General features: G+C 48.6%; 3 protein-coding genes and 1 long non-coding RNA gene across 13 annotated transcripts in view; all 4 read right to left on the reverse strand.

The window, feature by feature from the left end:
- Nucleotides 1–12,876, reverse strand: part of LOC111846111 (kinesin heavy chain) — a 22,596-nt gene extending 9,720 nt beyond the window's left edge. For 2 of the 3 annotated variants that reach the window (XM_023815995.2, XM_023815994.2), the window contains exons 1-14: nucleotides 12,515–12,876; nucleotides 12,284–12,415; nucleotides 7,676–7,763; nucleotides 7,054–7,127; nucleotides 6,076–6,180; nucleotides 4,917–4,965; nucleotides 4,742–4,797; nucleotides 4,541–4,628; nucleotides 4,170–4,294; nucleotides 3,988–4,092; nucleotides 3,698–3,846; nucleotides 3,119–3,267; nucleotides 1,863–2,038; nucleotides 155–223 (exon numbers count right to left, since the gene is read on the reverse strand). In XM_023815995.2, the coding sequence (XP_023671763.2) occupies nucleotides 155–223; nucleotides 1,863–2,038; nucleotides 3,119–3,267; nucleotides 3,698–3,846; nucleotides 3,988–4,092; nucleotides 4,170–4,294; nucleotides 4,541–4,628; nucleotides 4,742–4,797; nucleotides 4,917–4,965; nucleotides 6,076–6,180; nucleotides 7,054–7,127; nucleotides 7,676–7,763; nucleotides 12,284–12,415; nucleotides 12,515–12,607 (1,458 nt within the window). In that variant the 5' untranslated portion in view covers nucleotides 12,608–12,876. The remainder of the gene's footprint in view (nucleotides 1–154; nucleotides 224–1,862; nucleotides 2,039–3,118; nucleotides 3,268–3,697; nucleotides 3,847–3,987; nucleotides 4,093–4,169; nucleotides 4,295–4,540; nucleotides 4,629–4,741; nucleotides 4,798–4,916; nucleotides 4,966–6,075; nucleotides 6,181–7,053; nucleotides 7,128–7,675; nucleotides 7,764–12,283; nucleotides 12,416–12,514) is intronic. The other variant, XM_023815996.2, reaches the window with a different exon arrangement.
- An 8,944-nt stretch (nucleotides 12,877–21,820) lies between these two features.
- On the reverse strand, nucleotides 21,821–28,195 carry LOC111846096 (uncharacterized). 6 transcript variants are annotated; one of them, XR_002838802.2, is made up of 5 exons: nucleotides 27,734–28,195; nucleotides 26,692–26,847; nucleotides 26,190–26,356; nucleotides 25,405–25,470; nucleotides 21,821–24,729 (listed from the first exon to the last, which is right to left on the reverse strand). It is a non-coding gene; the product is annotated as an uncharacterized lncRNA (long non-coding RNA). The 6 variants fall into 6 exon arrangements; XR_002838803.2 differs by having other exon boundaries at nucleotides 21,821–24,734; XR_011983080.1 differs by having other exon boundaries at nucleotides 25,405–25,490.
- Nucleotides 28,196–31,457: 3,262 nt separating this feature from the next.
- Nucleotides 31,458–63,557, reverse strand: LOC111846104 (methyl-CpG-binding domain protein 5-like). Its single transcript, XM_023815983.2, has 10 exons — nucleotides 63,030–63,557; nucleotides 49,354–49,912; nucleotides 48,712–48,814; nucleotides 48,269–48,395; nucleotides 45,744–47,651; nucleotides 39,395–39,612; nucleotides 38,167–39,237; nucleotides 36,873–36,946; nucleotides 36,514–36,589; nucleotides 31,458–35,199 (listed from the first exon to the last, which is right to left on the reverse strand). Exons 2-10 carry the CDS (start codon nucleotides 49,464–49,466, stop codon nucleotides 35,128–35,130), a joined length of 3,762 nt encoding a protein of 1,253 aa, XP_023671751.2. The 5' UTR covers nucleotides 49,467–49,912; nucleotides 63,030–63,557; the 3' UTR covers nucleotides 31,458–35,127.
- Nucleotides 63,558–77,777: 14,220 nt separating this feature from the next.
- LOC111846093 (activin receptor type-2A-like) lies at nucleotides 77,778–113,288 on the reverse strand. Of its 3 annotated transcripts, none has more exons than XM_072700219.1 (12): nucleotides 111,751–113,288; nucleotides 99,651–99,858; nucleotides 98,908–99,014; nucleotides 96,278–96,432; nucleotides 93,904–93,927; nucleotides 90,619–90,762; nucleotides 89,903–90,046; nucleotides 89,238–89,383; nucleotides 88,883–88,997; nucleotides 86,374–86,512; nucleotides 85,918–86,048; nucleotides 77,778–78,025 (listed from the first exon to the last, which is right to left on the reverse strand). In XM_072700219.1, exons 1-12 carry the CDS (start codon nucleotides 111,803–111,805, stop codon nucleotides 77,831–77,833), a joined length of 1,563 nt encoding a protein of 520 aa, XP_072556320.1. In that variant the 5' UTR covers nucleotides 111,806–113,288; the 3' UTR covers nucleotides 77,778–77,830. The 3 variants fall into 3 exon arrangements, with proteins under 3 accessions (XP_072556320.1, XP_072556319.1, XP_072556321.1); XM_072700218.1 differs by having other exon boundaries at nucleotides 98,908–99,017; XM_072700220.1 differs by lacking the exon at nucleotides 93,904–93,927 and having other exon boundaries at nucleotides 98,908–99,017; nucleotides 111,751–113,287.
- Nucleotides 113,289–144,179: the final 30,891 nt, after the last annotated feature.

Here is a 144,179-nt window from a genome sequence, read left to right on the forward strand (position 1 = left end):
TCTAGGAAAGCTGATGAGACTGTGGGCACCACTCAATGCAACATTCATTCATTCCTCTGGACTGTATGTAGGGATCCTATAACCAGGTTACTGGGTGTTTTGTCAATCAGTGCAATAACGACGACACTGTGCATCTTCGGCGATGAACAGTCACCTCCTCCTGATCCAGCATCTGCTGTTTCAGCTTCTCAGCCAGCTGACTCTGCTGGTTGATCTCGTCGTCCTGTAGGGAGGCCAGACAGACAGCGTTTCATGCAGCAACGCTCACCTGAAATTCCCGGCTCGCAGAGGTAATGCCCAAACACAGAGCGGAACGTGCTCCTGCACGGATCGGAGCACATGGACCGGTGGCAGCATCAGGGTGCTAATTAAGCACTTGTTAGCAGCTCATTAGCAGAAGTCTAACACCCCTGATGAAACAACATAATTAGATGATAATGATTAGCCATTGGCGAATATGTGCATTTTTAACACACAAGCGGATAAATGTGTCAGGGTGCTTTTTTGATGTTCGGTGGGGTGGGGGGGGGGCATGCACCAGACTATCGAGTTTCCAGATCAACCCGGAATTTCTGGCATCTGCTCTTCCTTACCTAGAGGCGGCAAAGGCTGATCACTGGCCTGCCATTAAAGGCTTGCCCTCCTGCTCCCTGCCAAAGGCCAGGGCTTACTGCCTGAAGGGACGCCCAAAATGTCCACAGTTAGCCCCCCTCCCCCCCACCACTGCACCCTGACACTGTACTGCGAGACTTCATAGGCTGAATTCTCTTTAGGACACTAAAATGGCAGGACGTTGCATCATACGAGAGGCAGGAGGGTCCTGCACAATACAACTTGCAAGTACGTTAAGAGTAAGATCTTGAGCCTGGGAGGGAGGGGTTATGTTGCCTATTACTCACAGATGAAGTGTGCACATCCTGTGTAACATGTATGTATACGTGTGCGCTTGCTAGCAGTGTGCTAGGTTACTCTGTCCTTCAGGGACCCTGTTCTCTCTGCATCCATGTCAATCTGAAACAGAATGATTGAACGTTGGTCCCATTTCAGTACATGGTGATGTTTGCCTACAAAGGCAAAAACACATCAGCATCCTCCTACCTAAAGAAACATCTCCCCCCACACTACACCAGGCTCCCCCAGATCCTCCAGCACCGATCGACTGGTCCCACCATCTCTCAAGGCGCAAGGAAGACATGCACCTACACTCTTCTCTGTTTGGAATGAACTTCCCCTAGATGTCCGAACAGCTGAGTTAATGAAGGCCACGCCCACTGTGAGGACAACACCCCCATTCATGAAGGCAATATCCCCCATGGACACTCCCCAAAGACGACCACACCCCATGTATAGGCCACACCCCCCATGAAGGCCATATCCACCATGGACACTCCCCAAAGATGACCACGCCCCATGTATAGGCCACACCCCCCATGAAGGCCATATCCCCCATGGACACTCCCCAAAGACGACCACACCCCATGTATAGGCCACACCCCCCATGAAGGCCATATCCCCCAAGGACACTCCCCAAAGACGACCACGCCCCATGTATAGGCCACACCCCCCATGAAGGCCATATCCCCCATGGACACTCCCCAAAGACGACCACTCCCCATGTATAGGCCACACCCCCCATGAAGGCCATACCCCCCATGGACACTCCCCAAAGACGACCACACCCCATGTATAGGCCACACCCCCCATGAAGGCCATATCCCCCATGGACACTCCCCAAAGACGACCACGCCCCATGTATAGGCCACACCCCCCATGAAGGCCATATCGCCCATGGACACTCCCCAAAGACGACCACGCCCCATGTATAGGCCACACCCCCAATGAAGGCCAAGCCCCCCGTTCACCTTATCATCCAGCTGCTTGTACATGTTCCTGACGTCTTCCTCATACTTGCTCTTCTCCTCGACGGACAGTAGGCTGATGGGCGGGGCCAAGTTGTCGATGATGGGAGTGTTGTCACAGGGCTCCAGGTTCTTCTGGTCCTTGGCACTCAGCTGCTCTTCCTCAGGTACAGCCTCGCCTGTGGAAGGCGGGGAACACGCGTTAGGTCCCGAGGCTGCACCCTGAACCTTGGGCTGTTAGATCCATCTTCTTGCTGGGACTGTGAGGGTTAAAGTTACATGGTTAAAGTTTCTCACACAAACAGCTCCAACTATAGGATTCATCATGTTCACTCACATGTAGGAGGACCAGACACAGTGGATCCTCTTAAATGTCATCCTAAATGTTAAAGTTACGCCCCAATCGTTAACACTTGGCATCTTCCTTACACATAATATTTGACCATGTTACAGAGTGAGCAATAAAAAATTATTTCATTATATAATCCATTTGAAAAGGCATTATAAATCCTGCCGTGTAAACACTAATAACCTGACAGTCATTTGTAACACTTGGCAGGAGACTCTGGCATCGACGTTCTCGCGTGACGTAGATGTGTGGCGTGGGACGGCAGTGATGCAGCATGCGGATCCATCTGAACAGCCTGATTGGCAGCACCGGTGGAAATGCCCCTAGGTAAGAGGGTGGTGGGGGGGCGGCGGAGTGCAAGGATGCAAGCAGGCAAAAGCCAACTACTGAATCTGGTTGTAGCATGGATCCTTCAGGTCACAATTCCTTAGACTCTGATATCCCACACAGGATGAGTCATAACATCTTAGCTCCCTAAGCGGGATGCGATCCCTAGCTTCGCCGCTCTCTGGGCACCAATGGGGCATGATCCCCAGGCCCAGACGGGACGTGATCCCTAGCCTCGCCGTTCCCCGGGCCTAGATGGGACACGATAACCGGGTTTTCTGCTCCCCGGGCCCCAATGGGACACAATCCAGGCCCTAGAGGGACGCAATCCCCAGACTTGCTGTTCATCAGGCTCCAATGGGACGTGATCCCCAGGGTCGCTGTTCCTCAGGCTCCGAGGTGATGCAATCTCCAGGTTTGCCCATTCCTCAGGCCCCGATAGGACGTGTTCCCCGGGCTCAATGTTCCTCAGGTTCTGAAGGCACAAGGTCCTTGGGCCCAAGGTTCCTCAGGCTCCAATGGGACCCAATCCCCAGGTTTGCCTGTTCCCCAGGCCACAATGGGATGCGATCCCCAGGCTCACCATTCCTCCAGCGGCTCAGCTCCATCTCGAGCCGCTGCACCATGAGTTTCAGGCTCCGGGTCTTGTCCTTCTCCTTCTCGTACTTCCTCTTCCACTCCTCAGCTGTCAGCTCCAGGTTCACCGACACTGTGTTCTTGATCGTCTTGGCACTGCGGAGAGAGACAGGTAGATGAGGTGACAGAAGTGGCAGCGGACAGATAGTAGGGGTGAAGCGGGGCAAAAAATAAGGCCGAAAGGTAGAACAAATGAAGATGAAAGAAATGAAGTGTATTGCGTATATTCTACGGGACACTGACTGAAAGGTTCCTGGATGCTTTTCGCAGGAATCCCTGTTTTTTAGATTTCATTACCGCTAAAAGCTCACAGGCATAACGCTAGGGGCTAAAAAGTTAGGTCAAAGCATAAAGCACCAGTTTGTTCAGATCTGGTATACCTCTCCTCAGGGGGGGGACAGAGGATGGAGGGGTATGCAAAGTGGCAGTGGGGGGTGGGGGCTGCATCAGGAGACCGTGCGCGCACACACACGTGTCACCAAGAATATGTGGCTGGGGGGGGGGGGTCACATGACCAGTGGCTCACCGCTGGCCGAACATGAGCGTGGACTTGGTCTCAGCCTCGTTGAAGACGGACGGCGAGCAGCAGATGATGATGGTGGTCCGGCAGTTTCCACCCAGGGAGTCCTGCAGGATGCGCGTCATCTTGCTGTCCCTGTACGGGACGTGCGTTTTCTGTCACACGGAAACATAAGAGGGTGTTAATGACCACCGGGCCAGCCGGGGACGGAATGATCTGTGGCGGCCAGCTTGAGGCGCCACTGGGTTGCCGTGCCGAAGCCGACAGCAGGATGGGAGGTGCGGGGCCCCACTTACGGTTCCCTCGGCCAGGGCGGAGATGACGTTCCCCAAAGCCGACAGCGATTTGTTGATATTTTTTGCCTCGTCCAAAACTGCTCCTTCTGCCCCGGTTTTGCTCACCTTAAAGCGACCAACAGGGGCTGTGAGGATGGAGCGTGAGGGACTTGGGTTCAAGAGGGCTAAGAGCAAACCCTGACCTTCTCGCTGCCCGCGAGGTCCACCAAGTACAGCTTCCCTGACAGCTTCTTCTCAGTCTCCACGTTCTCCTGCTTGATGTTGATCAGGAAAATGCTGTGACTGCGGGAGCTGTGCTCATTCATGTCTGCGAGACGGGGGGGTGGGGGCAGGGGAGGCACGGGGGGGGGGTGAACCTCAAGACCAGCACTCGTATTAAAATGCACCATAATTCATTACTTCCGTTACATCTTCAGCCCCCTTGATATCCTTTCCACACTTACTTGACTCAGGAATGATCTCTCAGTCCATGTTATCCAGCGACAATCCTATGACGCTGAATTCAGTAATGAACCTGTCATTTTGCCGGACACACACGGGATGAAACACCTACTTGTGACAGCAACGTGCCGATTGGCTTTGCCTTCATCGATGACATCCATCACCTCCTCCGGGCTGGACACAAAGCGCTCTGTACAGCCCTGTCAGGAGTGTGTAGATCAGAGTGATTTACTGGCCACAGCCGGCACACCATCGCACAAACCCTCCGAGGTGCGAGGGTGCAAGCAGGGACAACGGTCTCGCCTCGACTTGCCTTGACGTAGGGCACTCTGTTTTTATCCTCATGAACAGCCAGGTTGGTCTTCGAAACTTTGAAACACAATGATGCGGTCAGTTTCTCACAGCTACTGCCAGTAACATTAATACTCCAAGTGTAAAAATACAGTAAATGACCATTCAGAGGGTGCGGGGGTGTCACTCCTGCTTACCATCTAATAGGTCTCGTATTTTGTCCAGGTAGATTTCAAAGTAGGAGACCTACGGAGAGAGAGGAGGATCCTGTTAAGCCCCAGGAAAAACATTACGATATCATGAATAAAAGATGCTCTTACAGTCAATGGCCGCACAAAGGAGAGTGCATTAGCGAAATCACCGATAATTAACTAAACTGCTTCACAAGCAGCTTCGCTACAGGCCTGAATCGGTCTACAGGACAGGATCCTGAAGAACTCCAGGCTCTGATCAAACCCAGGAGGTCCATTTTGGCAAAGTGTTTTCTGCTGCATGCCGTGTCCCACCTCAGGCTCCTGACCACATGCATTTAAGATAAAGCAGATAAAAGCCCTCTTCTCCACCGAGATGCAAGCAAACGGCGCGACTACAGTACTCCCAGGTTGGATCTGCAACTCGAAAGGGGCTATCAGCTACTAACCGAGCGGGCCTGAAGTGCCACAGGGCAAACAACAGCCAGGAGGTGCTGAGGACCTACAGAGCTGCCTTCAGAGGGGCAGTAACCATGAACACCAGCTAACAACAGCCGAGTGCAAATGGCCGGTCAGACCCACACAGACAGAGGCCTGCTTTACTGAGAGCAGCACAGCTGAAACTATGGAATGATTCAAACCGGGCCTACAAGAGTATAAAATGTGGATTTAAATCAGGTGGCATTCGGCGCATTAACAGAAAACAAAGCACAATTAAGAGTCAGACTGGAGTGTAAACAAAACGTACTGAGGTTTGGCAAGCTGGGACATATTCACGAAGAGTGAGTATGATTCAGAAGAAGATGGTGCCATAATAAAGGTGTTTCAAGCTTTACATTGATTCATTTTGCTGACACACTTATCCAAAGTAATATATATTTTGAGAAACTAAGGTCAGCCAGTCTCTGGAGCAACTGGGGGTTAAGGGCCTCAGTCAGGGGCCCCATGGTGAAACCACTGTCGAGTCTGGGATTTGATCCAGCAGCCTTCCGATCCCAGGCAGTGTCCTAATCCACTGAGAATGAAGCATCCCCAGTGTAACGACATTCCCAAAGCACGAAGCTTTCAGATACAAAGGGCATCAACAGACCCTTTTCTTTGAAAAAATTAATCAGGTCATATGACACGGTAGCCGGGATCCGGGTTCGAGCGGCTCCTTGCTCACCTTGATGTGGAACTCCAGGTTCTCATCCATGGAGTAGATATGGTCAAAGATGTCATGTGCGATGCGGGGGATGATGCCCATCAGCTGGTGGTCGTGGAGCTTGCCCTGGTGGGGGGGGGGGTTGCAGGTGAGGGCGGCGGTTAGAGTCACACACCCATATGCAGCAGTCAACATGCTAAGGGGTGAGGTTAACCTTTATTGGCTATCCACAATTCCACATATATGTTAGAGAAGTTCAAATGGCACCGGATCTTCAGTCAAACATCTCATGCTCATTACACCCCCAGAGGCTGCATGCATGTATGCATCTCTGTCACCCACTGCACTCAAACCTCAGTGACAATGACACTACATGAAGCAGCCTTTACGCTGCCCTGCAGGGACCGTGGGGTCTGATTCATTCCCTCATCGCTGCTACCATAGCGTTGCTCCGGCCATCTTGAATGGAGGAGAAATTCCATTTCTCTCTAAGCATGCTGGGAGATCTCAGTGAGGCTCTGGCACAAACCATCTCTGACTCCGCCGCAATCTGGTGTAGCAGCCTGTCGCATGGCTAAAATCCGCCACAGATCATCATCTGAGTCACCACAAGCGGGACACAAATTTGGGAATATCACGTTTCCGTTTAACCTGAGGGACACTGATGTCAGGGTAGGAGAGGGAAACATCTCCTGCCTCGCAAAGTACTGCTGAGTAATTGTGAGTATTGAGTACTCTGTTCTTCAGACTGGTAACACAGCACAGAGGGAATCGTACCACATCCCCAAAACCTCCAGGAGTCTTCTGAGTCTTGTAAGATCACATCGCAAAGCTGGACACACTTGTATTCTAATTAAGCCTGGTTTAGTTATGCTATTAACACACCTAGACCCATCTATTATGAGAGGAGTTGCCACTTCAGTTACCGTGACCCAGACTCAGACTCCTGCATGGTTTCCCCTGCTGAGAAAGAGGACAGGAGAGCGGCTGCAGCCTTACCTCCATGGTGTGGGTCTTCCCCGATGACGTCTGGCCGTAGGCAAAAATGGTGCCATTATATCCTCCAAGCACATCTGCAGGAACAAGCTCACATGTGGGTCCATCACATATTCAAGCACAAAAAAGGTGCAGGATACCGTTTCCCAATCCAGTCCTCAGGGACCCGCAGACAGTTCATGTTTTTGCTCCCTCCCAGTTCCCAGTGAGGAGCAAAAATGTGGACTGTCTGACAGGGAGCTGAGAGGGAACAAAAATGTGGACTGTCTGCGAGTTCCCAAGGACTGGGTTGGGAAACACTGGTCTAAAACAATCCCACATTTATTTTAAATTTCTAGCACTTATCTATGGCCCAGCAATGTCATGCAAGTGAACCCTTAGTGTGTCTTAAAATAAATCTGCATCATCACAAGAGTGCAGGTCACAGCCGCTATTAAAATGACTTTGAGGTTTAAGGCTGCAGCCCCAGGAGAAGTTACACTGTACCAGTAAAAACAAAGCTTTGGATAGAAGCATTAAGAAAATAAATCAAGAAGTACAGTAATAGATATTATTATAGTAACAGACAGCTTGACAGGCCAAGCCGTCTAGAAGGTTCCACAGGCAAGTGGCAGCAGGCACATACCTTTCACTATCTGCTTGGCACAGGTGTCGTAGACCTGATCCTGGGAGCTGTTTGGTGGTAGCACCCGGTCAAAGACGTATGGCTTGCCCTGTCGGTCAGATGGAGGAAGTGGGCAATGGTCAAAAAAATAAACAGGTCCATGCGAGCGGGGATGGGGGGGGAGCCGGGACAGAGCAGCAGGGCACCCAAATGCAAGTACTCAAGGGCACCAGGTTACCAAAGACAAACATCTGTGGAGGACAGGAGGAAGGCAGAATACCCAAAGGAAACATGCGTGCCGGGCCTCAACCAAAAACCTGACCGGAACTCCATACCATAAACGAAATAGACAATGTACCGTCATGCGAACACGTGGGCCACTACTGGTGCACTTGGGGGAGGGGGGACTTTCACACACTGCCCTTGTGGTTCCATCCACTGCGCGTCTCTCCTGATGTCACTCTCAGAGCCGCGGGTCCAAGAGGGGTCTATGGAGGATCACTTGTGCGACAGGACCCCAGGGAATCACAGTGTTCACCAGTCAACACGAAGTGTGACATAACACAACACTCTTCTGGTCATGGGGGCGAGACTCCCAGCCGTGCAGGAGTAACGGAACACCAAGCCAGCTGAAGTCACACAAACTTACCCACACACCCTCAGACAGACAACACGAGCTTGATGACTAGTATAAACACACATCCACCCTTCCAGGCGGAACTGACCTAATCAAATAAGAACAAAATATCACACAAACTAAGTTTCTTACTGACTCACAGCACATTGAGTTACTGGTGCGCTGTATTCACCACAACCTCATTTTACTGGTGAGATTTAACTGGTCAATGCAGAGTTAATGTGGCCCGAGTTGAGGGAAACCAAAGGCCAAACGGAACCATAAAACATGATTACAGCATCAGAAGGCACAGACCCGCTTACTCAGCAAGGACACCAGCCTCGACCAAAAGGGCCCCATCGTGCCAAAAAGCAGCCATTCAACGGCATCTGATTATTTCTGTAGACTGAAAGGCACGTAACCCAAATGCCAATATGGTCCGCGTGCCCATGCCCAACTGTAATAGCGATTAAAGCGATCTATTCTTTTAGTATTTATGTTAAAGCAAGACTTTTATTTTATTACTGTTGTGGGATTAATCTTTGGAAACACAAATTTAATAAGCACAAAAACATATGACATAAACACGACTGTATTATGAGTTTTATTACTTTTTTGGAGGTCACCAAATTACTGACTGTTTCGTTGTTGTTTTGATGGGTTAGCGGTATACTAATGCTATTGTCTATTAACAAAAACCAAAGGTATGATACGCTGAAGTATATTGCAACTGGTGTTTAAAAGGAGCTCGCCGGTTCTATTGATGATAGGACCTTTCTGAAACAATCTCGGACCATGAAATGGGAAGGCAATTCACTTATAGCTCAGTAGCGGAATCAGTATTTTTCCGCACTGCGAATGTAACATTTTCCTTGGGTCTCACGTGCTTGCTGTTTGTCGGCCTACGCCTTCTTGGGCCACTTCTGATTGGTGAGCATGACTGGCACGCGAGAAGCACGGTGCTTGTGATTGGTGAGAATGACTGTCACACAGGGAGCACAGCCTGAATTTGTAAAACTGTTCTCACAGCAGTTTTAAACCCTGGGTCCGACATGCTGTATAATGTATATCCTAAATCGCGATTTTTGCGACTTGCTAATCGCGTTGTTTCAAACCGCGATTTCGATTTGATGTCAACCGGACCCAATAATTTAACCGACTTCAGAGAAGGTGTCCCTCAACTTCCTTGGTGTTCAGCCAATGCATAGATGAGGATCAATTATTAAGCAGCACTAAGGGCCGTCGATACTGACAGAATGCTGCGGCATAAATTATGCACATGGATTAACCCGCGATGAACAGAGCGTCACATGAATCCGTCACCAGGTCCCGCAACTGTGAAGCCGCCTGCCTTTCCCATCAAGCCGAGAGACTGTTCAGCTTCATAATATCCTGTCCTACGAAAACCGTTCATTAAATTCGGGGCAGATTTAACAGCTAGCGTCAAATCACAATATACCCTGGGGGATGTTTGCATTTTAATATCGACAATATTAGATTTACAAGCATCTCATATTCACATTATGTTTGTATCCATCTCAAAAAATGTAAATATCATAACAGTGGTCAGTATGGGCCTCACAACAGCAAACATCTCAATCCACCACTGGGGTGCATTTAAGCTCTCTGGATTTCAGCTACAATGCCCAGTGATTATCATTTCCCTCGTTAAGTGGTCGGCACAGACACAAGCGCGCACGCGCACTCAGACACACACAGACACGCTGTGCTGCAGCTGCCCAGTCACAGGCCCCGCTGCACCTCTCCCTCGGGGACAGATGCACACCCTTTCATGGGGACAAATGTGCGTCCTTCGGCTGAGGCTAAAGGCGGCTGATTCAGCAGCTCTGCCGCACAGATATGAATCAGGCCTGACAATGCGGCCCATGGGGCTGCGGTACTGTCCGTCTCACTTTCACTCGCCACCCACCCCCCGCCCGCAGATGATACAGGACACAGCACACACAGGCTAGCTTCATGGTGTAAGGGGGAGGGGCTGGTGGGATTTAGGCCCTGAGAGGAGCTTCGATGGAGAGGGTCTGACTGGAGCCCCTCCCGGCACTGGTCCAGAAGCCAGGCCGCCAAAGTCAGCTGGAGCTGCCCCTGCCCCGCTTACCGTCGGGAGTCAGCAGTTTATCTCTTGGCACTGTCCGTGTTGCATTTCCTGACTTTTTGGTGCCAGGGGGCCATTCTAGGCTGGGCCGGGACCTGCTCAGCCCAAAGCCTGCGGATGCATTTGGCAGCCTGGGATTTCAGGCTCATACCGGGTCGATAGCGACCTCGACCGCACCACACCCAGCATCCCAGCGGTCAGTTCCCCGCCCCCTCCCTGACCGGAGCAGAAGCGAAACAAAGTCATGGTGACATGGCAGAATGCAGGACCAGAATCACGTAAACACAGCATGGAAGTCCGAGGCATTAGCTGGTCAAGGCGACAGCATGTGGACAGGCCAGACAGACAGAGGCTGTGTTCACCAGCACTCATACCACACATGTGTGGGATGCCCCGAGGTTTGGGGACAAACAACCTCCTCACTGAGTGGGGGAACCTGAAGCAACTTTCTAAACGGGACCCCAGAAACAACAAACCCAACCCTGCAGATGACAGCCCATGTTAAAGGAGTCTTCAACACAACAACACGAAGCATTGGGATGCTGAGTCAGCATGGGGGCTGCAGGCCCCTTGCCTGAAGCCATCCATCTTCAGATGCTTGTTAGAGCCTCTCAGTAGAGAAGTAGCAGCCTGCCCATGGTGTCTGGAGCACAGAGTGTAAAGCACTCAGTCCCAGAATGCCTTGGGCTCTACCAATAACAGGCATATCAGCAGTCTGTGGCATAGACATAAAAGCATGGCGCTGCTACCCAGGGTCTCTCAAATCTCACATAATAACAACAATAATTCCAGTCACATGATTATGAACAGAGTCTGCACCACAGCCCAGATCCATATGTTAACTAGTGATCATGAAGACAGGCACTGATTTAAAGATGACTAAATATCCCAGCAGAAAAGACAAAGATAAATGGGGAAATCATAAATATTCTTAACTTGGGGTCCTGCCAAGCAAATTACAATACAATTGTCACTAATAACTTCGGGATGCACTTGCGTGCAAACAGGTGGTTCTGGGTGATATACAGACCGCCTGGATGTGCACAGCGTTTCACATCAGTGCTACATGGGGAGGCAACTGGATAAGATGGCCCATCTCTGAGTTAATGCAGCCGCATTACACGTTAATGAAGTGCAAGATAAGACAGGTTAAGTCTTACTTAAATGTTACCGAAGCATCTTAGAACCAACACGAGTTACTGAGAATAACATCGGGGTTATTAAAAACCTTCCCAGAACAGGCACCTTACTGCGACACCTCAATAGACTCCGGAAAACGTGAAATTCTGCTCCCCCGGCTTCTGTCTGGCCGGATATTTTTATGCAATGGGCCCAAGGTTTACGAACATTGTTTACAAGCAACGCGGACTCTGACAGCCGCTTTCACAATGACCGCAGATTACTGTCATTATTACGCCCAAGCAACACCGGCCTTCGCTGCTCTTTAACATTGATTGCGGGAGCCCAGTGTCCCTGCAGCAGAGCCGGTCTTCCTCACTCCACGGCTGGCAAAACAGCTTCACTTTCCGAAGAAGTATTTTAACACGCCCGACTGGCCCCACTCATAAGTTTAATTTATTTTTTGCTTTAATTTGCCAGATCGAAAAGTCTAAAATTGCAGTTAAAACACACGACGCTGTATATCACGACTGACACACATTTAACGAGGAATAACCGAATGTGCTTTATTTCGGAGGACCGACGAAGGATATTACCACCTCGGAAAGTCCGCAGGACCGACGCTGGGCATCACCGACCCGGGGCGCCCGCAGGACCCGCCGCGCGTCAGTGCGCATTTGGCCCATGGAGAGCCGCGGCGGCTCCAGTTCAAGTCATCTGCTTTGTCTTAATTAATAATGCCGTCCACAAGTATACAGCATCATGCGTTAAGGCCGCTTACCGTTATCACCACCGTGTCGTCGCCCTTGAATTTCGGAATATATTTGTCTCCTCTTGTGATCTCAGCTTCATTCAGTGGCCTGAATCGACACATCACTTTGACGCCGCACTCGGCTACGTCCGCCATCTCTATCTGCGCCCACGGCCGAAAAAAAATCACCAGGTAAAAATTCTCCAAACAGATTCAGAAAACTGTAGGCTTCCGAAAGCTGGCAGATTACCGCAGGCGCACCATTGCACTTCGCAGGAAAATCAGCTGCAGCCGCCCATTGCAATTATCCACAAAAATCAGCACTGCTGCATGCACGCCTTTCCTAAAAACCATGCGTTTTACGGATAAAATGTAGCAAAAAGGCGTCAAATGTTGCAGAGTGTTAATAATTGTTTATGCCGAGCAGAAGGGCGACGAGCAGTCCAGAGTTTAAAATCCGCATCCTCCTGCGCGCTCCAGTATCCCGCATCAGCACCCAGCAGTCCCTCCCCGGCCGGCTCTACCTAAAGCGTCTCCCAAGGACTCGGGATCATGCAGTATGACATCACACTGCGATGAACACCGACGCATTGTGGGCTTTGTAGTTTCGACACCTACACATGCAGTACAGGTCCGTCGTCGACTTACGACTGATCGACTTCACGACTCTTTCGAGAGCGCAGACATGTGGTCGCGACTGCGCTGCGTCTGGCAGCGCGAGTGTATGGCAGTCTCTGCTCCAAAAGCCGGCAGCAATGAAGTAAGAAAATGGCGATGAAAAGGTTAGAAAAACACCAAACAACATGACTTAAAGATGATATAATTTTATTATACTGTATACTATACATATGATAAGGGATGCATATATTTGGTACACAAGTACGCATTCGCAATTTAAAGCGATACGCGCCTCATTTCTTTCCAATTTCTTTTCGTAGCAGCGCAAATGCGTATTTATGGGGATTCGTTCTATTACATGAAATGATCGTGCATTTTAACCGTAATGTAGCTAATTTGTACTTCAGGCGGTCATATGCATAGCATACTGTATAATAAAATTATATCATCTTTAAGTTATATTGTTTGGTGTTTTTAACCTTTTTATCGCCATTTTATCACAGTGCAAAAATAATTAAACTGCAGTGTAAGTATTCCTACATACTATCACATGTAATCAACTTGAGGGAACATTTTTCGGGGGAAACTCAATTTTATAAAAGTCTGTGAATACAACCAAACAACTAAAACTTCCAAAAGGCTTGTATTTTGTTCGGTTACTTATGGTTATGGTTGGGTAATGTTAAGGTTGTCATAGTTGGAATTAGGGTTATGCTCATAGAAATGAATGGAGACTCCCTATAAAGATATAAATACTGAATCTGTGTGTGTGTTCATGTGTTATGGTGTGGATGTTATTTAAAAAGCATGTGCATGTTATTTAAAAAGAATACCAAAACATTGGAATAAATAGAAATAGCTTGAACATTGTAAGGCCAGAATCAGCAGTCCAGCACCTTAATTAATCTTTGTGTCTGTGTGGGCACGTTTCCTTTACACACAGCCTCTACATCTCTTATCTTCAGGTATTCGCTGTTCTTCTGCACAATATACATGGAACCAGGCTGCTCAATGGCTGCAGATAGCCCAGTCATCAGTGGCTTTGGGATCAGCCGAGCATTTTGCACAAGGATATTCATTGTTTTTTTGTAATCTTTTGTTAACTTTCTTCCTACAGTTTTCCATTTTTGAATCTGTGTATTCAAACTACTGTTAATCTGCTAAAATGAAAGTTGGAGCTTTTGGCCCTATTCTACTCTCTCATGCTCTTACCTCTCGCTTTGTGGTCCACCATCAGATACCTCACCGAGTTTCAGCCAGATAAAGCAGATTATACCCAGACACGGTGAAGTGTGAGTGCAGTAGTGCAATCACACATTCCTTTCGGAGCAGCAGTCTACACTATTTGATGCTGCTAAAATAATACATGGTTGCACTACTTTGGCTCACCGTTGGTTCACCTTGTGTGTGTTTGTGTGGGGGGGGGGGCTATCCTGGAATCTAAGGGGACATGGCAAGGAACAACCCAAGAGAGGGCGCCAAACCATCGCAGGAACCCTAGAATTATTTATTAGTAGATTGCTACTCAATTAGTCCCCAGAGAGGAGATTATTTACATTGTAGGTAAGGAACTGAGGGCAGCGTGGAGAGTGGTGAAGCCTTTGGAGCCCAGGTACGTCAGCCTTGGTGCTCAGAAATTGAATGGCGGCTGTGGTGCATTCGTGCAGGGTCCCATGGAAAGAACCAGACAGCTGGAGCTACCTGGCAGCTGGTAGTCTGTCTCTGGCTTCAGAGTGAATGTCCACACTGCTGGACAGGCCAGAGTCCATCTCTCTCCTTACCTTAGTGTGGGAGTCATCTGGAAAGTTCAAAGGAGAGCCAGATTGACTGTCTTCAGCTGCCCATAATAGTTAATTATTCATTTTTAATAAAAATAGCCAAACACATTTACCTCCCATACAACGTAACTACTACAGTGCTGCAGTGAGCTTATAGCCTATCACAGGAAGCAGGTGGCACAGGGCAGGGGAACTCTCTGGGTGGGACACCTGACCATCGCAGGGCACTTCCCCCTACACTCTGGTCATTTAGAGACACCACTTTATTACTAAATGTATACTTTATACTTTAACACACACTATATGGATAAAGCTATTGATACACACCTCTTAATCACTGAGTTCAGGTCTTTCATTCAGACCCATTGTCATAGGTGTATAAAATCAAGCACCTAGCCAAGCAGTCAGTTTTATAAATATTTGTGAATGAATGGGTCATTCTGAATAGCTCAGAGAATTCAGACGCAGTACTGTCATAGGAGGCCACCTTTGCAGTAAGTCAGTTCATGAAATTTCTTCCCTGTTAGATATTCCCTAGTTAGCTGTAAGTGATATTTTTGCAAAGTGGAAGCATTTGGGAACAGAAACTCAGCCACAAAGTGGCCGACCATGTAAAGTAACAGAGCAGAGTTGCTGAGTGCTGAGGCACATAGTGTGTGAAAACAAAAAGCGGATGCAGTGGTGTAAAGTACGCCGCCACTGGACACTGGAGCAGTGAAAACGTGTTCTGTAAAGTGATGAATTACAACTCTCAGTCTGGCAGTCTGATGGACCAGTCTGGGTTTGGCGATAGCCAGGAGAACGTTACCAGCCTGACTGCATTGTGCCAACTGTAATGTTTGGTTGAGGAGGGATAATGGTATAGGGCTGTTTTTCAGGGGTTGGGCTGAGCCCCTTGGTTCTAGTGAAGGACGATTCTATGCTTCCACCTTTGTGGGAACAGTTTGGGGAAAGTCCTTTTCTGTTCTAGCATGACTGTGCCCCAGTACACAAAACAAGCTCCGTAACCTCCTGAGACCCGACCTATTCATTTATGTCCATTGTAGTGGACATTGTATTTTTGCATTTATTTTTTCACTGATGTTGGGAAACGTATTTATTCTTGTTGTGCACTAAAGAGGACATGCTGTGAAATTAAAATAAGAATAAATTTGAAAAAATCTAAATTGTAAGATGTCTTATTTCCTCCAAAGACAAATAACCTACAATTGAAGGATACTTTTTTCCTTGGGTCTCAGGAGAATAAAGACAGGATTGGGTTGGGATTGGAGTTTGGTGTGGAAGAACTTGACTGGCCTGAACAGAGTACTGACCTCAAACCTATCAAACACCTTTAGGATGAATTAGAATGGAGATTGCAAGCCAGGCCTTCCCGTCCAACATGCTTTACCTCATAGATGCTCTTCTGGATAAATGGGCAAAAATTCCCACACACTCCAAAATGTTGTGGAAAGCCTCCCCAGAAGAGTGACAATGGTTATTGCTGTAAAGGGGGGACCAACTCCACACTGACGTCCATGGATTTACAATGAATGTCATAAAATGTCCGGTAGGTGTAATGGCCAGGTGTCACAATACTTTTGTGCATACAGTGTACACACACACACACACACACACTATGTACTCATTCAAATTAAATGTAACCCAGATTAGGAATATGGGTAAGAGCAAACATTTAAATTAATTTAATTACATAAAAATTCTCATGTTATCTTACGGTCTTCAGGGGCTCTGTACTGCCCAGAAATCCTACAGCTGAAACATTTTCATACGCAGTATGTATTTTATAACAAGCTGGATAAATGGACCTAGTTTATTGGTGATTTTGATGTTCATCAAAGTTTATGTTTTTTAACAACTGTATGAAGTAATGTTTTTTTACAAATCAAATGAGGTGAAACCATTAGAAGTGCACATTTTCAGGTTGCGAAACTCTCCCGCATCTGGCGTGAGATGCTTTCAGAGACACGCCAGGCCGGAAATCCTATGGCAAATTTACATTATTCCATTTCAAACCTTTTGGGATGTTCCTCGGAGTCAATTTCTGTACCTTAAAATGTACAATTACAAAGGTACAGCCCCAGGGACAACCGAAGGTACAAATTTTTACCCTTTTCCTCAGAGTGTAAAGACAGGCTGACGATCCCTGGTGCCGGCGTATTGATCGGTGATTTACCCATTAACATTTTTTCCCCACATCGGAACACAACACACGAATGTAGAGGGTCATAAAACAATGAAAATATATCGTTTGCATTTGCAACCAAACCCTCTGGAATACTGCCAGCAGACCAGGGGTGGGAATGCCCAAGCTAGAAGACTCACAAAATAAGTTTCACCACCTCAACATTGGTGGCCTTCCTATACAGCCTAACACGGTGGTTAGAAATCTTGGTCTTCTAGTTGATTCATATCTATGTTTTGATGCTCACATAAGAAGTATTATTAGAACTGCATTTTTATCATCTACGGAACATAGCCAAGCTTCGGAAGATGGTCTCCCTTCATAATGCAGAAAAATTAATACATGCCTTTGTAACTTCCAGACTGGACTACTGTAATGCCCTCCTTTCTGGTTGCCCGTCTGGTTCCTTACATTCAGCTGGTACAGAATGCAGAAGCCAGAGTTCTCACAAACACTCAAAAATTTGATCCCAATACACCTGTCTTATCCTCCCTTCACTGGTTTCCAGTTAAGTCTCGGATTGACTATAAAATACTGCTACTGTATTAACCTATAAACCACTGAATGGCCTTGAAAAGAATACCTTAGTGATCTGCTGACCTCATACAACCCTCCGCGCTTGCTTTGTTCTCAAGGCGCGATATCTGTTAGTACCTAGAGTAGAAAGAGCTACGGCAGGCTGCAGAGCTTTCTCCTATAGAGCTCCTCAGCTGTGGAATGGTCTTCCACCGGATGTGCGGGTTTCAGGCTCACTTTCAATATTCAAGTCTAGACTAAAAACACACCTGTTTAGTTTAGCTTATATAGGGACACTAGTTCTAGCTCTAGCTAACTGCTCACCCCCAGTTAGACCTATAGTGTGGGATGTAGAGCTTGGTGGGGATCGGTGCCATTGGCTTTGGATAAACTGAACTGTCAGTGCTGTCACTCTAGCTTCACACTCCCTTGTGGAATTAGAGTGCTGACATTTCAGGGACTCCCCCATGCCTGCGTTCCCACCTGCCTCTCCCTCCTACTTATGCTGCCATAGCCATATCTGCTGGAACTTACATAACTGTTTACGTAACTGTTTACACTGCCTCTGGTCTCCCCTACTTTGGCTAATTTCACATTTTATTTTCCCTACTCCTCCTGGGGTGTGCTGCCTGGAGACCTCAATTTATCAAGATATCCTGCACACCCTGCTACAGTACATGTGACGTTGCCAATACCCATGACATCCTTCCATCCAGCTTGCCGTTCTGCCTGTGTCACCCTCCATGTATGCCCCGCCGCCTTACTACTGGTTGCCTGGCGATCTGAAGGAGCGCCAACACCAGCTTGTCATCACCTCCCTTGCACCCTGGTTGTGACTCAAATCTTATGACATGAACAGTGTGACTTGGCACTTAGCCATCTCTCCGATTTCACTTTCCCTGCCGGCCCCAGGAGGATGGGCTCCCCCTTTGAGTCGCAAATACGTCCCTCCCAAGGTTTCTTCCTTCTAGGGAGTTTTTCCTTGCCACTGTTGCCTATGGCTTACTCGCTGGGGGCTTTGGGTGGAGATGCTATAAAGCGCTTTGAGACAATGTAATATTGCATTGTTAATTTTGACAGCAAACTTTTATTTAGTTTTAGTCATAGTCTTTTGACTAAAATGTAATTTAGTTTCAGTCATAATTGAGTCATCTAAATTAGTTTTAGTCTAGTTTTAGTTGACTAAATATCATAAGATTACAGTCGACTAAAACTACAGTTGATTTAGGCAACTAAAATGTAAAGTGTAATGTCTGAAGTTTCCCTTTGATGTCAGAAACTTATTATGTTCACCAAGATGAAATGAAGCCAATGCTAAGGGATGGTATTAAGGTCTGACTGTGCAGTACACAAAGACACAGATTTCACTCTTATTTGAAACACAAACTTATTTTTATTTACCCAGAAACTGAGTACTTTAAACAGTAGTGCCATTAGTGCAAAAATAAAATTACTTCAACGTGCATATAGGCTATAATGCCACCAGGCCTGCTCACTCTGATTAAAATAGAAATATTAAAATAAATATTTGTAGACGTAGTTTATTGGTGATTTCATGTTCGTTGAAGTTTCTACTTTTTAACAACTGTATAAAGTAATGTTATTTGTTATATAAATCAACTCAGGTGAAACAAAAAATGTACGTTTTCAGGGTTGCCAAATCTCAAGCTTCCGGTGTTGTGTCGATTTATGCTGCCTTGTCAAAAAATGCTACCGTAGTGATAATCGATAGCCCTAACCCTAACCCCCTAAAACCCTTACCTTAACCCTAACCACTAAAACCTAACCCTAATCCCAAAACGGTGGAACTGCACATGCGCAGAAAGGCTCGATAGCGCGTCTCGATAGGTAGTATTTTATGACAGAACACCGGCATGATACTCACACTTTCAGACTCACGCAGGAAATCATACGGCAGATCTATATTATACCACTAAAAACCTAAAAATAGCTACATCTTAAGTGTATTTACACGGTTAACTAAAAAAGCAAACTATTTACAAGGTAATAACTGTTACATGTGTGTGCAGACATCTTGAAGTTGGCAACCCCGCGTTTTATTTGAAATAAAAAGTAAAATGCGCTGGTTTTGCCCCAAACAATGGCTCATCAGAGAAGGGTCTGGCTGCAGAGAGGGCCTGAGAGAGCCTAATCTGAAAAGAAGATATTGCAGTTTAGATGTCTGTAAATGTAGCGAATATCGAACATAAAACCAACTTCACCGCGGTCAGTACACCGGACTAAAACTGTAAAAGACACAGGTAGAGTTTCTAGCTATCGAAAGATCAAGTTTACCCGGGGCTTGACTTTCTTTGAAGGAAGAGTGAAATCGGAACTAAAATACTGAGAAGGGTCCAGCTGCAGACGCCTGTAGAGTGGAGCTCCACAGGAAACACGTGGCCTCAACTCTGTGTCACAGCAAATAAACCCTAACCTTAACCTTAACCCTAACCCTAACCGGAGCTCAACTTTACGTCCTTAAACATCACGTGTTTCCTGTGGAGGTAACGTATTTCCTGTGGAGCTCCACTCTACAGGCGTCTGCAGCTAGACCCTCTTGGTGCCTATAGCGCTCGAATGATCGGACCTAACGACGCCCATGAAAAGACGTAACGCGATTTAGTAACACAATTACGGACTGGTAACGGACATTAGCATTACTTTAAGTACAAAGTGCCGATTGAGAAATTCACCTCTTACTTACCAGAATAGTCGCCTATATAAAGTCTATATAATTATCGTGCATTTGAACCTTTATATGTTAATTTGTATTTCATTTGCGGTATATAGGTTCAAATGCACGATAAGTTCTTGTCATTTCGGCGCAAATGCACATAAAATACGTACGTATTTGCGCTGTTACATTAATCGATTGCCGCACGTGTCGTTTTTAAAGGTAAAAGCGTGCTTGCGTGCCAGTTATGTCAATCCCTGTACATACTGTGATGAAGACTGTGATCAAGGGGGGATGGTGGTTAATTGACAGAGACTGCTGCATTCACTCACCTGGAGATAATGAGACTGAGGTTTTAATGGGGGGGGGGGGGCTCACGTTCAATGGAACGCGCCAGAGAAAAGGAAGTAGGTTGCGGGCCGCTGGGGGCAGAGAATCTGTGGGTCGTTTTGTGGCGTTCGCGGTTGGCTAGCACCGCCAGCGCCGAAGAAACCGGGGATCACTTATTAACCCGGAGGAAGATAGTGGGAGGGAAAAGCTTCTATAGCAGCGGTGGCCAATCTTATCCGCAAAGGGCCGGTGTGTATGCAGGTTTTTGGGGTAACCTATACTGTAGGTCAGCTGTTCAAACCCAGGTGTGAGGACTCCTTAGGGAGCTGCAGCAAAAACCAGCACACACAGCGGCCCTTTGCGGATAAAATTGGCCACCCCTGTTCTACAGGTAACCAGGAAAGAGTAGATGACTCCAATTACCCCAACTGCTTGGCGTTTACATTGGGCGTACGCGTCGCAACCAACACAGACTTGGGACCTGTGCGGGGACAGGGAAGTCCGATTTTAATTCCTTTTGTATTGTTTGTATGTGTTTTGTATGGGTGGGGGGCTGTAGCGTGTAGGCCATCGCAGCTGTGAGGGCTTTGTATACATTTCGGAAGTCTTCTTCCTGGTCAGGATTGCAATGTTGATGGCTGTGTAGACTTTCTTATTGGTGCCGTGCTGTGATGAGCTTGAATGATTTATTGCTTTGAGATCATAGCTTAACTTAACTTATTTCACGTGTGCGGTGCTGTTTTGTCAGACGCCCTTGGTGTATGCAGGGGGGGAATTGTGTGCTGCGAGGCAGCCAACGTCACCACATTGTTTTATGAACTAATTGAATAATAAAGCATTGTTATTGCTTCAGTTTGCCTGATTCTGAGTTGAGTGTTCTAACCTACTGGACCAGACTGGGGTTTAATTAAAGGTGGTGGCAGCTTAACCTGTTTCAATATCGCCCTCTAGTGGCAAGGGAAAATCTATTACAATACATTAGCCAAATAACAGCAGGCAGAAGGCGGAGCGTTTTTCAGAAATACTCCAGTTACTTATTATAACACTGCCAAGACACTGTTTGAATAGTAAGTACATGTTTTATTGTAATGCTTATATCTTATCCTATCTTATCTAATTATCTCTGCTTGGTTTATCTTATCCTATCCTTCCCTACTTATGTGGCTGTTATGACCAAATTACCATGCATTTTAACCTTTATGTGGCTAATTTGTACTACTTTCGCGATATAAAGGCTAAAATGCACAGTGATGTCTTGTCATAACATCACGAAATAAATACGCATTTGCGCTGCTACAAGAAATTGTTGCGCGTATTTACTGCGAATGCGCACCATTTATGTGCACCTCCTGTATATGACAATATTTGCATATAAAACAAAAGGCCGACTTACGACCGGTCAGACCATACCGATCGTGGTCGTAAGTCAACAAGACTGTATACATTACTACACCCAAATCCACATAGAAATTGTGATTTTTTATTTTTTTAACAAAAAATGACATAGTGGATCTGTTCAAAAGTAAACTCAATGGAACAGCATAAAAATTTTTGCACCTCCTGCAAATGCAACAGTAAAATTCAGTAAACTTTAAACAGTTCAGTATAATTTAATTAGTAGTACCTCAGTTATTGAACTCATTAGAATTCGAATTTCTTTAGTCGAACCAACCAGTTCGGAAAAAAAAATTACCTAGAGCTCGATCTGAATCTCAGAAGTCAAACCGTGAACGCTGACCTAAGAACTTGTACACGCGGGGAAATGAGTCGCGGTACGTCTCAGCGGAAACAAAGGGTAACACTTCAGTCTCAGCCTGGCATTCGCTGTGATAGCATCCTGCATGTTTACACTAGCTGAATACATATATTTAGGCAGTAAAAATACATATAGACAATGATAGACAGTAACAGTAATTATTATATAATAAAATACATTTTAAAATAAAGATTTATTAATGATTTTTATATTAATAATAAACCATTAATACGTTTAATTATAATAATATTGTTGTGCCAAGCGGGGACGGACCGGATACAAAGGCGCAGATGTCAGGGTATCGGGGAATACGTCGCCCAATACATAAATGCACAGGCCACAACGGATGCATAACATAAAGAAGAGACTGTTTTGCTTTTCACTACTAAATTAGTGCTTCATTATATTCACTACATCAACACAATACTTGATTTACTTAACGAGTCCTTCCCTGCACAAACATTTTAACCCAGTCCTTTACCCCTATGCGATAGTAACACTAAGTAACTAACAAGTTAAATGTTTTCAAAGCATAACAGCCCCATCTACCGGTTGTCACTTGCATAATGTTTTTCCCAAAACAAAATATCGTATCACCCTTTGCTAAAATTATCATCAGATACAACACATGAACATGGGGTAAAAAAAAAAAAAAACCCTCAGTTTTAAAACTCTGCGTGCATCTGAAAAACTTGAAAAATTATACTTTTTTTTTTTTTTACACGAATAACCTTCCTAAGTAAACTTCCAGTGAGGGGAAAGGAAGCAAACAACATTGTTGCAATTTCCTGATTTTTATTTCCCTGCATTTTAAAAATTGACAAGAACAAGCAACTCATACTGCAAACGGCAACAGATGTTTTTTCCCCCATGGGCAGCCTACATCTACTTTATGTTTAAGACGGCCCCTCTCTGATTTTTTGCGTATTCCCAACAAAAGCCAACATCACCACTCTACAGGTAGCTGAAATGTACACTGAAATACACCCGCTTCACATTTACAGATCTATACACTACCTTCAGTATATTTAAAAAGGCAGATATATTCTTTTCTTTTTGAAATAATTTAACACGATGTTTTGACTTTAAAAATGTGAATAGTGTGTGGCTCAGTGGGCTAAGCCTGTGTGCCTATAATCAGAAGGTAATCTTGGACAGCTTACTCTACAAAGAGCAAGATGAGGGAGGCGTAAAGACAATTTCCCCACGGGGATCAATAAAATATCAATTCATGAATAAACTGGTGTCATAGATCCAACAACTAGTGTTTATACAGGAAACAGTGCATCAGCTGATTACATTAGCAACAATCTATTCTACTTGTGAAAAATCAGGCAAGTTTTTCTCTTTTAAAAATGTATAAGAACTTTGTATGCTCCACTTTTTTGTAGACACAAATCACAAAATGTGAACATTAAACAAGTGACTTTCACACTCAATCCCTAAATTTGCACATTTTTTCTAATTGCCATTTCATTGAACTGCAAAACCATGACGACAAACACTAGAATTCAAGTAGCAGAAAAGATAGTGACTACACAAAGAAGGTATATTCCCAGATCCCAGCTGACTTAATGGCTCCCCCTGCTGGGCATCACCAGGTGCACAGAGTGCTGACCTTGCCATACCAGTGACAGTGTGTCACTGCGACTTTGGGCAGCTTTAAGGGAGATGGTGAGGGAGTCGGGTAACAGGCAGCCAGGCGAAGGGTGACACTGGGGGCCAGCAGTGACATAGAACAGCCTTTATTGTCCTTGCACATCATACAATGATATGTAAAAAAAGTGCTATTCCTCATCAGAGCAAACTCAATCACAGCAGCAACTTGCAATAAATACAAAAAGTCCTAAAATTAAATAAAATAGCAACTTAATAGGGACATGTGGTAAGTAAGATATTAATCTATAGCAGCACAAGGTCTGAACCATACAGTAAATATTGCACTTTAGGATATTATAAACACTGCATTGTCACAGACACAGATTAGAGTAATGGATGAGAGTGGGTACAGAGTTCAATTCACATATAGCCATTGGAAAGAAAATTTTTAAATCTAGTGGTTTGTATCTTAATCGATTTCTTATACCAGCCAGTAGGGAAGAGGTCAAACAGGTACTGACCATGATGTGAGGAGTCTTATGATGCTGGTGTCTCCTCATACATCAAGAGCTATATATGTTCTCCAATGAGGACGGTGAGGACTTTACAATACTCTCCTGTCTTCTGTGCTCCCATGCTTGGCTTAAATGAGTGTAGCCGAGTATTTCCATCTCCCCGAGAGGGCAGAGCACACTCAGTACTGAACAAATGGGCTGAACTGCAGCTGCATGTGGGAGCTTCGTGGGATGCCAGGTACCTGGGCATCACGCAGCTCTGCCCACGTGGAATTCTGGGTAGGCCGACTCTGCTGGCTCATCCGGGCCACCTGCCAATGATGTCTGGAACTGCTCCTCTGTAATGCTGCTTGTCCCCCCCAGAAAGTCAGAGGGGAAGTTAGCCGTACCGCTCAGGCGCTGTTGCTCCCCCACATCGAAGACGTACTGGAGCCCGACACCAGATGGCGCTGCAGGCTCAGCTGCCCACGTTTCTCCAGCGTTAAGTGAGAACTTCAGTTCAGTTCTGTTCTAAGTTGAAATAAAGTTCAATTCTTACATTGTGTCAGTAGGTGCGAAAAACTGCTATTTTGTGATCAAATGATATGAAAAATGTATCTAATGACATTTTAAATAATCTTCTATAGCAGTAGGTATCCGCTATGGCTGAGAAACCCCAGACCTCACAGGCTGCAGGTTAACTAGCATTTTACCATTTCAACTGAGTGGCTGCCTGAATTAAATGAACCATTTAAATAAAAGCCGTTAAATTCAATTTTTCAATGGTGCTAAACAAGATTTGTTCATTTTTTTATTGCTGTTCTGTTACAGGTGCAGCCAATTCCTCCAATTAATTTATGTAAAAAAAGAATTCAGCATTAAATAATGCTGAAATTGATTAATGAAAATTAAGGTCTTATTTCAATCATTTCTAAGTACTGAAAATATTAAGTGGTGGGGAAGGCAAAGAGATTTTAAATACAAATGAAAGATATTAATTTGTAGGTATGAACATGACTGGTAGTGCATAAATCCCCACAAACCCGCTTCCTTCCAGAAACATCCATTTTACTTCAGGATCCAATCTCCTGTCAGGCCTGCACCATAAATCCCGGGCTCATGGCACCTCTGTGATGAGCAGAGCTGTCCGTCTCCACGGAGGAGCGCAGGACGGCGACAGCATCAGTGCCGTGCCACTCACCTGAAACTGCTCTGAGGCTCCACATCTCGTGCTTGTGCTCACTCCCAGACCACTGCAGGCTCCCCCCTGAGATGAAAGAGTAGGATCTAAAAAAATACTCTTTAGATAATAATCATAATAAAAACATGTTACAATTGGGCTAAATACGATATATATCAATCTTATACAAGCATCAATAAAACATCTAAATATATGGTTATAAGCCATAAAACATAACGCTATTGATATAAATATGCATTAACCTAATAAAATGTCAGTTATACTATTTGGTAAATGTAAATAAATGAGATATATATATATATATATATATATATATATAAATGCTGAACTTAATATATCAGTTCATAGTAAACCAAAGCATATCAAAATACCATGTCCCTGGAATTTCAGCTACTTCAGCTGATGAAAATATAAACTATTTCAGATATGGGATGTTTTGGCAATTGTGTTGCTCTGTACTGTAAATAGAAAACCAGAGTGAGTTCTGAAATCAAGCAAAAGTGAATGCTTAAAATGACAAGGAAGAAAAGGGATTTTTTTCAGTCAGCGGAATCACTGGCTGAATCTCAATATGCATTCTTGACTGTACTTGTGTTCTCGTCCACCCATTTTACGTCATCTTCCACATTTCCAGTACTACGAACACATGTGCAAAGGACAGTAAAAATCCTTTGATGTTTGTCTTGCTTCGCCCCAAATATCAAGGGTACATCGGTTGCAACATTGCCAAACGAGACCAATCCCATGATTCATTGCGGCCCATGTTCGCTCCCTGGTGGCCATACCTCTTCTCCACCACCTCCAGGGTCAGGTGCAGCAGCTCTCGTGTGGCCTACTTCCTCCTTTTCTTCATCGCCATCTTCCATTTCACTGGGTTGAGGACCACCCCATCCTCAGAGTCCATGTCGTAGTCCGGCTGCTCGCTCTCCAGTCCGAAAGCTGAAAGGACACCCTGTGGAAAGCCACACCGTATAAAAAAGCAACGTTAGTACCAAGTGACAGATCACACCCTATATTACAGCCACATGATGAACAGTTAAATTAAATCTAAATTCATTTTCATAAACACCCATCTGGATGGAAAGCAGTTCGCATAGATGTTAGGGACATTGTCTTGTTGGAACACATTTACCAGCTGAAGGCTCAAAAAGGGCACTGCAGTTGTACTCTTGAACAAGGTAAATAAACCAGGTGTCTAGATTGGTAAGGCGTACATTTGCAGGCTGAATATTGCTTGTGGGTAAGAGTCTGTTAAATCAAAACAGTAAAGAGATAGCAGACACTCACTATGGTTATGGATAAGCTGCTTGGGGATCTGAAACTCTCCCTTGTACAGGCAGTCATGGTAGCTGATGGTTCCCTCAACCTCAGGCAGCGGGATGACCTTTCCTTCATCTGCCTGAAGACCTGCTGGGCCAATAGAGCTCTCTGCGGATGGTTTTCCTGAGAAGTACGAGAATCAGACCCACAGAGTGGAACAGAGAGGCGTTTAGATGTTTACTTCAGGCTGCATCATGTCGTGGACTAATCTGAAGAGCAGCTGCAATTATCCTGCCCTAAAACCCTTCCTTAGATCAAGGCTGTATCATTCCCACTTTACTGGATACAACCACCTATACTGAATACCATTCAACAAGTTTTTTTTTGTTTTGTCTGCCCCCCCCATGCAGAAAATCCCATGGTTCCGGATAATCCTGGACGCGTGCCTACCCTGACTGCATCTAACTCCAGGAGCGAAGTAATTTTTGAACCTCAGTCCAGGGCTGACATCTCCCCACTACCTCCCGACCATCCGCTACCTCCCGACCATGACAGACGGGCTGCACGGATGAGAGGCTGTGTATGTCGCAAAATTAAAAAAATATATAAAAACACTGCGCAAACTACACAATCATGTGCTCACTACAGCATCCTTTACTTTGTATGAAAGCCGTGTAGTTAACAACGGGACAAATCTGACAAATCAACGTGAATAGTAAAAGGCGTGTTCATTTATGTAGGTTTTACATAAGCGTTTAAACAGAACCAGCTAAATCAAAACGGAATTAAGATTAATGAACAGAAAATAAGAAAACAAGTAAAAACTAGCCGTAAGTTCCGTAACCTACCAGGTATCAGAATAAAGAGTGAAGTACAGTATGGCCCGCGCAACGTCACATCTCAAAAGATCACACCTGTTCCACGTAAGATACGACTTTCGCGTAAAATCCGCTACGCCAATCACGTACGGTATACGATTGGGTGCCCTTAGAAATCTATGTAAATACATGCGAACACGCTGATCTAAGCCTAAAGTGACAACAAACACCATAATAAAAATAGGCCTCACCAATTCCTGTTCTCTTTCCATCCGTGAGCATCTGCGGAAAGGCCAGGCTGATGGAGAGGCAGTGGTTGCTTTCCGGGAGCTCTCTATTCCGGTACACGGGGAGAGGTTTGGCGGCGTCTAGCGATCGGGCTCGGAACGCTGCATCGTTTTCGTCGTAAGACTTGAAGCAAACATTTAATCCCGCCGAAACGCGACTGACAATCGCAAGACTAGGTATCATCAACATGGGTCGAAATCATTGACCGGGAACCCAGTCAAAGTAGCCATCCTCGGTCGAGCTTAACCGGATTTAAAACGCCCTTTCTTCAAACCAATGAATTACCCGCGTCACTGGAAAACATGGCTGACATGCCCACAGAGCGGGGCTGCCTGCCCCACGCGACGGAGCTGCTTACGAATTACACGTTACATGGTACACACATGCACGGGGCATGCATTATTGTACATGCAACATTTGGCTGTGAGTGCTTCCACCAGAGCGCAAAAAAGAATGAGCCAAAACAGAAGTAATGTAATTATAACGTCATCATGGCAAATTATCACATGATTCTATTAAATAACATTTGAGTTCATTTTGATAAATTATCATTCTTGTGTTGCTCCTTCCTCTAATTTGGCACATCAACCACTTTAAAAATTGTAACAATTTGCTAATTATAAGATCTGATTGGATTAGCAAGCAAAATATATATGGTTGCCAACTCAGGCTCACGCAAGAAGTCTTTCGGCAAATCTATATTATTCCATTATAAACCTAAAATTAGCTACATCAAACCCTACATACTATTTACAGGGTAATGACACTGTTACATACACGCAAAAGCATGTGCAGACTTGTCATGAATTGGAAATCTCACGCCAGCCTGCTGACCAAAGATGGCAACCCTGAATAATACAAATAAATTCATTGCATATTTACTAGGCTATACAGCATAACATATTATAAATAATGTGCTTCCTTATAGTCATTTCAATCATTCAAAAATCATACAGAAGCCCTTGTTCTCTGTGGCCATTAAACCGTATAGCTCCTCACACGTCTGTCAGGAGGAGACCAACCCAGGGTTATTGGAGTTTATTGTTCCTTGCTTGGATGATTGATGGCTTTGGGGTACAGGCTATTCCTCAGACTGAAAGTGTGGGACTAAATAGTCCTGTAGCATTTTCCAGAGCCCAGGAGGGTGAACAGGTGGTGACACGGGTGTTTCGGGTCACTGGCGATGGTCGTCACTCTCTGGAGGCATTGGGTGCTGTAGGTGTCCTCTAGGATTGGCAGTTAGGTCCTGGTGATCTCTTGTGCTGCACTGATGATCCTCTGCAGGGCTTTCCCATCTGCGGTGCTGCAGCTGGTGTACCACACTGAGACGCAGCATGTCAATATGCTTTCAGTGCTGCAGCATTAGGAGGGCACAGGCAGATTTTTGCTGTTGTTATCTTTCTTGAGTGATCTCCAGAAAGTAGAGCCTAGCTGTGCTCTTTGGCCAGTGCGATGGTCCATGTCAAGGCTTCTGACAGGTGGATGAGAAATGTCCTTTTTTTTTTTACAAGCTCTCAGATGAAATCACACAAACATTGTCCCCGCTGTGAATGTTCTGTACGCCACACACAAGTTATTTGCTTTGCTGGACAACAGCATCCAGGGCTCGCTGTCTGTTTGCAGCCGCAATATATAATTCTATAAGCTTGGTGGTCAGTGATTAGTTATGGTTTTAACCTGGCATTACGAATGAGGGATATTGCAAAATACCCACAACTGTGGAATATGACTTTTTGAAGATAAAAGGGTTTCAGTCACCAAATATGCCACATCATCTATTGCTGTGGTCACGTTTAAGTACTAAGGTATCATTTGTTTAATTTACTTATTAATGGAGACAGACTAATAAAATGAAAGGAATACCTATATTTTCTGCCATACTAATCTTTAGAAAAATGGTCAGTGTGTGAGCTGCCACCCCTCTGGTACAATGTAAAATGCTTTTGAAGATGTGTGATAATCCCCACCTTTGGATGCAGACCGCAGTGCGATGAGGTGGTACGTTCCGTGTGTCCCGTTAATGGCCCAGTCCTCGCATTGCTTTGGGTCAGGCTGCTGAAGATGGTGTATAAGAGGAGGCGGCCTACCTCAGCTCAGAGAACAAGGATCTGCTGGTCCCCCTAACCTTTACAAGGTCATGGTTTGTCAGATTGCATGTTTGATGCAGCATTCGCTGATATTCTTACCTTTACCTGAGAGATTTGGTGTAAAATATGGAATTCAGAGCCTTTCAGAGGCACTCAAAATATTATCATGAAGAAATGCTGGACATCTGCTGTATAGTCTAATTAAGGCTTGGCTACAGTTACCCACACATTCAGATGTGATTGAGAGCACAATATCAGCTAATCATTGTCCAATTACGTGCATGCCTAATCAGTTACACTGTGCATCTGTCTTTGTAGTCAAACATTTCGTTTATTTTCTGCTTTTTATTTCGACTTTGCCCCGATGAGGTCTCAAGCTGCTGGGGGGGGGGGGGGGGGGGGGGGTAAATCTGCGTGCAGCTTTGCCTATCAGTTCCTGGAAGCTGCTTCTATCAAGATTAATTTGCTGGAAGAAAACCAAGTTATATAAATGTGGTGATGATAAATCGGCGTGACTCATGTTGGAAGCGTAGTTTGGTAACAGCAGATTGCATCCGCTTCCTTACTCACAGGGTGGGTCAAACCCAGGATGGCTGAATGGGAGCTTCTTCAGAAACCAAACAAAGAAACCTCCCTTTCGGATTAATCTCCAACTGCTGGATCTGAAATGCACTGAGAACTATTTTATGCGATGGGATGAACAGCCAGGATTGAAAAAGTAAACACAAAAGCCATTTTTCTGTATTACCTTGGGTAGTGCCTAGTATGAAATGGAAGGACTTAGGTTCAAATATAAAGCTGACTCTTTGTAACAGAGTAAATGGCATGCGTCACTGGGGAGTAACACTGACAGGGACACTGTCGTCCACACAGCAGCTGTGAGCTGATGAGTGTGGTGACACTACAATATGGCTGTGGGTCATTAAATAAAAAAGGTTAAATCAACTCTAATGGCAAAAATATGACATACAGGATTCTTACTAAACTATAATCCATACAATTATAAGTCACCAGCTCAGAATGCTGGAGGATAAACCCAGTATTTGGGTCCATCCCTCTGTTGAAATGATCTGTGAGGTCTGGCACTATGGGATCATTCCAAAGGCGACCCCCCATCCAAGAAGATGCAGTCCCATCCGCTGCTTAGATCACCGCTCGGCGACAAAATGGCCGAATCCCTGTTTTCTAAAGAAGCCAGGGCACTGACATTACAGTCACAGCATCACTGAAGTCATTCCCTCCCCCACCCATGTAGTTTTTTTTATTTTTTTTTAAACAAGGGATATTGTGTCCGTATTCCATGTAATAGACGGGCATTTCATTTTCACCCCAACCAGCATAACTAATATATTAAATACAAAGTCTGATGGGAAGATACACACTGTGTTAATGAAAATGTCTCTGATGAGCATCTTCACTCCTCTGAGTGTGAAGAAAACCAGCCTCTGCTGTGACGTACTGAATCTTTAAGAGACAACAGGCAAGAGCAGGTGAGCCACACTTTCTCCCAATCAGACAATGAGCCAGGTGATGCTGTGGGAGAACCAACCAGCTCGACCCAGAAAGCAATCAAACAGGACCATGCCGTTACAACACAATATATTCAATACAGTATCATTTTATTGCAACTGAATGCAATATATAGTTTGTTTTTCAAATCCCTTTGGAAATGTTACACACCACAGAAAGACTTCAAACAAAGTAACCAAGTCTGATCAGCTCTATGTTCAAACACTGCTTTCAAAACTGAAACGAATCCTGTCAAATCCAGACAGATATGTGTATATTTGGGATGTGTAAACAAAAACAAACAAAAAAAAAAGTTGGTGCAATGTTGTTTAAATGTTACATCACTGCGTGACTCGTAACACTCACAATATTTACATGAAACTGCCTCTCACTTAAAATCTAAGGAAAGACCCTAGCTTACACATCAATGCTATTTCTAACCACTGAAATCAAGTGCACAAAAGTACTTTACAAAGACTAGTGTTGTAAAGTAGACATTGGTGAGAACACACAGGGACACGCTGGAGGCCAGGGGGTGGGGTGTCACAGAAGGGAGGGGCTGGTCATGTCAAGGTCAAAGCAATGGCAACCATGAGTAAACACAGGGAGACTGAAAAGCACAATGGCAATGTGGAGGACACTTCAAACAAAACGACGGTGGCAATCTGAATTGATGTCATGCTGGACGCTGAGAAAATGACATGGGACCATTGCTGCTGCTCTCTGTGTCGAATGCACCAACAGGTCTGAAGCACCTTCTTCCTAGTTACGGTTATGTGGGCTTGTCGTGAGCTCCCCTGGTGCATTCTGGGATTGCTACAGTAAAAGCACCGCAATGACCGGAGCATAGCTAGCTGAGGTTTCCAAAACCATCACATTAAAACTGCATAAGGATTGCAGCATCCAATAATGTAATAACTGCCAATATTCTAATAGTTTCCATAACAAAATTCTTAATGTAATAAAAGCTAATTGTGTAACTTACCAACAATGTAATAACATTTCTGAAACAAAAATTTTATAACATTATGCACAAAAAGTTATTATATTACTTGCTGGTATAGCAGCAAATTATGCAATAACTACCATTAATGTATTAAATAAATTACATTATTGACAGTAATTACATTATTGACAGTAATTACATTATTGACAGTAATTACATTATCATCTACAAGTATGCCGTAAAAAAGATAGCAAAAAATAGTTTTGCTAGTGTTTGCAGATAATACCCTATTGCACTTCCCTGTGACACTTTTAGGGGGAAGACTTAACAAACCAAATGAGTGTCTGCACTGGATAAGCTGAGGGTTAAACCATATAGTTTGTACGTTCACAGTATATGCCTTTTAAGAAACTACCTGTGAAATGAAAAGTGGGAGTCGCTCCTAGTCTCTTTGGAGCCCGTCTCTCTCGCACCGCCTTCATTAACACTGCGAACAGAGGGAGTCGCTTTTGGAATCAGAGATCAGTGTAGTCGATCACAGGGTAGAAATGTACGGCCCTGTTTGCACAGCACTGTCTTGTGTCACCCCTGTCCCGCCCCCCACAGCCCTGCTCACCTACCATTGGCCCACAGAGAGATACTCCAGCCCCGCCCCTTTTCTCACAGTCCCCCCCTGTGCTGAGAACCGGGCCCCGGTTTGGCACGCGGTATTCTTCTGATTACCTAGTCGTGCTTCTGATACGGCCCCCACGCGGAGCGCTTACGGGCTCTGATGGCCTTGCCGCTGCGTCGGCCACATTGTAGGTTTGTTTGGGTCTCTCCCTGTCAATGTCATGTTTGGCAGTGCCCTGATCCATATGTATATGAAGTGACGTCGATCTACCCAACTGTAGTGTTATGCTATGGAAGCATTTAAATCCTTTTAAAAAGTTTCCGCTATTGGAAACTCCCAAATCCTAATTCTTTTTCATTATTGCAACAGGCATACAAAGCTCACGCAAAGGCTACGAGTAAAAGCCATATCAAATCAATGTGGCCTGGTGTCACACCCACCGGCGCCACCTGCTGTCTGAGGTCAGAGCCCGAATGAACACCATCTTCAGGTGACAGAGGGACTCTTGACGCCACGTTTGGGTCAGAGCCAGGGGAAGCGACAGCAGGGCAGGATGGCATTAACGAGAAAAGATACAGTGCTTAAAAATAATAAGTACTGGATGTCTCCATAAAACCACGCACGTATTAAATATTAAAAAATACACATGTATACCATTTAACAGCTAAGCGAGTAATAAGCTGTTTCTCTTGTATGAGAGAATAAAAAAATATATACTCTAAGGCTTGTCAGAGTTTACAACTCATATTAGTATTATTGCCAACTATTACAATTATAAAGCTACAAATAAATATGTAATACATTAATAATTTACAACAAGAACAGCAACAGTAAAAAGTAAACTTAAAAACAACAGAAATGATTAAGGCCCCTATTTAAAACAATGTGAAGGAGTGACAGTAACACCTTGGCTGAGGGGTCCCCACACGTACGCGAGGCGTAGGTCGCGCGCAGCATCTGCTCACTCGGCTAACACCAATGAGCCTGTCCAACGGTAAACGGAGACCGAGCTGCATGTTGAATCCCAGTGTATTCATTGGCTGCTTTAATTAATGCCGTGTCAACCACAAACCGGAATCCAGGCAGAAACTCATCTTAAAAGGGAAACTCCCATCAGGGGTTCAACGGCTAATTTCCATGACTTGACACAATTTCCTTCGATCTATTTGAGCCACACAAGTAATATTTGCAAAACAAAAAAATAAATTAAAAATGCATGTACTGTTTTTCAGCAAGTAATAGGATGGGACTACAAAGATTTAAACCGCATGTGCTATTATTTTAAAAGTGAATGCATCTAACATTTAAATTCTACTTGGTATTTGTAATATCAAAAATATTCAAGAAAAATAAGTGATTTACTTTTGCAGTACAAACAGGTATTCAGTATGCCGACACGTGTGAGCGTCAGGGTCTTTCCTCATGCACGGCTCTGCTCCCCGGGTCACGTGACGGGATCGTGTTTCCTGGCTGGCCCCGATGAGGAGGGGGCTCACTCGCTTGCTGTCTGTCACTCTCGTGGGGGCTGGGGGTTGCGCTTTGAGGCCCGGAAGCACTTCCAGCCCATAAAACCTGATCCTCACACACACGGCGATCCAGGTGTCACATGACCAGGCCGTCCGCCGCTCGATACACGCCAGTCGTCATGTATAAAAGCTGTACGCTCTCATTTTATTTACCCCGTTCGTCATACTGACTGTGTACTGAATAAAAACCAAAAGATTCTGTACACTTTCTTCACCTTTGTTTTGTACAATAAAAGTTAAAAGTGTGCATTAGGTTTGCTTGTACATGACCATATTATACAATATTTACATTACTTTTTTCCAGAATATTACCATGAAATTTCTTCATTGGTTATATACATACTGAAAATGTACCAGAAATATTTGGACTGTCTATTTTCTCATTTCATGATTAATTTTTTTTTTAGTATATTAGAGAAAAAAAATAGTTCTTCAGCAAGCTGTTGACAAATTGCAACTATAGTTTATACAGTTTCTGTAAGGTTTGTCCAGTGGCCTCTCACTATCAGACTGTGCCTGTGGGGGAGGGGGGTTGGGTTGAATACTGTACCACTGCTGGACTGTAGCTCCAGGGTGGGGGTGGGAGAGAGGGAGGGAGGCACCTAAATGGTTAAGACTTGACTGGTACACAGTTGCACAGCTGACTGGTGCTGGAGCGGGGCCGACACATTCAATGTTATCTGGAGATTTTCCTCCTCTTGGGCTTGGGGGGCTTGACCTGTCTGTCCCTTGGTGGGATTTGGTGAACCTGGGGGAGAGACAGAAACCCACGGGGAGTGTAAGTACAGGTCAGTAGGTAAGGGGGGGGGGGGGGGGGGGTCACTCAGCTCTCAGAAGGAAAAATGCTTTCAATTCCACACATTTTTTTATTTAAATTAGAGAACAATGCAAATGATAATTAAAAATGATCCTTAACCACGAATGAGAGAAAATGCTGGTGAATACCTGTTGCCTTTATATACTTCCTATTAAAACTATAACATGTGGCTCAGCGGCCTAAGCCTCTATGCCTGCAACCTGAAGGGCGCCAGTTCTAGCCCAGCTTCAGCAGAATAGTCACGTCTTTGGGACCGTGAGCAAGACCCTTAACCCCTAGCTCCATGGGAGCTACTGCAGGTTATTCCTCTCAACTACATATGTATCTGTTTGTGGAGAGTAAGATGGGGGAGGCAAAAAGAGAATTTTCATGGGGATCAATAAAATATCATTATTATTATTATACAGCTTGACTGACGGCTCAGGGAGCCCTCCGTCCACTCAAAGGCTACTTAGCCTTACTGTTCCAGTTTAGTCTGAAAAAATCTGATAAATCAGCTGTTTATTGTTCCTTTTTACCCCTATCAGATCAGGAGGGATTTAAGAATTCAGCTCACAACCAGGAGGTCATGGGTTCAAACCCCTGTGGTGCAGCGAATGTTTAATGACAGCGTAATGCCAACAGGGGGGCCGAAAGAAGGAGTCATTTTCCAAGCAAATGAGATTAAGGCCCAGAACAGCTGCCGGAGAGACCCTTAACCTGACTGCACCGGAGAGCTTAGTGCCTCCTTTCTGTCCAGGCACACATCCAGCCTCGGGACAGGAGACGGGGAGCCGGTGGACCCTTCAGGGGCCCGGGGGCGGGCCGCTTTGGCTCATTCGGTTAATCCCTTCTGCTTGGCGTCCCTTTGATCAGCGGGGGCTGTCACAGCCCGGCCACCTGGCCGGGGACGTGCAGGAAGTGGGGTCTTGGCGTTCTGACCCGGAGCAGCAGCAAACTCATGGCCAGAGCTGGACTCAGTAGTACATGGTGACTGAGGAGCACCTCGAATGGCTCCTGAGGACCATTTGGTTTAAATCCAAATTAGAACTTAGAATTTAACAGCTTAATGAGAGACGGGGGACTTTCACCCAGAGGAGGAGCCATTTTATGGGGGGGGGGGGCATCCATAAAGCACAAGGGGACGAGGGGACCCAAGCGGAGAGCCGGGCCTGCTGTGAAAGTGGGGAAATGCTGTTTGGTACTGAGTGTCATTAAGACTGATGGCTGGAGGCTGGTGAACAGCGGGGCGGCCAGCACACTCACACTGCTCGACATCTTGTCCAGTTCACTCATGGCCTCGTGGATAGCAGCTTGTAGATGGTTATTCAGTTTCCCACCTCTGTCACAAAACAAAACAGAACCAGTTACGATACTGGCGGAGAGCAAGGGGGGCACCAGGGTGTCATTGCTACTACCGGCAGTGTTAGCAGCGCCAATTCCAGCCCCCCACCCCCAACCTGCACATTAACCTCCGTCTCAGCTGCACTGAACACTGCTGATATCACCCCCCCTCAAATAAATCAGCCAAGAAGCAGCTCCAGCTGACCTCAGGCTGCCTGGGGGGGTAATTCCAGCTGCGCGTGAGCGAGGACGCCCACCATGTCACCTGACGCCACACTCACTTTCGGTTCAGCTTGGAGGCTCTGTCAAGCACCTCCAGCTCCTCCGTTAGTGTCTTTAGCTTCTCTGGCTCCACCTGGGGGAAAAGGAGCAGAATGCAGCCTATTGCCAGCACTAGAAACCAGCAGAAAGCCAATGGGTGGTTTGTATCTGTGGGACAGATGTGCGGATCGAGACGAGTGATGACTCAGACTAACCCCCAGCACCCATTTCATGCCACGTTATTATGATTCATGTGATTATCAGCAACTGCTAAACTGAGCAGGAAACAGGAGAGTGGACTTTGTGGGGAAACAGATGTGCACGTGACGGGGAGGACGACGTGAAGGAGGAACATAAGGGAGGAGGAGAAAGAGAGGAAAGCATAGGAAAGAGGTGGGAAAGAACATGAAGAAACAAGAGGGAGGAAGAGAATGTTAAGGAAAAGAATATAAAGAAGGAACGGGGAGGAGGAAGATGAGGAGAATGTGAAGGAAGAAAATATAAAGAAGGAACAGGAGAGAGGAGGAGAATATAATGAAGGAACTAGAGAGAGAAGGTCAATGTGAAGTAAGAGAATATAAAAAAGGAACAGGAGAGAGGAGGAGAATATAAAGAAGGAGCAGGAGGGAGAATGTGGAAGAGGAACAGGAGAGAGGAGGAGAATATAATGAAGGAACTGGAGGGAGAAGGTCAATGTGAAGGAAGAGAATATAAAAAAGGAACAGGAGAGAGGAGGAGAATATAAAGAAGGAGCAGGAGGGAGAATGTGGAAGAGGAACAGGAGAGAGGAGGAGTAGAATGTGAAGGAAGAGAATATACAGAAGGAACAGGAGAGAGGGGAGAATATAATGAAGGAACTGGAGGAAGAAGGTCAATGTGAAGGAAGAGAATATAAAAAAGGAACAGGAGAGAGGAGAAGAATATAAAGAAGGAGCAGGAGGGAGAATGTGAAAGGAACAGGAGAGAGGAGAAGAATATAAAGAAGGAGCAGGAGGGAGAATGTGAAAGGAACAGGAGAGAGGAGAAGGAGAACATGTAGGAGGAATGGGGTGAGGAGGATGAGAACATCAAAGAGGAACAAGAGGGAGGAGAAGGAGAACATGAAGGAGGAACAGAAGACAGAAGGAGAATATAAAAGAACAGGAGGGAGGAAACAAACATAAGGGAGGAACTGGGGGGGGGCTTCTTGTTACAATGTTGCCCCAGTGCCTGACACAGGAGGGAGCATCAGTGTGTGTGGCGAGCCAGTGGTATGAGTCACGCACACAGAGGAGCGGGGCGGAGCGAGGCGAGGCGGGGCGGGGCGAGACTCACCCTGGCCTGCTGGTTGCTGTGCATGCCAGGGTGGAGGCCAGGGTCCACGGCTGCCAGCTTGCCGGTCCAGGGCGGGAAGCCCTTGATCTGCCCCCACATGAGGTCACCCATGTGGAGTGTGCGAGGCGGCCGGTAGTGCAGAAGCTCCCCAGGGGAGTCGGGCTGCCGCAGCTCCTCCTCACTGCTCAAGCTCTTGGTGTCTGTGGGGCTGGGCGCGCAGCCATTGTAGTGTCCGTTGTAGTGACTGTAGTCCCTCACTAGGGGGCCCTCCAGACTGGTAGAGGAGCTGGGCGACTGGTCATCAGAGGGCAGCTCCTGCCTGGGGGGGGGCAGTGCTTCGGCATAGCTGCGAACAGGGGGCGGGGGGCCGCCGTTCACGTGGGTGCAGCGCTCTATCGCCCGCTGGCAGCTGCTGAAGTGGAGGCTCTCCTCCAGAAAGCGGGGGCGCTCCACGGGGCCAGGGGGCTGGCCCGAGCAGGGGCTGCTCCGCATGTGCGTTGAGCACTCCAGAAACTCATCCCCCCACCACTGAGTGCCGCCGCTGTCGGCCGATGCCTCCACCTCCCACTGCCTCCGAGGGGTGCCGTGGCCAGGAGAGCGGAAGCGGGCAGGGTCAGGGGTACCAAGGCCTTGCCCCGTGTTCCTGTGTGGGCGGGCCTGGTGCTGGGGCTCCGCCTCCTGGCAGAGCGGACGTTGGCCACGGGCGACGGCACTGACGGCATGTGCCAAGCTGATGGGCTCCCCAGCGAAGGCACTCATGGCGCTCAGGGCGGAGACGGGGCTGCCCTGAGTGGCCCCACCCACAGCGGCCGTGATCTTCACATGCACGCCTTTACTGGCCGCATCCACCACCGCTCTGTAGATGGCGTCCACAGAGTCTACGCGTCCCCCTGGGAGACCCTCCGCACCATGTGGGCCAGTGGGGGGGGGCAGGTGCGGGGGCCGGGGCTCGCCAACGCCATCCGGCATTTGCTGGAGCGCTGTGGCCCCCGCTGCCTCAGGGAGCGATGACGTTCCCGACTGGGAGCCGGCATGCTTGCTGGGAACTGCTATGCCCCCCGGCAAGCTCACCTGCAGCCGGCGGAAAAGGAAGGAAGGACACAGTGATCAGCTGACGGCTTCTGGAGAGCGAGATATGCAGCTCACCGACGACAAGGCCGTGGCTCCCACCGTGGGGCCGTTTTTTAGCAATCAGCTGACCCATTTATGTACCCGAGTGCCAACTCACCTGGAAGTTCTGGAAGAGGCAAGCCATGGGGTTAGCGGGAGGGGGCTTGGGGAAGCCGTTGTCCGTGAAGGGGTGCGTGCTCTGGAAGCCAGGGCCCCCAGGGCCTGCAGCGAGTGGCAGCCGGCTCTGCTGTGGGGCCGTGTGGCCGTGGCCGACCAGGGACTGGAGGTGGCCCAGCTGCGGGCTACCCAGGGCACAGCTCAGGGGGGAGGTGTCCCCTGTGGGAGCAGGGGGAGAAGCTGAGTGATGTCACTACCGGTCAGTGGCTGCATCCAAGTCAAGAGTACTCCACAGGACCAGAAGAATATTAGCGAAGCCTGTTACATGTACAGCGTAAATAAAACAGACATCCTGCACCAGTGTATGTGGTTAGTGGACCTTCGGGAAAGTTTGTCATTTAATGCCTGATGTCCAGCTGAGCATTAGCAACAATGTAATCACACACGGTCTGTATGATAGAGCAGCCTTCGAACATCTCAAAACAGCACTGGGATTTGTGACCAAACACCGAAAGGAAAAGCATGACAATTCCACATGATCCTAATCATCACAGACACAGGGATCCACCAAATATGTTGGGCATTGCAGCTGGGAGGCTTTTCCAGTTCATATCATTTCCAGTATGCACTGGGGCACCGGAGTGGGGGGGGTACATTTGAAGTGGGGCTTTACCGTTTTTCAGTGGGGTGCCAAGACTGATCAAAACCAGCAGAGCCTGCAGCCTTTGAAGACCACTTCCGGAGTACTTGTGGACCTCCCGTGGCCTGCTATGTTTCCCTGCTATGCTCTCCGAAGCAGTCCACACTCAACCTGCCTGATAATTATCCCACGCAGGGCATTCTGGGTATCAGGCTGCCAGGCACACTGACTGGCTCCTCCTCTTCTCTGGGTGGCACAATGCCAGTGAGTGTGCCACGGTCACACTGGGTCCCTCGTGCAGAGCGAAGCAGGGAGAGCCCGGGTTCGAAACTTCCTTTGGGGGCTAGTTTAACACGGGCCCATGGGTGGCAGAAAGGAGCCCAGCGAGCTGCTAAATCATGCCTGACAGCTCGTGCGCTGTGACACTTTGCGAGGCAGCACTGTAAGAGCAGGCTCAGCACAGCCAATTATAGCTCAATTTAGATAAAAGATAACCCCCCGCGTTCCATAATCAGGAGGAATCGATACGCACATTAGGGCTCCCAACACCTCTGACAGGGAGAAAAAAAAAATCCATATTTTACCGCCGTGTGTCTGAGGAAAAGCACCCCTTGCAACAGTAAGCTGCAAGTCCAGCGCAGTAGAGCCGCACCCCCACTACAGTGACCAGTCGCATCCAGGATGCTGTGAGCTATTCAGCCAGATGAAGGACAGGACTGCAGCTCTGACATACCTCTACATCTTGGTGCTTCTCTGTGCCTTATGACCCTCTCTGCCTGCCTTACCACCCGCTCTCTGTGCCTTATGACCCTCTCTGCCTGCCTTACCACCCACTCCCAGTGCCTTATGACCCTCTCTGCCTGCCTTACCACCCGCTCTCTGTGCCTTATGACCCTCTCTGCCTGCCTTACCACCCACTCCCAGTGCCTTATGACCCTCTCTGACTGCCTTACCACCCGCTCTCTGTGCCTTATGACCCTCGTCTTGCTTTCCTACCTTGTGTCTGTACCTTATGACAATGGCCTTATCTGTGTGTATGGTTACCTGTAGTAATATTAATTAAAAGAAAAAATAGGGTAACAAACCCTTTAAAATCTTTGTGCCCTCACACTGCACAAAAACACAGAAAAATATCTCTCTGTGATATCTCTTTTAAACAGATTTACAAAGGAATGACTAGGCAGGAGGTCAACAGTCAGACTGACAGATTCCACCGATCTGCCCATCTGTCCATCAGGATACTGCTTTAACAAAATCAAGCTGTAGTGGCCTTGGCCCCGTGGACTGGGTTAAGGATATTGACAAACTACTGGGAACATCTCAGCACCGATATCATGTCCTGTCATCGAATATCAGCAGCAAAAGCTCATTCTGAAAGCTGCGCTAAACGAAAATCGCCAAGGCGAATCGCCAAATGGCCGGCCAGCCCTCAGATCAATATATAATAAGCAAAGTGCGGCTTCGGAGTGAAGAATTACTTCCACAGCCTAGTACCTCCTAGGAATCAAAAGTCAGAGGGTTTTGCATTATAATCCAGCTCATTTCAGAAACAATGAAGTGATATTCTTTCCATCGTCTGCAGAGGAGATATCGATTCAGCTCGATGCGTACACCCGAGTGCAGCGAAGCGGGGAAACTGACTGCATGTACTAAGACTGCATGGAAATGAGAAACCTGTGTGGCATCTTGGTGCAAGTGCCCTCCATTGGCAACTGAAGTTTGCACTGAGGCTGCTGGCACCACCTTCTGGTAGGGTAGGGCAGGTGCAAGGCAACTGCATTTGTCAGCTGGATCTGTCAGCTGTTACTGGTCCACCAGACAAAGGCTCGTGTCAGAAGGCAGGTGGCGTTCTGCAAGGAAATGGCTACGCTGCCCCAACCGTCAGCATGATGACAAGCCAGGAGGCTGTAGCAGGATGACTGGTGGCTCTTTCAGCTTGGATGGTGTGTAGGGATAGGATCTGAGCCTTGGCAAGTAGCAGTGGGCCAGCTCAACATGTTGTCATGCCCTCCAAACGTTCTGATTGCGCCTAATCTGGCAGGTGGGAGGAGCCTGTAGATGCAAAATGGGGGAGCAGAACAGGGCATTTCACAAGTCGCAGGCCGGGTCTGAGAGGCTGTCCCACCCCCTGCCTCTATCCAGATCATCACGGGTCACAGGTGGGCCATAGACCTGCTCCTGCAACCAAAAGGGTTAGAGGGAGCCTGAAGTACCGGCACCTCACACTTGGCACTTAAACCCTGACCAGGTCCCATGTGAACGGGGCTCATGCTCATTTACTGGAGGACTGACATGCATGTGTATCCTTTCCCCTTGACAGACCCACTCCAGCAGCAGCTCCCAGAGCATCATGGGAAATGGCAGTCTGAGTCATGCCTCAACAGATGACAATGTTGCTACTACTCTGGTGCGCCTACATTTCCTATAATGCAATCTGATAAAATAGCCAGTCATTGGTGATTGGTCATTGCAGGACAGCATGGCTTCAGTATATAGAATCAGTCCTAACTGAATTATCATACTCAGCGTTGAGTAAAATTGATTCTTCCCGTGGCACATGTTTATAAAAGGCCTTTATTATTAAATTCCATGAGGCAGAGAGCTGAATGGCGTGCTGACTGAACACCAACAAACCAGAGCAAAACCCGTTTGGCTGAGAGCCGGTACTGTAGATTCAGAGGCAGGAATTAAAATCTGTGATTCAGCCGTGCTGGAGCAGCAGTAATCGGGCGAGCTTCAAAGGGGGGAGGGGGGAGTGGCAATAAACCATGATTTCCATGCTAGGGAAAAAGCAGCTAGTGAAATGAAAACCATCACATGAGATCCACACACCTCAGAGCTATCGTGCTGGAATAAAATAAAAACAGATGCGGTACCTTTGGGGCAGAAGCGAGCAAACGGCCTCAGGCACATCAATACACCCATATACTACGAGAGCTCCATGTTCGACACGCGTGGGCATCTTAAACCTGCTACACATACTGTCGCTGTCGGAAATAAGAGAGGAAGCCTAATAAAAATCATCAACGCCACCATCGTCAATATCAGCACCATTAACTCTGTCACCGTCTCCACCATGAGCCGCCATTTTCACCATTATCGTCACTATATCAGTCACTATCATCCTCACCACCATCGCCACTGTCATCATCTCCATCATCACTATCGCCATCATTGCAATCATCACTACAGTTATCACCACCACCGCTAGTCTCCACCATCATCATCACCATCACCACCGCTAGTCTCCACCATCATCATCACCATCACCACCATCACCATCACCAGTGTCACCATCGCTGTCATTATCACCATCATGTGTTTCCCCTTAACCCTGTAATTCAACCCACTGTCAGCCCCCTGAGCTTTACTGATCCCCAATGAGATGTCGTTGGGGTCAGATGCCCCCTCCCCCAGGGCGTGACTTCAAAGGTCCCACCCCTGACAGCAGGCCCTTCCTTCTTCACACAATTATCTCCATAAATTAGTTAAATATTTAACGAGCTATTAAAAATTCACAAACAAGCAGCTTGCTGCAGCCTTTGTGTCAGCGGCTGGTGCCAGGAGCAGAGTCCAGTTGTGGTCCCGGTTTATCTGGTGACAGCATAAACCAAATAACTGGGAGACAATGCAAAATCTCACTTGGCGGAGAAACCAAATCAAAGTGAAGTGTTCATGAGATGCTATATATCACAGCAGTTTAATCCAGGGCTAATAACCAGCCTCTGAAGCAACACCTTGTAATGGCGGGAAATGGGCATGATGCACCCAGGGACTGGGACATTGTTATCATATCACACGCCTGCAGATGGACAAATGTAACACACAAGCGTCATTATCATCACACAAAACATTGAGACAGAAAACTCCTATATAGCAAAGCTTAACTTCACTTCTAATTTAGCACAATAAAATGTATAGTGCAGCACAAACAACATCAACATTTACACTTTGTTAATCTTGTTGTCGGATCCAGTAAAAATTAGATAGTGGGTAGTGAATGTCCAGTCCCACTGTTAATTAAAAATGTCTTTGGCACTGACCTGTCAGTCAAAAACTTATTAGCCAATGGGAACGCTTCCCTGAAAAAACCCACCCACGCGAGAAGTTTGTGTCAGAATTGTAAACAAAAAGTCAGGGAGTGTAAGTCAGAAAGCTGGCAGCGTAAACAAAGGAAAACATTATCAAAAGACCAATCATGGGTTGGCATGTTATAAATTTTAGTTTTGAGATGACATTTCTTTTGCTTCAGTTAGTTGTTTTTCATCTCGAAGCCTTGTTTTTGCTTGATATCAAAAAAGTTTTGCTTTATAATATTGGCACAAATCTGATTCCATATTCATCAAGCAGCAAAAAGAAATTAAAAAAAAAAAAAATCAGAATTTTTCTCAAGCAAGAAGTCTTCTCAATCAAGTCATTTTGGGAAAATTCCAAATCTGGAAAATAATATTATTAGGGGAAAAAAATGTAACATACGAACTCTGAATCCTATAGTACACCAAAATGATTGTGCTGTGCGAAATTTGATTTGACGTACTTTAGGTTTAAGAAATGAAAAGCGTCGACTGATTATGGAGGCCGGATAAGGGATGGGTGTATCCACGCAAGGCTGCTAGTCTGAGCATTCCCAAGACCTCAGTCCCAAACTCCACCAGGTCTTGGATGATTCTGCAGATGATGGACCTTCTATGTGCTCCATCATGTTAATGAACTTCCCTAATGACGTTGAAGGGATGTGGAATGCTGCCCGGAGCGACAAACACCCGGGAGCAGCGTGTGCCCTTTGACCTTATTTGTTTTTGAAGGAAAAGAGCATCATTAGAGCAGCGTGTCAGCGTGCTGGGCAGTTTGGGTGTTACCCCCATCTGTTACTCCCTTTGGCTTCGGTCTTAGGAGTAAACTGCACCATACTGCACCACTAAAAAACGTCTTTCCTTTTGCAGATGAGAGAAAAAATAACTTGCAACTTCAATTGTCAATTGTCTTCACACGTTGGCATTTCATAATGAAACGCTCATAAAGAACAGCTGGACCAATTACACACGTCTCGGTGCATGAACATAATTCAGAAAGCAGAGACTCTGAACAAAACACTACTACTGTTAATGCAGGCGGGCTGTGACCCTGTGAATCAGCAACATGATACTAAGTTTACATTCTTACACATAGAGACACCAAGACTTAAAACAAACCCATGAACTAAACAGGCAGAACAGGGGTGATGTGGTACCTGACAGCGTATTTCAAACCCGGAAACTAATCTCAGCGCTATACACAGACACGGGGAGGCAGAGAGAGCGGGAGAGGGGACACGGGGAGGCAGAGGGAGCGGGAGAGGGGACACGGGGAGGCAGAGGGAGCGGGAGAGGGGACACGGGGAGGCAGAGGGAGCGGGAGAGGGGACACGGGGAGGCAGAGAGAGCGGGAGAGGGGACACGGGGAAGCAGAGAGAGCGGGAGAGGGGACACGGGGAGGCAGAGAGAGCGGGAGAGGGGACACGGGGAAGCAGAGAGAGCGGGAGAGGGGACACGGGGAGGCAGAGAGAGCGGGAGAGGGGACACGGGGAAGCAGAGAGAGCGGGAGAGGGGACACGGGGAAGCAGAGAGAGCGGGAGAGGGGACACTGGGAGGCAGAGAGAGCGGGAGAGGGGACACTGGGAGGCAGAGAGAGTGGGAGAGGGGACACGGGGAAGCAGAGGGACAGGGCCCACCTTGCTCCAGCTGCGTGCAGCTCTCGCCGTTGGGCGCTGCAGTGGGCGGCCCAGCTGACGTCCGGCTATGTCCGTAGCCTTGGGCCTGATGGGGGTGAGTGTGTGGGTTCTGGTGGCCCAGTGTCACATTCCCCAGGCGCCCACCTGCTCCCTGCAGCCCGAAGCCCATCGTCTGGCCGGCTGCCCCTGTGAAGGGTCCATGCAGACTGTGCCCCCTGCCCTGGGCCAGCCTGGTGTCCCCGCAAAAGCGGTATGGAACGCTGCCGCTGACATGCAGCTGCTGAGGTGTGACCGCGCTCTGCTGGCTGGGACCGAGCCTGCCGGGCCCACTGCTCCTGGAAGGCAGGACTTGTGAGTTCTGGCAGCTCATGGTCTGCAACAGCTGGGCCATGGAGGTTGGCGGAGGCAGGGCTTTCCTCAGAGGCTTCTGGGGGGCAGGGGGCCTGGCCACGCCCATGTGGGACTTGAGCATGCCCAGGACGGCATCGCTGGGGGGTCGCCGCTTGTGGAGGGCTTCCCGCTGCTGTGCCATCAGCTTGTCCCTCAGAGCCGCGCGGCCGCTTTGGCCCTCACCAGCGGGCAGCATGGGAGTTAAAGTGCTGTGAGCGTCCCCAGTCCCGCCTCCGGCCCCACCCCCATCACTGCCCAGCTTGTTCTGATTGGCCAGCTGTGCTTTGGCGGCTGCCGACAGCAGGCTGCTGGCTGGGAAGGAGGTGGCGTTCTGCTGGCTGAGGATCTGGTTCAGTGGCATCCCCAGCAGCCCTGGGTGGCCTTTCTGCGGCCCGCTGCCCACGGAGGCCGGTGGGAACATGGAGCCAGCCTGGCCGCCCACGACACTGTTCATGGCCGCCAGCAGCTGGTCAGGCTTGGAGGATGGGCTGGAGGGCACGCAGGGCCGTGGCGAGCACACTGAGGACCGGGGTGACCGGGGGGGCGCCTTCGGCTGGGGGCCCGAGGGGGCAAAGAAGCCCGCGTGGTCTGAGGAGGTGGAGGAGGAGCGCGACCTCTGCGGAGAGGTCTCGAGCCGGCTGGCGCCGGGCCCCGCCATGTGCACGGGTGAGGTCACTGGCGAGGGCGGCACGGACGCGGTGGGCACCGCCTGCTGGAGCCGCTGTGGGTGGCCACCATGGCCCATGGGTCCGGGCTTCACTGTAGGCAGGGGCAGGTTGCTTGGCAGCGGGACGATGGCTGGGGGCATGTTTACATTCATGGCTGGTACCTGAGAGTGCAGGCTGGCCGGGAAGCCGGGCACGATCACAGCCAGCGGCTTGTTGGGGATGGGGTCCAGGATGCCCAGGGGGTCCTTTTCCGAGGACACTGGCTTCTTCTGGAGGACGCAGGGCGGCGGCAGGGGTGACTGGGCTGGGGGGTGGGACTTGTGGTTGTAGAGAGAGCGCGGCGCCTCCACGCAGGGGGACTTCTTCATGACGGGGCTCTTGGCTGCCACAGTGGGGGACAGGGACACACTAGTCCTTCCTGCCAAAGCGCAGGATGGCTGGGGGACAGGCGAGCTGTGCCGCAGGGCGGCAGTGGGCGGGGACAGTGGCGTCCTGCCGTGGGCGTGAAGCAAGCCGGGGCTGCCGCGAAGGCCTGGCCGGGTGAACGCATCGGGGCTGCCCAGGCCGTCGGCGCGTGGGGAGTGCGGCCCGTCGCCATAGGCCAGCACGCCGCAGGAGGCGGGGCTCAGCAGGCCACTGTGACCTGCGCGGTACGGGGAGCGCTGGCCGTGCTCTCCGCCCCCAGGCCGTGGCCTGGGGTGGCCCGTGCTCAGCTCCGTCTGCTGGGCTGCCATCAGGACCTTGAAGGGGTTCTTGGAGTTGAGAGCCACGGAGGTCAACGCCCCCTCCTGTGATTTATGTCTTACTGCATGAGGATTCGCTGAGTGAGTGGAGAGATTTGGAGTCGCACCTTAGAAAAGGGACAGCAGGAGAGGGAGGGAGGGAGAGAGAGAGAGAGAGGAACGGGGGAAGAGAGCGAAAACATGAAAATGTATTTCTTGGCATAAAACTCATGATCCCCCCAGTTCACTTAAATATTGAACAGGTATTTCTGTTTATGAATCAGAATCAGCATATTCCTTTTAACAGGTTCTTTGAGCATCATGTCGATTTCCCGAACAACCATGGCACATCTCCACATTTCAGTCTCATCACTCTGTCCTAAAACGAGTGGCCCCTTTTCCTCACAAACACCCTGCCGACAGCTAAAGGAGAGCGTGGGCATTCAGGAGTCACCCCACGCTGTCTGGCAGACATGGACGAGCCGCTTATCTCGCACACTGTGGCTGCGGCTCCAGGAAACGCCGGGAACCCTGGCTGCTTCTGAGGCACCACCGATAAACTTACTGGGCTGGGTCCAGGGGGCTGTTCAGGGGTCAGTTTACTGCTCATCTGCCCTCCTCCACCCCAATGCCACTGGCATTTACCTTAGCTATACCAGTCAGTAGTAGCTGGCCACCCCAACCTGTGACCGCTCCCACACCCCCTGGATTGGCTGAAACTCAAGAGGGATACAGAAGTGTATACTTGTTCGTAGGGCCGCCACAGCGATGATCTTCCTCTTGTGGATGCACAGCTTGGTGACGTCCCCGTCGGCCTTGGCGTCCTCTGCTGTCCTCTGCTTGACGGCAGCCCCGGGATCAAAGTTGAATACCTGAAGAGACATGGCTAGTTTCCACTCTGTGCTCACATGTTGGTGCGTGCCACGGTGTACATGTTTATGGCAAAAATGGTACCTGAAGTTTCACACGATGGGACAAACCAGAGAGGTGTAATTAAACTGATTCATTATGCAGCAAAAAGCTAAACATACAGGGTTTGTTTATTGCCATGCAGATTTGTGACGGGCCCTTGGAAAGGAGAACCTTCGAGGTCCATGCAAACTCATGAAGATGCAAAGCAAAACCTGTGAACATTTTCCACACGCAGACTGTCACATCATCCGGCACATGCACAAGAACAGCACTCACCTTGGGCAGGACGAGGGGACACTCCAGGCCACACTTGCAGGTGCCATCGGTCAGCAGGTACGTCTTCACCTGCTCCAGGCAGGTCAGCACAGAGCCACTGGGACTGGGGAAGGAAGGAAGGGCACCATCATCACTCAGCATCACCCGTGCAAACCGCCATTCAAACTAGGCTTTCCGTTAGCAGAATAATGCCTAGGTAGCAGCTCCAACATTATTAATAACCGGGGGCAGGGGTTTCTGGATATTTCCCTGAGCATGACTTAGTGGGGGGGTCAATGGTTAGACTGGCAGACTTCACATGTGTCCCTTATCAAGGCCACACAAGCTGAGTTCAGACGATGATATACATCCCACGGACCTCTATGACACCCACATCCGACAGGACTCTTCAGCAACCTGTCAGTTAACAGGCATCTATTAAAAGAACAAAATAAACAGAGGCTCGAAGATGTGGATCATTGCAGAAACTACTGGTGAAGTGACCTGCTAACAAAGGAAGCGACCAGCCAACGAGAGGCAGACAGTGAGAAAATGAGACAGACAGCAAAGCAGAGAGAGAAAGACAGACAGAGAGAGACAGAAAGAATAAGAGAGACTGAGAGAGTGACTGACAGACGGGCACCACAGCGAATGAAAGCTTACCTTATATAGACCACTCGGCTGGGATCCGCCTCCCGCCTCCAGCCAATGGGCACGTGGGCAGTGGGTGTTGGGCCCTCCCTCTCCCGGCCCTCACACTCCCTTCCTCCATTCATGGTTCAGGTTCTGCACGTCGTCGCCCAGTTCAGGACACCTCGCGAGATATCACACATGTGTAGGCGTCCGCACACCACATGACATCGTGGTCTTGGTGGGACGGTGTCGCGCTCAATGCCGCATGGCCCGGCCCCTCATGGTGCTCCTGCTACTCGGTCTGTCGGTGGGGGGGCCGGGGGGGCTGGGCGAAGGCCTACATAGAGGATCTCAGTGAGTGTCCATCATCACAGACGCATGACAGGGGGCTGAAGCGAGGTGGGGGGGTGGTGGTGGTGGTGGTGGACTATAGGGTCTGTCACAGGAGACCACGGAGTTGCTGGGGATGCACTTTACGAGCTGTCATTTCTGACGAAGCGAGTCCAGGCCGGCTCAGCCCACATGGCCATTTGCCTTGCAGGTTTATCTCCCGAGCATGGAGTGACGTGGCTTCGTCACTGTCTCCTACCTGGGTGAGGAAAGCGACAGAGTAAGGGAGCGCTGACAAAAGTGAGCTCCACATCTTCACAAAAAGGGGAGGGGAGAAGAGAAAAGGTGTGGAAAGTGGAGAAGGCGGCGGGGGGAGGGGAGGGGAGAAGAGAAAAGGTGTGGAAAGGGGAGGAGAAGGTGGTGGGAGGGGAGGGGAGAAGAGAAAAGGTGTGGAAAGGGGAGAAGGGGAGGGGAGGAGAAGGTGGGGGGAGGGGAGAAGAGAAAAGGTGTGGAAAGGGGAGGAGAAGGTGGTGGGAGGGGAGGAGAGAAGAGAAAAGGTGTGGAAAGGGGAGAAGGGGAGGGGAGGAGAAGGTGGGGGGAGGGGAGAAGAGAAAAGGTGTGGAAAGGGGAGGAGAAGGTGGTGGGAGGGGAGGGGAGAAGAGAAAAGGTGTGGAAAGGGGAGAAGGGGAGGGGAGGAGAAGGTGGGGGGAGGGGAGAAGAGAAAAGGTGTGGAAAGGGGAGGAGAAGGTGGTGGGAGGGGAAGGGAGAAGAGAAAAGGTGTGGAAAGGGGAGAAGGGGAGGGGAGGAGAAGGTGGGGGGAGGGGAGAAGAGAAAAGGTGTGGAAAGGGGAGTGGAAGGTGGGGGGAGGGGAGGGGAAGCCAGGAAAGGGAAGGGAGCGGAGAGGCACAGTTTCAGAAATGCATATGTCAGGCACAACAGGCTTTAATTCAGATGAAAAAAGAACGATTATGAAGCAAGAGAGAGACCATAATTCACCTCATCATTCTGTGGTTTTATCTGTAACCAGATAATGACACCCAAAAAACGTGCTTGCGGGAATTTTTACTTACACAAAAATGTTCTGAGGGCAGAAGGAAAAATGATTGGTTCAGAGAGATTGTGTAATTGGTTCTGATGATGATTTCTCTGAACCAATAATTTTTCCTTCTGCCCTCAGAGCTGGTTTTTTGTGCAAGTACAACTCCCATGAACAAAAAGCACCATCCTAAAAAAAGGCAGAGCCAGCTGTGGCAGACGACGGTGTCCTTGAAATGACAGAAACCGGCGGGGCCACCAATCTGGATATTTTGTGGGTTTGGTCCGGCTCTGCAGGATGAACCGAGTTGGCATTTGGCTAAATCGTGGTTATCTGAGGGCTTTACCCCATCGCGGCCGGGGAGTTATTGTGATGGAAACAGGTTGTCTGTGCTCGGGATTTCCAAGGCATAAAAAGGCATTATTACAAGAAAAAACAGCAACCGAATCATACTTTGCACAGATTGCTGGCAAAATGAAAGTTTCATGACACAACCTTAAAAAATAATACAATTAGAGCAGCAGAAATCCAGTCAAAGCCTAAGTTTCTGTACATCTGAACTGGCTTTCCTTACTAACCACAATATCTACTGGCAGAGGTACAGGACAACCACTAGGTGTGACCCACCCAACTGTCCTACTGGTATACATCAAAGCCCAGTTTAACTGTCAGAAGAAACCAGGGGAAAGTCCATTATAAGTATCATACAGAGATATCTACCCAGAAAGAGAGAAGGAATCAAGCCATGGTGCAAACAGAGGACCGAGCAGAGCAGGGGGCTCGAGTCACCGGAAGTCTGTAAAAAGCCCCCCCTCCCTGTCCTCTATCAGGCTAAGGCGGCCAAAGGGCCGTGCTGCCTCCGGCCGCGCTCTTGGGGGAGGACACACGAGACGGTGCAGCTGGCAGGGAGCCGGGTCACCTGACAGACATGGGGGAAAAGCGTGGGGGGGGGAGACTAAGAGTAGCCAAAACGACGCACTGGAGACGCCATAGCTGTGTTCTCAGCATTTCTGCGCGGCCGTCGCACTGACGGTCAGATAATAAAAATGCGACGGTGTGATGACTCGCGTGATCTCATCAGAGCCTCTGGATTGGAGGAAGGAGGAGAGAAGGGGACAAACAGAGAGATAAATCAGATGCCTTTTTACAGTGCCGAGATGAACCCTGCATAACCATAGTCAAAGTGACCTCAGCGGCAAAACAGAGAGAGGGCTGCCTCTCTGGGGAGTCGTGGTAAAACAGGCGATAAAAAAAAAAAATGGCTGGACAAGCACAAAACACTTAACAGTACAGTACTTTTATTTCGCCGCAGCTCCATGCCGACCCACTTAATCAGGCAGGAACGAGCAACGCTGACATCATGGGGGAAGCCCTTTGGCAGCAGGGGGTCGATGTCAGGGGACAACAAAGGCATGCATGCAGATCGGCGATGGTGTCCGCGCACGCCATGTGACCCCCGGGATCGTCCGGGGACACAGACCCCGCACAGAGCATGTTTTCAGACGTCGCTCGTGACTCCCCCCCCCCCCCACCCCCCACCCACTCATGCTAGCCAGGCAGAGTTAACCAGCAAGGACGGCTTCTCAGCCCTTTCTCACATGGACATGCACTCTGAAGCGAACACACCACCAGAGGAGGACGGGCGCAATTTACACTAAAGCACCCTATCACTCGCAGAAAGGGCCGGGTTAGGATAAGACAGGAACAAACCTTTTGTGGGGGGAAAAAAAAAAAAGCCAAGGCAACCAACATCTGCCCGGTGAAACGCGGCATTCACACGAGACGCACTCGAGAAAATCCGCCGTGCTCCCGAACAACACGCTGTTGAGGTTTCACCGCTTGCAGGAAAATAATGATTTGAAATATAGGCCAGCCTGTCTTGGGTGGGAGGTGCTCTCTCGTGGGAGGTCAGTAGTATGCGGGCGCCTGCTGTCCTGGCAACGCGCATGGAGACGCGCTGCTTTCCTACATTTAATACCACCGCTCACCTGAGGCTGTGAGAAGAGCAGGTCAGAGCCAGCAGAATGTAGCACTGTTCTCACAGAGCCGAGGCAGAGCCCAAAACGACTGCATCCCACCACACCTTAAAGACCTCTTGGTGGCGGAGGGGGTGGGCGCTCCAAAAACACCCAGCTATACATTTGTAGATAGACTGGTGAGCCATATCACTTTAGGAAATAAACCCAAACAGATGTAAAAATGGATATTTTATAACTGAACAACAAGGGGACACCTGGATCACTCAAGAAAGTGACATGAATACCCAGCGTGCTGTTCCATCATGTGTACAACTTTGCTTTCACAAAAGGCACATTTACCAAGAAGTGCTTTGAGTGTAATTATACTCTCCATCTGTCATTCTGGACTCACGCTTTTGCTATTGTCTCCCAGACATCACATCTGGCTAACTGCTACAGTGACGGCAGCTGTCGCTTTTCACCGTGGCGTGGCTGGGGTACTGAGATACTGTAAATCAAGCCATCGTCCTGCTCTCTGGTGGATTTCTGCAACACTCCATGATGACATGTGCCATTTGTCATTTACAATAAACCACCAAATACCAAGCTGCCCTGTCCAGCACCTTTTGGGGCAGTTCCCAAATGTTGCCAAGAGATAATTTGTGGAACCATCAACTTGAAAAGAGCCACTGCCATTAATTTCAGAGGATCTCCAAACACTGCCTTCTGAAACAGAACCAAGCAAGGCTGAAACACGTCTCCTCAAGAGACAGCAACTATATGGCCTTGGACAGATCCTAGGAAAACAACAGATCTGTCTCAAAGCCAGACAAGCACTGATTTGCACATATCTTTCACTTCACAAACTGGAAGACCCACAAACGGCGGGGGGCATGCAGTGACCCTGGGTTCAAGCAGGAGCTGGACAGCAGTCAGAGGATTTCCTAGGCTCAAATGGAGAGATAGTGATTAACCCAGGATTAGATGAAGTCAAAAGGACAGAGAAAGACTCGGTCACAGAGTTCTCAGCATCTAAGAAGCATCTAGAATGTCTTAATGTCAGGATCTGTGGAAACTAAATGCTACTTAGAAAAACGCGAGGGCACAAGGTTCTAGAAAATCATTCCCAGCACTCCCACAGAATTCAGTAAGCAAGACAACCACTTCAGTGCCAAATACTGTACATTTATCAATGGCTGGGCTCACGGTGACCGAGAGGACTACAGCTCAGGGCAATTCAGCTAAGCTTCCATCCGAGTGTCACAATAACCCTACAAGGAGGTCCTTAAGTATCCTGAATGCACAGAAGATGCCACAACCTATGGAAAGAAATGTCTGTCCAAACAAAACAATCAATGCCTTGGTGGTGATGAAAAGAAGAGGAAGACCAGCAGTAATGGCTGTACACTGTCATCAGAGACCACGCTTCGGAATAACATGGTATGCTGCAGCTCTGATGACTGTCTCTGCAACACGGAAGAAGAGGGAATTGCGGCGGGAGGGGGGGTGATTCTGCGGAAGCAAATCAAAGGCAGAGTCGGGCATGGGGATCAAAGTTAGGAGCAGAAGAGATATTGTTGAGATGAGGGCGAAGGAGATCTCAGTCTGCAATAAAACATATTCATAATTACTGTTCTGGATTCCACACAGAGGAGCCATAAGAGTGAAAGGCCAGACCGACTCCCATTACACGTGTCGTTATGAGGATTTACGCCTTCTCAGAAATGCAGGCAGTCTCAGTAAAGAGGGGTAGGTAAGGATCCATCCGCTGGGAGCTGCCTGAATCCAAGCACCACGAAAGCGGGATGAGAGAAGAACAGAGGGATGGAGGCGACCGGAATGAGGAGCGAGCAGGCCGATACACATAATGGGAAATCAAGAGAGGCGATTACGAGAACATTACGGGAGCCAATAGCAAACAAGCAGCCACCGGAAACCAATTTATAACCGTACCTTTAGGGCTCTGCAAACTAATGACAATGAACGGGATGGTACAATGAAAAACACTCAAGCTTGGTAAATATGCTATATGTGTATAAGAACGGTATAACAGCGGTACGGAAAGGAGGGGGGGGCGTGCAGTCAGGACGTGTACCTCACCTAGTTCCATGTCTGGGGTTGACCAGTGGTTGTGTGTAAAGCCAGCCAGCAACTGGCAGGGGTGCAGTGACTACGAGTTTCCCAGCCGGACATGGGCAGCCTGCCACAGACCCGTCAGCGGCTCAATCATAGCGACAAACGGTAAGGGAGGAACAACAGAGCATTTTCATCACTGATATGCAACCTCACTGCAGGTTTGCCAATGAGACAATGCGGGGAAAAGAAAAACTGACACACTGAAAAAGAAATCTTACAGACCTCTTGGGCGATTCTGAGCACCAGGTCATAAACAATTTGCGTTTAAATATGTAATTTAATTACTCCTCCCAGTCCAAGAATTACAGGACTGAAAATGTATACCAGTAAACATGCTTTACAAGAGGACAATTCAAGATTAACACACCTGTATGCAGATCCAAAGCTGAACACATGAAGGAAAGCTGCCCTGCATGGACCAGGATTGCTTTCCATCTTATGGATTCCCACCCCCCTTAAATCAGAACCTCTCAGCTCAAAAGCCATAATTTGCTAATAATTGATCCCTCAAATGAACCTCTAGGTGAATGTAAAACCAGTACAGGCCAGAGTGATTTGTGAGACGCAGCCAGCCATTTTAACTCCATATGGCTGACAGTCGGTAAATAATTGGCACGGTTTAAGGTTATATCGTGTTTCATAGTGTATTACAGACCAATAACCTGGAGACAAGGGCTGCCGAGGACAAGGGCCGCCACTGGGGACAGGGGCCACAGAGGACAGGGGTCACTGAAGACAGGGGCCGGCACTGCCAGGGCCACCTGTGACAAGGGCCGCCACTGGGGACAGGGGAAGCTGAGGACAAGGGTTATTGAACATAGGGGCCCCCACAGGGGACAGGATCCGCCAAGGAGAGGGGTCACTGAAGACCGGGGCCGGTGCCACCAGGGGTCATATCTGACAAGGACCCTCACTGGACAGATGGAAATGCACCCCAGGAGGCCACCTCATGATATTGGCATGGAGGAGAGGGTAGTGCTAGCCAACCCCCCCAAAAAATTACTTTTTTTTTGTTTAATACTGTTTTGGTCAGTGCATAATTCCATACATGTTATTTTGTAGTCTTGCTATCTTTATTCTGAAATGTAAAGAATAGTACAAATAAACCCTTTTTATAGGTAGGCATGTCCAAACTTTTGACTGGTACTGCAAGTCTGCTATGACTTGTCATGCAATATGGGTCCTTCGCATGGAAGATCAGAGAAAGCAGGGGGTTTTCAGCCCGATGTTTAAACTGCATGGCGGACGGCTTTGTCGGGACTGGGGCTCTGGGTCCAGCATGGCCTTCTCCAACTGGGGCTGCCCTTTGCTCTGAGACTTCCAAATGCAACTAAATGCAGCATCAAGGCATCCACAGTGCCTTGTATGCCCTAATGCCATAAATAGCAGGGAAATATTAACTTCGTTTCCCATAATGCCTTTGTGCCACTTCATTAACAGGACTGTGGGGAAAAAAATTAATCAGTACAGGGATGGACAGCTGGATTTGCACAGGCGCATGCAGCCATCATGAGTACCGGCCTGGGTGGTGTTCATAAAGTTTAATGCGTTTAGTATATATGATCAGTCTACTTTCAACCATTTACTACCAGATATTTTCACGATGAGCAGATGAATCCATTAGAATGGAAGGTCAAGCGCACAGAAGGCGAGACGGCGGGCAGAGGAGGTGGCAGGAAGCAGAGCGCCCGTCCGTCCGCCCGCGTGCCCAGGACGTTAACGGGACTGCGCGATGTCAGCTTACACATCACGGTACCCAGGAGCGACGTGCCGCTCTAGCAGGACACCTCAGCCGGCCCTAACGCGCTCTCTCTACCATTCTTACACCAGCCTCCAAGCAAAGTTGGAAAGCAGTGCCGTGTCCGAGTCCAACTCGGGGCCAAGCCACCTCTAATCCGCAGTGGAATGTGAGCGTCCCATCGACGGACCAGCTGCACCTTCCCACCCACAGAAGCAAGTGGTCGGACAGCCTGAGCGGGTGGCATGACCGCGCCCTGCGTCCCGACCCATAGAGCACGTTAGTATGTCTAGTCAGATTGCCGGGACATGCCAGGTTCATTCAGCCGACAGACAAAGGCGGCCGCATTAGCAGTCCACACAGGAGGACGTGGCCGGCCGGGTGGCAGGAGAAAAGCGCATGGCAGACCGCTATCAGGCGGCTGGGGGGCGCTGCGCATGGCAGACCGCTGTCAGGCGGCTGGGGGGCGCTGCGCATGGCAGACCGCTGTCAGGCGGCTGGGGGGCGCTGGCAGCCATCCGCTAACCCAGATGATGCCGCCGGCCCCCGACTGGCCGGCAGGGTCTCTACCAGGCAGAAGCGGCAAACTGGGGGGTCTGCTCGTGGGTATGGGGCGAGACGTGCCACCCAGTGGATTCATTTTTTATTTTTATTATTTAATGCCAACTGAATCACCCCCTGAGCAGGACAAGTGACTCCGGTCACAGGAGATCATCTACACAGAATGTCCTGCATCAGGCTTTCAGGGCTGTAACATGTGACTCGCAGGGGTGGGGAGAGCGAGTCGGCCTCAGCTGGGGGAAGTCGCAGCCCCCACTCGTTAATCTCTGCCTGCAGTGCTGAGCAGCAAACTGGACGCACTTCGGGGGAGGGGCAGAGGTGCGGTTCCCGCATTGCCTATTGCATCCATATTTTAGTCTTGCTGCTCGTAGGAATCACAATCCTGCAAATGTTCAGCGCAGATATTGCAATTGCAGAATGGCGTCTGTTCCGGGGTTTGCAATATCTATCCATCCATGACAGATAAGCGAAAGACTGGCCAAGCACACGGCTACTGGCATGCCTTGAGCATGAGTGGCGTCGTCCCTGATAACCTGCTGCCACTATCCTGGTCAACCTGTGCTTGTATTTACATACACAACTGATAGATGCAGATATTTGCTGGGCAACGTTGGATACCTTGCTGAATCTGAGCAGTTTGTTTACTCTGTTCCTTACCAGCAAACTGACAATTTGATGGCGAGAATGTGCAGCGGCAGGAATGATATTTCCGAAGAAAATTCTGCAGTTTTCCTTTGCACCCCAAAGGGTCATTAAACCCAGATGTATGTTTAGACCAGCTTGTAAAAAAAGAAATACTTCCCCCCCATAAATGACTCTTATCTCTCCGTTTGAAAGGCTGCTTCTCCAGCTCACAGAAAAACAAAAATAAATAAATAAAACGGGCCACGGTGATAGAAAACACTGTGATTTGAACTTCGACTGCCAACGAGGAGCGCGTTTTCATAGCCAGGCTTCAGCGTTTCAGCAAAGGGGGCAGCAGTACGCGCAGCAACGGGGACAGACAGGCGCTGAGAGCAGCCGGAGGACTTGGAGCGGCCCGAAAGCCAGCCATGTCCTCTCACGGGCACTGGCACCTCCAGGACAGGCTAGTGGGTGGAGGAGGGGGCACACAAACAAAACCTTTTAACTGGATTAAACCAAGCCAATTTCCCCAGCAACTGAGGACGGCTGTTTCGGGGACACTTATGCAAATACATTTACGGGGGCAGCAGGAATTTCCCATGCGTGGCGAATTAAATCACTTCCCATAAACAGGTTTAGGCTAACCTGATTTTACAGCACAGGCGTCAGGACCAAGGCACCCGGCGTCCGTTCTGAATCCCCAATCCAGGATGTGAGGGGGTGAGGATAACACTAAGGCTGCATATTCTGCTGACACATCCGGTGTCAAGCCAGCGACTCCCTTCACACTGCGTATTCCACGGCGCCTAGCACCTTTCTGGCTGCGGGCGCGGGGCTGCGGGCACGGGGCTGCGGCCCAGCAGCCACTAAGGGTGTGTCCAGGCCAACGCGCCAGATGGAGTGACAGACCCCAGGTGCTGAATTTCCAATCATAACAGGCTCTTCTACTTTGTCGACCAATTAAAAGACGCTGCAAATTTAACACGTGTAAATCAGTGCTTCTCAGTGTTATGTTTACAATTCATATATGTAACAGATGCTTTTATCCAAAGCAACTGGGGTCAAGGCCCTTGCTCAAAGGCCCAATGGTGAAATCTTTGGGATCTGAACTGGTGACCTACTGATCAGACGAGGCATCCTATTCCACCGAGTGACACACCTCCCTGAGTTAGAAGATGGACTCTCTCTATAGATCAGTTTAGTCATAGGTTGAAAAATAACTCAGAAGATGGCCAGCTTTAAATAACACTTTGGGAGAAAGAGCTAACTAACCCCATAAACCTACGTGGCAAGTCCTCAAGCTTGTGGTGATTCCCCTGCTTTTCATTAAATTTCTGTAAATAATCAAGAACCTTCTAGAGCGTGTCCGGGATAGGCCAGTGATGTCTGCACGTTTAGTCATGGACACAGCGTTTGAGGTCTTTCTCAAATCTTTGTCCAAATTTCTGTATTTTTATTCTTAGTCATAGTAATGATAACCAACACCAGTCATAGGAGCAGGGGAACCGACCTGACAGGGTCCATTCATGCCCATCAGGTCACAGCAGTGATTATGTGGTTTGTTGGGGGGGGGGGGGGATGGATCCCTACAGCCTTCGATCAGACATCAAACCCAAACACTTTCACACGACCACAAGGACGAGTTCATGCCTTTTTACCAGTTTACTCTACATAAAACTTCCTACCTCACAGGCCGTAATGAACATATAATGAAGAGTGGCTTCTTAGTACAGAGGTAAAGAAAAAAAACTGTAGAATTTATGACAACACTAATGTGACACAATTTCCAATACAGAAAAACCATGATGGTGACTATCAAGAGAGCTATAATTTTAAAAGAAGAAAAAAAAACTTCTCTCCATGCCAACAACCTTAATTTCCTTTTAGAGAGCAAACTCATATTGGGCTAAAATGTTTTGCACAGTACATTTCGGTACAGGCTTCCCGCTGGGCCTTGGTTATGAACAAAGGCACAGATATACCCCAGTAAAACCCAGGATGGGACTCACACACGTGTGGTTTTTGAAAGGGCAAAGCAGCACAAGAGCAGGACAGAGAAGATGATGGGCTCTTCCTCTCCAGGACACACGGGCAGCAGAGGCTGCAGTCTGTAAATGCATTACAGCCAAAAAACACACGATGAAGCTGCTCAAAATGAACTACAGTTATATTCCTGCATATTACACAAGCAATATTTCAACTCTTCTTTTTGAAAAACCAATTATTCTTGTACAAAGAAGTCTAAAGTCTAACTGCGTAAGTAGATGAAAGATACTTAAAATTATTATTGCAAATTCAATATGAAATTTCTAATTTCATTCTACTTTTAAATTAATGTAATTTGACTGAAAGTATAATGACAAAACCAAACAAGAATATTTAACTCAGAAAACAAGACAAAAATACCTGCTTGGCTAAATGAGGAAACAGCGGGGAAGAGGGGCGATTTGGGGCTCTTATTTAGACAGAATGACGGCTGTGACACATCACAAGATCAACGCTCTCGACTCCGTCTGTAAGTTCCAGAACACAACCCATTATCCAAAGATCTTGGCACATGAACTGCAAGCCACGTCAGGGAGTCTCCCTTAGTGTGAGCTGCACACCTGCATCACACACGTTTCACAGATAGGAAGGAAGTTTGCTTGCAACAGGGAGAGCGTGCAAACTCCACACAGACAACAGTGGGGTAGAGATTCGAGCCCTGATAGCATTACCCACTGAGCCCCCAAGCCACCCGTGACACTGTTAAAATACCATTAAACGTCCAGTTGTGAGGGGCGATCAGGAAGGAAGGAGGGCAAGGCAACCAGCACCTCATTGATGACACCCCCGGGGGCCTCTGGAGGGACTGCAGCATTGTGTGGTGCCTCTGACCCAGCCACAGCCACCAGACCCCTGCTAAGAAGATATCTGACATAGGACTGACACGGATGGTAGGCTCCGGCACCCCAAAACCTGAATGGAGGGGACGTGTGACCCTGGAAAGAGGAGAGGAGGACTGACTCATCACAGCCGCCACGAGACACGCGCTTCTGAGGAGACACGGCACTCGTGACAAGAGAGTCACACACGAGCGTGTGTCAGCCCGAGTTCCAGTGCTAGGATCTGCAAACCACAAGGTGCTGCAGGCATCTTTTAAGGGGACAGGACTGTGTGCAGAAGAATACATGCTTACATCACCCATCGCTGGACACCTCATTTGGTAAGGCGTAGGTGACTTGCTGGATCATGTGATCCACAAGAAGCCATGACTACCAAGAGGGCTCAGGGACAACAAGCATGAGTCAGTTTATTTTTGATCTATTCAACAAGTACCTCACATACCCTCTAAAGCACCAGAAAGCTCTGCTGATTACATTAAAGTTGGTCATTTCCAGTGAACACTGCGATATACTACACGTGTGTTTTGTGACTGCATATACACAGCCAACTATAAAAGTACAAATTCACTTTAAGTATTATAATTAATTTTTACTTGTGACATACAAACACACCTTTCCTACTTTTAGGTTGTAAAATACAAAAGTGCTAACAGCTTTACGACACTGCTCACCCAGGAAACACTTTTAAAGGTTCACTTCAGAAATAGAATTTATAGGTGACAGATAACGTGTCTTTACAGATAAGTGACAGGTGTGAGCACCCCCTAAAGGTCACCGGCTTGCTGCGGCATGGTGACTGCCACGTCACGTGTAAACCTCAAATTCTGAAATGCCTTTTTGTGAACACATCTCATTAACCGATTTAAGGTCTACAAGACATACAGTGCAGATGGCAACCCTGAACACAAGACTCCGGAGCATTTCATTTCCAAGTCTCACAGGCAATTCTGACAGAGCACAAGCCAAAACGAGAGGGTAGGGCAGCTCTCATGTGACAAACAGCATGTGGCATCCCGTCAGCAAGACACCAACAGCAAAAGGATGATGAAGCAGAAAGGCTGGGTCACCACAAAGTTCGCCATTTCATGTTTTCTGTGGGGGCTCGATAAAAGGTACGCAAGACCACGGGTCACAAAAACATGATTCTTACGCAGAGTCTAGACGGAGAAACAGTAAGTAATCGTGAATGGCAGGTAGCACAGCTGTTATAGAATTACAACATTAAATCAGCAGATTCAAATCCAATTTCCTGGCCTTCTGTGGGTTACCTAATTTAAACATATTAAAAAGACACAGTCAGTCTCAGTGGTTTTAGTTCGAACTTTAAGTCAGCTAATCAGAACAGTACAGAGCAGTACCTGAACTGACAGATATTACATCTAAGTAGTTGGGCCCAAGACTCCTACAAACTCCACAGAAGGTTACACCTGGAACAGAAGTGTCTAGATCTTAAATTTGCATGACACTGTAGCTCCCATGTGTAGTAATGCAGTGCTTCAGAGTATAGCTTAGTTTTCTTCTTCTTTCTGGCGAAATGGAGACTAGAAAGCCCAGGTCCTTTGATTGAGAAGTGAGGGAGGCCGGGTAACCCTGGCATGAATAGGACCTCAATGCGCCTCTGGTGTCAGGAGGAGAGCCACATGAAAGCGGGAGGCCTGACAGCTGGTTTGTCTACGGCTGCTTGCGGTGTTACATCCGGATGACTAAGGTCACCAGCACCACAGACTCAAAATAACAATAAATAATAGCAATGCAACAAGCGCAATGGGAACGTTACTGTTAATATTTACGTGCACCTGTCCCTGACAGCAAACACGATCAGCAGGGGATTAACGAAGCATTATGGACAGTTTGGACAGCGGGGTACTGCCCCTCAGAGCCACGATCCGGGGAATCGGGCATCAGGCGGCGTTAAACTGCCACACACCAGGTAGCGCGTCGGGGTCACACACACATCGTGAGGCCGAAGAAAAAAGCCTCAAACTGCAGGACAGCTGTCAGGGTCTGGAGGTCAGCACGATCCGCATCAGGTTAATCAGAAACTGCCTCTTAATAATGGCAGGGATTTTAAGAGCTGCATGTCGCACTAATTGTCAGGTGTGTGCAGCGAGCTGTATTTGGAAATGCACAGATGCAGCATGAATTGAGGTGATACATAGGGCTGGCCGTAGCGTGCATCAGCCCCGGGAAGCAGGTCGTGCGTGCGGGTATAAACGGGCCAGCCTGCCCAGTAAACACGCACATAATATATCTATATAAAGAGAGCCTGGGAGCCGGGATCTAGCGGGTGCCGACAGGGGCGCATGGGGCTAGCTATTCAGACAGCTAGCTAGGCAAAGCCGACTCTCTAACATTATTATTATTATATAGACATTTTTTATTATTTTTATTTGTCCTTCTTCCAGACAGACTGTGAAAAGCTTAAAACGCCCCCTTACCTTTCTCACGTCTTCATAGCAAAGAGGGGGTCAAATCACGCCCCAGCGGTCCGTAAAGCAACGAAGTTTGTAGCGGAGGTGCCTCTCCAGCCGGGGCCGAGGCAGGAACACGGGCAGCGGAGAAGCCTCTCCGGCCAGGGCCGAGGCAGGAGCCCGGGCAGCGGAGCGCAGGGGGCCGCGTTGCTAAGAGGCAGCAGGGCGCACAGAAACAGGGGCTTTCTGGATTCTTCTTCCAGATTTTATAAACCAACAGGAGTCCCTTACATCTCTGGCGTCCCTCTTCGCGGTCCCGAAGAGCCGGGCTTGGCGAAACGGCGTCTTCGGGCGGGTTAAAATGAAGTTCTGCCCCTTTAAAATGAAAATAAAAATCTTCCCCATCAACTGCTCCTGGCTCTTCTCTCGGCTTGTTGGGATAGAAAGATGGAGCTCCCCATTGCGCGTGCGCGCCAGCCGGGAGCACGGAGGAGAGGAGGACATCCCGACATGCACCGCGCTGCGGCCGGAAGTTTCACAGGGTTTCGTCCAGAAACAGGAGAAGAAGAGAAAGTTCCCACTGTTGTACGCGGAGTCTCACTGGACGGGTCGTTCCGTTCTCGGGCGAATCTACTGTGCGCTGCTGAAGTCCTCAAAGGTCGAGTGACGCTAGGTGGCGCTTCTAAAAGTTTAGCTATCAGTGAGAGTATAAAAGACGAACACAAGCACTTGATAATAAAGCACTGATTATACTTCTTATTACAGCTTTTTTCCCCTACAGAACTAATGGCCAGCAAACGTTGTCCTGTATGCTGACACATCAAGAACGGAGGAGCATCCATAAAAGCTTCATAAAAAATAAAGCCCTGCATGAGTTTCACATTATTTAATAATTGCATGTAATCATTTACAGTTACATATTTACATGTCTCGGGGTAATACCCAGAGCACCGTTTATTTACCATCTTCTTTCAGGGCCAACAGCAGGCCTGCTGCTGGATCATTACATATCCATGCCTCATATTGAATGGGAACTTCATATTTCCTGGTATGGATTAAATCAGTTTATAAATTATATGAAGAAAACTGTCAAAGTGAAGAAAAGTCATGTTACTGTTAACCTGCAGAGATGTTCCCCTTGCTTGGGATTAAGCATTCAGAATAGTATGTGATTATTATCACAAGTCTAGTAGAAAAGAAAGTGATGAGATTTTATCTCCTTGAAATTTGGTATCCGTATTTCTGCCATTCCTGCAGCAGAAAGGAAAACTAGACAATGACCAGTGGAGAATGTGTAAATATTCAACCAGGTTATATTGTCTGGTCATTTTAGCTGCATACAGTTTGGAAATGTAAGTGCTGAGTATTTCAGACATGCAGCGTTCATTAGTGAAGCCCCACTTTTTGGCTTACCTACAGCCGGTCCCACTAATCTCACTTACAGCTAATTTTTGATTATCCTCAAAGACACCGGCCAGAGGCTTACAGTGAGATTGAGAAGTGTGTAATGTTAACACAAGTATGTCTAATTCTGATTCTTCATAATGCAATGTCTTATGTACTGCTAGGCTTAAATTTCCAAGTGCAATTAAGTGTCGACCAAAGTAGTTAATGAGGACTTGGGTAAATAAGCATAAAGGCACTGGCATTTGGTTCCATGGGGAATGAGTAATTGTATCTGTGCTCTTTAAAGTTTAACAAGAGCAATTACAAGGTCAAAGAGAATACAGGTTTGCCTTAAATACTTTGCTAGAAGGACCTGCTAATATAAATGATGTATACTCCATTGGGGTAAAAATCCAGTTCCCAAAAAACAGGCTAAAATGTTAGTTTCCCTAAGCATTATCTGTTTTCCTGAGCTTATCCCTTCTTTGTTTATTGACTTCATCCTTTGTCATTTTTTTTGGGAGAGAGAGACTCACAATAGTTACTACATTAATTTGAATCTGCTGGATGTGGTTTGCTTGCAGGTCGGTGATGTCGCTTGTCTCTGCCCAATCAGCAGACCCTCCCCCAGCCCCAAGGCTCAGGTTCTGTTCAGGTCGCACCTGTCACCATCAGCAGTGTAAGAGTGCCCCAGCAAATGGGGGCTGACATGTGAGGGAGTGGGCGGAGTTACATTCTCTTTCAGCTGCTGCTGCTCCACACGTTGCCTGGGGCCATGAGGACAGCTGCTCTCAGCTCTCCTCTACACCACCCCCCAGGTCCACTTCAATACAGAAGGAAACAGCTTGGGTCTCAGCTCCTGATCCATACGTTCTGCTAGGCAGTCTTCACACTAAGGTGCGGAGGCAGGAAAAGCCCAAACCAGTCTATTTGTAGCAGACAGGAAATGCCTTGAATTTTAGTTCCACCTTTTTATACACTATATTGCCAAAAGTATTGAGACACCTGCCTTTACACACACAAACAAACTTTAATAACATCCCATTCTTAATACATAGGCTTTAATATGGAGTTGGACCACTGTTTACAACTATAACAGCTTTAACTCTTCTGGGAAGGCTGTCCACAAGTTTTAGGAGTTTGTTTATGGGAATTTTGAGGTCAGACACTGATGTTGGAGAAGAAGGCCTGGCTCACAGTCTCCACTCTAATTCATGCTAAAGGTGTTCTGTCAGGTTGAGGTCAGGGCTCTGTGCAGGCCAGTCAAGTTTCTCCTCACCAGACTCGTTCATCCATGTCCTTATGGACCTTGCTTTGTGCACTGGTGCGCAGTCATGTTGGAACAGGAAGGGGCCACCCTCAAACTGCCCCCAACAGAGTTGGAAGCATGAAATTGTGCAAAATGGCTTTGAATGCTGCAGCATTAAGAGCTCCTATCACTGGAACTAAGGGGCCAAGCCAAACCCCGGAAAAACAACCCCACACCATAACCCTCCCTCCACCAAACTTCACACTTGACACAATGCAGTCAGGGAAGTACCGTTCTCCTGACAACCGCCAAACCCAGACTTGTCCATCGGATTGCCAGACAGAGAAGCGTGATTCATTATTCCAGAGAACACGTCTCCTGTCAGGGTCAGCACCCATCTGCCCCAGCTTTTCGTGTCTCTTCCCCTTTTGGCCAACAGGTGTCTTTGGCCATCCTGATCTCCCTGTGCACCAAGTCCTTTGCCTCTTTCCTTACTTCCTCACATTGTTGTGTGGTGCTATGGGCTGATCATGTGGATATTCATCCTTTAGTCGTGTGTTTGAGTCCAGCTGCCTGTTTTTGTATTCATTAGATATTGTTCCCTAGCGTTTCTTTTGTATTAGTTTTCTTGTCTTTTCCTTGCTTGTGTCCTGTTTTGTTCCTTTCTGGTTCTGTTTAATTATCCTTGTGTTCTGTCCCTAGTGTTCTATTTCCAGTTTTCTAGTTTTTGGTATTTGTAAAGCTCCCTAGTTCCTGTGTTTAATTATTATTAGTTCCACCTGTTGCCCGTTTTCTTGTGCCAGTTCTTGTTAATTGTTCTCTCCTGTCCTGTGTTTCCTTGTTAACCATCTGTATTTAAGTACCTGATCCTGCTCTGTTGCTTGTGGAGTCATTGACTGTGTTCTTGATGATTCTGTGATGTTGGTCATTTGGTTTTGTTATGCTTGTTATGCCTGTTCTCTGTATTACACATTTTCCTTTTGTAATCATTTATTGTTCCGTTAGCTGTATTATTCCCCTGGTTAGGTTAGACCCTTTGTGATCTTTTTGTTTTGTAGTGTTCCTAGTGTCCTCATTATCTACAATTAACCCCTGTTGTTTCCTGGATCCGCAAGTGGATTGTCACCTCCTTTTTTTTCCTGCCTGAATCATGCCCTGAGTCTGTGACAAGAACCCCCCCAAGACCCTGACAGTCTCCACTGCTCTAGAGTCCAGTGGCAGTGTGCTTTACACCACTGCATCTGGCTCTTTGCATTACACTGTGTGATGTATGGCTCGGATGCAGCTGCTTGGCCATGGAAATCCATTCCATGAAGTTCTCTCCACACTGTTCTTGAGCTAATCTGAAGGCCTGTGGAATATTTATTAGTGAGGAAATTTCCCAAATGGACTTATTGCACAGGTGGCATCCTATCATGGTACAATGCTTGAACTCAGTGATGAACACCTGAATTCAATTATTTGGAGGTGTGTCCCAATACTTCTGGCAATATAGTGTATTTACAAAAGAAGTCAATTAGAGGGTGTACTCTGTCAGAACAGTATGTTAACTCAGAAGTCGTTAATAATTAGATACCAGTTTAGTGAATGTGAATGTTTTGCTTTTTCAGTTGTTTTGAAGCACATGTTGCTCTCAGCTGTTGACCAGTCTAAGAAAAACCCAGTCAGTGGGCCAATCAGGATGACCACTGGGAATCTTTGCTAACCTTAACCCAGCAGTGGCAACACCAGAGGCCTGTACTACGAAGCGGGGTTACTGGCTTATCGGGGTAATTTGTCGGATTTAAGGTACCACAGTTTAAATGGACTTCATATTCGTTCACTTACATTTTGCCCAGACTACCTTACATCGGACACGTTACCCCGATAAGCCAGTAACGCCGCTTGGTAGTACAGGTCCTAGTTATGACACCTTGGAGTTTCTTTCTCATGAGCAGTCGCCATTTCTCTCACAACAATTCTTCCTGGGTACACAATGAGAAGGGTGTCCCACACTGTCCTGAGTCTGCTCGTAAGCCTGTTTGTGAATCTGCCTTAGCTCTCAGCTTCTCTGCAGTCTCCCCTCACGAGAATGACAAATGTCTACATTCAAGGACAATCGAGAGTAGAACAGAAGCAGTGGAGATCTTCAAAGGAACGTAATTTCCTTTGGGATAAACACACTCCACCCTCAGAGTGCTGCATTCTCCTCATTTGCGGATCTGAGCTCCTGCAATCAGGGACTTAGAAAGGTCAAATAGGGTCTAATGCCTCCTTAACCCTTTCGATGGGAAGAGGTGGGGTCTGCCTTAGCCACTTACATTACATTACATTTCTCGATTGTATGCTTATGGCCATGTTGCACCAGGGAGTGGCCTGCTGTAAGAGTAAAGTCACATAAGGCCTCCTTTCAAGCAGGTATAGCCCCCCCCCCCCCCCCCCACCCCGAAAACTGTAGTAGAAATGAAGATATTACGAGATGTACGAGGAAAGTTAAAGATCAGAGCAAAAAGATGGGACTACATTTAAATGTGAATAAAATATGACCATCACGATGACAGCTAACTTAAGCATTTGATGGTGAAGACATTCTTGGAACAATCATCAACATCGTCGTCTTTTACGGTATCGTCTGCTTATTCATTCTGAAATATTCCTCATCATCTCGTTGCCGTGACACTTAAAATTTTCTTTTCGTCACACCTTCAGCACCAAACAGGAAGCAGCGAAGCAGGTACAGGATATATAGGTAGGGTAGATAGCATAGGTGGGGACTCGAGTCACTGAGTCGCAACTTGACTCGGTCTTAAGTGACAAATTTGATGACTTGTGACTTAACAAGGCAGACTGGACTTGACTTAGACTTGACTTCGACTTGAGAGCAAATTACTTGAGACTTGGAACCGACTTGGACCTTATGACTCGAGAAGATCTGAGGTTATAGTCCCCCCTCTGGATACCATAACGTTAATTTTATCATTTCACTGTATATTAATTCTCTGCTGTCTGCAAGTTCCTTTGGCTGAATGCAAGGTCTCCTGAGATTTCTGTCCAAAAAACTGCATAACTCCTTGCATATACATGCGCTGCAAAAAATGGCCTTTCAAATTGAAGATAAACTGCTTCTGTTTTGATAGAAGACGGCCTAAAACTAGCAAAATTATCTGCTAGTGCACTAAAAAAATGTACTTGGTAAGATTTCCTAAAATAAGACAATAGGCAAATTAATGTTATTCATAAGTTGTGTTGTTAGTTTATTAATGAATTTAGAATTTTGTCTAAATATAAGAAAATTATATTTGCTTAGATTTTCATTCTTTTGCAGTGTGAATGTAAAAGACACAGAGAGAGACTCTCTCTTCAACCTACCTCTGCCTATCTACTGCGGTGGATTTTAATCACTAGAGGTAAAAAAACAATTGACATAGATAGGGGCTCAATTTACATGACTCACAACTCGACTTGGACTTGTATTTGATGACTTGTGACTCGACAGCAAAAATAATGGAAAGACATGGACTTGGACTTGTGGACATGTGACTTGAGACTTGATTCGGACTTGCAATGTTTTGACTCAAGACTTGACTCAGACTCACCAAGAAGTGACTCGTCCCCATTGCTGGTAAACAGACATGGAGGGGCAGCTTCCTTGCTGTCCCTGTTCACGCAGCCAGCGTTGTGTTCACATTCTGTGGTGTTGTCTCTATTTAGCTGTTTTTTTCATAGCAAACCACAGCACACACAAGAGCAGGTGTAGCCAAAAGCTGCTTCTGTCTCCATTGTTCAAGTTTTTCTCTTCCTGTAAATTCTCACCAGGAGCATGATGGAAAATAATCTCAAAAGGAATCTAGTTGCAGTCTTGCAAACAGTGACCCTGCAAGTTCTCCAAAGTCATAGTTTGTGACAAAAAACTCTGAAACTAATGACACATTGTCTTGAGATGTGAGTGGGTGTCAGACATTAGTCGTTAAAAAGTCTCTTGAAAGTCTTCTAGTGTATGGTTACCATAAGTCGACACCACCTCAGAATTTGGTGCCATAGGTGGTTGACTGTCTATGTTGGCTAATGGGTTGACCTGCACAGGCTAGGAGTTGACAATGACTTGAAGGTACCTATTAATAAATAAAATAAAGTGAAAAGAAGAATAATCTGATAATCTAGATAATGGGAATGAGAAAAAACTGTGGTGAAAATGTTCAAGTTTCCATTATATTGCGAATGTTCTCAGAGTTCAGGTATGACACCTGGCATCTGTGAGCTAAGCCGCCAGCACTGTCACCTGGCATCTGTGAGCTAAGCCGCCAGCACCGTCATCCTCATCACACCTGTCAGCTCTTCCATGTGTCGCTGTGGCATGTGTCTCCGGTCTCCCTCCTGCTCTCGTATGTCCTCTGCCCGCGGTCTTGCTGCTCTCCCACAGTCCCGTTCAATGGGCCCATTCTATGTCGCACCAGCTTCACTCTCCTCCCAGCAATTATCAGCACAATACAGCACTTGAGTCCATCACCATCTGGCCTGGAGCTGACAGATCATGCTCAGACATCTGCGCCGCAGCACCAAGGGGAGGAGGTGCCCGCGTGTGCCGGAGACCCCCGGTGCTCACACGGTCAGCCTCGTCGGTCAGCTCTCAGCAAAGTAGTTTGATCACCTGAGCACAACCTCTCAAATCCGTCTCCAGCAGCTGAATGACTGGGCTGTGAACACAAACACTGCCTTCAGGGTTCTGTCGTCCATGATGAGGCCCCCTGCAGTCCGTAACTGAATCCGTCATTGAGTAGTCAATCATAATCATCAGATACTTTGGTTTTCCTCATCAGTAATGTGCTCCGTACCATCCTAATAAACATATAATAATAATAATAATAATAATAATAATAATAATCATCATCAATTATTATCTTTTATACAGCGGGAGAATTAAAGTAAATGACAGAAATTTCGGTAATGCTTTACATTAACCGCACCTTCATAATGCATTCATGGAACATTCATAAACATAATACCTTAACATCCTGACATACCTTAACAGCTTTAATATACATTAGTGACACATTATATGATTATAATGTTTGTTATTAATGTATTAATGTATATTAATTTAACATGTTGGAACATTTTCCACGTACGTTGTGTTCATCGGGACGTAACCCCATCGTAAGTTGAGGGGCATCTGCACACACAACTGAGAGTGAAGTTTGGGTTAGGCTATGTATCCGGCACCTCTGTGGGACAGAGTGATGGATTTGAGGTTAGGGATCTGTGCCTGCAACTGGAAGGTTGCTGGTTCAAATCCCAAGAATGCCCCAAGTGCAAGAATGCAATTGCTTTATCCTGTGTATGATATTAATCTACATCCAGCCCTATAAGGAGGCCCGCCAACTTACAGGGAAAAAAACTTGGGGGTTGGTGGCAGGATTGGTGCTCCAGAAAAAAACCTCACATTGGTCCACTCAGACTAGTATGGTGCTGAGGTATCACCTGCTGCATGGCTGCACTCAGGTTCTCATCCCTGAGATGGTTTGTCATGTGGTGGGTGTGGCAACACTCTGTAATCAGTGTATGCTCCTTACCTTACCTCTGTGGGTCAGCACAGGCAGGACACTTAAACCTCTGAGCCACACAACAGCCCACAATTTAGGGATTCAATGATTTGTATTTGTCATAATTATGATATATAGTTATACTATAACCTGCAGTGAAATGAAATGATGCCACTTAGCCTAAGCAGATAATTTCAGACCTTGGGAAGAGACCTGAGTGTGAATCCACGCACAGGGAGCAGAAGTGGCAATCGAAGACGCACCCCTGCAGGCATGATTCCTACTGATACAACATGCCACGCTACAGGGTTCCCACTCAAGCTGTTAACTGTTAAAAAATCATTATAAATGTACATGCATACTAATTACAACCTGCACTGTGAATGTGCAACCATATATCCTAGCAAAATGTAACGCGTATGCAGATGACTGTGAAGCCCATGAACCGGTAAACGTCTTGCTTGATGAGCTTACACCTTTACTTTGCTGCCATCTATTGGATTGAGGTAGAACTGCATTCCTGTAAATAAGCCAAACCTTTTTAATATGCAGCATAAGCCCTATTGGGGTAAGTGGCTATTCAACCAGGACATACGCAGTTCACTTACATTAGTTTGGTAGAGCTATACAAACCATTCAGCATTTAAAACACTACTGGTCTGATAGGAACTAATCCACAACATACACCTCTTCACTCAATGTTCCTCTAAACATGATAAAATGGGATTAAACAGGACGCTTCACATCCCAAGCAGGATCATGATCTGTCTGTACAAAGTGAGAGAGCCTAACCGGTCATGCAGAAACAGGGGCAGCTGTTGGACCGGGTCTCAGTGCCCTAATAGGGGGGGCACTTTCAATATTCCGGGCAAGAGGGGACAGGTGCTGAGGCACTCCCCCGCGCATTGTAACAAATTAGTGAATACATTTACAATAAATTACTATTTGGCCTGGTATGACTAACAGAAGCTGCATTTGACTTAAATAGCATTTTCGTCTGATGAATACAGTTGTATCCCCAGTAATATTACTTATTGTGACCCAGATGGGAATGGAATGATGGATCCTCCTGTCGGTAAATTATACAAATAATATTGGTAATACCAACCTTGGCAATAGCCTGTATCAAATTGAAAAAAAAAGTCTGCAGTATGGGCAGGGGCCTATTTTAGAGGGGCTTTTGCCTCAAATGTTTTTTTCTGATTCTGATAGTGATGTGTATGTGTGTTTAGTCATCTCCAAATTTCAGCAAGTGAAAGTATTCCCCACAATGCCCCACTGATGTTCACCACTGTTGAACAATTTCTGCAATTTACAAATCTTTAGGCAGAAATGTTTTGTCTGTATAGTGAAACATGGATATTATTACACGAAAATACTTTCTAGGCTAAATGAATAAAGCTGCACATTGGAACTATTCTGTTTCATCCAGTTTTCACATCAGCCACTAGGTAAATACCCCATTTTAACTATTGACAATACAAACAGTAAAGGATAATATGTATTGTAAGTATAATAGTTAATATATTATAAAGCAGTCTAACCTTTCCACTGTGAAGCTGAAAATATTTGTGATAGATTGGTTATTATGCTTTGTCCATTTGCTAAGGAAATGTCTACATAAGCAACGTTAGCTACGTAATCATTACAAATAAAAAAAAAAATATATGAATTTTCAATATTTTCCTATAACTTTATTATGCCAACATGATATTGAATTTCCACAGTGTTTAGAGTACATTAGAGTGATTTGAACTTGCATGTTCTCCCCGTGTTGTTTCCTCCAGGTTCTCTGGTTTCCCCCCACAGTCCAAAAACATACTGAGGTTAATTACAGTTACCAAATCTCCCATGTGAGTGAATGGTGTGTGAGTGAACGGTGTGTGAGTGTGCCCTGTGATGGGTTGGCACCCTCTCCTGGGTTATTCCCTACATTGCACCCATATCCTCCGAGGTAGGCTCCAGACCTACATATTCTAAGCTGGATGAGTCCTACATTTCAGAGACTTCAGAATAAATTTTACATTTAAACACACAAGTGTGGGCATCTCAGGGTAAGTAAGGTGCTTTGAGCTGTTCTCCTGGACCAATTACTCAAAGTGGTAGTAACTCATCTGTACTTTTTTTTTCCCTTGCAACAAATCTCTCTAAAAGACAATGAAACTGGGATTTCCTCTTTACACAGAGATGTTAGATGCCTGAAGTCACACGGACAACACTGGATACCACCTGACCACACTGTAGTAGGCACCAAAAACCAGTAACAGGATGCAACTGCTTCAAACAGACGAGAAACAGCAGTTTCAGAATGCTGATGTTGGGACCGCATGTTCAGTGCCGTACGAAGGAAGGTCACACGTGTCAATGCAGCTCCTCCTCTTTAATCCGCACTCATGTTAGAACCCTGTAGCACACTGAATATAACCTAAAGATTCCACGAATCATTGGCAAACAGCTTAGATGAGTTTAAACATATTAACCATGATCCTCAGTCCAACACAGGCTTATATGTAGTATGTGGCTGTGGCTTGTTCTGAAGTCGTCGGAATAAAACAAAGTATCTGTTAGGAATGGGACACATAGGATCTCAGCATATTTCACATTATCTTTTGTGAAAATAAACTGGTAAAATCTGGTAATCGACTGAACAGGATGCATGACTGGACCAAAATACCCACAACACCAAGGGTCTGGTGAACCAGACACCAAGAAATAGTCCAGCCAGACCAGCGCTGGATTCTCTTCTGATGACTTCATGCTTATATCAAGGTGAAAGTTACTTCCGTTTCCTTGACAGAGGGTAGAGATCTCTGGATTGGCGAGGTAATTATACCTTACTGCAGTACAAGGAGTAGGGGGCTGAGGCCTCAATTACTATAATCCGTAATGCTATAATATACCCATGGCTGTGTTTGGGGTGTGTTTTTCAAAGGAATAGCTACCTTTAATATGCATTTACCTTCACCCATGTAATACATACATTTTTGTAGACCAAGCTGAAATGACACAGAAAATCCTTAGCAGTATTCATGATGCACCAGAACTGAAAAGGAGTGTACAGTGTATACAAGCGGGGCCAGATCCAGGCACAGGCAATCTAGGCTGCTGCCCAAGGCCTGATCAGCCCAAGGAGGCCCAGGCAAAGTCATGAGAAAAATATATATATATATATATATATATATATATATATATATTATATACATGTCAATGCAGTTGCTTTGGGCCCACTAATCACCTGGGTTGCAGAGGAAATTGAATGATAATTTTCTTGATAGGGGGCTGTCCCAAGTTAAGCTTTGCCCAGGGCCCCTGAAATGGTAGATTAAATTCTGCTTTCTGGACAGCTGGGGTAGACAGACCGCACTCCTCCCCCCTGGGGGTGTGTGGCTTTGAGAAAGTACACCTGGATTACAGTGGGAGTTTGCATCTGGCCCAGTGTGGTACATCCAGTGGGCAGTGGGGCCAGCCCTGACGCAGAGGAGCGGCTGAGGGTATGAAGCTTTCCTTTCTGCTCTGTGAATATTAGTAAGTCAGAAGTGCAGCGGGGTCCCATACCTGCTTCTCACTGCGAGTGTTTGTGCGAATCAGTACAGCATGAACCAGTACAACTACAGGAACAGTTTCCTTTAGCTTATCAGTGACATGATAACACAGGAAAGCACAGGAAATGGAATGGTAGAAAAAAGGTCACATGACGGTAAGACGTCAGCCAATCAGGAGTGTTCTGAGGTATGAAGTAGAGCCTCATTCCTAATAGATGGCTAACACCCATCTGGGGCAGCAAGAGCACGGACATGGGGCATAGCGGTCACTATACTTTATTTTTTGGGAGGGGGGGGGTGGAATAGCATACAATTTACCTGTACAATATTAAACAATCACTTCCAACCAGGCCTCTGAAACTGTTAAATACTCGCAAAACAATAAAAATGGCAAGTACACTTGGACAGCAGAAAAGTCGCTTGTGCAAACCACACGCGGAACATCGGCGGGATGGTGAGCGCGGCCCAGCAGTGTCAGCTCAGCAGAACCACGCCGGCACTGGAACCCGAGAGCGCGGCACGCACGGTACCGCGGGTCGTATCCCGGGCAACGCTCCCGGAGCAGGAGGTCACGCGTGCGCCAGGGAGTGAACCAGCGGGCAAGCAGGCGGGGGCATCTGAGGTAAACGAGGTGCCGTCTGTACTGACCAGTCTTGGGGTGGGGGGGCACGAATTAATACCATTAAAAATGTGTATATATACACACACACATATACATGTATGCATATATACAAAATGTATTCCTGGAATAATTACTTTATAAAGATCCTTTTTTGCTTTGTGATACCTTAAAAAAATACAACAGATACAAGCTCATGCTATATTCACAATCTAAAAACAACATACATATTTACATAATGTGCATTTGCTGTGAAGTCTGGTGCCAAAGCATTTGGCTTTCATTTGGGGAGGGGTGGGGGGGGGGGGGGGATGCAGACCTTCAACACTTAAAAAAAGGCCCAGGCCTGAACACCAAGCATTGACACGGTACTGAGTGCCGAGCAAACAGCGCCACCTTCAGGCTTCAAGAAGGGTCTCACTTTAAAGGGACATCTGGGCAGGACCAGCTGTGGGCAGGGAACCCAGTGGCTGCCTTATCAATATAACCATTATTCGTTATTCTACTCCAGCAAAAGAGCGCATGATGCAGTAGCAGATGTATATATGCCCATGTGCCTCTCCCAGCTCGGCACGTCACCGAGGGCAACCGCGTGCCCACCCACCACGAAGTACCGATGCTCAGGGTGATGCAGCCAATCCCAGCCTTCCAGTGACCAGCTTGCTGGTGGGTGGGCACCCTCATAAACCCTGCCCATGCCTCAGAAAGTTGGCACCTGGTGATGGTGAGCACGAGCGCCTGGCGATCTCGTGAATTAATGAGCTCTCCACAGGATAACTCGTTTAAAAATACACACGGCCTCGTAGGCGATGCCCATTGCATATAATCAGCATAACAGAGCATAGTACTGTATCCCTGAATGCTGCGGTGGTGTGAATGAGATTTTGCCATTTGAGACGTCCCCGAGCAGGACGTAGACTGACGCAGATGTCACAGCGCCAAATGTCACTGACTCCCATGTGATTTTACCAGAAGGAAGAAAATAAGGAAGAAAGCAAGTTTTTACTGCTAGGCCGTGGACGGGTTGAGGTTTTCTGGGGCACGAGAGCGCTCATGGGAGTTTTACTTACTCAGAAATGTTCTGAGGGCAGAATGAAAAATAACTGGTTCAGAGAAACAACCAATCAGATTGTAGAGGAGGTGGGTCCAAGAAACTAGAGGAGGCAGGACCAACCAATTAGATGTCTTGGTCACGCCTCCTCTACTTGCTTGGACCCATCATGATTCATTCTGCCCTCAGAACATTTTTGTGTAAGTAAAACTCCCACAAGGTGACATGAGGGCATTGAGGCGAGTTAGAGAGCCACTGACGTCAGACTCCAAGAGGAAGGCCATTCCTGAGCTGCCAGGCACAGCTGAGGAGGGGGGGGGGGGGGGGGTCACCGGCGAGCCTCGGAAAGAGATCCTGTGGAGAGTGGGCTGGGCGTGCCGAGGGAGAAAGGAGAAGCACAATTCCACGTCCTGCGGACGGGAACTTGTGCACATGATCAGAAAATTTCGGCCTGAGCAAAAACTGAAAAAAAGGCATGCGACTTCCTCCCCAAGCATTTCACTGACACGGCAAACCTAAACGGGGAAGAGGGCCTTTTTAATCACCTGTACTATGATTGTATGTTTTCCATCAAACAAAAAAATGTAAATGTTTCAGAAAAAATACTTTAAAACACCAGGGAAAAAACAATAATACAGAGAAGACTAAAAGCACATTTTAAAAAAGGCGAAACACTGTTTTATGTACCGATGGCCGTTACGGAATTGGCAGAGTCTGGCCACAGTTTGGGTAATATCTTACCAGGCATCAATATTGAAGCCACAAGGCCAAGACCGGCACCGACTGATTGAAGTGTTTTCCGTGAGGTGAGCTGAGGTATACCTGGTTGTGGGAGGTTTATGGTTTTTTTTTTTTTTAAATAAAATTTGGAAGTGACTCCTTACAGATATCGTTGACTATGGTGTCGTTTTGCTTTTCTCCATTGATATATGTACAGCAGCACACTAAACATTCAGAAGCTGTTGCTTACTGGCATCACAAGAGTCATTTATATAAAGAGTAAAACAGCGAATATGGTGAGAAAAAGGCCGCCCTTCTCAAATGAGCGCTTTCCGTCTCCCTTTCTCTTTCCTCATAGAAAAACTAGCAGGTGTCTATTTTTAAGTCTTTTTTTCTTCTTTGATACAAAAGGAAATCTCCAAAAGTCTGATTTCGGTGGCGGTGTCCTTTCCACGTGTCCCCTTTCGGCCTTGGCTCCCGGTGCAAGATGCCGGTCTCCAGGCACGAGTGGAGGTGAGCGAATTGAGTCCAAACCCATCTGAATGTGCACAGGGCTCTGTGCCCCGCCCCTAACCCCCCACAAGTCAGCTGCTCTGGGGGCGGGCGCCATCGTCTGCTTTTAGTGCTCTGGGGGCATCGCCACTGCCCCCATCCTGAACCCCAGACCATCTACCCCCCCCCCACCCCCGTCCCCATCCCCGTCCCCATCCCAACACCCCGATTGCAGTGCCCGCTGCGCCCATCATAGGCTGGACTCCTTGGGCGGGAAGTCCATGTTGGTCACCATGGTGACAACGGTGACGATTTCCTCTGTGACGGCGACACTGGCTTGCCGCTGCATCTGGACGACTCGTTCCTCCACGCAGCCGGCTGACAGCCGCGCCTCCGCCTCATGGTCCCAGCACTCCTCGATGGTCTCGCAGAGCATGGTCAGGCCCTGAATGGGATGGAGGCGGAGTCAGCTTTGGCCCCACCCCCAATGGAACCCTAGCCTGAGAGTCACTAGTCACACACCCCACTGCAAATGTGCTGGGGGGCCACTGTCAGGGACAGGGGGATCTTAGTATTAAATTTGTCTCATGTTTCCTGAAATCTACTTCATAACGAGGCCAGTTCTCCAATAACGGTCGTATAAACAATGTAAATGTAGGATTTAGTCCAGCTATAAATCACATTAACAAAGACATTGTCCACAAAGGCTCCACTGTCACCGCCTTAGTCCCTGTACCAGGATGTCAGGTCAGCGCGGTAATCGGCGGGAGTCACTGTCACCGCCTTAGTCCCTGTACCAGGATGTCAGGTCAGCGCGGTAATCGGCGGGAGTCACTGTCACCGCCTTAGTCCCTGTACCAGGATGTCAGGTCAGCGCGGTAATCGGCGGGAGTCACTGTCACCGCCTTAGTCCCTGTACCAGGATGTCAGGTCAGCGCGGTAATCGGCGGGAGTCACTGTCACCGCCTTAGTCCCTGTACCAGGATGTCAGGTCAGCGCGGTAATCGGCGGGAGTCACTGTCACCGCCTTAGTCTCTGTACCAGGATGTCAGGTCATCGCGGTAATCGGCGGGAGTCACTGTCACCGCCTTAGTCTCTGTACCAGGATGTCAGGTCATCGCGGTAATCGGCGGGAGTCACTGCCACCGCCTTAGTCCCTGTAACAGGATGTCAGGTCATCGCGGTAATCGGCGGGAGTCACTGTCACCGCCTTAGTCTCTGTACCAGGATGTCAGGTCATCGCGGTAATCGGCGGGAGTCACTGTCACCGCCTTAGTCTCTGTACCAGGATGTCAGGTCATCGCGGTAATCGGCGGGAGTCACTGCCACCGCCTTAGTCCCTGTACCAGGATGTCAGGTCAGCGCGGTAATTGGTGAGAGTCACTGTCACCGCCTTAGTCCCTGTAACAGGATGTTAGGTCAGCGCGGTAATTGGTGAGAGTCACTGTCACCGCCTTAGTCCCTGTACCAGGATGTCAGGTCAGCGCGGTAATCGGCGGGAGTCACTGTCACCGCCTTAGTCTCTGTACCAGGATGTCAGGTCATCGCGGTAATCGGCGGGAGTCACTGTCACCGCCTTAGTCTCTGTACCAGGATGTCAGGTCATCGCGGTAATCGGCGGGAGTCACTGCCACCGCCTTAGTCCCTGTAACAGGATGTCAGGTCATCGCGGTAATCGGCGGGAGTCACTGTCACCGCCTTAGTCTCTGTACCAGGATGTCAGGTCATCGCGGTAATCGGCGGGAGTCACTGTCACCGCCTTAGTCTCTGTACCAGGATGTCAGGTCATCGCGGTAATCGGCGGGAGTCACTGCCACCGCCTTAGTCCCTGTACCAGGATGTCAGGTCAGCGCGGTAATTGGTGAGAGTCACTGTCACCGCCTTAGTCCCTGTAACAGGATGTTAGGTCAGCGCGGTAATTGGTGAGAGTCACTGTCACCGCCTTAGTCCCTGTACCAGGATGTCAGGTCAGCGCGGTAATCGGCGGGAGTCACTGTCACCGCCTTAGTCCCTGTACCAGGATGTCAGGTCAGCGCGGTAATCGGCGGGAGTCACTGTCACCGCCTTAGTCCCTGTACCAGGATGTCAGGTCAGCGCGGTAATCGGCGGGAGTCACTGTCACCGCCTTAGTCCCTGTACCAGGATGTCAGGTCATCGCGGTAATCGGCGGGAGTCACTGTCACCGCCTTAGTCCCTGTACCAGGATGTCAGGTCAGCGCGGTAATCGGCGGGAGTCACTGTCACCGCCTTAGTCCCTGTACCAGGATGTCAGGTCAGCGCGGTAATCGGCGGGAGTCACTGTCACCGCCTTAGTCTCTGTACCAGGATGTCAGGTCATCGCGGTAATCGGCGGGAGTCACTGTCACCGCCTTAGTCTCTGTACCAGGATGTCAGGTCATCGCGGTAATCGGCGGGAGTCACTGCCACCGCCTTAGTCCCTGTACCAGGATGTCAGGTCAGCGCGGTAATTGGTGAGAGTCACTGTCACCGCCTTAGTCCCTGTACCAGGATGTCAGGTCAGCGCGGTAATTGGTGAGAGTCACTGTCACCGCCTTAGTCCCTGTACCAGGATGTCAGGTCATCGCGGTAATCGGCGGGAGTCACTGTCACCGCCTTAGTCCCTGTAACAGGATGTCAGGTCAGCGCGGTAATCGGCGGGAGTCACTGTCACCGCCTTAGTCTCTGTACCAGGATGTCAGGTCAGCGCGGTAATTGGTGAGAGTCACTGTCACCGCCTTAGTCCCTGTAACAGGATGTCAGGTCAGCGCGGTAATTGGTGAGAGTCACTGTCACCGCCTTAGTCCCTGTAACAGGATGTCAGGTCAGCGCGGTAATCAGTGAGAGGCACTGTCACCGCCTTAGTCCCTGTAACAGGATGTCAGGTCAGCGCGGTAATTGGCGGGAGTCACTGTCACCGCCTTAGTCTCTGTACCAGGATGTCAGGTCAGCGCGGTAATTGGTGAGAGTCACTGTCACCGCCTTAGGCTCTGTAACAGGATGTCAGGTCAGCGCGGTAATCGGCGGGAGTCACTGTCACCGCCTTAGTCCCTGTAACAGGATGTCAGGTCAGCGCGGTAATTGGTGAGAGTCACTGTCACCGCCTTAGTCCCTGTAACAGGATGTCAGGTCAGCGCGGTAATCAGTGAGAGGCGCTGTCACCGCCTTAGTCCCTGTAACAGGATGTCAGGTCAGCGCGGTAATTGGTGAGAGTCACTGTCACCGCCTTAGTCCCTGTAACAGGATGTCAGGTCAGCGCGGTAATCGGCGGGAGTCACTGTCACCGCCTTAGTCCCTGTAACAGGATGTCAGGTCAGCGCGGTAATTCGTGAGAGTCACTGTCACCGCCTTAGTCCCTGTAACAGGATGTCAGGTCAGCGCGGTAATCAGTGAGAGTCACTGTCACCGCCTTAGTCCCTGTAACAGGATGTCAGGTCAGCGCGGTAATCGGCGGGAGTCACTGTCACCGCCTTAGTCCCTGTAACAGGATGTCAGGTCAGCGCGGTAATTGGTGAGAGTCACTGTCACCGCCTTAGTCCCTGTAACAGGATGTCAGGTCAGCGCGGTAATTGGTGAGAGTCACTGTCACCGCCTTAGTCCCTGTAACAGGATGTCAGGTCAGCGCGGTAATTGGTGAGAGTCACTGTCACCGCCTTAGTCTCTGTACCAGGATGTCAGGTCAGCGCGGTAATCGGCGGGAGTCACTGTCACCGCCTTAGTCTCTGTACCAGGATGTCAGGTCATCGCGGTAATCGGCGGGAGTCACTGCCACCGCCTTAGTCCCTGTAACAGGATGTCAGGTCAGCGCGGTAATCGGCGGGAGTCACTGTCACCGCCTTAGTCCCTGTAACAGGATGTCAGGTCAGCGCGGTAATCGGTGAGAGGCGCTGTCACCGCCACGTTGGCATGCTGGTCTCGTGCTTTCAGGTTAGCACGTTAATGAGCAGGAGCCACAGCCAACGGACTTTTAACGCACTGCTTCAGTGTCTGTTGGAGGCACATCCTGACCTAATTTAACTAGGCACCTTGACAGCAACCCCACAGCAAACACAACGTGGCCACGTAATCAGGCACCACGCCGAATACGCAGCGGAACGACAGAGGTGTGGAGGCGGCTGCCCCATGCAGGCTAGACTATCCCACTGGGAAGGCCAGGAAACGCAGAGTGACTGGCGTGGGGGGGCACAGCCAGCAGTTTGGGGTGAAAGCAGGTAAAACAAGCAGCCATTTCAAATGTCTAGACAGGAAGGAAGGTGACACCAGCCCATGAAAATGAGTATCGCTTACTGCGGTTTTTGGGAACAATATGAGCCTGGTTATACAGACACAATAGGGCGTGGATACACCTTAGCAGGGGGGGCAAAAGGCAGGAGGCACATTGGCTCTTTATAAATCAGGATGTGTGGATGCGACCACACCAGGGTACAAGGCCACAGGTCCCGGCTGCAAGTATCAGTGAGATACACAACTGCCTAAGTGGATTCAAATCGGTTATGGGCTAAACCTAATAATAATAATAATAGGCTTCACTCCTAGTACTGTAATATATATAGTGGTCACACTTTGCTTCAATATGACTTTATTGTAAGCCTGCACACAACATAGATGCGTTTTGGTGTAATACCTTCCTCGGAGTGCACACTGAGGAGGGCACTATACCCAAACGCATCACTAAGGAGGGCACTATGCCCAAATGCATCACTGAGGAGGGCACTATGCCCAAACGCATCACTGAGGAGGGCACTATACCCAAACGCATCACTGAGGAGGGCACTATACCCAAACGCATCACTGAGGAGGGCACTATACCCAAACGCATCACTGAGGAGGGCACTATACCCAAACGCATCACTGAGGAGGGCACTATACCCAAACGCATCACTGAGGAGGGCACTATACCCAAACGCATCACTGAGGAGGGCACTATGCCCAAACGCATCACTGAGGAGGGCACTATGCCCAAACGCATCACTGAGGAGGGCACTATACCCAAACGCATCACTGAGGAGGGCACTATACCCAAACGCATCACTGAGGAGGGCACTATGCCCAAACGCACCACTGAGGAGGGCACTATGCCCAAACGCATCACTGAGGAGGGCACTATACCCAAACGCATCACTGAGGAGGGCACTATGCCCAAACGCATCACTGAGGAGGGCACTATACCCAAACGCATCACTGAGGAGGGCACTATACCCAAACGCATCACTGAGGAGGGCACTATGCCCAAACGCATCACTGAGGAGGGCACTATACCCAAACGCATCACTGAGGAGGGCACTATGCCCAAACGCATCACTGAGGAGGGCACTATGCCCAAACGCATCACTGAGGAGGGCACTATACCCAAACGCATCACTGAGGAGGGCACTATACCCAAACGCATCACTGAGGAGGGCACTATACCCAAACGCATCACTGAGGAGGGCACTATACCCAAACGCATCACTGAGGAGGGCACTATACCCAAACGCATCACTGAGGAGGGCACTATACCCAAACGCATCACTGAGGAGGGCACTATGCCCAAACGCATCACTAAGGAGGGCACTATACCCAAACGCATCACTGAGGAGGGCACTATACCCAAACGCATCACTGAGGAGGGCACTATACCCAAACGCATCACTGAGGAGGGCACTATACCCAAACGCATCACTGAGGAGGGCACTATGCCCAAACGCATCACTGAGGAGGGCACTATGCCCAAACGCATCACTGAGGAGGGCACTATACCCAAACGCATCACTGAGGAGGGCACTATACCCAAACGCATCACTGAGGAGGGCACTATACCCAAACGCATCACTGAGGAGGGCACTATACCCAAACGCATCACTGAGGAGGGCACTATACCCAAACGCATCACTGAGGAGGGCACTATACCCAAACGCATCACTGAGGAGGGCACTATACCCAAACGCATCACTGAGGAGGGCACTATACCCAAACGCATCACTGAGGAGGGCACTATACCCAAACGCATCACTGAGGAGGGCACTATACCCAAACGCATCACTGAGGAGGGCACTATACCCAAACGCATCACTGAGGAGGGCACTATACCCAAACGCATCACTGAGGAGGGCACTATGCCCAAACGCATCACTGAGGAGGGCACTATACCCAAACGCATCACTGAGGAGGGCACTATACCCAAACGCATCACTGAGGAGGGCACTATACCCAAACGCATCACTGAGGAGGGCACTATACCCAAACGCATCACTGAGGAGGGCACTATACCCAAACGCATCACTGAGGAGGGCACTATACCCAAACGCATCACTGAGGAGGGCACTATGCCCAAACGCATCACTGAGGAGGGCACTATACCCAAACGCATCACTGAGGAGGGCACTATACCCAAACGCATCACTGAGGAGGGCACTATACCCAAACGCACCACTGAGGAGGGCACTATGCCCAAATGCATCACTGAGGAGGGCACTATACCCAAACGCATCACTGAGGAGGGCACTATGCCCAAACGCATCACTGAGGAGGGCACTATACCCAAACGCATCACTGAGGAGGGCACTATACCCAAACGCATCACTGAGGAGGGCACTATGCCCAAACGCATCACTGAGGAGGGCACTATACCCAAACGCATCACTGAGGAGGGCACTATACCCAAACGCATCACTGAGGAGGGCACTATGCCCAAACGCATCACTGAGGAGGGCACTATGCCCAAACGCATCACTGAGGAGGGCACTATGCCCAAACGCATCACTGAGGAGGGCACTATACCCAAACGCATCACTGAGGAGGGCACTATACCCAAACGCATCACTGAGGAGGGCACTATACCCAAACGCATCACTGAGGAGGGCACTATACCCAAAGGCATCACTGAGGAGGGCACTATACCCAAACGCATCACTGAGGAGGGCACTATACCCAAACGCATCACTGAGGAGGGCACTATGCCCAAACGCATCACTGAGGAGGGCACTATACCCAAACGCATCACTGAGGAGGGCACTATACCCAAACGCATCACTGAGGAGGGCACTATACCCAAACGCATCACTGAGGAGGGCACTATACCCAAACGCATCACTGAGGAGGGCACTATACCCAAACGCATCACTGAGGAGGGCACTATACCCAAACGCATCACTGAGGAGGGCACTATGCCCAAACGCATCACTGAGGAGGGCACTATACCCAAACGCATCACTGAGGAGGGCACTATACCCAAACGCATCACTGAGGAGGGCACTATACCCAAACGCATCACTGAGGAGGGCACTATACCCAAACGCATCACTGAGGAGGGCACTATACCCAAACGCATCACTGAGGAGGGCACTATACCCAAACGCATCACTGAGGAGGGCACTATACCCAAACGCATCACTGAGGAGGGCACTATACCCAAACGCATCACTGAGGAGGGCACTATACCCAAACGCATCACTGAGGGGGGCACTATACCCAAACGCATCACTGAGGAGGGCACTATGCCCAAACGCATCACTGAGGAGGGCACTATACCCAAGCGCATCACTGAGGAGGGCACAATACCCAAACGCATCACTGAGGAGGGCACTATACCCAAACGCATCACTGAGGAGGGCACTATACCCAAACGCATCTGTGTTGTGCGCAGACATACAATAAAATCGTACTGAAGCAAAGTGAGACCTCTTTCTGTTAAACTTGCAGTTGAACTGAGCAAGTTTCCATCACGAGGCTGGACTGTAAGCTATTAATTATAAGCTAGCAAACAATAATTTCAAACAAAATATATATAATCACACACTGGCTGTCAGCTAATGGAGATAATGCAGGTAAAAATGTCACATTAACACATCAATCAACACACCACCGTACTAATTTAAAGCACAGCACAAACTACAAACAACAAGTACTCATGTCCTGTGAGTAGTTGGTCTGCTTATTCTGTACTCATGGCCTGTGAGTAGTTGGTCTGCTTATTCTGTACTGATGGCCAGTGAGTAGTTGGTCTACTTAGACTGTATTCATGGCCAATGAGTAGTTGGGCTGCTTATTCTGTACTCATGGCCAATGAGTAGTTGGTCTACTTAGACTGTACTCATGGCCAATGAGTAGTTGGGCTGCTTATTCTGTACTCATGGCCAATGAGTAGTTGGTCTACTTAGACTGTACTCATGGCCAATGAGTAGTTGGTCTACTTAGACTGTACTCATGGCCAATGAGTAGTTGGGCGGCTTATTCTGTACTCATAGCCTGTGAGTAGTTGGTCTACTTAGACTGTACTCATGGCCAATGAGTAGTTGGGTTACTTACACTGTACTCATGGGCATTGAGTAGTTGGCTATTCTTCAGTACTTGTGCGCTTACCGTGTGCTTCTGCCAGCACTCTCTCAGCACAGGCCGCAGCTTCTTGTGGACCACCACCTCCTGCATGTCCTCCAGGGAGGGATGCTGGCCCACTTCCTCCTCGAACGGGAGCATGTACTCATCAACTGGACCTGCAGGGGGCACATGGGGGAAAATTGAGGCGACATTAAGCTGGCGTGTTGATCACTACATGGACACATTTATGATGCTTGTAGAGGTACATATACTCAGGCGTGTTCACATTCTGTTTTTATAAACAAAACCACACAAACAGTCTTCCACAGAGCACATCACTGAGGGTCTTGTTTCAAACTGGACAGGACAGGACAGGAACAGACCCCCTCGTCATGATGAAGAACTTGCGTCCCCCCCTGTCTCGTGCACACCAGCAGTGGGCATGACCTCGGGGTTGGTGGATCCCTGACCCCGCCCCCTCCAGCAAGGCCCAGCCCCTACCATCGGCGGCCGTGCAGCGAGATGCCAGCTCCCACAACACCAGGCCCACGGCGTACATGTCTATCCGCAGGAAGGCATCACGCTGGAAGTTAATGGCCCCCTCCAGCACTTCGGGGGCCATGTAGCGCCGGGAGCCCACCTGGAACACATGCTGGGGTTAAATTGGCGCCAACACCCCTCCAGTTCCCCGCCTTTATAAGCCTAACCCTAACCTGCCCCCCCAGGATGATGCCCATCCGCCCGCCTTTATAAACCTAACCCTAACCTGCCCCCCCAGGACGATGCCCATCCGCCCGCCTTTATAAGCCTAACACTAACCTGCCCCCCCCAGGACGATGCCCATCCGCCCGCCTTTATAAGCCTAACACTAACCTGCCCCCCCAGGACGATGCCCATCCGCCCGCCTTTATAAACCTAACCCTAACCTGCCCCCCCAGGACGATGCCCATCCGCCCGCCTTTATAAGCCTAACACTAACCTGCCCCCCCAGGACGATGCCCATCCGCCCGCCTTTATAAGCCTAACCCTAACCTGCCCCCCCAGGACGATGCCCATCCGCCCGCCTTTATAAGCCTAACACTAACCTGCCCCCCCCAGGACGATGCCCATCCGCCCGCCTTTATAAGCCTAACACTAACCTGCCCCCCCCCAGGACGATGCCCATCCGCCCGCCTTTATAAACCTAACACTAACCTGCCCCCCCCAGGACGATGCCCATCCGCCCACCTTTATAAACCTAACACTAACCTGCCCCCCCCAGGACGATGCCCATCCGCCCGCCTTTATAAACCTAACACTAACCTGCCCCCCCCAGGACGATGCCCATCCGCCCGCCTTTATAAGCCTAACACTAACCTGCCCCCCCAGGACGATGCCCATCCGCCCGCCTTTATAAGCCTAACACTAACCTGCCCCCCCAGGACGATGCCCATCCGCCCGCCTTTATAAGCCTAACACTAACCTGCCCCCCCAGGACGATGCCCATCCGCCCCCCTTTATAAGCCTAACACTAACCTGCCCCCCCCAGGACGATGCCCATCCGGTCACCTTTATAAGCCTAACACTAACCTGCCCCCCCAGGACGATGCCCATCCGGCCACCTTTATAAGCCTAACACTAACATGCCCCCCCAGGACGATGCCCATCCGGCCACCTTTATAAGCCTAACACTAACCTGCCCCCCCCAGGACGATGCCCATCCGCCCACCTTTATAAGCCTAACACTAACCTGACCCCCCAGGACGATGCCCATCCGCCCACCTTTATAAGCCTAACACTAACCTGCCCCCCAGGACGATGCCCATCCGCCCACCTTTATAAGCCTAACACTAACCTGCCCCCCCAGGACGATGCCCATCCGCCCACCTTTATAAGCCTAACACTAACCTGCCCCCCCAGGACGATGCCCATCCGCCCACCTTTATAAGCCTAACACTAACCTGCGCCCCCCAGGACGATGCCCATCCGCCCGCCTTTATAAACCTAACACTAACCTGCCCCCCCCAGGACGATGCCCATCCGCCCGCCTTTATAAACCTAACACTAACCTGCCCCCCCCAGGACGATGCCCATCCGCCCGCCTTTATAAACCTAACACTAACCTGCCCCCCCCAGGACGATGCCCATCCGCCCGCCTTTATAAGCCTAACACTAACCTGCCCCCCCAGGATGATGCCCATCTGCCCACCTTTATAAGCCTAACATTAACTTGCCCCCCCAGGACGATGCCCATCTGCCCACCTTTATAAGCCTAACACTAACCTGCCCCCCCAGGACGATGCCCATCCGCCCACCTTTATAAGCCTAACACTAACTTGCCCCCCCCAGGACGATGCCCATCCGCCCACCTTTATAAGCCTAACACTAACCTGCCCCCCCAGGATGATGCCCATCCGCCCACCTTTATAAGCCTAACACTAACCTGCCCCCCCAGGATGATGCCCATCCGGCCACCTTTATAAGCCTAACACTAACCTGTCCCCCCAGGATGATGCCCATCCGCCCACCTTTATAAGCCTAACACTAACCTGCCCCCCCAGGATGATGCCCATCTGCCCACCTTTATAAGCCTAACACTAACTTGCCCCCCCAGGACGATGCCCATCTGCCCACCTTTATAAGCCTAACACTAACCTGCCCCCCCAGGACGATGCCCATCCGCCCACCTTTATAAGCCTAACACTAACTTGCCCCCCCCAGGACGATGCCCATCCGCCCACCTTTATAAGCCTAACACTAACCTGCCCCCCCAGGATGATGCCCATCCGCCCACCTTTATAAGCCTAACACTAACCTGCCCCCCCAGGATGATGCCCATCCGGCCACCTTTATAAGCCTAACACTAACCTGCCCCCCCAGGATGATGCCCATCCGCCCACCTTTATAAGCCTAACACTAACCTGCCCCCCAGGACGATGCCCATCCGCCCACCTTTATAAACCTAACACTAACCTGCCCCCCCCAGGACGATGCCCATCCGCCCACCTTTATAAGCCTAACCCTAACCCACCTGCCCATGAGTGTCCCCCGCCGACTTCCCAGCCTCAAACTTTAGCGCCAGGCCGAAGTCGGCGATGCAGGCTGTCAGGTTGCTCTTCAAGAGGATGTTCTTGCTCTTGATGTCCCTGCGAGGGCAACACACCCATGTGTGATGAAGAGCATCTTTGGGAGGGGGGGCTATATACTCAATAAAGACACAGGCAGAAGCGCGTCCCGAGGCAGTGCGTACAAACTGTGCACCTGTTAACTGCACTTTACTACAGCAAGGAGCTGGTGGAGCACTGGGGGCTGAAGCACGTCTCTGACAGCCAGTAAGAGAAGCTTGGGGGAGGGACAAGAGCACCGTCAGATGACAGGCCGCATACCTGTGTGCAATAGCAGGCTTGTGTCCGTCCTTGAGACCAGGTCTGTCCTCGTGAAGGTAAGCTAGGCCCCTGGCCATGGTCTGGGCGATGTGGCAGAGCTCATTCCAGGACACCACGTTGGCCTTCAGGTAGTCAGTCAGTGAGCCCTGGGGAGGAAATGTGCATTCATTACCGAAGGAAAAAAAAAAAAAAAAAAAACACTGCATAACTGTAGATGCCACTGATAACCACCAGGGGGCAGAGGTACACAGTCGGCACTGTATTTGCACCTTCTGTGCAAGACTGCATGCAAAAAAATTCACCTCTGCCAATGAACCCCATCCCTCAAGCTCTCTTAGGAGCATCTGTTATATAACCATGTCAGGGTGTGGTCGCAGGAAAGCAGATTATCATGTTATCTCTGACCAAGCTCTTCCTGTGGCCTGTACTATGAAGAGGGTTTACTGGCTTATCGGAGTAACTTGTCAGATATAAGGTAGTCTGGGAAAAATGTAAGTAAGTAAATGAAGTGACTTCATATTCGTTCACTTACATTTTGCCCAGACTACCTTAAACCCGACAGGTTACCCCGATAAGCCAATAACCCCGCTTCGTAGTACAGGTCCCTGGTTTCGGCCAGGTCTGGCATCATGCTGAGCCTTCCTGCAGGGGGAGCCGGCGCTCACCTTCTCATGGTAGGCGGTGATGAGCCAAAGCTCCATGTCCATGTTGGTGCCCCTCTTCTCAGCCCCCATGAACTGCAGCAAGTTGTCGTGCCTCATGCCGCTCAGGCTGTAGATCTCATACTCGTTCTGCCATGACTGTTTATCCTGTGGAGGGTCAGGGAGGGGGGGGGGGGGGGGGCTTAGGACCTGAAAGGGGGGGGCGGTGACTGTTTGCCACAGAGTGACAGACAGTGCGCGAATGAAAGCACAGTTGCCCTAGGAGATCCGCCGGGGGGGGGGGGGGGGGACAAACACTGGTTCTGTTTTGCTGGCATCCAAAAGCCAGTGTTGCATTAACCAGTGTGTGCTGATGCTCATCAGTGCCCCTGCTGGCCATGAGTGGCAGTCACAAAATCATGGGAGAAGCATTTCTGTTTATGGAAGGGAAGCATGACACGTTTCAGGGATAGCGTGTTTTGTCCACAGTGAAGAACGCAATGTTTTGATGTGCCGCTGGCATATAATCTATACGAGCTACGCAGCAGTGGGATCTGAGAGCGGAGGCGGGAAGAAACAGTGAAGGAGTCTAAGAAAGAGGCACTGGGAGGCTGCACTTGGTCAAAGGAGCTCTTCTTGATGCAGTGGCGGGATTTTGAAACATTCAAAGTGCTCGCGATCCCGCCTAACTGGCAGCATGAAAACATCACGTGTGACTTGTCATCACCAGGACCACGTACCTGGAGGGGGAAGATCTTGACGGCCACATAGTCATTGAGCAGCTGAGCCTTCCACACACAGCCGAAGCGCCCCCTGGCCTTAATCTCCAGCAACTGCAGTGGTTTCTGTCCCAGGATAGGGGACGGGGGCAACGGTCCCGGGTCCTGGAAGACAAGTGGGGAATGTTACTTCACCACTCAAGCTTGGTGCTGCAATCCGTGACCACGGTAACCTGGATAAAACCATGATGATTTCTGCGAGTGTGACTCTCTGCCCAGTCACCACGGTCCTACGGCAGAGCAGACAACCACCATATTCACGATGAATAACCTGACGGTTCAAAAGCACTGGCTGCTCTCTCGGGTGTACGCGACTGCCAGAAAATAAATTAAAAAATAAGAAATGAGAAGCGCTCCTCTCTGGTTGTTCTCACCTCTGCAGGAGCATTAACATAACCCAGATTGGCGGCGAAGCACGTGGCCCATAGTGCTACAGTGTGAGACAGCATGGAACCCAAGGAACCGCAGATCCGAGGCACGCAGTGCTCCCGAGAATGGGGGGGGGGGGGGGCGTGACATCTGTCCACCCAGGAGGGAGGCAACTACATCTCATATTTACACACACACACACACACACACACACACACACACGTGCACCAGACCCAGCTGAGAACTGCAGGACCCCGAAATCGAGCGGGCCCTCGGTAATGGTGAGGGGAAGCGGGAGTACATCAACAATCATTCTGATGTGTTGCAAAGAGAAAAAAAAACAGCATAACCCGATTCAGAGTGATGTAATACTACCGAGTCCTAAAATGAACCTGTCAGATGAGAGGGGGAAGTTGGAATTTAAGAATATCGAGTTCGGCTAAAAATGAGAGCTGGGTTCTACAGAACCTTTGATGAAGGGACCTCAACTGCATTGGCAAGACAGTGCAGAGAGGGTGAAGCATACGTATAAATGCTCTCCAAGTCACTCCAGATAAAAACCTAAGAGAACCAAGCACTGGGATGTACTTACCAACCGTCATTATAACAGAGGGAACCGCTGATAAGCGACCCAAAATCGACTGGCTCTCGGCAGCTGTGACTGAACACAAACAGCATGCACAAGAGAGCCAGAAATAAAAGGATCGGTGCACACCCCTCTGAGGGGGTGCGAGATTTGGAGGGACCTATACCAAGAGCGGACGGGCCGGCAATGACAGGGGGGCCCACAGTGTGTCACTCAGGTCAGGGTAACAGTGTTGACATTGCTTAGGCTCAGCCCTGCAGGCGAAAGTGATGATGAGGGACTAAAAAGCAAAATGTACAAACAATTCTACAGTCAAGAGGTATAACCAGCGGAATAACCAGCATTAGAGACAAGAGGTATAATCAGCTAAATAACGTGCACTACAGACATGCGGTGCAACCAGGGCTACGGACAAGCGGTACAACCAGGGCTACGGACAAGCGGTACAACCAGGGCTACGGACAAGCGGTACAACCAGGGCTACAGACAAGCGGTACAACCAGGGCTACGGACAAGCGGTACAACCAGGGCTACAGACAAGCGGTACAACCAGGGCTACGGACAAGCGGTACAACCAGGGCTATGGACAAGTTGTACAACCGGCACTACGGACAAGCGGTACAACCAGGGCTACGGACAAGCGGTACAACCAGAGCTATGGACAAGCGGTACAACCAGCGCTACAGACAAGCGGTAAAACCAGCATTACGGACAAGCGGTACAACCAGCACTACGGACAAGCGGTACAACCAGGGCTATGGACAAGCAGTACAACCAGTGCTACAGAGAAGTTGTACAACCAGCACTATGGACAAGCGGTACAACCAGGGCTACGGACAAGCGGTACAACCAGGGCTACGGACAAGCGGTACAACCAGGGCTATGGACAAACGGTACAACCAGGGCTACAGAGAAGTTGTACAACCAGCACTATGGACAAGCGGTACAACCAGGGCTACGGACAAGCGGTACAACCAGGGCTACGGACAAGCGGTACAACCAGCGGTACGGACAAGAGGTATAACCAGGTGTACAGACAAACAGTACAGCTAGTGGTATGATAAATGGCATAACCAATCCTTCAAAGGAGCGGTATTGCCAATATAACGCAATAAGTAGAGGTATAACTAACACTATAACCAGTGTGCGAAATACGGGGGGGTCCGACACCCCCAATTAACCCATGAGACCCCCTGAAACGGGTATTTCACATACTGACTATAACCGACAGTATATCTGACACTACAATGCGGTGACTATAACTAATACTCTCTTTTTTTAATGTATTCAACACTGCGTTTCTGACAGACAGACATAACTCAGAGAGGACACACACACCCACACACACGTGCACGCACACACAGAAACGCACACATATATATCAGGTATCTAGGCATATGTCATTGTGGGGACTCCTGTGAGCATAACTCTAATCACAACATGACGACCTTAACCGCTACCTAACCTAATCTTAATCATAAGTAACCAAACAAGATGCAAGACTTTTTTCGTAGTTTTTTTATACAGATTTTGGCATTTTCAGATTTTTATAAAATTCAGTTTCCTCTTGTGGAGACCGAAAAAATGTTCCTTCAAGGTCAAAATAACAGGTTTTTATTTAATTATGGGGACATTTAGTCCTCACAATGTAATATATACATACCCACACACACACACACACAGGCGATGAAATTTCCCAACATATTTCTGTCATTCACACCCGCTATCTGTTCCCTGGAAGCCATGGCTGGTTACAGAATATGAAAGATATGGGGCACCTGTGCGATTCAGCACACGGACACGGACGGCTCTTAATTTCCCCTCAGCTGAATTTTATGGATGTACGGGGGAAGGGAAGCTTGCTCAGGCACACAGGATCTTTTCAGAATGTTATGAAATGTCAATTCTGGAGTTCACTTCATCAAATTGGAGGAAAAAAAAAAATGAAGAACACAGCTACCACCAGGGGGCGCCAGGGCTCATTCAGGGCATGACCCCCCACTCTGCCTCATGTAGGCACACATACACATACACTGACCCCATCCTTCACAGGCCATATGGAGTGAGAGGTGAAAAGGACATCCATGCAAGATGATTCAAACTCAAAACAGCTCAAATAATAAAAATCTTAATAAAAGAATGATAACATAAAAGCGTGGGAGGGCAGGGGGTCTCATGGGAAACAAAAAACACGAGCACGGCGAGGTGATAACAGGGAAGGGGTGGGGGGGTGGCCAGGTTATCAGGCTGGGCCCACAGAGACGCCGGTGAGTTAATTAAACATGTCTTACCTCTATCATGATATGAAAGGCTTGCTGGCGAAGGGAGGAAAGCGAGAGAATGTTACTATTTCAGCAACCGTGGGATGAAGGCAAGATACTGTCTGTTTGTCAGGCGGGTGATGGGTGACTGGGTCAGAAGCTCTCCCCCACCACACCAACCCCCCGCTCCCAGGGAGGAAAGATGCAGGGCGTCCCCCGGGGACCAGACTGGCACGTCCCACGTCACCTTCCTCAACGCCACGGAAAACCGGGAGAGGTGAACCTCAGCGCGAAATCAGAGCCGAACCCGGCCGACGGCGTCCCTGCGCCCAGTGCAGCCTGGTGCTGATGCCAGCACCACAAAGCGAGTGGAACTGCGGTCCTGGTTTTGTCTCTCATGCCACGATCAGGGGATCAGGCCTGGCGTGACCCTAAACCTCACCGTCTGTGGCCCGGGGCTTCGGTGCCAATCTCTCATCAGCACCCTGGCAGTGCTCAAGACGGAGCCACTCAAAAGCCCATCAGCGGTAAGATCTGGTCGGCCCCACAGCGGCCTCCCTCCTCAGCACCTCGCTGCACGCTCCGTGGGGTGCTGCCTCACCTGCTTTACGGTGATGGTTACAGCATTAGCATAAAAGACACTACATGTGATGGTAAATATGCCCGAAACGATGAAGAATGATACGGAACTAATGGCCAAGTGGCAGTGACGGCACCTCGAAAGGCCCGGACACCCCTGCCTGGCTGTCTGGATGCCAACGACATCACCCCAATCAGCAGGGATGAAATTAACATCTGCGCAACAGTGAAATCGCAGCTACCCCTCAATTAGGCACGATTTAGGTAAGCATTCGGAGAAAGAAATTTTAAACAAAAAAAAACACTAAAGTGTGACAAAAGCAATTTGTAAGCTGCTTCGCATCATCCAGGCAAATTGGACACGATGCCGCAGTGAGGGGGGGAGGGGGTTTCGGAGGGCGGGGGTGTCAGGGATCACCTGCAGGAGTGCAGCAGGGCCGCCCGCACATGATGATGCATTATTGATTACATGATGATGCGCCCTGGCATGGCGCCAGCCCGTCTGCCGCACCCCCCGAGACAGCCAGCATTATCTCTCTCTTTGTGCTCTCTGCCACCCCCCTCCGTATTGGATGGAGACGATTCAGCCGCAGGGCATAGGGAAGATCAAATGATGAAGGGGCGGGTGGCACAGGGGAGAGGCGTGAGGGGCTTGGTTCATTTGCATTAGCCCCTCCCTCAACACAAAATACCAGATGATGAAGACAGATTGGAGGCTTGGTCAGGGGCCAGGTGACAGCGGAGTCATTCCAAGGGGACTTAAACCACCAGCGGTGATTAACTGCCCAGCGGAAGCAGGACAGAAGAACTTCAATGTCTAAGAGTGCCCCCTTCAGGTCATCCATTGGGAAACAGCATTCAAACCGTGAATGTGATGTGGTGTGTGGTCACATGGTCAAAACACACAGCATCTCTGTCTGTATTCCCTGAAAATGAAACAGCCCTCATAACTGACTTGTACACAAACCCACAGATAAAACAGACCAACTGCAAACAGCAGGGCGGCGACAGGGTGCTGTGGCACCAATTACACACCCATCATCTTCTTTTAATGTCACCGTCATCGAGGGAACAGGCAGACGTGCACTGATCCAGAAACAGTGGCTCGTTTTGCACCCGGCCCCTCCTGGGGTCGGACGGTGCAAAGCGCCGGGAGACCACAGCAATGCAGCTCAGGCTGGGTGTGCATTCAGCCATCAAGCTTAAGGTACGCCAGAAAGCATTTACAAAACGAGCCCCCGTTAATTCCCCGGCAGCCTCTCTGCTGGATTCCCGAATGGCTGCGGTAACTCCTAATTAAGGCCCATCGATTACCAGGCATCTCAATTAGCGTGAGCAGGGAGATGAAGGACGGAGCCTGGAGGAGGAACACGGGCAGACGCGCACACTCCTTTCATTATACCGTGGGGTAACGCCACAGCCACCAGGGGGCGCTTCTCACAGGGTAGACAGAAAATTAAAAAATACAGATGATTCTGGATGAGCTTTGACTTCAGCAGGTGTAAGAGGGCGGCAAGACCCAACTGAAGGACCTGGACCCATGACTTAGAGCTCACTGCTCTGTCTGTGAAAGAACTCAAATTAATAAACCTGCTGTCACTATGTCCCTGAGGACGCTATCCCCCCTGTCCTCAGAGACTCCCTGTGCCACCCACGGTCCGGGATGTCACAAACCAGGCCCTCGCCTCCTCCCCCCCCCCGGGCTTCTCTCTGCTGCGCCAGTACGCCCCCCCAAAAGACATACCCTGGCAAACCCTGTGGGCCACGTTTCAGGCCCCGAGGGGCATCAAGCTTCCTCCATCCACAGTGCCGTGCCTGGACTTACCTGTGTGGGCACCAGGACCGGGGGGTAGGCCAGCTTGTGGTGGCGGTACATCCAGAAGGCAAAGAGCATGATGGCGGCCAGACCCATGATGGGCACCAGCGAGTAAAGCACAGTGTTGAAGAGCTGGGGCTTCTGGGTGAATGGGTTCGAAGTGGCTAAGGCAGGAGTGGGGGAGAGGGAGAGGGAGAGAGGAGAGAGGAGAACCCAGTCAATCCAGATGTGGTCAGATGTAACTATAAACCGATCGAGGAAAGAGAAACGTGCTTCAAGAGGGGCAAGGAATCCTCCAAGCACACGGGGGACACCTTCTCGGACATCGTCTACGCCAGGGGTGGCCAGTCTTATCCAGAAAGGGCCGCTGGATAAGCTGGTTTTTGCTGCAGCTCCCTAATTAAATTAGTGGACTGACTGGCTAAAGAGTCCTCACACCTGGGTTTGAACAGCTCACCTAAAGGTTACCCCAAAAACCTGCACACACACCGGGCCTTTCGAACAAAGACTGGCCACCCCTGGTCTAAGCCGACCTCATCACCGTCCTCGTCAAGGTCCTAGTCGCGCCCTCGTCACTGTCCTTGTCATGTTCTTGTCACGTTCTCGTAGCTGTCCTCCTCGTATCTCCGTCCTCAGTGCGTCCTCTTTGTTGTCCCCATTGTGTCCTCCTCACCATCTTCATCAGCTCCCCATTTCCACCCTCCTCACATACTGGTATTGCCGTAGCACGTCGTAAGGCAGTCCCTATTACGTCCTCCTCATACCAGTGTTCCATCACCATCCTCATCCTTGTTGAGCCCACGTTACGTAAGCAGGCCAAGTGACGCTCTGCTGACGCCCACAGCTGCTAAAATGGGCCTTGGGTCCCAGGCGGAAAACAGGAGCGTCTCTTCACAGCGTCGCTTGGGACTGAACTCGCACACAGTTAATTGAATAATTTTAAACTTCTCGTATCTTTGCCCTCTCGAGGGAGTCAACAGCAGCCTGTCCTCAGCTGACTACTCCAGCACACACACACACATATGTAGGGTAAACATATCTTTATGGGGACCGCTCATTCATTTCTATGGGAAAAATGCTAACAGTAACTATGACAACCTTAACCCCTACCATAACCATAAGTAACCAAACAAAAACAGGTTTTTATTACATACTGGGGGAGATTTGGTCCCTACAATGTAATATAAACCTAACCCTAACACACACACACACACACACACACAGGCACAGATATACACAAAAGCACATACATACCCACAGACACACAACACAGGCCACTTGAACATCACCTGTCATCATAGCCTGTTTCGCAGTGGCACAGAGAGCAAGCGATGTCCCAGCCTTAGCTGGAATCTTCTGTGTTTACAAGATCCTTTCATAACCCAGCAAGAAAGAGGTTCACAGATAACATGTTTCCAGAGAACTCCAGTGCAGTGCCCCCCCCCCCCAGGAATACCAACGGCATTAATGAAACGGCCCCCTCCACAGCAGGCTGTGTTGTTGGGTCCGGGTTACAGTAAAGTTGTGGGGGGGGGGGGGGGGGCAGTCTGGCCTGCTGCCCCTTAACACAGGGTCATAGCACGCTAACTAATACCTACTCACCGCGTCAACAAACGCAGTAAAAATGGGACTCGAACCCTAACCTAAATCCAACCCCTCGCACTCCCAGACAGCGAGTGGGACCGGCACATTCGGAAGCAGTAACCGCAAAGTCGCCTGAAGATGTGTTACCCATGACAACCGTCACACGTGAGACTCACACGCTCTGAAAGCGGCGGCGCGGCGAAGCACCGGCCCGGCGCCATGAGTAACACAACCGCACGCCTCACGCCGGGAGGCAGCAGGAAGTCACGGCTGCGGAGGAAGCGGCGAGCTGGCGAGGGTTTCCATGGCAGCTGACAGGACGGTGGGGGGGGGGGCTCGGCCTGCTCTCTGACCCTGTGCTAAACGTGCCAGTCACACACTGTGGCTTTGAGATCGGAGAGGTGGCGTGGGGTTATGGGGGGGCTCTCCCTGACTCCACGTCCTACCAAGCTGCCCTCCACCTTTATTTTTCTCGAGGGACATAGGAAGAGGAAAAGCAGACGACAAAGTAGAATGTGGGTCTGAACATGGGCCAGCAGGGGTCACTGTGAGAGCGGGATAAAGAGCCCCCCCCCCCCCCACCCCACACCCTGAGGCACCCCCGGCCCCAACCGCACAAGCGGCCAAGGCGATAAATAGCAGAAAAGTTAATCAAGAGCTTTGGCGACGCCCCATCTGTTACGCTAACACCCCTCGAAAGGCGGGAGGGCAGGTGGGCAGTGCTATCTGACGATCCACGATGACTCACAGCCGGCCAATGGCGGCTGGCACTGCCCCTCCCCCTCCCTCAGAGCCCCATCAGGTGATTAACAGCGAGGCGACCGCGTGCCAGCACCGGGGAGGGGGAATACAAACAGGGGGCTCCGGGCACTCACCTGTGACTGAGCCGGCTGCACAAAAGGGCACATCTGTGAATTGTAAGTCACTCTCACACAAAAGCTCAGAGCACGGGGACCCGAACTGGGTCCAGGCCAACAGGGGGCGTCGTTCCTGACCCAGGATCAGCATTTTTCCTCAGCGGGGCTGAGCTCACAAGAGGAGTGCGGGACACTTACTCTGCACGGGCTGTGTCTCTGGGCTGTAGGAGAACTTCTCGTTGCACATGCTGCCCTCGCAGCAGCAGAAGAACACGTCAGGGCTCTCCTTTCTCTCCACGCACTCACTGCTATGGGGGGGCAGAGGCATGGCAGTCAACGGCTAGCAACCCTTACTGGCAGCCCCCCCCCCCCCCCGGCTAGTGCGGCATCACAGGGCACGCAGCATCCAGAACCATGGAAACACAGTCTATAAAAAGGGGGGAGGTGGGAGCCATTTTAATCAGCATGTGCCCCCCCCCCCCATACCCTGTCTGGGGGGAATAACTTTATGGGGCTGGAGAGGGAGCAGCAACACAAGGCACCTTGCATGTGGGACATGGCTTGATAGGGTGGCTCATTTTGAGGGGGGGCTGTGCCCATATGGGGTGGGGGGAGCAGGATAGATCCTCACGGCCGGAAAAAACGGAAGCTGGTGGGATGTCGGGACAGAGCCAGAGACAGAGGCTGCCGCCCACATGCCTGTATGTGTGTGTGTGTGTGTGTGTGTGTGTGTGAATGGGTCAGACACACGCATCACAAGCATCTCACCCCCCAGCCCCCCCCCCCCACCCCCGATCAGTCACACTCCCTAATTGCCAATTACCGCTGAATTCCTGGCTCTGAGTAAAAATGTGCGTAAGGGAAAAAAACAGCTTCTTTCAGCACTTCACGGCATAAATAACTGCCCCCCCAAATCAGGGTCCCGGGGGGGGGTCAGGTACCTGTCGTAGCAGTTGACGTCGTCGAGCCAGCAGCCCTGCTTCACCACCTCGATGGTGCCCGACATGTTCTTCCAGGTGGCGAAGCAATGCCGCCGCTTGTCCTTCTCGCCGAAGCACGGCTCAATGCCGCTCCGGTTGGTGCGGTCCTTCTCCCAGCTGGCATTGTAGTACACACACTCCTGCGTCTCCGAGTGGCCCAGGATAGCACCTGGGGGGGGGGGGGGGGAGGGGCGGTAGGAACGACACCTCAGTACATCTATAGGTTCAGGGCGCCGACAGGGAAGCACGTGGTTCTGGGTCTCGAACCCTCAACCTAGCAGATACTGGCTCACATCCCCCTCCTGATGGCTTATGGGGTGGGGTGACTGTCACATGAACAGGAAACAAGCTGTCAGTGAGGTCACAAACACGTGCACAAGCGGGGGCGGGTGTGTCCGCATGGGGGGGCAGGGTTTAAGGGCCTCCTGGAGGTCAGGAGTACCTGCAGGGCTGGCATGGGGGGGTTTCACAGTAAGTCTCCAGCAGCACCCCCCACCCCCCATACAAGGCCTTTGTGGCAGCCTCTTTCTCAGCGTGTGCAGCTCGGCCTGCTCGCAACCCCCCCTCAAACACACACACACACACACACACACACACACACACACACACCCCTCCCACCTGGCTGGCAGCCCAGAAGCTACTCCGTCGCTCTGAAGGAGTGTCACACACTGGAGCACAGTGTGTACAGGACAAGGTCCAGCAGCAATCAGGGGCGGAAAGCATTTCCCATCATGCCCCAGCAGAGCATATGAGCTCAGGCCGGTAATTAATTTGAGGAGGGGGGAACATCAACAGGAGGTAGCTGTGGGGGTGCGGGTGTGGGAGAGGGCTGATTAAAAGCACGGGACTCGGTGAAGAATCTACCGCCGCCCTGCTGGGCACAGACGGTTAGCGCCAGTTTGATTCAGTTTTTCCTTTATCTTTTACATATTGTAGACGAGAGCATGAACAGCACGGGAATGCCTGGCATGGACACGCACTGACCTAAGCACCTGCCTCTTTTTCACAAACGCACACACACTCTCTGGGTAGAGGGGTGAGGCAGTGAAGCACTCTGCTCTGTTGTTAGTGATTATTACTTTATTATTTGATTAATTGCACTTTTTTGGGAGGGGGGGCAGGTCATAGGATGAGACTGTTGGAGTAGCTCCCGAATAAACAAGGTGCAAGTCCACATGGGGGACTGCAGGGGGCGCCATCACCAAAGCAGGAGGCCGCATCTTTCTGCGAGCCACGCGTGGGCCTGCCGTGGGGCTTCCCGGCTCCCACTGCCAGTGGCAGCATGGTGGTGCAGTGATTAGCACTGTCACCTCACACCTCTGGGACCCGGGTTCAAGTCTCTACTAAGGTTACATGGGTTGTCATGGGGTTTCCTCGGGTACTCCAGGGGGTGTGAGTATGCCCTGCCATGGGTTGTCATGGGGTTTCCTCAGGTACTCCAGGGGGTGTGAGTATGCCCTGCCATGGGTTGTCATGGGGTTTCCTCGGGTACTCCAGGGGGTGAGAATGCCCTGCCATGGGTTATCATGGGGTTTCCTCGGGTACTCCAGGGGGTGTGAGTATGCCCTGCCATGGGTTGTCATAGGGTTTCCTCGGGTTCTCCAGGGGGTGTGAGTATACCCTGCCATGGGATGTCATGGGGTTTCCTCGGGTACTCCAGGGGGTGTGAGTATGCCCTGTCATGGGGTTTCTTCGGGTTCTCCAGGGGGTGTGAGTATGCCCTGCCATGGGTTGGCGCCCCATCCTGGGTTGTTCCCTGCCTTGCACCCATAGGCTCCAGACCCTCTGTGACCCTGAGTAGGATAAGCGGTTTCAGAAAACAAATGGATGGACCCTCAGATGCCCCTTTAAATCTATACTGGCTGGTTACCTCACTCAGTACTGGCGCCCCCACCTGGTGACTCATAGTCTAGCACCCAACTCCCAATGCCCTCAATGTGATGGCAGGTTGCATTTCTTGCACATCCCAGAGCCATGCATCCTAATAAAGGATGTTACTGATGGGTAAAAGAATGGGGCAGCTGACCATGCAAGGCTCACGGCAAGTGGGTGCGCAGTGTCTCCTATGTATGGTGTATTTTGTACGTACATTATATTTAACTGTTCTGTTATTTGCTGTTATTTACAATAAAGTTTTTGAAACACTGAATTCTGGACCATCATGAGTGATATTTTCCTGGTTGGTTCGTCTGTGGTACATTTTAGAAGAGTTTAGAAGTGGGGGGGGGGGGGGGGGGGGGGGAGTGTTTACAAGACTGAATCCCTGCGAGAGGCGTACATGGGGGCCACACCCTCTGGCTGCAGGCCCCGCCCACCACTGCATTATCGATGACAATTGACAGGTCTCCACACGTACGAGCCTGTCAACGCAGGACAACAGAAACAAGGACATCAACGTAAAGAGAGAAACGCGTGGAGGTGGATGGATGGAGACATGAGGCCTGCCCCCTGCGTTCCCAAAGCAGTCTGCAGGACGACTCACAAAGGGGTAATGACTGTTTGGGGGTGCCATGTCTCCGGGGTGTTCTAAATCATATCCAGGCAGGATATGTGTTTGAAACGGCCTTTTTCACATGCTACCCGTGAACAGAGGAGACTCATCTGAATGGCAGCAGCAAATCTCTCCTTTTAGGAAGAAGCCCTTCAGAATTAACGTAATCCGCCATGGCACACACCACGCTGACGGGAGCGCCAACAGCCTGCCGGAATTTGCAGCGCGGTAAGAACACAAAAGATAACCATTAAGGTGACATAACAATGGCACAGAGACCGCAGGAAGATTTCAGGCCCGAAACAGGTCTGGCGGGTTGAACAGGAGATGAGGCGAGAGAGAGCGCCCCCCTCAGCCCGAAGAAGGCACTGATCCCAGACCTGTGCCTGGAAACTCAAGGGAGGATCAATCGGGAGAGATCTTTTAAAAACAGCTATAATGGTGCAATTCCTCACACTGGAGGGACAGAGGCTCCCCCGTCTCACAGGCGGGTGCTGAAACACCACATGAGGAGGCTCACAGGGCAGATAGCCCCCATGTCAGACACCACTCTAATGGAGCAGGAATGGGCAATCGAAAAGGGCCACTGCGCTTTAGCCAGAACGCTGGAGCGAGAGCCAGCGAACACACGTATGACAGCACGTCCAGCCTCCCTGAAATCGAGAGGTGAGGGATCCGAGTGTCTGATGTGTTTATTATTACACCCTTAATTAAAAGCGTCACCTGTCACCTAAACACGGCGTGACGCGCTCACGGGTGCGCTGGGACGTATCGACCACAGGGCGTCGCCGGCCAGACCGCCGCCAAGATGCTAATGGAGTTTGGCGGCGATGGATGGCGGGATCACGGCAGCCGAGATCAGCCGACATAAAACGCCGTCATGCGGACGGAACGGGGCTCTGAGTCACCTGCGGCGACGGTGATGGGCGGGGGTGCCGGCGTGTTGCTGTGGCGACGCAGAAACCGTACACTCAGCCCCGAGCTTTTTGGGGCTCTGGTAGCCGGAGACGAACCCGACAGCCGGGATCTTAGAAACGCGAGCAAGCCGTCCATGTTTTATGTAGAGAGGGCGTCCCTTACTCCCCCCCCCCCCCCCACCCACTCGGAGTCCAGGAGGGCCTCACGCCATGATGCGCGGAGAGAGCGCGCCCCCAGAGGGGTCAGGCCAGGCCAGGAGCTCTGCAAATAGGCGGGGGCTACTGTATCGCAGGCCACGCATTCCCTCGGCGTGACGGCAGACGCTATTCACCACAGCTAAAATTAAAGCAGCGTGCCGCTATATTTGAACACCTGGTATCCAACGACGCCTATGAAACCATCCATGGGACTCGCCTCAGCCGGCCCAGGCACCGGCGCCCCCTACTGCCCACCCGCTCCGGGCCGCTTTGGCTGATAAAAGTTTGTCCAGAATCTCCCTAACCTTCAGTTGGCATCACTGTGTGGCTCAGTGGGTTTGGACCATATGCCTAGAATCAGAAGGTCGCTGGGTAAAATCCCAGGTGTGCTAAAGAGGGGTCACTATTGGCCCCTGAGCAGGGGCCCTTAACTGCAGTGGCTCCAGGGACCCGCTTCTGCAAATACATTCAGTACTGCTCAAAAGTCATTTTCAAAGAAAATGTTTGTAACACTTTACCTGGGTAATAACAAGCATACATTTGCTCTGAAAAAAACGTAACATTAGAACACATGAAAATTAACAGTAATTTCTTCTGTTTGCCAAAAAGTCATTGGACGGCTAGATGAACAGCGCTCCAGCTCCCAAACCTCTCCTCAGGGGCACCCCAGCCATTCCATGGATTCGTTACATTTCACCACCAGTTAATTAAAGTCAATTAATTGATTGACTGACTTAGTTAAATAATTCAGTGAGGTATTGATTAGCTATATGAGGTGAGCTAGAGGTCAAGTCAAAAAATACATGGGTGTGTTGAATGATCACTGCAAACATGGGGGTGATTTTAGGAGAGGCGTTGAGAGGGTTAAGCCGCACACTTTAAAGGCCATAAAATCATAGTTTTACACCAACATCAGGACCATTTAGAGCATTTCCCTTGACTTTTGCACAGCACTTCAAGTCTGATAAACAAACATAAATGATGGTAAGCTCTGACTTGGGGGGGATCTCACCAGCCCATCTTTCTATTGTATGTGGGCAAGAAAGGACGTGATTGGCATCACCCCCCCCCCCCCCCACCGCCCCCCCCCGCCCGTAAAGCCCCTTTCTCTCAGACACCCCCGTCTAATTACACACCATTACGTGGGTCTTTTCTCCATCCTGTAATTATGCCTCCGCCGCACGTTCAGAAAGTGCTTGTTACAACTCGCAGGGTCTCCGGGAAGGGAGGGGGGCCGTCTGCCTGCCGTCTCACTGTTAAAAACTCTACGGTTTAATATCATCACAGACGCAGGGCGGCGGTGATCTGTGCAGGAGTTCATCTGCTGAACACCAAAAGCATGACTGACCCCCCCGTCGCCATCGCAGCCGGAGAAGCTTGGCCCCCATGTTCTTTGAGATGTTGTCATTATTATTATTAATTATTATTATCATCATGTTTATAGTGGTTGTCGCTATTGCAGCTCTGATAATACCCTTTCTATTTACCAGAACATGCCAGGACATTCCAAGCACGGGTTTCACACCCCGCCTCTGACACGGACCGGCCCACATACCACGACAGCACGAGACTGTGAATCTACGGGCCACAACGCCGCAGAACCGGCTGCTGAGCTACACAGCACCCCCCCCCCCCCCCCACTGCCGTCTGATGCAACAGGAAATACGAACGGAGCAACATTTACAGCATACACTGCAAATGGGGAAGAAAAGAGGACACCCCACCCCCCCACCACTGTAAGGAGAGGAGATCGCCGTCAGCGAAAGGCACTTGCTCAGGTGCGGCCAGAGAAAACGGCAAGATTAGCCAGCGGCATTGGGGGGGGGGGGGGGGCAGCATCCCACCGCAAAGCCTGCTGAGGTTTAAAAAAATGCCGGGCTCAGCAGGGGAAGCGGGGCCCTTAATCCCGCTGGAATGGACAGCGACCGCAGCCAGCCCCCCCTGCACCCCCCCACCGTGATACAAAGCCACGGGCGCTCTCACTGCTCTACCCACAGGACTGTGGTGCCATTTTGGGGGGGGGGGGGGGGGGGTGGGTGATGTAATCAGCAGAAGAGCTGCTGTAAAAGAGAAATAAAAAAGGACAGAACATAGTCTGAGACACAGAGGACTGCTTAACTGCGGGACCGGAGGACCGCTTGACCGCGCCCTCGTGACGGAGGACCGCTTAATCACAGGGCCGGATGTGGTCTCACTTACACACCAGCTATTTATGACTGAGGGCTTTTACGCCTGGTGGGACTCAGTTCTGGGTCTTCTAGATGAGCAAGAGACCATGCAGGCTCACAATCAGGACCCCACAAATCACAATGCAAACAGGGGCAAGGCTACGGTCAAAAAGAGCCAAAAAGGTCCCTGGTACAGGCCGAACACAGTCACAGAGGTGCTCGCATGCAAGTCAGGGCCAAAGCTCACCGGGCCAAGGAACACAGGAGGACATCTGACCAGGAATAACATCTCCATGCGTGTGAGTGACTGTTTTTACTAAAGAAATGGCACATGTGTGGTTTTAAGACGAAGACGGATCAGCAGAATCTCATCGCTGCTCTTCAGGGAAAACATACCATTTCAAAGCACTTATCTTGAAATGATACAACAGCAACAGCAACAAACTTTTCAAACTGCGTACAAAGTGAGCAATGGGGGGGAAGCGGCGCACCCTGCAGGGGGCTTTCCGCTTCTAGAGCTTTCCATACAGGTTGAACGTGCAAAAAGACATGATTCTACCAAAAAGCAAAACATGGCTGCTGGAGAAATGGAACAAAATACAAGTGTGTGTGTGTGTGTCTTGTAAGGAGAATATGAGAAATGTACGACAAGCAGATTTAATCAGGTATCAAAGCAGGCCTGGAATGGGGGGGGGGGGGGGGTTTGGTCTGTCTAGACCAGTGTCTTTGAGGAGCAGAGAGAACAACACGTGTGGCCACGTCAGTCTCACTCGGGCCTCACAAACCTGCTCTTAGATCTATTAAGCCCCTGTGATCCATGACTTCAACAGGGGGGGGGGGGGTCACATGCCATTCCAGGACACCGCTGCAGGCCGGTTGCTTTAAATCCATATAAACCCAGAAGAGTCGCTCTCCATCTAGGTCATGCTTTCTGGTCTTTTGGCTTAAGCAGAGGGGCTCGGGTACGACGATGGTGAGAGCGCCCCCAGCAGCACAGAGACAGCACTGCAGCTGGGCCAGCCTGCCACAATTAAGAACAATCATAAGGAATGTTTATTTCACACAGCTTAGAGAAGCCAGCAGCGCCACCATCCTGATTCCTGCCTCAGGATAAACGGGACGTTCCAGAACATTCCCCTCACCTGGACTTTCCATACTCTGCTTCATCCTAAATGCCCACTGAGAGCAAAGCCAGCACTATCACACCACTGCTTCGGAAGTGGCAGCTGGAGACACCTTCGCATATAATGATCCCATTCATATTTCATTAGACAACATAGAGCGACATCGCCTCGCGTGAGGAGCATCGCTTGGGTCTCCACCCTGAGACGTGCAGGCAGGTGAAAAGGGTCGTACTGTGACCCGGTGCCAGATAAACAGTAAGGACGATGGATGGATGGATGGACTGAAACATATCAGAAAGCGTCTTTTAAATCTCAGATGTTTGCTCACTCCACCTTAGATATTTTCATTAATTACTTGCCTGGCATTTACATGAAACGCAACCACTATGCCCGTGGGGCAGATCCCACTCCCCCCCTTTGACTGTGACCCCACAGCCCTGGTGGGGATTCAAAACCAGCTCGTTACCCTCCAGACCATGCGGTACAGGGCCTGAACACACTCCCTGAGCAAGTTCCCTCAGCCCTGCCTCCCAGTGCCTGGACACGGGCCGCATAAATCATTCACAGCCTCAATTATTCATCTGGTGTTAATAATCTGTATCCGCTATGACATTGGTGCTATTCTAGTGCAGTGGGCCTCAACCCAACAGCTGTAAACCCACCCAAGAAAAGAGCTACTCTACTGCAGCAGATAATCAGGGCTTTACAATTAGCTGACTGATTATTACGATGGGGGTGCTGCTACAGGATTCAGAGCAGGGTGGCTTGCCTGAAGGGGGCACTAACGGCAACATGCTGGGTAAGACGGGAAGTGAAGAAAACCAACTAACTATCCCCTCACCCTCTAAACTTGGCCACTGAGACGATGCTCCGATGCTTAAAAATCAGCAGAGAGTTCATCAAGATCACTACCGAGGTGCTCTGCATCAGCTATGTCAGCAGGACTCGCGGGGGAGGGGCACGGGACCCTGCGGCATGCGGGAGCAGCAGCGCTGTCATGTGATACCGATCTGTCATGAATGAATGATACATCGGGTTGTTGGCTCGGCCTTTCGGCCCGGACGCCTCGCCTCCCCTGCAAACCCGGGTGCGAAATGCATCCCGGACTCGACTCACATGCTCCGTCGCTCACTCTCTATGGGAAAGTGGGAGATACTTCCTCCCGCGGCAGTGGATTCATCAGCGAGCAGCTTAATGCGACGGGGATTTGTGAAAATCCAGAGACCGGAGCTGGGGGGGGGGGGGGGGGGGGCTTGCTGTCACTGCAGCCGCACCTGATCCTTATTGCATTATGGCGCTGCATGCATTATTCAGTACGCAAACACTGCCCGGTGACGGTGGCCTGCAGCCCTGGCCGATAAAATCAGAGCGGCAGCCAGCAGGAGGCGACGATGACAAAGACCCCCTCGTGAAAGTACCACGATTCTGCTGGACGGTTCAAAACAGGACAAAGGGGCGTGGCCTTCAAAATTGCAATCGACAGATTGCTGCTCCTGCCCGGGAGCTGGTCAGCTGACTGGAGAATCACCAGCTGCTGCACCATCTCCTGTTAAAGCTGGACCTCCAGCACGCCGGCGATTGGCTGAGGGAGCAGACTGGGAGTCCAGGTTTGACCGCAAACTGCCGTGTTTATGGACACGCCCCAAGCGGCAGGACATGGGAGCGGCTGAGTTCAGGACACCCCAGGACACCCCAGGCAGAGGGTAACTGCCCCACGCTAATCTTGCCTAGCGCTAGTGGAAAAAACACATTTATCTGCACAAAAGGTATTTTTAACGAGGGGAACCGGAGTCTAAATTTAGCGCAGGCCATTTCTATTTCGGAGCCTTGCTGGGTTTGTGACCCTCGTGCGTGAATTCTGTGCGATGTTGCTGTTTTTATTCGTGTCCTCCGGAGACGCACAGAGGCGCCGCTTGTTCCCGCCACGCTGACTGATGGAACCCACAACGTCTTCACGTCTTTTTTAAGAAATGCTTTGAAAAATTGTATTAAACAAAAAAATCCCAAAAAAGAATAAAATAGAAATAAGCCCCCCACCCCCCCCCATCACAGGCAAAGAGAGTAATTAATTGAGGCCCCCTCCTGTAGGCTGCCGGCATGGAGATGATGGAGTACAGGTGACATGCTAACACCCACACTGTCTGCCCTAATAAATGGCCACAGCCCTAAAATCTCAAAGAGGAGGTATTCTCAGTCTCTCCCAGCTCTCCGCCTGGGGGGGGGGGGGGGAGTGAGCCAGAGGGGCTAGACATTTACATAAATACCAGACTGAAGGTAGGTTTTCTCCCTTCTCCTGGTTTGGAAGGTGCCATACCAGATAGCGCTCCCCCCCAGGCAGCCCCTAGTGTGAAAGCAGGCACTGCCAGAGAGCACATGGTTAAGGACCTGGGTTTTGGAGGGCCTGAGGGTGAGGGGGGGGGGGGGGGGGGGCATAGCTCCCAAAAGATCGCTGGCTGGGTGGGCAGCTTCGCCAAAGCCACGGATGTGAGCTCAGCCAATCACGGCCGCTCAGTGCCTTCGCGCTATCGAGCAAAGCAGGAAAGACACAGGGAAGCGGGAGTGGAGGGAGGAAGCCTGGGGTGGCAAACCCTCCACCGTCACACGATCCACTATCGCTGCTACGAAGCTGAACCTTTGGCCCGTTTCAGCGCCGGGCAGAGTCACTGCTCACACAGCAGAGCAGCCGTCAAACAGGTGACAAGTGGTTAATGTCTCTCCCACAGAGATGCCGCTGTGATTTAGTGCGGATCCAGGGATCCTGTTTACACCCAGCACACGGGAGGGGGGGGGGGGGGGCAGCCCAGGGCCACCTTTGGTGTCAGAAGCACAGACCATTAAAACCAGCCTGATTTACTGCAATCATATTTAGGTGGCCACACCTGACTCTTAAAATTATTCAAACTTCACGATTAAAGGTTAACGCTGACTCTGACGGGAGTCAGTCTGATGAAATTTTAACTGCTCGGCAAACACCCCAAGGTCACTACGCAGCTCCTTGCTAATTTCGCGCATGTTCCACAATCCTGCAAAAAGACACACGACTGAGCGACTTGCACGTCTGAGTGGAGAGTTAAGTAAAAGGAAGAAATTAAGGAAAACCATTTCCTGTGATCAGTCTGTCCCTGCTAGCTTGAGGAAAATCAACTAAAAATATAAGTCTGTTTTTCAGACAAAGTCTTCTGTTGTCCTTGCTTGTATAGACAGTCCAGTTCTTCAAGAACTTGGCAATAATTCACCGCAACTTGAATATAATCCATAGCTAAGTGGGTGCAAAGTACACATCTAATACTATTGCCTTTCCTTATGCAACATGGCTCTCAAAGAGATACCTTGATTAACCAACTGTTCAGCTCTATTTAAGGAAGACGCAAAATATGAAGAGAGATTGTGTGAGGTGTCTAAGGTATGGGCTGCGGAAACCTTCTTCATGGTCTCCTATTATTACAGGAGTCTTTTTGAGGTAAACCTGTCACCCAGCTTCACTATAGTAGGAGGAACATTTCAGATAAATTCAGCTCCTAGCAGGAGTGCGTGTCCTGGGACCAGCGAGTCTCTGTCCTTATCACCGTGCCCCCCCCCCCCGCTTCTGGCAATGAGCAAAGCTGCCCTTCTGCTATAAATACCCCCAAAGCCACTTTGCATCGCATAAACGGCCGAAACACCTCTTTTATTGGAAGCGCTTCATTAGAGGCGCTGTGTAACCTCTCCAGTTACCTTAATTTGCCTAGCAAAGTTTAACAAGGGACTACAAGCGGCTTATAAAGGGGAAAGTAAACGGTGCCCAAAGAACAATTAAACATAAGAATAAAAACAGAAGCGGCGGCAGAGGAGCGAGGGAGCGGACAGCAGGCAGTGGCGGGGGGGGGGGGGGGGGGGACTCCCCCCACGGCCAGTTACAGCAGCACTCAGCCAGGCAGGATGCGGGAAGCAGCAGAAACGATCACTGGCTGACAGGCTGGGGCTGCGGAGCGGTACTGCGCTCCCGCTAACTGCTGACAGACCTTTTTCTGGCTCTCAGGGAGAAAAAAAGCGTATTTATTCATGTCATAAGATAATATTTTCATATTATTTGCACAGATATACACATACATAAGGCAACATGAACATGATCTCATCTGCAAGTGTCCAGCAGGGTCCAGCGACTCACACCTGCACCTCTCCTAGTTACACCACAGAATAATAAACTATATTAAAGGGCAGCACACTAAAAGCCCCTCTGAATTCCCAGTCTGATCTCCATCAGTTGCATTAACATTGACTCCAGTGTTTACACATGGGCACAAAAAAACACACTTTGGCATGTTTCATTGGGCAGTTCCTTTAAATAAGGGGTAATAAATTAAAATATGTCCAATTAAGCTGGTTCCTTTGTCACTACAGTGACAATTGCAGACCAGACTGCCCACTACAGGCACGCCAGGTGAAAATCCCATTAAAAGAAGCGGAGATATTCATCCCTATTACCAAAGCAACCCTAAGAAACAAGATTTCAGTAATTTTATTCCAAAAGGCTCTTACAGGCAACCTCGGCCGTATTATATAAAGGCATTAATAAAGAAAATTTGCTTGTGGGCAGTGTGTAGGAAGTGCCCGGTCTGCAGCGGCAGGTGACGGCGCCACATTAACAGCGTGCTTGCCCCAGCGAAGGAGGACTTTTTAATCTCAGAAAAGGACCCGCTGTAATCATCATTCTATAGACCACTAAAAGTACACCATGCGTATATCGGATTGTTAGAAAGCTGCGCGCATTTTTCCGATCATGGGCACATTTCAGATCAGAACTCAGTGACATTTAAGGTCAGTATAAAGGGACGCTTGCGCTGGAGGATACCGGGCCATGCCACACAGTCACGCGCAGCTGATGCAGGGCCACAATGACATTAATGATCGGTGACAAACGGCGTGTCAACACACGCACCGGCACATGCAAAGCGTTTCCCACGTGTAACCGCAACTTCAGCGCGACACTCGGGGAATGGGGGTTAGTGGGTGTAAAAGAATTAATAGAGACTTATCGAATATCCTGGAAGTGACCCGCAACACACCCCCGAAACACATGCAAACACACATGCACAAACCAAGGCACGCGCGCGAACACAAACACACAGGCGCGTGCGGATACGCGCAGCTTTTGGAAACATATTCCCGCATCCGGATACCCACCTGATGAACAGGTGACGAGGAAAACGGCGAAAGCAAGTTTTGTAGCAGCTCCCATTTTTTCGTAACGGTATCAAATCACCTACTGCGCCAAAATAATTATGGGAATAAAAAATAAATTAAATCCCACGGCGGCTAAACCCGGCGCTGATTGTGCACTTCTGCTGCACCCGGGGAGCTGAGTACAAAACGCACAGATTCCTGTGCAGCACAAATGCGAGTCTGGGTACCAGCCGAGAGGCTCTATCAGCAGTTTGTTGGCAAAATCCTAAATCCTGGGAAAAAAAGAGAGAAACCCTACTCCAAGATCCCCTGTGCGGACAACTGAGTTTGACAACCATGTGTCATTTGGCGGAAAGCTTATTCTCCTCACGTCGACAAAGGGAAAAACAAGCAGCCACTAGATATTGCAGGGATCCCACGTGGAAAATCCTAGGATGTCAGCAATCGTCTCACTTGGAAAAGCTGGCAAAACACAAATGCTGTTCTAAATATAATGCGATCATTGTTTATCAGCTTGTTGCTTTGGGGAAGGGGTTAGTACAAGCCAGGCATCCGCAACACTGCTGTTCAAGAACTTAAGGGGAAAAAAAATCACGTATGCATGTATACATATATTTCAGAGGAAGCCAACTGCGGCGACAAGAGAAATGCCGTCTTTCGGGTGTTTTGGACTTTTTCACAGGATGAAGCGGGGAGCCCAGCCACTCCGCGGCGAGAGCGGTGACATGTCACCATCTGCCCGCGATCGATGGCGTTAAATTAAATTAGAATTAAACGTCTTGTCACTCCAGCCTGGTCCGCAGTCATGAAAAACGCTCTCCCGAGACTGGGTTCGGCGCACATCCACTCTTCCTCGGAATCGCGAGTGACCCAATCCTCAAGAAAGTTGAAGGGGGGAGGAGCAGCTCTTCTAGCAGGATTCAGGTCCACATTTCGGGATGCACTGCCATGGCGCTGCTAAAAATTCCCGAAAAACACCCGGAAAACACGCGGGCATCTCGGTGCTCTGATCGAACCTGTACCAGACCGCAACCACCGCGCTGCTGAACATCGATCCTCCCTCTGCTGCAAGACGCGGTCGGGAAGCCCGTCGCCAGCACTGGCTTATGTAGCCCGAGAGGACCCGATGAGAGTAGGCTTCAAACCGAGCTTTTCCGATCACTTCTCGCCGATCCGGAGGGGTAGGGAGGTGGACTCTGGTGTCTCGAAGTGTTCGTCGGCCGTCTCCTTGCCCGAAGCTGCCAGCTCCCGAGCGATCCCCTCCTCCTGCCGTTTCCTTCCCATTCAGTGAGCAGGCTGGATTCAAGATGGCGGTCGGCACGGATTGTTTGTGTTTTTTCACCGCATCTCCGTCCTCCTCCCCCGGATCGGCTCAGCGAGCGACAGTCCCGCACGGCCGACGAAGATGACTGACAGGGAGGGTCGTCCAATCAAAAGCGAGGGAAATCGCATTCGTTCCACGAAGGACCGCCCTCCTGTTTGTTGGATATGACAGCGGTACCTTTCCATACAGAGATGACTGACAGGACGAGCTGTCCAATCCAAATCGAGGAAAATCCCGTTCGTCCCACAAAGGACAGTCCCCTGTTTGTGCGATATGACAGCGGTACCTTTACATACTGATATGACTGACAGGATGGAGCATCCAATCCAAAGCGAAGAAAGTCCTACCCGTCCCATGAAGGACAGCCCCCCGATTTGTGGGGTATGACAGCAGTACCTTGACATACTCAGATAAATGACAAGATGGGCCGTCCAATCCAAAGCGAGGAAAATCCCGTCCGTCCCACGAAGGACAGCCCCTGTTTGTGGAATATGACAACGGTCCCTTTCCGTACGGAAACTGACTGGCATTGCCTGTGACCTCCTGGCAAACAGGCGATCGACCTACCGGCAGTTCTGTACGGGAAATGATGCACAGTGACATTCGTCTGCAAGGGTACATGTTTTATTGAACACCTGCACAGATCGCTTTCAAAATATAATAAATGAATTTAAAAAGCTACAATATCTCCTAATTCGTGTGCATATTCGATGCCTTTGAAGTAGCCATTGAGCCCCTGTTACTGGACTGAAATAGATTTATAAAATGTAAACACGGTGACCGAAGTAATTGTATTACCTCCGAAAAGATGAATTAGTAATGAATGCATTGCAACCAAGAACGGAAAAAGGATATGTATAAATATTTTGGAATCTGCTTATTATATTGCATAATTCGCTACGTGAGCTGTGTAATTCTATTTCAAAGGTCTGCTTTTAATATTTAACTGAATCGTCAATACAGACTCCATAATAGCCTAAGGTGCTTTGTCTCATGTCACATGATGAGTGTGTTTCCCAAAACCAGCCTGGCTCCCTATGTTACATCAGTTCACACTCCTGGGGTGCCCCAATCCACCATGTCTTACTCATCACCTTGAAGCAAGGGCGTAGCTTTGGCTGGAACATTGGTGGGGTTGAGGTCTCCACCCATTACGGGGGAAGCATGATTATTGGGGGGTTGTATTAGATGGTTTTGATTTATTGGGGGGGGGGGGGCTACAACCCCCGCCCCCATAATTTACGCCCATGCCTTGAAGTACCTGTTCTCCAGAGAGGTAGATTCACCTGTTACATGGTGATAATCACATTAAGCATTGCCTGTCTTAATTAAGGCAGCTGATGTCTGAGTTTATACAGCCCTCCAGATTACCTGGCTTTTGGCTATCTAGCACTGGGTGTTTCTTCTCTCTGTGATCTGCTCAAATATGTCATCCTACAATGTTCTGAGCCACTAAAAATATTGCTTAGTTAGAACTGGTGGCCGCTATTGTGGTGCTGTGTCATGTCCAGACTGTATGGTACAGTAGTGTCACTGTGCTGTTTTTTTCTGCGTGCAGATTACATCCACCATAAATGGTAGGAACCTTTTACCTAGCTATAGGTAGGCATCTGTGAATTACATTCCCCTAGAAGATCAGCAGTTATGCACATTTTAATGTTAGGATGGACACTCTTCAGGGAGCAGGTACAAGCCTCTCGCTTTTTGTACTATAAACAACATTCCCAGCAACCTCTGAGCTGTACAGCCATCAGCCACAAGTGTCACATACTGAGGTTCTCTCACCTTCTCAACCTACATACTTACATCTGCCATGAAATTGTATCTCTTTCTAAAATACTTACAACTGCTGAGCATTAAACCGACTGAAAATGAAATAAATATGTTAGCATCTGCCCTATATGTTATACACATGCGATAAATTTTAATGAAGGACAAAAATATATAAAAAGATCCAAGGCTGATCTTTTTGGCAACAATTGGGAGAAGAAATGGATATTCGTTTTAAAAGCACAGCTCGCAGAACACAAGCGTTTAAGTCTTCAGTGTGCTCACCACAAATTTCTGTAAGAAATAAAATAAAAATGAAAGATTTGACCTCTTTTGCAACAAAATATAATTTTTTCTTTGGCTTAGAACACTTTCTGATTAATATTCCCCCATAATCCACCCTTTAATACCTGAGATCCAGCTGACTGTATTTATCATTTTGCACCATAAATAACATCAATATTCTGATCCATGCAATCAATGTATGTCATTGAATGAGATTGCATCATCCATTGAGACAAATATGAAGGTTTTTGGCTTTGTATGTTATATGAACTATTCAGAATTATTGCATTTCCAATGCAAATTCTGCCCTAGAAAAGATTCTGGAAAAATCCAAGTGGCTTTGAGGAAATCCTTTCTGAGGATAAAAGGGGTCAATGTCTGTTTTTTTGGAATGTCTCCTTAGTATCTATGGATATGTGAGCTGTTAAAGTGCATTTAACCCACTATACGAGGGATACAGTTTGATGCCAATACTTTTTATAGGACTGTAATATTTGGCATGATTTTCTGTTACACATTAGAAAGGTGATTTAGAGATCAGAAATAATATCAAAGGTCAAACAGACCCTCTGGGAAAGCTGTGTGGTGAAATGTTTAGTTTAGCTCACTCTATATAGTCCAACCACAACCAATGTAAGTATGAGCGGTTGGGCTTTTATCATCAAGTACAGATATGTGCCAACGGCTGTGTTACAAGGTGCGGAACTTCTGTGACTTTATAGTGGTCGATACAGGCCTGGGCGTTCAGTGGTGACCTCCACCCACTGAAGATTCAGGGCTTACAGCACTGGAGGCAGGTTACTGACAGCAGCTGGAAATTGTGCCGAACACGGCAGGGCGATAGAGTCTGTTTTGCTGCGTTTCGCTTTGCATGGAAACTTGTGAAAGTGTGCGGCAAAACCCGCGGAGCCTGAAAGCAGCAACGCGGCAGATGTTGTGGTCTTGGCCAAACAGACAAAAATAATGCTGACAGAAGTTCAGGAATATAATTTGAGATTCTAACATCTAGGTAATCCTCAGCTCAAATTTTACTATTAAAAAAAAAAAAACATTTATAAAATTTCAGTAGTTAATAGTACATTAGGAGATGACAGAGGTCTTGTTTCCTCTACACTTTCAGTTTTGTATAAAGTATGTATTGTAATATTATACTTTAAAAGCTTGTGGCCATTTATAGTATGTATAATTGTATTTGTTTGAACAATTTTTCCATTTGAAAAGGGATATGACACTGAACTTGAAAATATACATTTTATGAAAGGATTCTTCTCCATAAAAGGCAATGTGATTTTTTTGGATGTATTAAATGATGTTTTCAGATAAGTATCTGCAGGCTATACAGTTTCCTTCAAAGACTACAGACCATATTCTATAGTCAAACTAATAGCCTCATAAAATTGTGGTCTTAAAACAAACAGCATGAAAGCATCAGTGCAAGTGGCTGGGATGGGAGAGAGCTGCTCACAAGGGCGATGCTCAGTGGCTCAGGGATATTTTCAAAATTTACATCTGGAAACTTACTTTTGACTTGAAGTTTTTAAGCCCACATTAAATGTGGACGGAGCGCTGTCTTGGCACCAGACACGCAGAAGTCTTTGTGTGCAAGCTCCCGTAATGCGGGGCTTTAAGCAAGATCACATTCTGCTTAACCTGCACGCCGTTGTCGGGCAGTGGGGAAGTTTGTTTATGAGATTATTCACTGGAAGCTGCCGGCAGAGGCCGAGAACCGCGGATAGAACATTTTCAAGGTTACATACTGAAGGATTGGTGGTGATGGATGAGGTAATTATTCTTAATCATGAGTGATCAAAAGATACCACCTTCCCTCTGAGGATGGAGGCAGGTGTCTCTAGGTGTCTTCATTCCTCTTACATAGCAAAGCACATGGCCTTAGCAATACTCAAATACTTGGGGTAGTAGTACTCAGATACTTGGGATACTCTTTTTTTTGTCGACACAGATTTGTCATCGTGCTGTTTTTTAGGCCTGTGATGTTACATTTATAAAAGGTTACGCAAGCTGTGTAGGGTCTGAAGCAAGGGGATACTTTAGGCACACATGATGTATGGTCACTCAGTGTTAGAAGTTCCTTGTATGCCAGACTACACGTGCCCCCACTTAGTGCTGAAACACTCTGTCTTTGTTACGGTCACGTGATCCTGCACCTGTGGTTTATTTCCTCCTTTGAAGCCTAACATATAGCACGGGCAATATCAGACAGGTTGGGCATGTTGTTGCTTTATACAGTAACAGACACAGGCCTAAATGGGGTCCTCGTTCTGAACATATGTTATAATATCTTTTACAGAAACGGGCCACCATCTGAAAAACAGCAAGGCTGGGCATATTGTTGTTTCATAACAGGCAAAGGACTGTTCTAGAACATTTTTTATATACTATTTATATAATACTTTTTTATCTGTACCCAGAAATCTTCCTGATCTCTGTATTTTACTCACTACAAAGGAAACCGAAGGTTGATTAACAAAAGTATGTCATCGCAGTACTTGTGTTTTTAAGAAAAGTGATCTTAAAGCAAGCAACAAGGCATTCGAGGAAGCAGCTTTTGATCTATCATTATTACTGTATGTTAGCAGTTTGCTCCAGAAAATCACTTATGTCACTGCTGGAGATCGCATCAAAATGTAGACATCTGGTGCCATCGAGAACCTATAAGACAATATGAAATTTATATGGATGGTCCTAGGATTAATAAAAGACTTAAACACACTTTGGCCATAAATTCAATGTTTTGCTTAACATTTCACTCTTTTAAATCTGAACAAGTTAACGATCTGCTGTTTCAGGTTTTGTTCAGCAGAGCTGTTTACTCCGATGGCTTCGTCTTTAAACGCTAAGCCCATGTCTCGCCACCTTGTCACGCGGTGGGCCGAAGCCACAGTAAATCTGGTTAATTCCGTTTGGCTTCGATCGCGTTAATGGTGAAGGAGCGGCTTTGCACACAGAGCACAGAGACCCAGGCCACTCCTGAACATGCAGAGCCCACATCAGGCCTAGACTATTAAACATTCCTTATATACCCTTATGGGAGCAAAAGTGAAACGTAGTTTGTCTTAAAAATGGCCCTGTAATCTACCTCACTCTTACATTTTTGATACCAGGCAATGTTATTGTGTTATTGGGATGGCTAATATTACTGGAGAGCATGTTGATGCTTTTGGAAGTTGCCATGGTAAAATGGACTTGCCCATGGTTATAAAACTGTGCCCAGTTCTTTCAAGCCTGGCAGTACTTTGCTGTAATTTTACCACATTGTCAGGGGACGTGCCGTTTTGAAAGCATGAAAATGTGTTCCTGATGTATCGGAGAGGGGAGGATTGTGAGTTACACTGAGCATCCATCCATCCATCCATGATCCATCTTCTGCTTATCGTGGTCAGGGTCATGCCGATGGGGAGGGGAGGGGGAGGATTGTGTCATAATGCAGGGCACACCCTCTGAACTAGCAGAACCCGGAGCAGCAAGAGGAAACCCACACAGGAATGGAGAACATGCAAACTCCACACACACACAAATATAGCTACACACACACACAGCAGGCACGCGCACACACACACACACACACACACACACACACACAGGTTTGTAATTAAATCTTTCTGGGAACTCCATATATTTCTATCGGGGAAAACTCTAATCCCAACATGACGACCTAAACCCCTACCCAGCCTTAACCTTAACTGCAAGCAACCAAACAAAATGCGAGACTTTTAGCATTTTTACTTTTTCAATTGCATTCAAAAATCTTTATGGGGACCTGAAAAATGGTTTATTACATTGTGGGACACACACACATACAAGTGTACACACGCACACACACACACATGTAAACACACACATGCATATAAACACACACATACGTGTAAACAAACAAACACACACACACAGAGCACTGAAGTCATTTGAACCCCTGACTTGGTCTGAGGCAGCAGTGTTACTCACAACAACCCCTTATACCTACCAAGTTATTTAATATGCATTGTTGGAGGGCTTGGATGACAGGAAATACATTACATATATATACAGTGGTACCTCGGAACTCGAACTTAATCCGTTCAGAATCCTAAAAAGTTTGAGATCTGATCGAATTTTCCCCATAAGAAATAATGGAAAACCAATGAATTGGTTCCTGGCCCCAAAAAAATTACACCTAAATATGTTTTTTTTAGTATTTAAACACAAAATGAACCGGATAAAACAGGAAGAGCATATACTGTACTAAACACATCTAAGCACATTTATCAAAACAGTAATTTGTAAAGTAAGAAAATAAATGTATCCAAACAATGTGTAAAGTTAAAAAAACAATGTGTCCTGCCCCGATCGTCCGCTCCTGCCGTGTGCCACGCCCCCTCGTTAACCCTGTGTGGAATCCCCGTGTGATCAACTGTTTCTGGTTGTTGTCATTAGTCCTCTGTATTTCCTCCGCGTTTCAGTTGTTTTGCCTGCCTTACCTGTAATTAAACCCCGTATTCCCCGATACCGTGACGTCTGCGCCTTTGTCTCCGTTCAGTACCCGCTCGGCCCGACAATATTATTATAATTAAATGTATGAATGGTTTATTATTAATATTAAAATAGTGAATAAGAAATCTTTATTTTAAATATATTTTATTATATAAAAATATTCACTGTTACTGTATTATTGTCTAAATGTATTTTTACTGTCTAAATATATGTATTCAGCTAGTGTAAACATGCAAGATGCTATCACAGCGAATGCCAGGCTGAGACTGAAGCGTTACCTTTTGTTTCTGCTGACAAACATGCCACGTGACTCATTTCCCCACACGTACAAGTTATCTTAGGTCGGCGTTCACGGTTTAATTTCTGAGATTCAGATCGAACTCTAGTTAATTTTTTTTTCGAACTGGTTGGTTGGACTTTTAAGAAATGTGAGTTCTAATGAGTTCGAGAACTGAGGTACCACAGTATATCTATATATATCTATGGTGTATATACCATACTCTGATAAGGGAATAAACAAAGGCTTGGATGTCTCCAGATCCCCAGCAGCAGCAGCCGAGGTAAAGCCCGTGTCAGTGGGTGCTTTAAATCAACACTTTAATGCACTGAGAGACAGCAGGCTTCATAAGTTACAGCTCCGCATTGGCAAACATTTGTGTAGTCAGTCCCAGTGTGAAATTCACATACAGGGCTGCTGAAGGTTTGTTCCCAGTTCTCATGTCTGTGAGAGCAGAGGCACAGTGTATGGACGGCTCCTCATTGGCTGATGGGGTACAGATAGGATGGTGATTGGTGCAGTTGGAGTATGAGAGAACAGAGTACCATGTGACCTGGAAGGGGCCTGTCAAAGATTGCTGACATGACACCAAGGGGCAGTCCCCATTTTAATCAGATGGCTTTCCAATAACTTTTTAAAAACATTCCCCATATTATTGGCTAAAACCAGTAGTCAAGATATAAGGACCATGAGCATTAAGGTAGAGCCACTGGACCCACAGTGGGACCGTAGACACTGATCCTTTTCAAGTTGGACCCGTAAAGCAGATTGTCCAGCTCTGATGATACCAGGCCACAATTTTTATATATATAAACATTTGGGTCCAGAGACTTGGATGATGCAATTGCACACATCTGTCAGCCACAGCGGTATCCCAAAGATGTGTGACAGAGAAAATTTAATCACTACAGTAAAACCTGGAAAGGCTCCCAGACAGTCCCCTACAAAAATCCCATAATCCAAAGCATAATGCCAGCTGATGAAGAGATCTGAGCGCAGACCACGCCCTCAACACCTTCAGGCGAAGCCCAGGACAGGCCCTGCCTTCCTCAGCCTTACCGTGCTTGTCTGTAGAAGCCGTCATAAACAACAGAATACTTCAGACGTTGTATATTTTTTTTCCGTCTGAGCAACTGGGAATTTAAAGAACATCTTGGACAGGAAGGAAAGCCTGCTGCCTCAAGGGGTAACATTCGATTCCTCCATGTTTAATGTGCACATAAATGACAAAGGGCTTGGGGGGCTGCTTAGTTATTGCAGTCACAGCAGGCAAATATTTCCAAAACGAAGAACATTTTCTTTTTTTTCAGCTGGCCCCAGCCCGTGTCCTGCCAACCTCCACGGAATGGTGGCACCCTTGCTGCTCACGAGATGGTCCATGCTATGTGAGGAACTCCAAGACTGGTCAACCCCAGCTGTGGAGATCTGCTCCTCATCAGTGACAGATAGACCAAAAACAAAACTTTGACTCATGGACACTGGATTCACTAAATACGTCACTAAGATTATAGAGCAAAAAAACTGGTGAGAGTGTCAGCAGGGCTTCTGATTGGCTGTGGCCCCCTGCTTGCAGGTGTCTTAACGTGTTGTGGTCTGATTTACGAGTCACCTGTATCTCCTGGGGATAAACTCTGTGCATCTCAGTGCTATATGCTGGAATAGCAAAGGCCTGGTGGATCTGTTATCCTCCTTCAGTCACAGAACTATTAGACCCGGATTTCACATTTCAGGCTCCTGTTTTTAGTGATTTAAAGCTGCTCGCTACCAAGTAAAGTTGTCGCTGAGTGAGAAATGATGTCATGTTGCTCAGTAGAATGGGAAGCAGCTTCTTCCTGTCCTTTCACTTTACAATTTCTAGGCTGAGCACTGACTAAATAAGTGTTACATTATATTGATGAAAAAAGACCACATTCTGTGCTTCATTTATAAGTTATGCAATTTGCAGACTGGTAGCAGATCTGTGCGCTGAGCACTCCACCGACTGTGCTGATCAGCAGTGAGCCCCGCGGGGCCTGTTACGGAGCATAGCGCAGCTTCCCAGAGACGCAGAAGCCAGCCGGAACGCGCTGTTCTCCATCGCTTTCGCGGCGCTTATGTAACGGAAGGCTATGCACTCGGCCTGCCTCCCCGCACGGGCACAGGGCGGCGCGTCTCACACAGGAAGCGGCGGGCACATACCATGCCAACATCTCTACGGCACGGACGCCGGTTTGCCCTGTAGGCAGAGCACTGAGGTTATGCCGGCGTGCCGAGTAGCCCTGACGCAGAAGCGCAGAGCTGCAGGGGCGACTTCGCCTCCCGTCACGCCACATGAGGAACGTGTCTATGAGGAGTGGGTTCAGCTTCAGCAAACAGCTTCACATCACGGTCACAATCGGAGTCACAATCAGAGTCACAATCAGACTCACAATCAGAGTCACGATCAGAGTCACAATCAGGTAATGTTCAGTGTCCATCTTTCCTGATGTTCCCAGAAAATTATCCCAGTACTGCAACATTGCTACACCTAAGAATAATAATGTACAAACAAATAATGCAGGTACTAAGGTCATGGGTTCAAGGCAATATACACAAATAACACTTTTATAAAACAATATTTTATACTAAAACAATATTTTTCAACATTACCTTAAAAAGGATGTTCAGGTAATGATGTTACCATGCTAACACTGACAGATCCTTTGTTAAAATATCAAATGTAGAAATAACGTTCCATTAACATTAAGAACGTTCCCTGCCAGTTTTGAGAGGACCCTCACATGACATTGGCTGATGTTCTGAGAACATTCCCTATTAGCTGGGAGAGTCACAAGCAGAATCAGAATCACAGTCACCGTTAGACAGATCTTTAAAAGCCAAGTAAATTAAACATACAAAGGATCTATCTTCCTGGTTGTGCCCCGGTATAACATGCAAGGTGACTTATGTACAGTAAAATTCCGTTATAACAAACCTGGAAAAACAGTCCATTATATCCAAAGTCCGTTATATCCAGAGTTGCTGTATGCCCAGAACACAACTACAGGACACCATTTACTCATGCCACACCCCAGCAGACACACTTGTGGTACAGATTATTATATTGTACATGTAGTAATTCAACCTAACCTGAGCAGATGCGTGATTATTAATAATCCCGACTACGTATCTGCGCTGGATATCACCGGCACGCCACGCGCCTTGTTGGCGTAGCTGCATGTCCGTTATAGCCGGACAGAACTACAGCTAAAAGCGGCCCTGGGGACCTCTCTTCCTATTAGACAGTTTTCAGAGTTGGTTTAAGTTATCTGGTTAAGTGGGAAATCCTGCTTTGTGAAATAGCCCCCAGATGACTGAAGTGCAAAGTTTCTGTTGCTACCAGAGCAGTTACTGCTGGTGAGGGACGCAGCTGTGTGACAGAACCTGGCTCTGTATCTGGTGCCACCTGGGGCATCAAAAACAACTGAAGATGTCTGTTCGCTGTCTTTATGTTCCTGAAAAGTGCGAGCTTGTCTCTAGTTGTCTGATCTGGTTGATAAGGGATCAAGTGAAACTTTGGAAGCAAAGCCAATCAATCAGGCCTGTACAGATGTAATTGCACACAGAACTCACACAGGTACTTTGGGCTGGTTTCTACTTTGTTTCATTGAATTAAATCCTTCCACAAAACAGACAAATATGCTTAATCAAAGACAGACAGTAAATGCCTGTGAGGAGCTCAAGACTGATGGGAACTGCAAAATAGAGCAGTCTTTGTCAGAATTTGAGTCATTCAGAAGCATAATTCTTTTTTTTCTTTAGTAAGTTTTAATCTAATCTAAAACTTTAAGTACCTAAGTTGTTATCTTTCATAAATGGCTACATTTATTAAAGATTGGTATCTCTCCCCACCCTAGTTCATAAATTTGGAGATTAGATCAACTATAAAAGTGGCTGGAAATTAATAACCGACGGATTTTTTTGCTCTCTCCCCTCCGAGGCTAAAACCTGTACTATCTTGTTGCTTTTGTGCAGAAGGTTTGTTTTGTGCCGTGGAACAAACTGGCATCGCGCCATCATTGAGCTTCGGACAGATGCCTCGTGCGTTGTTTCCGAGAATTTCGTACAGCTGTCTGAGTAAACGGGAGTAACCTTGTCGGCAAACACAAAAACAAAACCGAACAAGAAAACCAAGTGTTGTAAAGGCCTCAGACGAGTGTAAAATCAAGGGTGTGAATCTGAGACATGCGTGCTTGACTGACGCCCTGTAATAGCAAATGCACCAGCCATAAAGACTTGGGAAGGTCTGATAACTATAGCAGCCAAGGCCACTGAGCCACTAAAAGAGGGGCATCCAGTTCTGCCCACGCCATTTCACCCGTCTGAACCTGGCCGGCAGCTGCATCAGGCGCCCGTCCACAGATCGCGTTTCCTCCATGGAAGACATGCTCTTAAGTTTACGGAGCGCTATTGTGAGAGCCGTCGTGTCCCGCTGACTTTCTGGCGACTGGGGTCCGGATCACATGCCAGGAGGCCAGGGGGCCCAGATCGTGGATCTTAACGGGGCCGAGAGCGAGCGGTGCCACGTGGACGGGGAACGGGTGCTTCCATCCACTGGCACATCCCGTGTGCGCGTTGGCCTCGGCATTCATTAACCAAACGCCACGAGACACCCCTTAAGAGCCCTCTCAGCTGACAAGTGCAAAAGCACTTAGTTCATTCAGCTTCATTCGGATTTGCTCAGCAGGCGGACATAGCCTGCGGTTCCACATTAATGCATGTGAATTAGTCCTTAACTGCCTCTGAACTCAGAGTCATACGAAACCAGGGAGCTGAATGAGGCAGGGCTTCACACACACCGAGGGCCCGCTCACGGCCTCTTCTCCAAGGCAAAAGCTTTCCCTGGAAGCACATGGCACCCGGCTCCTGGAAACCAAGCGATCCCGGGCAGGACGGCCAGCGTGCCCCGACTTGCAGAATACTTACTATCTAAGTGATGCGGAGTGGAATTACAGCCTCATGCAGTGTATAATACCGCGCCAAATCATTTCACTTTCCTCTCTACCCTGGTGGTCTCTCTGGATTAACCATCCTACCTGAAAGAGGAACAACACTTCTTTGTCGCAAAAAGGGACTTTGGGGAGCCAGTTTTGGCTTAAGCATCCAAGTTTGGAAAAATTGTGTCACCATCATCTATCTTATACATGAAAACAAGTTCTCCTTGCATTTTTTAAGAAACTGGCCTGCCGTCGAAATACCTCCATTTTTTATTGCCAGTTTCACACTGTCTGTGGCGCACTGTGATAATTAAAGCAGGCAAATCACTTACTTTCAAGTCCATTAAGGAACTTATTTAAAAATAAAGCACATTTGGTTTATGTACATGCCTTTGTGGGTGGTTTTGTGTCAGTAAGGGGAGGTGGGACGGCCATGTCCTGCAATTATTCCCAGAGCGAGAGTCAGGTGACCAGGGCTTTTCACATTGATTGGTTCTACCTGTCCTTGGACCCAATGTTGTGAATAGAAGCCTACAGACATTTTCCCAGCCCTACTTGTGCTTTTTTTGGTTGTCTGGGAAACAGGTCCCTTTGTGTCGTTTCTATGCCATCAGTCCCTAATCCCAGTTTCTTCTCATTTCTCCGAATAAGATGGGACACGCAAGCCCCCGGCGCTGTGCTCACGCCGTCCTTTATGAAACGCGTAACCCGACCTCGAGGGCCTTTATCTACAGGAACCTCCATCACTGAATGAGGAACCTCCATACCTGAATGAGGAAGCTCCATACCTGCTCGCGATAAACGGGCGCCTGCTTTTTACCCCGGATGCACCAGCATATATTATGTTTGACACCTTTGGAAAACCTGAAATGTTATGGTAGCCAGTCTGAAAACAGCTCCTATGGCATGATACTAGTGGTTAGCTTTCTCCCTGAAAGGTCACGACCCCCGTGGTGTCATCAGCCAGAACCTTTTTAGACACTCCTGGATATTTGTGTCAGAAATATCCAAGAATGTGTCTCTGGAATGCAGACTTCTCTGTGGTCATAATCCTGCCTTCGTTTTGTTGTCAGAGCACCACCAATCACTGCATTAATCCAAAATAAGCACACGGTAAACTGCATACGGAATATCAGCTTATCTCTGAGCGTGATGGTGATCCAAGTACCACAGTGTGAGCAGTGGCGCTGTTTGCCAGCATTCATAGTTACCACCCTGACCAGGGGCATAAGCATCAGGACACATACAGAACAGAGCAGGTTTACCTGCCACCTGTCACTGGATCATGTGACCCTGAAGAAACCCAGGGAAGCCAAACAAGCTCCACACGCAGAGATGAGACTGTGTACATCAGGGGTTCCCAGCCTCTTTTGGACTGTGACCCCATTTTGACATCACAAATTTCTGGCGACCCAATAGACATTTTTTTTTGATCATGTTTGTTATACCATGTTGCAAATACAGAGTAGCCAGTGCACAAAGTCACATTTTATTTTCCCTGATCACATGCACAGTTAGGCGAGCTTGTCTTTCCAAGGCTGAAGGTGATCGCAATCATTTTATTTGAACTCATTTATATTATTTATTGATATTTATGAACGTGAAAGAATACAGTTGTTTGTATGTGGTGTTTTAATCTTATAATATTTAAAAGAATAATAATTAGTTGAAAAAACAATTTATTAGTCATTTTTTTTTATCAAATACTAGACATTTCAGGGGACCCCATTTGAATTCCAGGCGACCCCATATGGGGTCGCGACCCCAAGGTTGAAAAACACTGGTGTATATCCTCCTGAGACCAAGCAATTCATTTTTGTCCTCTGTAGACAGGCATGGACTGGCGATAGGAAAGTTTAGGAATTTTCCTGGTGGGCCAGTCTTTCCCAACCCCTGCATTATGTAGCCTGTATACCAGGGCATCCAAATCCAGACATTATTTACCCAATATATCAGGGGTTCCCAGCGCCGACATTATATAGCCTGTAAACCAGGGGTTCCATACCCCAACATTACATATCCTGTATACCACGGGTTCCCAACCCAAACATTATATAGCCAGTATACCAGGGGTTCCCAACCCAAACGTTATATAGCCAGTATACCAGGGGTTCCCAACCCCTACATTATATAGCCAGTATACCACGGGTTCCCAACCCCAGCATTATATAGCCTGCATATCAGGGGTTCCCAACCCCTACATTAAATAGCTTATATACCATGGGTTCCCAAACCCTACATTAAATAATCTGTATACCACGGGTTCCCAACGATGACATTATATAGCCAGTATACCAGGGGTTCTCAACCACTACATTATATAGGCAATATTCCAGGGGTTCCCAGCCCCTACATTATATAGCCAGTATACTAGGGGTTCCCAACCCCAACATTATATAGCCAGTATACTAGGGGTTCCCAACCCCAACATTATATAGCCAGTATACCAGGGGTTCTCAACCACTACATTATATAGGCAATATTCCAGGGGTTCCCAGCCCCTACATTATATAGCCAGTATACTAGGGGTTCCCAACCCCAACATTATATAGCCAGTATACCAGGGGTTCTCAACCACTACATTATATAGGCAATATACCAGGGGTTCCCAGCCCCTACGTTATATAGCCAGTATACCAGGGGTTCCCAACCCCAACATTATATCCTCCTGAGAGTGTCCTTCAGTTTTAGGTTAATTGTGATTTTCTATGTCTATGTCTGAAATAAGACATCTTTTTTCAAATTTATTTTTATTTTTAATTTCACAGCATGTCCTCTTTAGTGTACAACAGGAATAAATATGTTTCCTTACATCAGTGAAAAGATATATGCAAAAACAAAATGTCCACTGCAATGAACATAAATGAATGGGTGGGGTCTCAGGAGGATATAGCCTGTATACCAGAGGTTCCCAACCCCAGCATTATATAGCCTGTTTACCAGGGGTTCCCAACCCCTACATTAAATAACCTGTATACCAGGGGTTCCCAACGATGACATTATATAGCCAATATACCATGGGTTCCCAACACCTTGGTTGATATTGGTCTGTTTCTAGGTCGATTGCAGGAGATGATTAAAGGATAATGCTTTAATCCCTCCCCTCAAACCCAGTCAATGGCAAAATATACCAAAGGGGACCCAACTGCCCCCACCAGTGGCAAATTCCCATGCTGATATAGGCTGCCTGCCTGCCGCTGGTTGTAGAGGACATTATATTTTTGCTCATTTCTCCACACGCCACTCTGTTAAGTCTGGTTAAGGAGACTGTCCTTAAAGAGGACAACTAGGGCTATAAAATGACATCACGTGTGGGGGTGTGACCTTGCCAGCTTCCTCTTCCTGTCACATTAAAGTTTTAATCAATATTTAAAATCCTTTGTCTCCCAGACTTTCGGGAGGATGGGGCCGCGTGTCGGTGAGGCGCAGTGGCCAGCAGTGCTCCATCCGCAACCCGAAGCAGTTGCTTCAGTGTCTCACGAGCAAACGTCGAGGAATAAGGGCATCTCAGTAAAAAACTAAAATTATGAAAACATGAGTTAGCGGGTGGTGACAATGTGTGTGTGGGCTCTCTGGTCAGGACACCTCCGCATTGATGTCGAGCTCAAGAGGCGCTGGGAAAGTGCAAAGTTTAGGGTGAAATTTTCTGGCTGATTCAAAATTTCAAACTTAAGAAAGAGAGAATAATGACGACATCTTAACGTGATCATTTTAACGGTCCCTTTAGTGGTGTTTGGTGATAGAGTTTTTTTAAACCGTTTCTTTGACATTACATTTGTGGTCACCCCTGTTGCCTCCCCACATCAAAATAAAAAAGCAAAATATGGACTATTTTGTTTTCTTAGCGGGACCATAGAAGAGACAGGGAATGGCCAACCCACTCAAAAACAAGGGCTGCGTTTGTAATATTTCACGCATTAGATAATCATGGCACAAATTACTAGCATTAAGCAATGCTGTTCTGAATAGCAGAGAGCTTTTGTGCTTTACAAAGAGCCTCTTTCAGGTGCTGCTGGACTGGGCACTAACGCTTTGCATGGATTAGGATTTGCAGACATTTGTAAAGAGTAGTCAACAGATTTGGGCATTTGGGTCTTATTCGATCGACGTGGTTTGAGCCTGAAGCCTGAAGCTCAATCGCACAGGCAAAATCTCAGAAACACAAGGGAAATGTAATTTTATTTCTTTGGGATTTTTTCTGTGTCAGTTGAGTGACTTTGTCAGCTTTGCACACAGACCACGAGACTGAGACTGAGACGTTATCTCAAACACGTCCCGCCTCTGGTTTGTTTCGACTCCCGTTGCACCTTCTGCTCTTTTTTCCCAGCTCTCAACGGCTTCTGGATCCTGGTTACTAACACATAGGTGTGTCGATAACAACCTCCATCCATCCATCCATTGTCCAACCCGCTTATCCTACTGGGTCGCGGGGGGGTCCGGAGCCTATCCCGGAAGCAACGGGCACGAGGCAGGTAAAAACCCTGGATGGGGGGCCAGCCCATTGCAGGGCACACTCACATACCAGTCACTCATATATGCACACCTAAGGGCAATTTAGCAATGCCAATTAGCCTCAGCATGTCTTTGGACTGTGGGGGGAAACCGGAGTACCTGGAGGAAACCCCACGACAACATGGGGAGAACATGCAAACTCCACACACATGTGATAACAACCTCTTTACTAATTAAAAGTCCGCTTCATCTCAACCACCTGACAGCGTGACTCAGATTTCCTTTCGCTGCCGCTGTGGGGTTGCCTGCCTTTTCAGCGAGGGTGCTCTGAAATTTCAGGGATCCCTTTGATGTGCCGGTTGCCACAGTTTAATTTCTATGGCAACCCCCCTGACACACGTGCACAAGTTTTATTATTGTATTTATTTTTCAAAGTGTAAATGACAGTATTCACACATTAAAATTTCTTGGGGTTGCTAAGGGGGTGATATGGCTATCAGAGGTGTAGCTACAGCACCCCCGAGTCCCTCCCCGGCGCCGCCCCCAGTAGCCGTCAGACCAGACGCAGGGACGTGCGGCTGGCCTTCACACTGTGGCCGAGTCTCATGCTGGTTGGGTTTACTGGCCAACCTGGAAAACTAAAGGGGATTCACAGGAGCCGGAGAGTGGATTATAGCTACAGAGAGGAAAGACCAACAGGAAGCTGAAAAAAGCAATAAATTGGTATTTGGTATTCAGATCAGCGACCTGAGATACAGCTGTTCCCCCGCAGCGTCTCTGGGAGGATGGACCCCCCCATAATGAAAGCCATGACACACACATTTTTAGCCTCAGAGTCTGAGTCTGGCACTTTTCAGGCCGGGAATAAAGGTCAGCCCAGGCAACGGGCCAGGCAGCTCCCGCCGTGACCTCAGATACTGCGCACGCATTCCTGTATTTCACACCCCTTTAGACAATTAAGGGGCCTCTTGTTTTGCCAAAGGGAAAAGAAACCCTCCCTTTAACACGGTCATTGGCTCGACCCGATTAAACGAGCCCTCAGCAGCTTCAAAACTACGGATTAGCTGAAGGACTCGGCATCTCATATGAGGCTCCATCTATGAGAGCTGAGCCGAGGGCTGGCCAGCTTCTTTTTGTTCTAGAAGAATCACCCCCAATCGCATGTGCCCCGTAGCTGGCAGCCAGAGACAGCCTCTATTGACTTCACGACTTCCAGGATTAAAAACCATGACATTTAATTGGCCAGAAATACAGCCCTGCTTCAGTTTCATTGGTAAATCTGTCATCTATTCATTTAGAGGGATGAGCTGAATTTGGCTACAAGGTGTCAGTGCATTAACCCTACAATTTGATGCCAGCATGTTTCTGCTATTATCCAGCAAAGCCACATTGGCGGATATCGCACCATCCACACATATTATCTTAACAGGCACAATTACTTCTCCCAAGAATGAAGTGATTGGTTCTTGCCCAAAGTGATGTGTGTTATTATTGAAGACCTTCAGGACTTCAGGACCAGGTCTAACCTCAGGGTGAACTTTGGAAAATTGAGCAAAGAATAACTCCCTCCCCAGGGCAGTGGAAACACACAGCCCCCCAGTGCCGCCACTTTCCTCCCACCTGATCCCATTAGGACATTATCAGAGGCCATAAGCTCCTCAGAGCCATAAGCGACTCAGGCTTCCCATGTAATGATGCTAGCTCGTTAGCACTTAGCGTGTGCCATGGGGGCCATGTACTGTACCTGCCCCATGTGTGCCTCCAATCATACAATTGTAGGTGTTTTTTAAGCTGTTATCCAAACTTTGTGAAGTTCATGTGGAATCGGTCGACCCATTCCGTGTTTTTGGCTGAAAAGGTGGCGTCCGTGCCTTTACTCCTGCTAGATGAGATTGGCTTCAAACGTGTGGCTGCTTTTGTCCCACTGCGCTGAGCCTGATCACGGCATGATCGAGATGCATGTTTGCAGAATTCATGTATTGCAGCTCTCGGGTATCTGTTTGTCCGTGCCTATTTGTCTGTGCCCAGCTGCACCGAGTGACATTAAATTATTTGCTCCTGAGACCCCGCCAATCAGGGACAGTCCCGGCTTGTCAGGAGGGCAGAACATTTCCCCCTCTGTCTCTTGGGCTTTTCTTTACAGGGAGCTGAAAGATGCTGCTCGAAATCGGTCGCAGACCATGTAGGGCAGAAGGCTATACCATTACAGTGAAATTCAAACCTGTAATTATAAACGGCTCGTCTTTTTGCCCCTCAGAGATGATTCACATGGGTTCACGGAGAGGGAAGAGTAGCCAAAGTAAAGCAATCACGGCACACGTTGCTGCGCGTGTCGTCAGCGCACGATTTCACAAAGCACAAAATTCCGCCAAGCTGTCGTCCCGAATGCTGAAACACAGGCACCTCCTGGGGATTAAATGGCCCGTGTGGTCCGAACGCTGCTGGAACTGTCATTTCACTACTCACATTTACTTCCAGAATCACCGCAGAGCGGAGTAAACCATGGTAACACTGTGGAACCCGAAACCAGGTGCTAATGGGCTCGGAGGTAACGGCTTTTTGTGTGAAGCAGCCAAACATCAGAGCGACCTGTCAGGTCCAGCCCAGGTGGGTGAGGGGGTGCTGAGTGATGGAGGTGTGCCCCCATTCTTGCCACAGGCTATAGCAGCGTTTGAAACCCAAGCCCGGTCGAGGACTGCCACCCCCCACGACCCAAACGTCCCTGTCTGAACCCAGACATCATATCGTCCTGCGCAGCCTCCGACACGCTTGAGACTAATTTTGGCAGCCCCCCCCTCCGCCGGCCCCCCAAGCTCCTGCCGCTCTAAAACCGGCCTGGAGATCTTCGTTTCAAGTGAAGTTTTCGGGAACTCCCCACGTGTCCATTTGACACCTGCTTTACCCTTTATGAGAGTTTCTTCACCTGTGTTATGTCTGTGATTTAATTAGCCGGGATGGAGCGCTTGGATCAAAGGAGCCGCCGTGCAACCTGATGCCCATAGCGAGCGATGGGGCACAGACTACAGATCAACAGCTTGACTCCGATCCAAAGGCCTGTTCGGTTATGATTGGACAACAGGGCCGATTTGCAAGCAGTCAGGACAGTGAAAATAAATGCAAATTCCACAGGGGACAGTTTAATGCCCCAACCGTCAAAGCAGCTGCTCCCACCCACCGCTTATCTTAACAGGCGTGTGGAGGTCTGCATGTAGCCCATGTTCCTCAGCGATTTCCACAAGACAAAGCAAATTTAGAAACCTGAAACACACAGAACATTCATATCTGAATTCATACCCAGATAGCTCTGTAAGTAGGTAAAAACACGAGATGATTTAAGTCTACTGCACCCAATCGAGCCAAAAATACTCTGCCACACAAAAGTGTTGTTGTCTGTTTAATGTCACCCGCACATAAATGTGTCATTTTTTTCATTGCTGTAACGGACTCCTCCATCTGTGTGAACTGCTCCGCAGGCCACACAACACGAAACCTCAACATGCCAAAGTGTTTCTAACCTGGGGGAGGGTCTTTCCCCAGCTGCAAGTTACTCATTTTAGCTTTGGGGGTGGAGGTGGGGGGCTTATTCCCTAATTGCTCACCAGCTGACCCTGCACTTAGACCTGAAGCTTTGCATGATGGGATATGCAAAAGCGAACCAATCTGATGTACATATACGAATGACATATGCATATTTCAAACTCCTGGTCTCTCCGTATCCCGCAGACCTGCCCCCCAAACATGAGACACGTGGCCATCCGGCCTGATAACCGTGGCCTCCTTATTTGCAGAGAGAGAGAGCGAGAGGGAGAGTGGGAAAGAGAGAGAGCATGAGGGAGCTAGAGAGAGAGTGAGGGAGACAGAGAGAGAGTGAAGCAGCAAGAGAGAGTGTGAAGGAATGAGAGAGAGGGAGAGTGAGTGAGTGAGGGAGCAAGAAAGAGAGGGAGAGAAAGTTGAAGAGAGTGAGAAAGAGGGAAAGATAGCATGAGGGAGCAACAGCAAGAGGAGAGAGAATGAGGGCGCGAGAGACAGAGGGAGAGAGAGTGTGAGGGAGCGAGAGACAGAGGGAGAAAGAGTGTGAGGGAGCGAGAGAAAGAGCATGAGGGAGTGAGAGAGGGGGAGAGATATAGCGTGAGGGAGTGAGAGAGAGAGGGAGAGACAGTATAAGGGAGTGAGAGAGATTGGGAGAGAGAGTGTGAGGGAGCAGGAGAGAGAAGGAGAGAGAGCCTGATGCAGTGAGAGAGAGCCTGTCCCCATGGGGAGCACAGCACTAGCTACTGCTCTGTGTGTGACACCTGTCGGGTTAGGGCTAGGGTTAGATTAGGGTTAGGGTTAGGTTCCGGTGCAGATTCGCCTGCGGAGCACGCAGCTGTCCATTAGCAGACCTCTGAGCTGCAGGCTGTTGCTAGGGGCGCTCCTTTGCGGAACCTGCTGCCGAATCTCAGCTCGCTCCCCCTGCCGCATTTCTGAGCTCCGCTGGTCTTAGCCAGAGTGCAGGCTCTGGAGTAACACTACCTGGATCACCAGTAAACCTGCCTGCTTTTTCCAGTGCCCTCATCCAGACACTCCTCGTCTACTGCCCTCGTCCATCCTCCAGGTGCGGTCTGCCGAAAAGGACCGGAGATTCCAGTACCTTCCAGCCTGAGTATAACTGGCATCATTTGTGCTCTGGCTGCCCCCCCAGGCTCTCTTGACCCGCCACCCCCCCCGCCCCATGAGCCGTAGCTGCTCTTCTGATTGGCCATTTGAAGACAGCATCCCGCTCTGTCCCATCTTACATATTGAGTATGTGTTTATGTTTTATACACCTTTCTGCCTGTTCTAATGATATTCAGGAGGACCTTTAATACTAATCCCCCTTTTCTGTTACTATACCATCACAACATATGTGGAGCTTATTTATTTGCTGTTTTATTTGCCTTTATTTATCTACTTTTAAACTTCTGTAGGGTTCCAACGCGGAGAGACGTGTTTCTTGTTTCCTCTCTCGTCCAACGCATTTCATTGTAATGTTGACCCTGTGTTAACATACATATGACAAATAAATAAACTGAACTGAATTAAGACAGCAGAGAATGTAACTGTAATCTGTGTCTATGATGCTGGCCAGATAACAATGAGTCTGATTCTTCAAGGTCGCCACCAGCTGCAGCGGCAGGCTAAACAAAGCTACCGCCAGCCTGTCAATGTAAACAGGCACTAATCACTAACCTGGAGTTAGCGCCCCCTCCGATTAACAGCTCCGGGTCTCGTGGCTGCTCTCAGGTGCATGTGACCGGCAGGAACCAATCAGGGGGCTTTTATTGTTTCAGTGACGGAGACGTATGTGCAAAGAGAGCTTCCTAGTTTCACGATGGGACGCCATGCCACCACACTAATGTGATATAGCATTCAGCATCGGTCGGGCCCAAAAATACACCCAACCTCCGGTTTACGAGCTCGGACGGGGCCTGATATCAGGTTTGCTTTAATGAGATGGTCACATGGGCCCTACTTTGAACATAACAGTGTCATGAAATAATTGGACCGTTAGATCATGATTGAAAACGGTAGTGTAACCCGAAGCAAAAGGCGGACGCAGGGCCGTCTGTCAGGCAAGCATTCGGGCCGACAGAAGCTAAGACTGCACCCTCGACCGGCAGCCACGTGGCAAAGCCGGGGACAGTCACAGGACACCCAAGCTGCGATTAATGCTGGTAAATATTACAGAATGTCAGCTCCCCCACAGCAAACAGATCCCCATGAAAAAACACAGGGGCTGGGAAAAATAAGACAAAAAAGCAGATAATTTCCCCCATCTCTTTGTCCCCAGGGTGCCCCGCGAGGCTGAGGGGGTGCTGGGGCTCCACACAATCCAGAGGGGCTTTTTCTCTGCACATTGTACAGCTGCACGGGTTTGTTGCATCATCTAGTTTTTAAAGAGAGTTCTTAGACAGAAAGAGAAATGCAGGAAACGGAGGAAGTCGTGGATCACAGGTGGTCTAATTAACCGCCATCTCGCCGTGGCCGCTGGTGATCACATCCACTCTTGATGGAACCCAAGCGAGTCTGCGATTAAACCCCCTCCAATTTAAAGATGGAGGTACTGTGTGGCTTAGACTGCTCCCGAGAGTGTACTGTCGAGGGTTCGAATCACGTGGCTGGCAGTGTAATACCACTGTTGGCCCCCTGAGCAAGACCCTTAAGTCCCAGTTGCTTCGGGGCTTGTCTGCCCCTGCTATGGCAAAAATGTAATTTCGAGAGAGTGCCTGCTACATAAGCTAAATGCTAAAGTGATCTCTAAACCTGGAAACACAAAAGAGGCAAGACTCACATCAAACTACATTCTCCATGGGCCTCACCCAGTCATAGGACGGATGCCCTTTTCCAGAGTGTCTGGGATAATGTTGGATTTGGCGGGGGGGGGGGCTCTGATATGGGAACAGTGTGTGAAAATGCATTTGTGGAAAGCTTGGCGGAATGGAACAGAAGAGGTTCCCATGGTGACAGCTACTTCAGGACCCCATGGTGGGGGGGGGGGGGGGGGGGGGCACATGCAAACAGTGGAATGCACATGCAGGCACACCATGTCACCAGAGGTGGCCGGGCAAAGCTGATGGTGCTTTAACAGCCAAGCAGAAAGACAACAGACTCTGGCATCATTCTGAAATGCCTCCACTTACGTAACACCCACCAGCCGACATTTACCCACCAGGCAGATGTTTCTCAGTGGATCATGTGGTTTTAAATCGATGACCAATGGGAGTGCCAGATTTCAAAGATGAAGGGATGGGGGTTAAATATCTTTGATTTGTGTACAAGAGCAGCAACCCCTACTGCCACGCAGCACTTCAACACACAGCTATTCTAGTTGTAGATCCATCTACATATCTATGATGAATTGTTTCTCAAATATTACACAATTAAAAAGTAGTTTAGAAGTGCTAGTATATTAACACTGCTGTGTTACTTTGGGCTGACTTCTGACACACCAACTGCTTTTGTGAGAAGCTTTGACAGACAGTAAGAACGAGATACATGGATAGCTCTCAGTGCCTGTGTCCGGAGAATGGATGCTGGCACTTCAGTCACCAGGCAGCATTTGTGATGAGTGACATCACCTAGGGTAAGATTTCTATTGGCCAGACTGATGTGGTAACTGTTGTCTTTTTGTCATTTACACATAAAAGGAGTGACAGTGTGAGGCTAAACGGGCACCGTTCGTCACTGCAGGTGCCCTTGTTTAATCTGCCTCCATTGTCCCCTAGCTGCGACTGTGTGTTTCTTTAGTGCCCCAGCAATGGCGAGCTGGGAGGGAGGGTGGAACCCCCCCCATGGGATGAATATCGAGGGTGAGGCCCTGAGGAGCAGAGGAGTGCGTTAATGAAGGCTGTTCCGAAGGCAGCTGCTATCTACCTCTCATACACCGCCCCCCTCCCATGCTCCCACCCCCAGACACGACCTTCTGGTCCTGACCCTCCCATCAGCAATGCGGGGCTGAGCAGTGGCACCCGATTGGACCAGAGATCGGCGCCGTCCAAGGAAATGACAGCGCTCTGGTGGCTGCCGGTTTCCCGGGTGATGTTGGGGGGGGTACCATCTGGTGCAGACTCGACAGAAGTGTTTGGTCTGCGGAGTGTCCTCGGCGGCTGCCCGGCCTGCAGAAGAGCCAGTCCTCAGAGACACCCCCCCCCAAGCCGGTCCTCCCGCGTTCACACTTCTCCCCCGCTTGGTCTGCCAGCCGGGGTCCCGGCCAACGGCCCTCCCCCTGTCCCTGCATCCGTCTCCATGGCGAAGCACCGCAGATGCTCGGCTCTCGGCAGGAACCTGCTGAGCTTGGGCCAGCTCCTCTCCTCTGTTGTACTTTTGGGGAGGGCATGGGGGGGCATCTCTGCCTGCCATCGGGGTGATGCTACACATCACAAGTGCTGGGTCATGTGACTGACAGCCGTCATGTGACTCTGTGTACCTGAGTCAGACCATTTTCTGATACAGATAAATATGAACACAGCAGCTGAATACAGAGCAAGATGTTCCAGCTTCATGCCACAAGGAAGATGAGGTTATGTGGCCATATGTGGGGATACATAAGAATATACTGGGATATATAAGGATTTATGAGGGTATACAGGGATACATAAGGAAACATGGAGATACATAAGAATATTAGTGGATGTATAAGGATATATGGAGATATATGGCAATACATAAGGATATATGAGGATTCATAAGGACATATGGGGATACATGAGGATATATCGCAATTTTTGAGGTTATATAGCTTCTTTTAATAATGTCCCTGCAAAAACAACAGCTGGAAAATCTCAGGAGCAGAGCATCCAGGGTCGAGGCCGGCTGTATCCCTGTGGTGTGGCTGGAGGGAGATCAGGCAGCTCTACCATGCTGAAGGAACTGTGATGGTTTTAAAAGGGGATTCATGACCAGGAGGTCACCAGTTCAAATCCCTGCTGTACCCCTGAGCAAGATATGACCTGGACTTGCTCTACTAAAGTTATGATGCAAGCCACAGTAATTCAAAAGCATTTACGCTTCATATATGAACCCTGACACAGGACTGCTGTGAATGGAAAGCACACTCACAATGTAACAAATGACACAAATCGCAGTGTACTAAATGCCACAAATCACAGTGTAACAAATGTCACAAAGCGGCAGTGTAACAAATAATACAAATCACAGTGCAACGAACTGCACAAACAACAGTGTGTAGATTGGCACAAATCACTACACTGCACAAACTGCAGTATAACAAACTGCAAAAAACGCTGTGTAACAAATGATACAAATCGTAGTGTAACAAACAGCACAAACTGAAATGCAATAAATGTCACAAACCACAGTGTAACAAAAGGCATAAATCACAGTGTAACAAAGAACACGAAGTGGCAGTGTAACAAATGACAGAAATCACAGGGCAACAAACGGCAGTATATAAAAAGTCACAAACCTCAGTGTGACAAACTGCAAAAGTGGTAGTGTAACAAACAGGAAGAATCACAAAATGGCACAAATCACAGTGTAACAAACAACACAAACTGCAGTGCAACAGATGGCACAAATCGCAGTGTCACAAAATGTCACAAAATGGCGGTATAACAAACGGCACAAACTGCAGCGTAACAAACTGCACAAATAACAGTGTAACAAACAGCACATATCACAGCATAACAAATGGTACAAATCACAGTGTAACAAACTGCAAGAACAGCAGTGTAACAAATGGCACAAACTCCACTGCAAGAAACAACACAAATTGCAGCATAACAAACTGCACGAATCGCAGTGTAACAAACTGCAAGAACAGCAGTGTAACAAATGACACAAACTGCAGTGTAACAAATGGCACAAATCACAGTGTAACAAATGCCACAAAATGGCAGTGTAACAAACATCACAAATCACAGTGTAACAAACACCACAACCTGCAGCGTAACAATCTGCACAAATAACAGTGTAACAAATGGCACAAATCATAGTGTAACAAATGGCACAAATCACAGTGTAACAAATGCCACAAAATGGCAGTGTAACAAAGGACACAAATCACAGTGTAACAAAAGGCATAAATTGCAGTGTAACAAACATCACAAATCACAGTGTAACAAAAGTCACAAAATGGCGGTATAACAAACGGCACAAACTGCAGTGTAACAAACTGCACAAATAACAGTGTAACAAACAGCACATATCACAGCGTAACAAATGGTACAAAAAAGCAGTGTAACAAAGGACACAAATCACAGTGTAACAAATGGCACAAATTGCAGTGTATCAAAAAGCACAAATCACAGTGTAACAAACAGCACAAATCGCAGTGTAACAAACATCCCAAATCACAATGTAACAAACGTCACAAAACGGCAGTATAACAAACGGCACACATCACAGTGCAACAAATGGCACAAATTGCAGTGTAACAACCAGCACTAATCACAGTTACAAATGGCACAAATCTCTTAATTCATGCAAATGTCACACTTGGCTCCTTGCTGCAGCCTTTCACCCCCCCAAATCCTGTCCTCCCACAGATGCCTTCATCCACCGGGACCCAGTGAAAGGAAAACGGCCCCCGCAGCATGCATGATACGCACTCCACACTCGCGTCAGGCTTCCAGCGCATTCTGCTGGTCGGCGTCGCGATGGGATGGCGATAGCAAATGAGCCCGGGAGAAGCGGGCGGATTCCCGGCCCATTAGCGAGGAACGAAAAGATTCACCGAAGGCAGCTCAGTTCCCCATGTGCTCCTGTCCCCATCGCACTGTATTCTAGGGTTAAACGCCTGGGCGCACATTCGATTTGCTGTCAATGAACCACAGACGAGCACAGAGGGATTATTTTTTTCAACATTACAATCTTATTACCTTCCTGCGGTTGGTAACAATGTCAGACAAAGATGGAAAGATGGAGGACGGATGAAGCAAAGAGATGTCCCCAGAGCTGCTTATCCCGTCCCGAAATAGCAAACTGACCTAGTATGCAGAATATTCTTCCATTAAGTAGGGAAATAAGGCAGCACCGATCAGCATGTTTTATATAAATACCCCTCCCAGTAATTACAGAGCGGCCGATGCAAACAGCTGCCTTTACGGTAACAAGCTCCTGGTAGCGGAGAGGGACCCAGCCGCTGTGGACAAGCCTGACACCAGGCCCCGGGGTCAGCTGCGTCAGTCCCTCAGCGGTGCCTCGTGCGAAGAGCGCCTGGCACTCTACATGGTGAATGAGGACACGGCGACGGTCCCGGGGGAGGGCAAGGTGTGCAGGAGAGACCTAGTTCTCCCGCAGAATGCGACTGACCCATGCCTTCCACCCAACAGTGGTGCACAGACAGCAACTGAAAGCTTTGACTGGTAAAAAGTACAGCAGCCAGTAGTAACCAGCCAACTTGATAAGTCTGGCCATGACAGGGCAAACTAGGCCACGTCCAGTTTCAGGTCAGCTCCATCTACCAACCTAAGTTCATGACAACAAAAGGCTCTATTCTGTTATACCCATCCATCCATCCATCCATCCATCCATGTGAGATTAACATTTATGAGGAAAAACAGAAATGGCGTCACAAAGTGAGGGGATTAAGAAATAAGAGAAGCACGTAGCGTAATGCTTCCACGCTGCTCTGCGGACTGAAGCTGCCACTCGCATGTCGTTTGAGGCCGACACCGGCGGCCCGGCCCCACTGCGCAGGACAGCTGTGACTGCCCTTTCCCCCCCTCCCCCCCTCGATGGCCACACTGTACCAGACTTGTTAAAGCTGCAAGATCGGCGCGGCACCCCTGATACAGCGAGAGGAAAGCCAGCCTGGCGGGAAATGCGACGAGGCGGGCGACACCGCAGCGGAACACGCTCACACCGCATGTGTCACGTCTGACACTGCATGAAAATGGGTCAGTTTGCCACATAACGAAGGTGAACTCAGTGACACGAGCGATTTCCGAAGGCTGATTGTGAATTCCGGGTGTTTCCCATTCTGATAAAGGAATCATTCCCAGTGTTAGTGCTGGATAGTGATCCTGCACCCGGCTTGTTCTGCTACTCCCTGTTCCCCCGGACATTTGGAGTCCGGAGTCCCCAATATGTGACATGAGTATAACCTCGGTGGGGGGGTCTGGTTATGCTGTTTATTAGTATGCATTATAAGTCTGAACAAAGTAACCCCCCCCCCACCTGCACCCCTACTGCTAAACACAGCATCCTCTCATCCACCAATCAGAATGTGCAAATTAAATTGCCTTTAAATAATGCATTAGGCGGGGATGCTTGAACGTGCCTTTGTACTACTGTGGCGTCTCTGGGTCCCTGTCCTGAATTCTAATTTCTGTCGCATCCGCTCCTGTTGCCCTTACACCCATGCCCCGTCACCCCTGGTCAAACAGGACAGCTGCAGCCCCTCCGAATGCCCCCACCCCCCCCAATCGGGTGGTCTCAGAGACAGATGCCCATGGTCTGCTGTGAATCCCTCTGCCAGTCTGGCAAATCCTGCCCCGCCCCCAAGCACTGTTGGTCCATCAGTGGGTCATACCGTCCCCAACTGAGGTTTTAGGGGGAATCGGCAGCACATGCGGGCCTGTCAGCCATCACCTTGCGGTGCTGTCACTGTGGAAACGTCTCCCCAATATTGACAGGCACATGATGGGTGCAGTGATGAGCTACCCGTCCCAATTGCAGCCAGCGGTCTTCCACGTAGTTGTGTGCGAATGGCCAAAACTTTGCCTCCTCCAAAATTCAGCAGGGAGGCTGTTTCACAGTCCACGAGAAAAGTCTATTGGAAAGTTCCAGAATTACTTATGAATCAAATTGGGTTCCCCAGCTTGACTGGACCATCGCTGTGGAAAACTGCGTGCGTGTCAGAGTGTGCAGATTAAATTCGACACGTGGATTTAAGACGCGCTCATTTGCTAGCACGTCGGTGAGGACGCACGCTGCCGGCGTTAGATGTGAAAAACGCCTTCGCCCTCTCCGTGTCACAGTCCCCAGGGCCTGTAAATGAGGCACGTTAAAGCTCATTCCGGGAGACAGGAGCAACCGTGTCATCAGAACATTAAATTTTCATGGGCTTATTTACAGCATAAACAGTTACGTCACGCCTCAGCATCCTGCCCCCAAGGCAGCTGGGAAAACCAGGCAAACGTTTTCACATTTTCATATTTACTCGTATATTCAAAAGATTTGGTTCTATATCAATTTATACAGTTGACACATTTAAAAAATATACTATTGTACAAACGTGATAAAATGGTATAGGTGATTCCTTATGATTTGCATCCCATCCAGGATGTCCCCCAGCCGTATGCCCTGTGCTGCCTGGAACAGGGCTCCAGGCCTCTGACACTCTGACCAGGACAAGGGGTAAGAATGTGGATGGATTATTGAATTCATAAACATGAGATCCATGAAGGTATTTAATGGTATTTAACGTCAGCTCCGAGCGTGCAGTGACCTTACACGTCGCCTCATTCTCTGCGACTTCCCGCAATTTCGGTATCAGCACAAAAGCTCGCTCACATGACGTCTTATTGCGACGTCTGCTAAAAGCTGGATCTTGGTCGGAAAGAGGTTTTGTGACGATATCCGTCACGGTGGATTCAGCTGCCTCTTCCGGTCTCGGCGAGACGCTGGGCGTGAAGTACACCCCAGCTCCCCGTCTGGCGGTCTGGGAGAGCCCGCGCGGACAGCCATGCATGGGAGAGCCCGCGCGGACAGCCATGCATGCTCTATCTGCTGCTGCATGTACAGCCTCATCATCATAAAGTGGTAAACATACCGCAGTACGTCAGGAACCCAGCAAGGTAAACAGGCCTTCTCTGACGTGCCACACTGTGAATCACTGCATTTATGTACATTCATATATTTGGTTACCAACATCCTGCCTTTCATTCTGATTCAGAGCAGATTTCTAACGAGTAACGTCACACTGTCACATGACTCTGATTCATCGCCAGTCAAATGGCACCTTGACATGAGTCGCTGAAACCAGACTCAGCTGTTGGCTTCCAGATGTCTGCACACTCTAGGTGGCAAAGCGGTTTTCTGATCACAGCTTCAGTTGTAGTACTAAGGAAATGCATCCTTCTGGTCATTCAAACATCTCCCAGAGCCACGTATCCAGGACAGGGCTGTGACATTACCCTGGAGCCAATCCTGGGAAGGCCAGGGAATATCCCATCCTGGGGGGAATGCCAGTCAACTGCAAGACACACATACACACACCCACACACACGCACACACACAGACACACACACACACACACAGGTTTATAACTATATCTTTGTGGGGACTCTCCATTCATTTCTATGAGGAAAACTCTAATCCCAACATGGCGACAGAGCAACCTAAAGACACTAAACTCAAAACAGAAGCTAGTCCAGTGTGTAGCTGTTGCTTGTAATTTACCAAGCAAAGAAATAATTGCTGTGCCACCCTGGTCTAACGAGCAAAGCTGACATGAGAGTAATGAAACAGCAAATTAACACTGAGGCAAAAGTAACATTATTTTTTAAGCCCTTTAAATAATTTTTCTCATTGTTTGTTGTCTTTTTTTTTTTTTACCTGTCCTCATACTAATACTCTTTAAAGATATGTGAACTCAGCTTTTAGGGGCTGCAACAAATCTTCAGGTCCTGAATACTCAGTAACTGCTTCTGAAAATCTGGCCACGGCTCGACCAGATAAACATCTTACAGAAGGCTGACATGGAACACCAAGTGCACGGCGACAGCCACATGAGACACACACCTGCATTTAATTCAGAAAAAATCTGAGTGGATCAAAACATCGACAATTAAACAATTAGACAACCGATCATCATGTAGTTAGTATAAAGTGAGGGGAGGTGGGGATTAACTGTGTGTTTCAGTGAAAATCTGTAAGTCTAACAAAATAATTACAGTTACTGCGGTGCCATGATTCTGGAATTTGTGCCCATTACCCAATTAACCAACTTGCAGAACAGGAACCAAAGCAGATGGATTATGTTAATGCTGGCTCAATGCATTCCCAGAATGCTTTTCAAGGGTCTTACCCTGGATCTGACAACCTTTGGGTCACAAATTGAGGTTTGATTTACGGGCTAAATACATTTTTGATAAAGTTTTCACTCTTAGACAGAGTTTATAGAACAAGAAGCGTGGAACATCACAGACAGATTAAGTACCGCTAAAACATGCCCGCGAGATTTAACCACGATCTGTTTGTCAAGGATGCTTTCCTGCTAATATAACAGCGCCCTTGGAAGCAGGAGAATTATGCATGCTGCCTGCTGTGGTCAGTGCATGCGTCGTGGGGCACAGAGCAGACTGTATCTGTGAATTAAACATGTCGCTTGGCTGATCCTTCAGCGTGCCCGGGTGGTCCCAAAAAAACACCATGTGTCATGACAAATGGTCAT

This window comes from Paramormyrops kingsleyae, chromosome 16 (assembly GCF_048594095.1).
Source record: "Paramormyrops kingsleyae isolate MSU_618 chromosome 16, PKINGS_0.4, whole genome shotgun sequence".
NCBI classification, from domain to species: Eukaryota; Metazoa; Chordata; class Actinopteri; order Osteoglossiformes; family Mormyridae; genus Paramormyrops; species Paramormyrops kingsleyae.

Bases quoted from the DNA above. Each gene is read 5' to 3' on its own strand.
- LOC111846093 (XM_072700218.1), bottom strand. From the start codon at position 111,805: ATGGGAGCTGCTACAAAACTTGCTTTCGCCGTTTTCCTCGTCACCTGT. The intron at 89,384-89,902 runs GTGAGCGCCGGC...TTTCCTCCCCAG, and splicing joins TCACCGCCTACCATGAGAAG to GGCTCACTGACTGACTACCT. The intron at 86,049-86,373 runs GTAGGGGCTGGG...TGCCCCCTGCAG, and splicing joins TCGCTGCACGGCCGCCGATG to GTCCAGTTGATGAGTACATG.
- LOC111846104 (XM_023815983.2), bottom strand. From the start codon at position 49,466: ATGAATGGAGGAAGGGAGTGTGAGGGCCGGGAGAGGGAGGGCCCAACA. The intron at 48,815-49,353 runs GTAAGCTTTCAT...TTCCTTCCCCAG, and splicing joins AGCCGAGTGGTCTATATAAG to TCCCAGTGGCTCTGTGCTGA. The intron at 36,590-36,872 runs GTGAGTGTGGCG...GTTTTGTGACAG, and splicing joins GCCTCCAAGCTGAACCGAAA to AGGTGGGAAACTGAATAACC.